This window comes from Delphinapterus leucas, chromosome 4 (assembly GCF_059928025.1).
Source record: "Delphinapterus leucas isolate spDelLeu-1000000601 "Yukka" chromosome 4, BTC_Dleu_Yukka2, whole genome shotgun sequence".
Classification (NCBI taxonomy): Eukaryota; Metazoa; Chordata; class Mammalia; order Artiodactyla; family Monodontidae; genus Delphinapterus; species Delphinapterus leucas.
In genome coordinates, this window is record NC_143132.1 from 21,244,146 (window position 1) to 21,388,324 (window position 144,179).

Genomic DNA, 144,179 nt, shown 5'->3' on the forward strand with positions numbered 1-144,179 from the left:
TAGTGTTTGTTACATAAGATATTAAATTAGGGTTTTAAATGAGTATGCATTTCATACTGTTAAGAGGATGGATGCAGAAGCCAGACTGCCTAGTAGTCCATCCTCTTAAACAATGTAGTATGCTGCTTCATAAGAAAATTATAACATTTATTTACATATAATAAAATATATATATAAGACTCCTTGACATTTTTATTTTTCTATATAGAACTATTCACATGTTACATTTATTTTTATTTACTTATAATAAAGGTAAGTAATAACAAGATTAAGACAGCTTTATTCTGAAATATCTAACTTGTTGTGTACAGACAGCCAAAGTGTGATATTAAAGGTTACAGGAGAATATAGAAGTTCTGAATTGCATTGAAGCTTTCATAAGTCAGTGGTTATAATGACCAACAGACTCCACAAAACCTTTTACTCACAAGAGGAAAAATAGCACTGATTGGAGCAGAAGTGGAAAGATTAATGCACTTTTGTCCTTAAGGATTAGAAGAAAAATGGTTGTCTCAGCTCTGAAAGGAAGCACAACAAGCAATCCAAAAGCGTTATTTGTGTGAGGCAGTTTGTAGAATCTGCTTCATTTGTCACTGGAAGCAGTGGTTGAGGCTCGGAAAATTTGAGTTATGGTTCAGTCCCAGGGTCAGTGTCCACATATTCAGAGCAATACCTTAGGTTTAAAGGTGATTCACATCCTCAGAAACACTCAGCAGTATCATCAACCCTAAACTATCAATCCTTAACATGCAGTACCTTTGTAAAGGAAGATACAAATAAGACCAGATAAAATGGAAAAAAAAAATATATATATATATATAATATGTGCATGTGTGTATGTGTATATAATAGATACATAAATTTTTTTCCATATTGTAGCTATTAAACATTTTTAGTGAATGGTTAAATCATATGTATCTCTGAGAACATTTCCATTTATGTATATTTATTTCTTAACCTTGAACTTGAGAGTTTACTGCATGCAAAAGCTATTCCACTTTCAGGTGAATTGGTATCTCAGGAGCTATTTCCCTTAAAAAGGAAAAAAAAAAAATTGCTTACCCAAACCATAGACTATCTGAGATCTTTGAAGTGCAACAGCAGCTAGAAAAGGAGAATTTATACAGTATAGAAAACAGGCATTGGCAATCTGTATGTGGTATCTCCATCTCCCATTCCCTATGGTTACAAGGTGAGAGGTTACAGAAACCAAGTATGTTTCAAGTCACCAACCATAAAATTTGATAATGGTTAAAAAAAAACCTAGGTGATTCTTTGGTCATTTTTGTAGAATCAGCATCTAAAATCTAATATAAAACAAGGGCAACATTGATCTGATTGTGGATAATGCCTACCTGTATTATGTATCAATAAAATGACTTCAATATTTTAACTATTTTCAAATAAAATTGATTTGTTTATATAAACAATAAGCTAAATGAAGAAAATTCATTTTCAGGAAGCAACTTTACACTGGACCATTTATATGTGTCAAGCATTGTTTTAGACATTAGGCAAATAGCATCCCTGCTGTTGTTGGAAGAATTGTAAGATGCTCCCTGATTCCTACCCCCTGCTGTACATGTCCCGTAAAATTGACTTCTCTTGAGCTACAGGTGGGACCAGTCATTATGACAGAATACTCACTCCCTTAATTAGGCTATATTATATGGCAAAGGTAATGAGATAGTGCTTATTTTTCCATACAACAACCAATTCTCCAATCCTCTGACATCAACTGGGTGTATTAAAATTAAATTCAATTCTGAGAGTAACTACTTGGAATTGAGTGCAGACCCCAGAAGTTAAGAGCTCAGTTCCATAACATTGCCCCATCTCATATGCCAGCTGCAAGTGTGGTCCCCAGGTGACCCACACTTCTGCCCAGACAATTACAAATATGGGAGTTCCCACACAAATGACTCAGGTTCAATTATTTGCTAGATTGACTCACAAAACTTAGAAAAGCACTATATTTATGATTGCAGTTTTATGATAAAAGATACAAATGAACAGCCAAATGAAGAGGTACATAGAGCAAGGTCTGCAAGGGTCTGCAGCACAGGAGCTTCTGTCCCAGAGGAGTCAGATTGCCCTACTCTCTCAGCAAGTAGATATGTTCACCAACACAGAAGCTTCCTCAAATCTTGTCATTCTGAGGGTTTTTATTTATTATTATGATTAAATTTGTATTATGTAGGCATAATTGATTTAATCACTGGCTGTGGGTGATTGAATGCAATCTCCAATCACTCTCCCTTCCCCAAATGTTGAGGAGTGAAGCTGAAAGTCCTAACACTCTAATCATCTGGTTAGTTTTTCTAGTGGCCAGTCCCCCTCTGAAGCTATCCAGCCCCCTCTACCCCCATATACACACCTGAATCATCTCATTAACATACAACAGACCCTCCTATTACTCAGGAAACTCCAAGGGTTTTAGAAGCTCTGTGCCAGAAACCAGGGACAAACCAAATATACTTTTGATTATACTACAGATAGTCACTTTAATGGTTCTGTAACCTTATATAGCATTTTGTCTTAGCAGACTGAAGGAAGAGATTCTCCAGCTGCCCTTGGAATGGTATGAAGGTTCTAAGAACTGAGAATAACCCCATTTGACAGCCAGTAAGAAAGCAGGGACCTCAGTCTTATAACTGCGAGGAAGTAAAATAATACCTAGTAAACTTAGAAGAGGATGCTGAGCTTCTCTGATAAAATCATTGCCCTGGTCAACACCTTGATTTTATCCTGGTTGATACCTTGCCCAGAGAATGTAGGAAAACACTGCCCAGCATCCTGACCCAAGGAAACTCTGAGATAATACATTTGTGTTCTTTTAAACCACTATGTGTAATAATTTCTTACACAGCAATAGAAAACAAATTCACTTGTCCTCATGGAATTTATGCTATATTGAGGGAGACAGATAATAAATACCTAAGCAAAAGTTAAATAATGCAATTTCAGAAGAGAAGTGGTTTGAGGTACATTAATGTAGCATGGGTGTAAGAGGAGGTAGGTGTATAATGTCTAAATGATGAGGAGTGAGGATGCCAGGAGATCACTGAAGGTCCAGAAATGGGAGGGGACTTAGCACATTGCAGAAAGAGCCAAAGCGGTGCATAGCAGAGTGGAATGAAGCAGAAGGAACAGAAAGGAATAAGGTAAAGGAGGAGTCTGAATAGGAAGTAAGGGATCTGATAATGAAAACTCACAAGAGTCATTTATTTCTACCTTTTGGAACGCTTTCAACAGCTTAAGTGAAATCTATTCTGTAGACTTAAAAATGCTGGTCAGGACTTCCCTGGTGGCGCAGTGGTTGAGAATCTGCCTGCTAATGCAGGGGACACGGGTTCGAGCCCTGGTCTGGGAAGATCCCACATGCCGCGGAGCAACCAGGCCCGTGAGCCACAACTACTGAACCTGCGCGTCTGCAGCCTGTGCTCCACAACAAGAGAGGCCACAATAGTGGAGAGGTCCGCGCACTGCGATGAAGAGTGGCCCCCGCTTGCCGCAACTAGAGAAAGCCCTCGCACAGAAACGAAGACCCAACACAACCAAAAATAAATATAAAAATAAATAAATAAACGATTACTATTAAAAAAAAATGCTGGTCATTTGTGAAAGAATTTTGATAGTTTAGTCAATGTTTTACAACTCTGCTGGTATGTTTATTCTCCCTTAGCCAATGTTGCTGATGTATTTTTTTATATAAATTAATTTATTTTATTTATTTATTATTTTTTGGCTGCATTGAGTATTCGTTGCTACTCTATATTGCTCTGCACGAGCTTCTCACTGCAGTGCCCTCCTTTGTTGCAGAGCAGGGGCTCTAGGCATACGGGCTTCAGTAGTTGTGGCACGCTGGCTCAGTAGTTGTGGAGCACACGCTTAGTTGCTCCGCAGCATGTGGGATCTTCCAGGACCAGGGCTCAAACCCGTGTCCCTTGCATTGGCAGGCGGATTCTCAACCATTGCGCCACCAGGGAAGCCCTTGCTGATATATTTTATTTTCACCCAGTGGTCTATTTAATTTCTATACACAACTTTATATAGATGTAAAGAGAGCTCCAATCTTCTATATATACATTGGGAGTCAATAACAGTTGGTGACATTTTGTATAAGTGAGCTTTGGAATTAGTTAACAACGGTATAGTGTTTCTGATTTATTATGCATTCTTTATGATTGAATCATTAGGGAGTTATTCTTATATGTTTTGGCTGCTTTGTATTTATTTAACGACTTTTATGCACATAATATCTACAACTTCATTAACTATTATTTGATCATGATAAAATAATCATTAGTGACAGTGGTGTGCTGGAGCTGGCTTGCAATGGCTCATGAGAGTCCATTGTGAGTATCTCTTCCCAACCCCATGCTCAGTGATATCATGTTGGTATCTTGAAATTGACCATGGTGGGAGTAGCTACACCACAAAGTCTGCAAACAATACAAATATATTATTTCTTTCCTCAGAGAACCAGTTGTTAAACTTTGCCAGCATAGCAGTGATCAGATATGTCATTAATGTATGTTAATTAATATAAATTTCAACAAAATGTTTTTGTGTCATTGGTTTACTTTGATATTATATTACTCATAAAAGCAATTTTTGAAAAAAATATACTTTGCTCCAATTGCAATTTTTGCATCTGTAGTTATATGTATATCTTTGGTAGTCACATTTAATGTAATAAAATTTAATTTGCATGTGTAAGAAGTTAATTAAATAACAGTTTATTCTGCATGCTAAAATTAATATAGATTTATCACATTCAATTATATTTACTAATTAGAAAATCTCCTCTCCATACCAACATCTTCTTATTGCCCAATTCAATTATCATCCACGAACATAGTGTAGCTTTCTGCTTATAGGTAATTGTTGGTAGCAAAATAAAAAGTCTACAATGCCATAAAATTTTCCCATCATATTAACTGCAAAGGAAAATGTGCCTAGTTCCACATCTATGCACAAAGGAAACATAGAGAACAATTATTTCCTTCCCTACAACATTTAATTTTTCAGAGGAGAAAGCCAAAAAGCAAAAAAAAGGAAAAGAACATTTTAAATAACTTGCTAACAGAAAATGAAATATTGCATTTGTATCTCAGTGGAAAACAAGTAATAAAAAGGAGTAATATGATAGTTCTGTATTTTAAATACACTTTATGAATGGAGTGTCAGAATAAAGAATCAAAAATTATAAAACTGTGATATAATGTGGATTTATCTAAACACTATCTTGTTAATAGTAGCTTATTTTCCTCTCCAAATAACTGTGGGTTACACCCATTTACATGTTTTCACTCCAAAAATGTTTTATCCAGTTCTTTCTGGAAATTTAGATTTGGGATTTCAGTTGCTTGTACCAATTTCTGCCTAGGAAAACAATGAAAAGAATCATATTTTAACTTTTATTATGTAGCAGGCTCTATCATTGGGGCCCCATTTTCTTCCCTGTCTATGACAACTTCTATTATTTCTGATAAAAAGAAAAAAAAAGAAAAAGAAAACTATCCAATGCCTTTGGAATGAACAGTGCAAAGCAGTTTCCTGACATTTAATATACAAGACCAATTCATAAGCCATTTTACACACTCTACTCCTTTTCTCAGGCTCTTAAAATACACGTGGTTATTTACTGTACAGAAAATAAAATATTTTGTCAGCTTCTTTGATTGTTAGCTTGTTTCATGATCCCCTTCAAATAAAATTTTTATTACAATAAACTGGAAATCAAAATCTCAGGAATTTCAGTTTTAGAACTTGACGATACTTTTGAAAATTAATATGGAGGAATAAGCAAACAAAATCAATGTTAAAAATGACATTTTCAGTCCGACACACCAACTTTTCTATAACTTTAGTTTAAGTTTTGTCATGTCACTTCCCCGCATTTCTTATTATGTATTAATATTTAATGTTTTTGTCTAATATATTTCCTAACACATTAAATGCTGCATCTCTTTTTTACCTATCTTTTATTTGACCTGTTATATAGTAATCTCTTCCATCAGTTCTAATGAGTGTTTCAGTTGATTCTCTTGGGTTTTCTGGATAAAAATTACCTACAAATAATTGTAATTTATTTTTCTAATCTCCAATATTCATATATAATTTTTCCTTATTTTTTGGAATATTTACATTACTCAATCTCTTTATCTCCAAACTACATTGAATAATAATTTTGATAGGTGGTAATTCTGCCTTTTTTCTGACTTCGAGGGAAAACTTTTAATTGCTCACCTGTGTAGTGTCTTTATTATTAGTTTCAGATACAATCTTATTCAAGTTTAGGAATTTGTTCCAGTTAGGTAAAATGTTTTTGTTTTTCTTTAAAATGGATGTAGAATTTTATCAAACATATATCAATACAACCAGGATTTTCCCCTTTACTTCATTAATTTAATTTAATACATTAATATATTTCCTAATTTTAAAATATTATTTATTCCTGCAATAAAAACTCCACTGTTTTATTATATCTTCCTTTTATAAATAATGAGTTGTATCTGCCTGCTAATATTTTATTTAAAATGTTGGTTTCTGCTGCCAAATATGATTGATCTACAGTTTTGTGTTTTGTAAGATCTATATCTCATTGGTATTAGAGTTAGGACATTTTGTTTTCCCAAACATTTTTAAGGCCTATTGAATTTCATGTTATTTAAAAGTTTAAGTAACACAATGATACATATTTTATAAGTTTAATAAAATATGTCTATAAAACATCTGGGAATGATATCATTTCAGGGGGGAATAAACATCTTTCTACCTTTTAAAGCAATGCTGTGCCTATTGGTTAAGTCAGAATTATTACTATTCCCTCCTTAAACATTTATTTTGCAGAAATTTGTCCATTTTTTCTTCCTTTGCAGATCTATAGGATTAAAAAAGCTGAAAAAAATATCTTTCTATTTTCTAAGCATTAGTTTCCATCCTTGTTTTTGAATTTCTCAAAAGCAAAACTAGAGAATGCAAGTGATGTATTAAGAAACTATTCCCAAGAGTAATCCTCAAGGAAGAAAAGTAGGGCAAAGAAGAAGGAAGAAGCCAAGCTATGATGTTTCTTATAATATTCCATCTGAATCTGATCTCATGGAGAACTCTGGAGCATAAATTACACCTTTGAGATTATCCCAGCTATAGGCAACAAAACTAGCTTTCATTTCCCTACACTATTCTAACCTTGATTAAATGTTACCTGAGAAAGCAGGTTGAGGGGGGCCATTTGGAGGCAAAGGTATCATAAGCCCCCAAACCCTCTAACTGTTTGCAAAGAATTCTGGAAAATGTCATGGGTGAAGTCTTTAGAAGCTGGGGAAAAGACACACAGCACAGGCAAATGGATCTCAGGGTATCTGGGGAGCACAGAGTGTCTGTTATAACTATATTCTTTGATCATGACTTTGATCATGTAATGTACTGAGTGATCCACTTTAGAATCCAGTTAGATTTTGTATCTAATTAGCCATATGGATTTGAGTCATATACCTGTCTCCCTTTTGCCATTAACCTGTGATTAAGAACAGCCAAATATAAATAGATGATTAGAACTAGGGATATGGTTTTTGAACATAGGCCTGTGTACTTAAATAGAATAACATTTCTCTTCTTATACTATGTTTAATTGAGATAAATATATATACCTTATAGCAAAATGCACAATAAAATATATATATGTATTATTTGATTTCAAACATGAACATAAGTGTGTGTGTGCTTGTATATAAATATTTTTTTCACTTTATAACTTAGATTATGTCCAAATAGTTAAAGAGTTAATGAACTAGATTACCAGAATGTGTTTGTTATTACATATATGTGTGAGAGCTTTCACATTTCTTTTTTAAATTTTTGAGGCAAAATTCATGTAATAAAAAATTATCTATTAACCATTTTAAGGTATACTTTTTCCTTGGATTTAGTACATTCACAGTGTTGTACAAACATCACCTCTTCGAGTTCCAAGACATCTTCATCTCCCAAAAGGAAACCCTGTATATACTAAGCAGTAATTACTCATTTCCCCTTCATGCATCTCATGGAAACTCTTTGTCTGCCTTATGTTTCTGTGGATGTACCTCTTCTGGAAGTTTCATAGAAATGGAATCCTACAATATGTGACATGTTGTGGCTTCTATTATTTAGAATTTTTTTTTTATAGCTTGTCCACATTGTAGCATAGCAGGACTTTATTTCTTTTCTTGACAGAATAATATTTTATTGTATATGTATACCGCTATCGTTGACCCATTCATCATTTGATGGACACTTGACCTGATATTACATTTTGGCTATGGTGATTACTGCTTCCATGAACATTTGTATAAAAGTATTGTTTGAATACCTGTTTTTAATTATTTTGCATATATATCTAGTAGTGGAAATAGTGTGTCATATAGCAATTCTATTCTAACTTTTAGAGGAAATGCCAAACTATTTTCCATAGTGATTTCACAATTTTACATTCCAACCAAGCAAAATACAGGGTTCCAATTTTTCACATCCATGCTTACATTAGTTATTTTCTGATGATGATGAAGATGATAATGATTACCACTTCATTGTGAAGTGGTATCTCATTGTGATTTTGACTTGCATTTTTCTAATGACTAATGATGTTGAACATCTTTTCGTGTGCTTGTTGGTCATTTGTATATCTTCTTTAGGAAACTTTCTGTTCTAGTCATTGTTGCATTTTTAAATAATTGTGTTGTTTACCTTTTTGCTTTTGAGTTGTAGTAGTTCTTTATATATTTTAGATACTAGGCCCTTATAAGATTTGTGATTTACAAATATTTTCTCCTATCTGTACATTGTCTTTTTATTTCTCAACAATGTCTTTTAATATAAAAAAAGTTTAAATTTTGATGAAGTCCAATTCATCTATTTTTCTTCCTTTTGTTGCCTATGCATTTTTTGCTATTTTTAACATAGAATTACATCTTTATACAAACTCTCATATCCTCCACTCCTATGGCCACCACTAATGTTGTGTTTACACAATATGATTGATGACTAGTCCAAGTATGTACACCTTAGTCATTTCAAGAGTGTCTTCTGGACTGCCCTGGTGGTCTAGTGGTTAAGACTCTGCACTTCCAATGCAGGGGGAGGTGACGGTTCGACCCCTGGTCGGGGAACTAGGATCCCACATGCCACTTGGTGTGGTCACAAAAAGAAAAAAAAAAAGTGTCTTCCTTTTGGACCCTTGAATTGAGTTTGAGTACACCAGGCATCCTTAGTGGTGGTGCTAGGAGGTGTAGAATATAAAATTATCATATTGTTGTAGCCACATTTCCTGCTCCATGGAGAAAGTCTTCAATTAGAGAGAATCATACTAAGAAGAGAAGAGAATCAGAGATAGGGGCCTGAGATACAGTTTTGATTACTCAAGCCACTGGTTAAAGTGGTCTCTGAGGTCCACCTCCAATCCTCAGTTTACATTCAGTAAAATTGTTTAATACTGGGCTTCCCTGGTGACGCAGTGGTTGAGAGTCTGCAGCCGATGCAGGGGACACGGGTTCGTGCCCCAGTCCAGTAAGATCACACATGCCACAGAGTGGCTGGGCCTGTGAGCCATGACCACTGAACCTGCGCGTCCGGAGACTGCACTCCGCAACGGGAGAGGCCACAGCAGTGAGAGGCCCGTGTACCACAAAAAAAAAAAAAAAAATTCATACTAAGTAAAATTCTTATAGAAATTCTTATCCCTCTGATTTTTAAGCTGAGTCAATTTGAGTTTTCTTTCTAAGCATGCAAACGATCTAACTAATACATGGCTAATTTGAGCTACATAAAACATTAAAATGGAAAGTGATGCTTAATCAACTAAATTACCACTGTATTGATTTTATTTATCCTGTAAGTTAAATAATTAGAATCACTTCCTTGTCTCCTCAACAAGCACCACTACCTCATCATTCTGAATCTTATTCGTTATATATCATCATCTTTTTTTCTTCTTAAATCTGACTTCTGTTTCTGAACTAGCTCCAGTTATATCTTAAACTTGTCCACTGAAAGAAAAGTTGTGATTTAAGTTTGATTCAGGGATTCTACTGAGGACTATAGCCCTGGAAATAGCCTCTCAGATAGCTCTGAGGAACAGCTCTGAATAGGCAAGGGAGGAGCCAGAATATATATGAACTTTTTTCACTGGAAAACAAGTAGTCAAGCATAAAGACTTACTGCTAATCACAAAGAGCAGATCTCAAGTTAATAATTTTACTGCTTTTCTATGTATGGGAAGATGCAACAATCTGGGGTCATTTAATTTTTTTTATCTTTAGATATGTATCTTAATTATCTGGGGGATTGTATAAGCCAAGTACGAATGTTTCCTGTTTTTCTCCATCCTGAATTCCCCTCAGGTGCACTATCTGTGGGTGACTACAGTAGCTAATGGCTTGATTCCTGTAGAACTGTAATGGCAGGCAACAATTTTTTCTTTATAATGCTCAAAAATAACCCATCCCAAATATGCATAGCTTCTCTCTTATTTTCCTTACTTAATCACTTAAAATTGCCTGTATTTTCAATTGCATAAATGGGCACATTGTGTTATCAAAGTTAATTTGTATTCAATAAATGATAAAGCGGAATTTATATACAAAAAACCACAAAATATTATTGATACTTAAGGCCAAGAAATGCAGTCCAATAATATAAAGGAATTGCTAATCAAAAACAGAAGTTACCCTAGCTTTTCACACAAAGCTATCATTCTTCCCCATTTTTCTGGACCTCGATGCATCTTCACTGTCATTTGTTCCTCTTCATAATGGTGAACGTTTCTTCCTTGAAGATTCTCTGACAGTCAAAATATGCCTTTGTTACCTACAGTTATCAAAACTTAGAGGCTTAAAACAACATACTTTTATTATTTCACCGCTTCTGCTGGTCATGAATCCAGGCATGACTTAAATGGATCTTCTGTTTCAGGTTTCTCACCAGACTGCAATCAAGGTGTAAATTGGGGCTGGCACTGCTAAAAATTCAACTGGGGAGTAAGCAACTCTTAAACCCACTTATGTATCTGCTGCCAGTATTTATTTATTCAAAATATATTAGACTGAGAGTATCAGTTCCTTCTTGGCTGTCAGACAGAGACAACCTGCAGTTTCTTTTCACATGAGCATCTTGTTTCAACATGGCAGCTTGCTTCATCAAAATCAGCAAAGGACAGAGTCTGTTAACAGTAACTTCTTTTTTTTTCTAAACATGGAAGTAACACCCCATCATCTTTGCCACATTCTGTTGGTTAGAAGTCACTAGGTCCAACTCACATTCAAGAGGAGTGGTAATAATACATGGGCATGACTACCAGGAGGCAGGAATCACTAGAACTCTCTTAGAAGACTATGTCCACAGAATTATTACTATTATTTATACATTTTAAGTTAACATTTGTTTACTCATATATTCATTAAATCAGCTGATATCTGCTGAGTCTCTACTATATACCAAAGAGTATGTTAGGGTTTAGGGAATGAAGAGTGAAATGTATATAGTGCCTGCCTTCATGATGTTTACATTCTTGTCTAGAAATAAGAATTCCAAAGATAATTAGGTCCCATTTGTTTATTTGTTTTTTATTTCCATTACTCTAGGAGACATCAAAAATAAAATATTGCTGTGATTTATGTCAAATAGTGTTCTTCCTATGTTTTTCCCTAAGAGTTTTATAGTATCCGGCCTTACATTTAGGTCTTTAATCCATTTTGAGTTTATTTTTGTGTATGGTGTTAGAGAATGTTCTTATTTCATTCTTTTACATGTACCCATCCAGTTTTTCCAGCACCTTTTATTGAAGAGACTGTCTTTTCTCCATTGTATAGTCTTGCCTCCTTTATGGTAGACTAATTGACCATCGATGTGTGAGTTTATGTGTGGGCTTTCTATCCTGTTCCTTAGATCTATATTTTTGTTTCTGTGCCAGTGCCATACTGTTTTGATTACTGTAGCTTTGTAGTATAGTCTGAAGTCAGGGAGCCTGAACCATCCATCTCTGTTTATCTTTCTCAAGATTGCTTCAGCTATTTGGGATCTTTTGTGTCTCCACACAAATTTAAAATATTTTTTGGTTCTAGTTCTGTGAAAAATGCCAGTGATAATTTCATAATGATTGTATTGAAGTTGTAGATTGCCTTGGGTAGTATAGTCATTTCCACAATATTGTTTCTTCCAGTCCAAGAACATGGTGTATCTTTCCATCTGTTTGTGGCATCTTTGATTTCTTTCATCAGCATCTTATAGTTTTCAGAGTACAGGTAGGTTTATCCCTAGGTATTGTATTCTTTTTGATGCAATAGTAAAAGGTTCTTGAATTCCCCTTTCTGATCTTTCATTGTTAGTGTATAGAAATACAACAGATGTCTGTGTATTAATTTTGTATCCTGCAACTTTACTGAATTCATTGATGAGCTCTAATTGTTTTGTGGTAGCATCTTTAAGATTTTCTATATATAGTATTGTGTCATCTACACTTAAACTCAAAAGATTTTGTACACCAAAGGAAACCATAAACAAAATGAAAAGGGAACCCACAGAATGGGAGAAAATATTTGCAAACGATGCGACTGGCAAAGGATTAATCTCCAAAATTTACAAACATCTCATGCAGCTAAATATCAAGAAAAAAGCAACCCAACTAAAAAAAAAAAAAAAAAAGGGCAGAAGACCTAAATAGACATTTCTCCAAAGAAGACATACAGATGGCCAAAAGACACATGAAAAGATGTTCAACATCACTAATTATCAGAGAAATGCAAATCAAAGCTGCAATGAGATATCACCTCACACCAGTCAGAATGGCCATGATTAAAAAGTCTACAAACAATAAATGTGGGGAGAAAAGGGAAACTTCCTACAATGTTGGTGAAAATATAAATTGGTACAGCCACTATGGAGAACAGTAAGGTGGTTCCTTAAAAAACTAGAAATAGAGCTACCATAAGATCCAGCATTCCCACTCCTGGGTGTATATCCGGAGAAAACTATGGTTTGAAAGAATACATGCACCCCGATATTCATTGCAGTGCTGTTTACAATAGCCAAGATGTGGAGGCAACCTAAATGTCCATTGACAGATGAATGGATAAAGAACATGTGGTACATATATACAATGGAATATTACTCAGCCATTAAAAAGAACAAAATAATGCCATTTACAGTAACATGGATGGACCTGGAGATTATCATACTAAATGAAATAAGTCAGAGAAAAACACAAATCATATGATATTGCTTATATGTGGAATCTAAAAAAATGATACAAATGAACTTATTTACAAAACAGAAACAGACTCACAGACTTAGAAAACAAACTTATGGTTACCAAAGGGGAAAAGTGAAGGGAGGAATAAATTGGGAGTTTGGGATTGACATATACACAGTACTATAGTTAAAATAGATAAACAACAAGGACCTACTGTATATCATAGAAAATCTGCTCAGTATTCTGTAATAACCTAAATGGGAAAATAATTTGGAAAAAAAAAAGAAATATGTATAACTGAATCACTTTTCTGTACACCTGAAGTTAACACAACATTATATATCAACTGTAGTCCAATATAAAAAAAAATTCCAAAGATAGAAAGGATTAAACATTCAAATATGATCTATACAGAACTAAACTAACTGACAGATTATCTGGGAGCAGTGGAAGTTTCTCCAGGAAAATGGAATATAATTAGAGATGTGAGACCCTTTGAAGAATCAGGAGAGAAAATACCAAAGGATGGAGAAGAGAAAGTGTTTTTTGCAAGTTGAACAGTAGGTACAAAACCCTGAAAGCAAGACATAGAATGACACATTACGGACATGAAAGATCTATGTTACAGAATCACAGTAAGTAAAATGGAAAATGAAGGTGGAGAGATTGACCTATTGAGCTTAAATAGGCCCTGTGTGCTATAGTAACAACTATAGATTATATTCTAGGTAAGTTTGCATGATATTAAACAGGGTAGTCACAAGTACAATTTTGTTGTTGTTGTTTTAAGAAGATGAATCCTTTATAGTATAACATGATTTATGTCATACTTTCTCAAAACTATAGATCATTTCCCTTGAACTTGATCTGTACACTGCTTAACCCACTATCATGTGCAGAGTGCTTTTAAAGCTATTTTCAAACACTTGCACTCCTTCAACCACTTCCTGTAACTGCATTGAATTCTAATATGTAAAAATTGTATTTACAGGGGCAATTTGAAGTATGAAAAATATCAAAAACATTAATGTACTGACACGAGCATATGTTCATCTATTTTACATGAAATTTAACTTCTGAAGCAAATGTGTGGTTTAGCTTAGAGATTTTTCTGTATCATTACTGACTCACTTCAAAAAGCTATTCTTTTGAAATATGACTTGCTATCATTTTATGGACTAAATGGAATGAGTTGATCTCAATATCCATGTTTTAAGTGCTCTCATCACAATCTAACAACGAGATGGAGGTAATTGACTCCCTAGAGATGAATGCCTTACAGTGAGTTATTGAGTCTGCTGTCATGCTCCCACAAAACTTGGATAATGTCTTATTAACAGACAAAAGTGTAAAACATATTTCTCTACAATAAAACTGTTGGATCTAATCTTAAATTGTAGGGGCTAGTCTGTCTTCACTTTGAAGTAAAGGATGTTTTATGGTTGCTGATTTCTAAATTGTGAACCTTGAAATGCTTTGATCATTTAGATTTACTGTTAGGACCATAAGAGTATCTCAGAAAAATAAAATATATCCTTGATTAGGTTTTTATATTATTTTCTGACAAGTAGCTGTGATTAGCTATTAGAATATATGATTTATGTAAACACTATTAATATTTTGTAAGCATCATTCTGAGTCCATTTTGACTACCAATATTCTAAAATTAGTCCTTAAAAGATTCATGGATCTCCTCATTCTTATTTTTAATATACTTATTCTTAACAATTGACAGGTTTTTTTTCCTTCCTGTTAGTGGGACTCATCCTGCTGAAAATATGCATGATTTTTAAAGTAGACAGTGGTCATGGGGCTTAAGTTTAAGAAACTCTGAGCTAAGTTCCAGTTTTCATGTCTATTAATTATTGTGATAAGAAGTCCAATATTACATTACTTAATCTTAAAAAACCTTTAGCAGACATCACAATTCAACTGATTTGTAATTGAAATTAGTCATATTACTTGAACTACCTATAATTAAGATCGACTCTAAGACCTTGGGGGAGGAAAATAAAAACACCTTGTACCAGTTACTATTTACAAGCCTCTCTCTCTTTTCTATCTACTCATGAAGCTGCAAATGCTTTTTCACACCATGTATGTGAAGTTGGTATTTAGGGAAGATGATAAAGGAGGATGAGCTGTTAATATCAATAGTAATGGGTAAGCCTGTAATATTAATAGTAATAATACAAGTAGACAATAAAAATTCAGAGATTTTAAGTGCTACATAAAGTACACTCTAATCCTGGCATTATATACAACACATCAATAGCCTATTTCCTTTTAAAATGCATCAAAATTATCACTCAGTTTTCATTAAGATAGATAGTAAGAAGAATAAATTGAAAAATCTACCATTTTATTATATGTCTTTCTTTAAGTAAATCTCATTCGTTAGAGTTTGTTTTTCACAATTCAATTTAGAGTATCACTATAATGAAAGAAAAAGAAGCATGTTAAATCTCTGGGCCTATGTAATTTAAGCAGAAGTTCCCTTTAAACAAAACAGATTTATTTTACCTTCTCACAAACACACATAAACAGAGCATACATGTTGTAGCACATGATAATTGTGCATTGCTGGAAATAAAGCACAACAGCATTTATGGCTCATGGCTTAGTGGAGAGGATAAACAAACCAAAAACTGAACTCAGCCCTGACACGTCAAAATTTAAGAAAGAAAAATACCTGTAACTGAGCCGCAATATATATGTACATTTAAAGGAAAAAGAGTGATCTTTCAGGTGTCTTTCAGGTCCATTTCTATGAATATATAAACGTAACAGCCCCTTAATTTCTGTCTTTACCAAAAAAGATTCTACCCATATGTTGCTGTAAAATAGTTTTAGAATTATAAGTATGTAAATGAAAACAAACTGGTAAATTTTTAAGATTGTCAAGGAGGTCAAACTCATTAATTATGTTAATTTTCTGTTATAGATATTTCCTGCATGCTTATCCTTTCATCATTTCCATTCCTTGTATATTTGATTTTTTGTACATTTGAAAATTTAATTTGACTTGAAAGCTAATTGTATTTATTTTGTTTATCACTTTTTATTATTATATAACATATTTTAGATAAAAAAAGGATGAGAAATAAAGACTTGCATGTGACATTGCAATTACATTCTCTTTCTCTCATTACCCTCAAAGAGTGCTTACAATCATGTCCTGAGATTATATCATTCCTATGCATATCTTTGTTATTTTCTACTTAAAAATTATTGTCAAATATTATATAATACTATTTTGTACATTTTAAACTATAAATAAATTTATATGACATTGTATATATCATTCTGAAATTGACGTTCTCATTTATATTCTTATACTACTCCAATACTAATCTGTTTATCCTAATCTATTCTCCTGAGTTAACATGTATTTAGGTGGTTTTCCATTTTCAATATTGTGTAAAATTCTGAAATTATTGTTAGTGATGTTACCTTGTGCATATATGCAAATGTTTTTCAACGTACATATCTAGGATTATCCTTACTTTGTTACAAAGTCAGCTATACGTTCAAAATTATACCAGTATAATTTTATTTGGAATTCCAAATGTGCTTTCACTGGAATGATGGTTGGGATAACTAAGAGGCCAGATACCAAAGTTTATTCCCCTTAAATTTTAATGAAGACATAGATTTGTCTCTAAACATAGATTTGTTTATTCCAATAGTTTCATAAGAAGGTTAAGTAATATTTTCAATTTTGATGTTTTTTAATCATTGGTAATTATTTTACACAATTTATTATTTTTATTATTGTTTTATTTTATTTTATGCCATTGTTACAACTTTCTGTTTCTGTTTCTCAAAAGATAGATATTACTACACTCAGATAAAAGATTTCTTAAAAATTTCTTGGTCCTTTTAGCAGATATTTTAGAGTTGGTTTTCCTAGTCTTCTAGAAGAACTCCATTGCTCTAGTGTAATTTTCTACATTCCCTATTTAAAACAAATAAATTTGAAGTTATTAAAACAGTGTTATATTTGTAACCCCTCTATTTGCTCTGCTACTTTTCTTCTAAGTAGTTGGTCAGTTGTCCTTATTTCCCACTATTTTTTTCCTTTAACCTTCTACATTAATCATATAAGATTTCAATAGTTTTAAAAGCAAGCTAAGCTGCACAGGAAATTTTGAAAGAATAACATATTTAAAAATAGATGACTCTCCTATAATAGCATTCCAGAGCACTGTATAAGTTACTCTTTCAATATTTCAAATATAGAACTACTAAATAAATAAGCATTTTCATCATAGAGAATAACTATATTTCCAATGGGTAAAAGATGTAAGTTTTTATGTAAGGAGGGTGACAATGGGGAAAGGATGCACTAGGTTCCTTCCTCTCCCATATACTTTTGTTTAAAAAATGAAGGATGTTCATGCCAACAACATTTTTCAATATATTATAATTTTAGTGATATTTTAGAAAATGATAGATTTTTAATAATTCTTTCAGCACATTTCTTTTTATTTAAACATATTTATTGGAGTATAATTGCTTTACAATGGTGTGTTACTTTCTGCTGTATAACAAAGCAAATCAGCTATATGTATACATATATCCTTATATTCCCTCCCTCTTGCATATCCCTCCCACCCTCCCTATCCCACCCCTCTAGGTGGTCACTAAGTACCGAGCTGATCTCCCTATGCTATGCAGCTGCTTCCCACTAGCTATCTATTTTACATTTGGTAGTGTATATATGTCAATGCTACTCTCTCATTTCGTCCTGCCTTACCCTTCCCCTCTGTGTGTCCTCAAGACCTTTCTCTATGCCTACGTCTTTATTCCTGTCCTGCCCCTAGGTTCATCAGAACCTTTTTTTTTCCTTTTTCTTTTTTTGATTCCATATATATGTGTTAGCACATGGTATTTCTTTTTCTCTTTCTGACTTACTTCACTCTGTATGACAGACTCTAGGTCCATCCAGCTCACTACGAACAGCTCAATTTTGTTTCTTTTTATGGCTAATATTCCATTGCATTTATATGCCATATCTTCTTTATCCATTCAGTAGCCAGGACATGGAAGCACACTTAGTCTGCTTCCATGTCCTGGCTAATGTAAATAGTGCTTGCAATGAACACTGTGGTACATGTCTGGTTTTGATTTATGGTTTTCGCAGGGTATATGCCCAGTAGTGGGATTTCTGGGTGATATGGTAGTTCTAGTTTTAGTTTTTTAAGGAACATCCATACTGCTGTCCATAGTGGTTGTATCAGTTTACATTCCCACCAAGAGTGCAAGAGAGTTCTGGTCTCTCTACACCCTCTCCAGCATTTATTCTTTGTAGATGTTTTGATGATTGCCATTCTGACTGGTGTTAGGGGATACCTCATTGCAGTTTTAATTGGCATTTTTCTAATGATTAGTGATGGTGAGCATCCTTTCATATGTTTGTTGGCAATCTGCATATCTTCTTTGCAGAAATGTCTATTTAGGTCTTCTGCCCATTTTTGGATTGGGTGGTTTGGCTTTTTTTAATATTTGGGTTTTTTTTTTTTATTGAGCTACATGAGCTGCTTATATATTTTGGAGATGAATCCTTTGTCAGTTGCTTCATTTGAAGATATTTTCTCCCATTCTGAGGGTTATATTTTCATCTTGTTTATGGTTTTCTTTGCTGTGCAAAATCTTTTAAGTTTCATTAGGTCCCATTTGTTTATTTTTGTTTTTATTTCCATTTCTCTAGGAGGTGGGTCAAAAACGATCTTGCTGTGATTTATGTCATAGAGGGTTCTGCCTATGTTTTCCTTTAAGAGTTTTTAGTGTCTGGCCTTACATTTAGGTCTTTAATCCATTTTGAGCTTATTTTTGTGTATGGTCCTAGGAATTGTTCTAATATCATTCTCTTACATGTAGCTGTCCAGTTTTCCCAGCACCACTTATTGAAGAGGCTGTCTTTTCTCCATTGTATATTCTTGTCTCCTTTATCAAAGATAAGGTGACCGTATGTCATGGGTTCATCTCTAGTCTTTCTATCCTGTTCCATTGATCTATATTTCTGTTTTTGTGCCAGTACCATACTGTCTTGATTACTGTAGTAATCTGATTACTGTAGTAGTCTGAAGTCAGGGAGCCTGATTCCTCCAGCTCCGTTTATCATTCTCAAGATTGCTCTGTCTATTTGGGGTATTTTATGTTTCCATACAAATTGGGAAACTTTTTGTTCTAGTTCTGTGAAAAATGTCATTGGTAGTTTGATAGCGATTGCATTGAATCTGTAGATTGTTTTGGGTAGTATAGTCACTTTCACAATGTTGATTCTTCCAATCCAAGAACATGGTATATCTCTCCATCTGTTTGTATCATCTTTAATTTCTTTCATCAGTGTCTTATAGTTTGCTGCACACAGGTCTTTTGTCTCCTTAGGTAGGTTTATTCCTAGGTATTTTATTCTTTTTGTAATGGTAAATGGGAGTGTTTCCTTAATTTCTCTTTCAGATTTTTCGTTAGTGTACAGAAATGCAAGAGATTTCTGTGCATTAATTTTGCATCCTGCTACTTTATCAAATTCATTGATTACTCTAGTAGTTTTCTGGTAGCATCTTTAGGATTCTCTATGTATAGTATCATGTCACCTGCAAGCAGTGAGAGTTTTACATCTGCCCTTCCGATTTGGATTCTTTTTTATTTCTATTTCTTCTCTGATTGCCATGGCTAAAACATCTAAAACTATGTTGAATAATAGTGGTGAGTTTGGGCAACCTTGTCTTGTTCCTGATCTTAGAGCAAATAGTTTCCGTTTTTCACCATTGAGAATGACATTGGCTGTGGGTTTGTCATATATGACCTTTCTTATGTTGAAGTAGGTTTCCTCTATGGCTACTTTCTGGAGAGTTTTTATCATAAATCGTTGTTGAATTATTTTGAAAACTTTTTCTGCATCTATTGAGATGATCATATGGTTTTTATCCCTCAATTTGTTAATATGGTTTATCACATTGATTGATTAGTTTATATTGAAGAATCCTTGCATTCCTGGGATAAACTCCACTTGATCATTGTGTATGATCCTTTTAATGTGCTGTTGGATTCTGTTTGCTGGTGTTTTGTTGAGGGTTTTTGTATCTATGCTCATCAGTGATATTGGCCTGTAGTTTTCTTTTTTTGTGACATCTTTGTCTGGTTTTGGTATCAGGGTGATGGTGGCCTCATAGAATGAGTTTGGGAGTGTTCCTCCCACTGATATATTTTTGAAGCATTTGAGAAGGATAGGTGTTAGTGCTTTTCTAAATGTTTAATAGAATTCACCTGTGAAACCAACTGGTCCTGGGCTTTTGTTTGTTGCACGATATTTAATGACAGTTTCAATTTCAGTCCTTGGGATTTTTCTATTTATATTTTCTATTTCTTCCTGCTTCAGTGTTGGAAGGTTGTGCTTTTCTAAGTATTTGTCCATTTCTTCCAGGTTGTCCATTTTATTGGCATATAGTTACTTGTAGTAATCTCTCATGATCCTTTGTATTTCTGTGGTGTCAGTTTTTACTTCTCCTTTTTCATTTCCAATTCTCTTGATTTGAGTCTTCTCCCTTTTTTTCTTGATGAGCCCAGCTAATGGTTTATCAAATTTGTTTATCTTCTCAAAGAATCAGCTTTTAACTTTATTGATCTTTGCTATTACTTCATACCTTTTTTTTATTATTTATTTCTTATCTGATTTTATGATTTCTTTCCTTCTGCTACCTTTGGGTTTTGTTGTTGTTGTTCTTTCTCTAATTGCTTTAGGTGTAAAGTTAGGTTGTTTATTTGTTATTTTTCTTGTTTCTTGAGGTAGGATTGTATTGCTATAAACTTCCCTCTTTGATCTGCTTCTGCTCCATCCCATAGGTTTTGTGTCGTCTTCTTTTCATTGTCATTTGTTTCTAGGTAACTTTTGATTTCCTCTTTGATTTCTTCATTTATCTCTTGGTTATTTAGTAGTATAGTGTTTAGCCTGCATGTGTTTGTAGTTTTTACAGATTTTTTCCTGTAATTGATATCTTGTCTCATACCATTGTGGTTGTAAAAGATACTTGATATGATTTCAATTTTCTTAAATTTACCAAGGCTTGATATATGAGGCAAGATATGATCTATCCAGGAGAATGTTCCATGAGTACTTGAGAAGAAGGTGTATTCTGTTGCTTTTGGATGGAATGTCCTATAAAGATCAATTAAGTCCATCCTGTTTTATGTGTTATATAAAGTTTGTGTTTCCTTATTTATTATCATTTTGGATGATCTGTCCATTGGTGAAAGTGAGGTGTTAAAGTCCCCTACTATTATTGCGTTACTGTCAATTTCCCTTTTTATGGCTGTTAGCATTTGCCTTATGTGTTGAGGTGCTCCTATGTTGGGTGCATAAATATTTACAATTGTTATATCTTCTTCTTCAATTGTTCCCTTAATCAATATGTAGTGTCCTTCATTACCTCTTGTAATATTCTTTATTTTAAATCTATTTTATCTGATATGAGAATTGCTACTCCAGCTATCTTTTGATTTCCATTTGCATGGAATATCTTTTTCCATCCCCTCACTTTCAGTCTGTATGTGTCCCTAGGTCTGAAGTGGGTCTCTTGTAGACAGCATATATACAGGTCTTGTTTTTATATCCATTCAGCCAATCTATGTCTTTTTATTGGAACATTTAATCCATTTACATTTAAGGTAATTACCAATATGCATGTCCCTTTTACCATTTTCTTAATTGTTTTGGGTTTGTTACTGTAGGTCTTTCCTTCTTTTGTGTTTCCTGCCTAGAGAAATTCCTTTAGCATTTATTATAAAGCTGGTTTTGTTGTCCTGAATTCTTTTAGATTCTGCTTGTCTGTAAAGTTTTTAGTTTCTCCATGAAGTCTGAATGAGATCCTTGCTGGGTAGAGTAATCTTGGTTGTAGATTTTTCCCTTTCATCACTTTAATTATGTCCTCTACTCCCTTCTGGCTTGCAGAGTTTCTGCTGAAAGATCAGCTGTTAACCTTAAGGGATTTGCTTGTATGTTATTTGTTGTTTTTCCCTCGTTACCTTTAATATATTTTCTTTGTACTTAATTTTTGATAGTTTGAATAATGTGTGTCTTGGCATGTTTCTCCTTGGATTCATCCTGTATGGTACTTTCTGTGCTTCTTGGACTTGATCAACTATTTCCTTTCCCATGTTAGGTAAATTGTTGACTATAATATCTTCAAATATTTTCTCAGTCCCTTTCTTTTTCTCTTCTTCTTCTGGGACCCCTTTTAATTTGAATATTTCTGTGTTTAATATTGTCCCAGACGTCTCTGGGACTTTCCTCAATTCTTTTCATTCTTTTGTCTTTATTCTGCTCTGCAGTAGTTATTTACACTATTTTATCTTCCAGGTCACTTATCCGTTCTTCTGCCTCAGCTATTCTGCTCTTAATTCCTTTTAGAGAATTTTTCATTTCATTTATTGTGTCGTTCCTCATTGTTTGTTTGCTCTTTAGTTCTTCTAGGTCCTTGTTAAATGTTTCTTCTATTTTCTCCATTCTATTTCAGAGATTTTGGATCATCTTTACTATCATTACTCTAAATTCTTTTTCAGATAGACTGCTTGTTTCCTCTTCATTTTTTTAGTCTGGTGGGTTTTTACCTTGCTCCTTTATCTGCTGAATATTTCTCTGTCTTCTCATTTTGTTTAACTTACTGCATTCAGGAGCTCATTTTCACACCCTGCAGGTTTGTAGTTCCTGTTGTTTTTGGTGTCTGCCCCCAGTGGGTGAGGTTGGTTCAGTGGCTTGTGTAGGCTTCCTGGTGGAGGGGACTGGTGCCTGTGTTCTGTTGGGTGGGGCTGTATATTTTCTTTCTCATGGGCAGAGACATGTCCAGCAGTGGGTTTTGGTGTGTTTGTGAACTTAATATAATTTTAGGCATCCTCTCTGCTAATATTTGGGGTTGTGTTCCTGTTTTGCTAGTTGTTTGGCATGGTTCATCCAATACTGGAGCTTACAGGACATTGGGTGTAGCTGTGTTTTAGCATTGAGACAGATATCTGTAGGAGAGCTCTCATTGATATATGTTACCTGGGGCTGGGAGGTCTCTGGTGGTCCACTATCCTGAACTCAGCTCTCCCACCTCAGAGGCTCAGGCTTGACACCATGCCAGAGCACCAAGACCCTGTCAGCCCATGGCTCAGAAGAAAAAGGAGAAAAAAGGAAAGAAAAAGAAATTAAAATAAATAAATAAAACAGAAAACTTATTAAAATAAAAAATGTAATAATAAAAAAAGAGCAACCAAACCAATAAACAAATCCACCAATGATAACAAGCACTAAAAACTAAACTAAGATAAACATAAAAATCAGAAACTAATCATTCACAGACAGCAAACCCCAAGTCTGCAGTTGCTCTCAAAGTCCACTGCCTCAAGTTTGGGATAATTCCCTCTCTATTCAGGTATTCCACAGATGCAGGGTATATCAAATTGATTGTGGAGATTTAATCCACTGCTCCTGAGGCTGTTGGGAAAAATTTCCCTTTCTCTTCTTTGTTCGCACAGTTCCTGGGGTTCAGCTTTGGTTTTGGCCCCACCTCTGTGTGTAGGTCGCCTGAGGGCATCTGTTCCCTGCCTAGACAGGAGGAGGTTAAAGCCATGGCTGATTAGGGCACTCTTGCTCTATCAAGGTGAGGGAGGAGTATGGTAGTCATAATTGGAATGCAGGGAGAGCCTGCTGTGGCAGAGGCCAGTGTGACATTGTAACAGCCTGAGGCGTGCAGTATGTTCTCCCAGGGAAGTTATCCTGGATCATGGGGCCCTGGCAGTTGGGGGCTGCACAGGATCCCAGGAAGGGAGGTGTGGATAGTGACCTGTGCTTGCACACAGGCTTCTTCATGGCTGCAGCAACAAACTTAGCATCTCATGCACATTTCTGGAGTCAGCTTTGATAACTGTGGCTCGCGCCTATCTCTGGAGCTCATTTAGGCAGTGCTCTGAATCCCCTCTCCTCGCGCACTCTGAAACAATGGTCTCTTCAGCCTGCCTCTTCAGCAGGTCCAGACATTTTCCTGGACTCTGTCCCAGTGAGCTGTGGTGCACTAGCCCCCTCATGCTGTGTTCACACAGCCAACCCCAGTCTTCTCTTTGGGATCTGAATTCCAAAGCCCAAGCCTTAGCTCCCAGCCCCTGCCCTCCCCAGCGTGTGAGCAGACAAGCCTCTCAGGCTGGTGAGTGCTGGTCGGCACCGATCCTCTGTGCAGGAGTCTCTCAGCTTTGTCCTCTGCACCCCTGTTGCTGCACTCTCCTCCGTGGATCCGAATATTTCCCCCCACCTACTCCCCATCTCTGCCAGTGAAGGGGCTTCCTAGTGTGTGGAAACTTTTCCTCCTTCACAACTCCCTCCCAGATGTAGAGGTTCCATCCCTATCTTTTGTCTCTGTTTTTTTCTTTTTTCTTTTTCCCTACCCAGGTACATGGGGATTTTCTTGCCTTTTGGGAAGTCTGAGGTCTTCTGCCAGCATTCAGTAGGTGTTCTGTAGGAGTTGCTCCACAGGTAGATGTATTTTTGATGTATTTGTGGGGAGGAAGGTGATCTCTACATCTTACTCCTCTGCCATCTTGAAGGTCTCCCCCCAGCACATTTCTTTACAGTGTTAGTTTTCTTTTTGTTGAGAATTTCACCAACTTCTGTATCATTATAGGCACTTGATTATAAACTTGGTGGAGACTATTTGAGTCTATGGGTTAAATGTCATTTTAGAATCATCTACTACCATAAAAATACATTCACTATCACATGAGATAATGTATATGTGTATGTATTAGACCAAAAAAAACCCTATAAATAAATGAGAATCACTGTTTTCAGAAAGAGAGGGATAGATCTAAATTTGAAGTTTCATTTAGATATAAAAAATAAAAATGAAAAACAAAGATCATTGTTCGCTATCCAGTTCTACAAGGATTACTTCATTAGTTTCTACAGTCACTGACTGATAGTGCACCCCGAGAGGACATCAGAATGAGAAACTGGATGAGACACTCTGTGCTTGGGTAAACAGGTCCCTTATGTAATTAGATGTATATCTCAGGAAGAATGTTATTGAACCCAGATTCTTGCATCTTCCCCTGCAAAGAAAATGACTAAAATTATTAACTTGAGATACCTGTTCTTTGTGAATAGCAGTAATCTTTTACCAAAAATGTATGCCTCACTGCGTATATTCACTAGCCAAAAATCATCCTACCACTTTGGAGCAGTTTCCTCAGAGCAAACTGAATGGCTGTCTCCCAGGCTATATTCCTCAGTAAGATCCTGAATTAAACTTCAATTCACAGCTCTTGTGTTGTTCATTTTTCTTTAAATTGACATAAATGTCTGTAGGATGCAAAAATTATTATTATAACAAAATATAGGTAGGAGTTGAATTAAGAGTTTTGACTGTGAAAAATTGCAGAGAAAAAATAACCTTAGCTGGAAATCTGCACAGAAGTAATATCATCAGGGGAGATGCTACATTTTAAATTGTGCTACCCAGAAACAATCTGCTTGGTAATTCCTGAGAAGATTCTGCAATGACTATTATATGGGACTCACTGACATAATAAATTACGCAAACTCTCTGGTTTCAATTCAGTCATAGAAGAATATGCATATTATGAAGGAAAATAATTGTATCCTATGTGTATACTTATTTTCCTCTTCTTTCCTTCTGCCTCCCTCATGTCCTTTTTTCTTCCTGACTAGGTTTTGGATTCTAGGAGCACTTAATTTATGGAAATAAACTTTAGATAACCATGGACATAACTTAAATGTGACTTCATACCCTGTCAATAATGTTACTTTTGGCTGAAGAATCATTATACATAACAGTCTACTGTGGAGGTTTTTCCAGAAGAATCTGAAAAGTTTTCAGGTGAAAAATATTTATTTTTGGTCCTCTTCCCAATGTAGAATTAGAAAGATCCAACTCTCAGAGTATAAAATACCCTAAACTGTTCTCTGAGATTAATTTATTTATCCATCACAATTTCCTGGCTTGCAGAAAAAATACAATGCTTTTGCTTCCTTCTTGAAGGTGAAGGACAATAAATTATATGCCAAATTTTGTAAAAAGATATTGTCACCTCCCCACACTTAATTATATTAATAAAATACAAATTTCAGAATTTACATAAATAAAAAACTTTTGTGTTCTTTAACTAAAATAAGTTAACGTCCATAGGAGCAATAATGGATTTAAACTATAATTAGCTTCATAGGGAATATTAATATGTATTAGAGCTTCTTAACATATTGTGTAAATCTCTACCTCAAAGAAACAGGAAATAGAAATATTTACTAGCTTCTTTGGGAATTTTTTGAACCATATTTTAAAATACAAGTTGGCTATGTTAACTTCATTGATTAGAGTTATTTTAAAATAAAATTCAAGCAAATTTTACTGACCCATTGAGCATTCATTCCAATTAGAATTAAGTGGTTAAAAGAATCACAAGTTGTCTACTGGGAAATGTAATATTGCATCCTGAAAGCGGGGGCGGGGGGGGAATACAGCATGTGTAGAAAGATCTAGGAAAAATGTCCTGAGATCACTGTAGGAAGTTGGCTAAGGAATGGAGAGGTTTCCATTTTCAAGTGGATGTGACTCCTAAGAGAATAATAACAATAGCATTCTCTAAAGGGATAGGATGATTCTATTTATTTAGAATAAAATTGCTTCTCTAGTTTTAAGACATTTTCAAATTACATCTCAGTGGGAGTTTGGCATTGGGATTCTCCAAAACTGATGTCTGATGATGGGACAGCATTCTGCTGACTGGATAAAAAGAAGTCTAAGATTTTGTTTTCTTTTTCTGTAAGTTTCAATCTTGGTGCCTTAATACAAAAAGGTCTGTTTCGGTTTGTTTTGTTTTTACTCATACAAAGTCTAAAGTGGGTGTGATAGACCCTCTAGGCAACTGACTTCTACAGGGAAATTTAGAAGTCAGACTTAGAAAGGTTGCATCATACTGTAGGCACATCAAGACATGCAAGCTTTCCTGGAGAGCACACACACAAGAGAGACAGACAGGCACACACACACACACACACACACACAAACATATGCTGGAGAATCTCACATCATCTATTTGATTCTTCAAACTGAAAGTGATACATGTTACTTGCAGTTGGAATTGCTTGTCTAAAACCAGCTACATGATCCTTGCATGCACAGCGAGGTCAGCATGTAAAACTTTATTGTGCACAGAAGAAGAGACCTGGATCTGGATGAGATTTTGAGAGTGTCTGCTACACTGGATATCCTGTGTGATTAGGCACATGGTCAAAAACTAAAGCTTAATATCCAGTTGTGGTTATGATGCTCAACTAAGACTGTAAGTTTAAGATTCTAAAAGACTATAGCCTTTAATTTTTGCATCATGGTAAAACAGTAAGAAGTTCAAGCAGTAAAATACTGAAGAATTGATGTTATTCCTTTTCCATGAATAAGAAATATTAGCTTCAGAGTAACTATGTAAATTCACCACATTCATACACTAATAACTTCTCAGGATTTGTACCCACTTCAGTTTGGCTCCAAAGTCAATGGTTTTCCCACTACGCTATACTATTTCCCAAGAAGAACAAGAACTGAAAACAATGTCTTTCACATCATTAATGAAGAAGTTGAAGACAAAAGTCACTGAATGACCTGCCCTGGGGCTCACTATTAGGAAGTACAAAAGCCGGAAGTAGAATTCTGTTTTTCTGAAACACTGTCCTGGGGATAAAAAGGAAGAGGGTAAACAATTTACTTATTGACACAGATCTTTTGAGGAAATCACTATTCAGATCCTAAGATGTGATGCTTAGGAGTCATGAAAGAGCCTTAAGGCCACAACTGTACATATTTGCAAGGGCTAAAAGGAAAATAACAGACTGATCTATAACTTGATGAGAAAGTGTATGCAAGGAGAGATAGGGTGTCATGTTTTCAGATAGATGAATCCTGAGTGTGCAATCTCTAAAGTAAAGGAATAGTTGAGAAAAGTATGTGAGTGGGAAATTAGAAAGAGTGGGGTCCCAGAAAATGCAAGTGAGGATGAGAATAAGAACATTCATGCAGGTTTGTAGCCTCACTATTTTTGTAACATATTAGAGAGAGAAAATAGCAATATCATGTACTCTTCTAAAGTAATGAGTAATGATTTAGGTTGTATTTAGAGGTAATAGGTTGTCCATAATTTTAACATTTGGTTCCAATGATATTGACAGCAATGAAGCAAGGAATTTAAAACTAAATATAATGATAATAGTTGATGTTTATATATATATATATAAATGCAGTGCATCATTCTCCATACATAATCCTTTCAGTAAATATTTTTTAAACTTTACCCCAAATAACTTTAATAGTTTTTTCAAATCTAAGACCAATGTCTTTACCATATTTATCTAGATGACATAAGTATGTTTTTGCCATGTTTTAGTTTGATTATTTGGGCTTGTTGATTTGCTTTCAAGATGAATATGAGTTAAGAGTGTCAGAATTTAAAAAGTGGGGGACATAATATGAAACATCTTAGACCTCAAGCTCAACAAAAATTATAGTCTTTATAAAAAATAAAAAATGTCAGGGCTTCCCTGGTGGCGCAGTGGTTGAGAGTTTGCCTGCCGATGCAGGGGACACAGGTTCATGCCCCGGTCTGGGAAGATCCCACATGCCGCGGAGCGGCTGGGCCCGTGAGCCATGGCCACTGAGCCTGCGCGTCCAGAACCTGTGCTCCACAACGGGAGAGACCACAACAGTGAGAGGCCCGCGTACCGGAAAAAAAAAAAAAAAAAAAGTCAGTTTATTCCTGTGTTTAGTATTTATAAACCAACTGAATTAATTTTTTTAATTATAATTTTCCACATGAATTTATTTACAGATGAGCTGGATTACTAACATCTAGCCCAGTTTTCTCAATTTCAGCTTATCAAGCATATATCTAGAAATCTGTGACTAGAAAAATTTGTGCTGATATTGAACCAAAAATATGGAGTACCCACATCCTAGAGATTACTTGATGTTGTGATATTAAATAAAGTTAGTATTTTATAATTAAAAGTTTGCAGGTAAATTCATCTTATTTGTATTATTCGACAATAAAAATAAACTTAATAACACCTAGTGATACTTCTAACTTTTAAATGCAGAATTATAGTTATTTTTAATCTTATTTGATTATCATAAAATTATATGTTCCTAATAAAGCCATGGTTGATTTCTCAATTTTAGATATATGTACTTTATTTTCCAACAGAAGAGCAAAAGCTATAATAAAAATGGATTGATATCCAGTTTTGGGCATGATCCAGCACATTGTATCAAATTTTACTTTACTATGTAGGTGCCAGAAAAATCATCTCATTCTCTAAATGGGTAATTTCTAAGTGATAATTACCAAAGATACTAATACTAATAAAAAACTAATACTAATTACAAAAGATACCAATAGTAATAGAATAAGATACAGCTGTTAATAATAATAAAACATAATGATATCAATGTTCCTTATATACTCAGCATATTACTATTTGCAAGGTATTTTCACATACTTCTTTCATTGATATGCTATGTAAACATATAAATTATTTGTAATCTCCATCTCTCTGTTACCTTGGGATTGGTGATACTGTATTTTTCTAAGTCCTGAACTTCTTATGGATTCTCATCTTTCTCACAAATTTATTTCCCTTTACCCTCACTATATTGTATTTGTACCTTCTTTTCAGAATTTAAGCATATGTTTTACTTTTCTTATCCCATCTTTAAAATTAAGTTTCCTTAGGATCCTTGTCCTCTCCATTGCAGTCAAACTTCTGGAATGTAGCTCATCTACTGCAACCCTCAATCCCTCACCTCACTTTCCTTTCTCAACCCTGATAATCTGGTATTTCCCCACTGCTTCTCTTAACCTGTTATTATCCTCTTTACTGGACTGAAGGTAAACCCTCCTTGGTCAGTCTAGAGTGTACTTATTGTTCCTGGTTTCTATGTGCAGAGTTGTGTCCCTCTAAAATTCATTTGTTGAAGTTCCAACCTGTAGTATCTCAGAATGTGACCTTATTTGTAATAGGGTCATTGTTTATGTCTAGTTAAGATGAGGTCAAATAGTAGGACCCAATATGACTGATATCTGTATCAAAAGGAGAGATTTAGACACAGATACACACATAGGGAATACTACATGAAGGGACAAGAGAGAAGACGGCATACATATGCCAAGGAGAAATGCTTGGACCAGATCCTTCTTTCACGGCCTTCAGAAGGAACCAAACCCTTCAGACAGGACACTTTGAGCTTGGACTGCTAGCCTCCAAAACAGTGAAATAAGAAATTGCTTTTAAGTCATTCAGTTTGTGGTACTTTTATATAGCAGTCCTGATTTTACCTGACTTTTGTCATGTTTTATCAAATCTGACCACTAGTTCCTTCTTGAAATTCTCTATTTATTTGTCTTCTATGACACTTTTCCTACCACTTCTTCCTTTGACAAATGCTAAACCATTAGTGTTTTTCAGAGAATTACACCATTCCTGTGATTCTAAAAGTATATTTCAGATGATGAAGTACAAATGCCAAACTATATATTTCCATCAATAGCTGTCACCTGAGTTATAAATCCATGTAGATAAGTGCCCATTGAATATTCTCATGTAATGGTTCTGTGGACACTTCACATTCCAAAACAACCCAATGCCTTCTCTTCCTGGGTTCCTCATCCTCCCTACTGTACGGACTGACATTACTTCCAAACAGCTGAGTACACATCAAACACCTGAGAACCTTTTTTTACTCCCTTCCCCTTTGCTATGCATAGTAAATCAACAAATTTTTGATTTTGCTTCTTTCTTTCCATTACTTCTTCTAATGCAAATGGAAGGACACCATCATCACTCTCCTAGATAATTACTAGGTATAGATAATTACTATACCTTCCCAACGGATCTGTCTATAACCAGATAGAATCTCTTCTAATTCATTCTCATGCACCCAGAGTGCTATATACCCTCTTCTCAAAATTGTTAACATTTTGCCAGATTTGTTTTATCATTTTCTCTCCTTTCTAGCTCTCTCCCTACCCCTTCTTCTCCATATATTCATTTCTCCATACATTCATTATTTGTTGTGACATATTTTAGAGTAGACTGCATGCATCATGCACCATTATCACTTAGTGCTTCACTGTGTATTTTCTATATTGTCTATAGTATAATTGTAAAATTCAGAAAATTTATATTTGATTTAATATTAGCATATTCAGGTGATTACCTGCAGTCTTATTTTTAATATGTTACTTGCCCCATTAATGTTCTTTAAAATAATTGTTTTTCCCTTTACTGCATTTAGCTGTCATTCATTTTAATCTCTTTTAATCTGGAAAATTTCTTCAAACTTCCTTTGTCATTCATAAAGTTGACGTTTTTGAAAACTACAAACTAGCATTTCACTACTCTTTCTTAATTTTGGATTTTCTGAGATTTCTCATGATAAAGTTCAGGTTATTAATTTTTGCTGAAATATTATTGAAATGAAACTGTGTTCTTTTCAGGGTAATACGTCCAGAGCATATGATTCCATCAGTCTTATTTTGTCACGTTAGTTTTGATCACGTAAAGAGTTGTCCAGTTACTCAGATCTGTAGTTACTACTTTTTAAAAAAAATATATAGTTAATAATTTTAGGGGAGATATTTGGGACAACATTAATATTCTATTACTCAATAAACTTTGATTCTTATATTGAACATTTACTGATGATTCTTGCCTGAATAATATTTTACTCATATATCACTCTTATCATAAATGTCAACATCTTAAATGGCATCTAAGACTTTGAATGATTTACCTCCTGTTTATTTCCCTATTTCATTCTCTTGCTATCCCTCCTTCTGTGTATGTATCCTGATGTTTTTTGGAGACATGGGCTCATTCTGCTTACTACTTTAAGCTATTTAGTATTTTGCTTACATATGTGCTTCTGTGTATGTATGTGAAATGGATTCTACTGCAGCTGATGCTCCTTTATTCTAATAGCCCCTCATCAAAAGCACAAGGGGCATTTGTAAGACTCACAAAATGTTCTCTCAGTTCATGTGAAGTCTCTCAATGAACTAATTGGGAGAAATTCACTATTAAAATAACTCAAATTATTTATATTTGTTTATGTGCTGGTTATCTGTTTTCAGGTTTAAAATAATAAAATCTTAATGGCAGAGTATCTTCCACCTTACATTAAATAGTCTTTCACAAGGTCTGAAGTCTTCTTCAAGGTCTGTCTCTATGGCTGAAACAGCAGCCTATGTAATTGGTGAGAGAGTGTGAGAATTAACTTCTTGTAAAGGCCAAAACTAGAGAATGTCTTCAAAAGAGCTTCAGTAAAAATAATTTGGCCACATATGAAGGTAACCATTCTTGCCTTGTTAGGTAACTTTTTCATAATTGGAGGCCTAAAAATTGAAAAATAAGCATGGGGATCTAAATTATGTTCTTCTTATTATATGTATTCATATTAATTATGAAATGTTATTTTTCACTCAGTACTGTTGTCCTTAGAAATCTTATCCAGAAAAATGTTTACAAAAAAGCTTGTCTTTATTAGATCTTTCATTTATTCTTGGTGTTAGACATTTGTTAAGGAAAAAAAAATAGCCCCTTCTTGGGTGGGATCAGGGGAGGATTTGAAGTGAGATGGTGTTTACTGAGGCAAACAACTGAAAACTAAATCTGTACTTTATGAAAATGAATACTAACATCTTTTTCTCTCTTGTTTTTTTGTATTACTCTATTTAGCTAATGATCAAAGTTGTTAAAATGACAAATTTATGATACAGAAATAAAATGAAATATTTTGACACTCAAAAAACAGTGTGTATTCATGGAATGCACACTTAATTTAATAACATAGTATTAAAATGTAATTAAAGCTATAAACATGCAGGAGCAAAATAGAATAATATATTACCAGGCCAATAAAATGAACCATTGGATGACATGCTATATTATCTGGGCCACTACCTTGTCCCATTAACAAAGATAATGGAGATTTGACTGCAAATTTGAACTTCAACAATATTCAGTGTTACCTGTTATTTCTTTTTTCTCCCCAATATATGTGGCTGCAATCATTACTTGTTTATATTTTGAGCTGCAATTGAATCTAATTTTTAGTTAAATTTTTAACCATTAATAAACATTAGAGAACTATTTTTAAATGTATGTGTTACTTTAATATATAAGTACATTATATATAAAGAAGATAGAGCATTTATTTATTTAGTTGAGGTTTCTGATTTTGATTACAGAGAGAAAAAGAGAAACAATTTGTTTCTGAGCATAAAATATTGGCAGCTGTTTTCTCTGATGAAACATTGTGCACAAAAATCAGGAGAGAACAGCTCAGTGTTTCCATTTCCTATCAGATGTTCAGAGAGTTTGCGGTACTGAAGGCACATAGAGAAAAAGCCAATATAGAGTTTAACAAGCAATTTGAACTTGTTCTGAAGCCATAGCTTGCAATCTGAAGTGTTTCATTTGATAACAATTTTATATTCTGCCTCGCTCATATCTTTCTCTGTCAATATTGCTGAAATTTTTGAAGTTTTTAGAAAACACATTCCCTATATTTAACAGGAAGTATTTTACAGTCAGCATTTAGTCAGAATTTACTACTCAAATCAGGTATCTCCCACTTAAAGGATGTAAAGCTAGATGAGAAGATGACTACTTCTTACTGAGGTCACCAATATTATGATGTACATTTTGTTGCTACTCCGGAACACTACTAAATGTTCTCACATCTAAAATTTGAAGAATGGGCTATATGCTTATAAAATTATGACTTATAAATTTACAAAAGAGAAAAAAAGCAGAAAGAATATATCTTGATGAAACAATCAATATTTATTGATTTTATTATGTATGTTGAACATTGGAGAATTATAAAAGCATTTTCTATGATGTTTTTCAGAAAACATTTAGTTATACCTTCTTGATTGTAATGTTAACTTGAGAAAGCATTCCTGGTATTCATTAAAGATTGTTTGTAGTTGAATACTACACATGAGAAATATTTTCATTCTGTGGGAATTTTTTTTTTTTTTTTTTTTTTTGTGGTACGCGGGCCTCTCACTGTTGTGGCCTCTCCCGTTTCGGAGCACAGGCTACGGAGGAACAGGCTCAGCGGCCATGGCTCACGGGCCCAGCCGCTCCGCGGCATGTGGGATCCTCCCGAACCGGGGCACTAACCCGCGTCCCCTGCATCGGCAGGCGGACTCTCAACCACTGCACCACCAGGGAAGCCCCATTCTGTGAGAATTTGCTAAGTCTTTTTTAAAGAAATGCAATTAGTTAATGACCACTTTCTTCCTCTCTCTTCCCCATAGTGTGAATGAGTGTGTGTGTGTGTGTGTGTGTTCTATTGTGGTAAAAACAGGAGCGAGCACGTTTTCCACCCTTCTCTTAAGCATATTCAGAAACTAGTCTACAGGTCCTGGCTCTGATAGGCAATGTTGTAGAAGAAACATAGTGATCAAAGATCAAAGCTCCTAGGAAGTCTCATCTGCTTCTTCTGCTTCTAGGCCAGGAGTTATAGACATCTGCTATAAACCGCCTCCCCTCAAACAACCACAAGCTCATAAGACACGTCACAAGTAGGGAGCACAACTCCAACCAGAACATATGACTTTTGCTCTAGGGAGAGTGACCATAACCATCTTCCCATTGTTGCTAATGGACAACATAGAACTTCTTATCTCTGTCGGTATGGACCTGAGCCTGCCTAAGCCTTGCTGTTTGAGATTTTTGGAATATATTGTCCACACTGAGACTTTTTCCTACTGCTCTGTTTTCTCTATGTATGAATCTCTATTCCAGCATTACCAGGCTCCCAGTTATAATTCCTAAACTGCAGTTTTTTAGGTCTTTATCCATAATGTTTACTTTGATTTCTCTTAATTGCTCATATTTGACTGTCATCAACATCCTCTCACGTTATGTTTATTTGACTCCTTGAGACTGGGTATTGTGTCTTCTGACTTGATACTTTATTATTTGATGTTTTATTTCTATGTGAATTAATCAATTATTCACCTATCTTAAGCCTATGCTATCAGAACCACAATATATACAAGTTGGGCTGCTTCGAGAATTTCTAATCAAACAGTGATTAGATTTGAGTATGATAAATGTATAGATAATATTGGAGCATCACTTCAAATCAGATAAAAAACTGCAATATGTATAAATTATTTCATATTTATTAAGATTTACCTTATGAATCTAGTGAGTAAGCACAATCCTTAGAGGGAAATATAAATACCAAATATGACAACTCTCAGGTCAAGGACTGACATTATTTTATTTCACGTCATATGACATAGTATAAGTCTATGGTTTTTCTTTGGCAAAGTAATACTAACTTGACAGTATTTGATCTCTAAAATGGCTGAAAATCATATTTCCAAGTTTAAAATAATTCTATATTATTTGTATTTTGTAAGTTACTCAAGTAACATGTGTGCATTCTTGTTGAAAGAGATCCAAGCACACAAAAAGTGTTTTGAATAAAACCACATATGCCAAAGAGTTAATCACTATGCTAAATATAAAAATATAATTTGATGGGTTCTTTTATTTTTCTATATAATTTTGCAATACTTACTTTAATTGTGGATTCTTGACTTGTATCTTTTATTTTGAATTACATTTTATTTACTCCTTAATGACTCATTTTATTTCATTTAATATTATGTCTTGAAAGATTTTTTTTCATCTGTCTACACACAGCTGCACATCATTCCATTGATTATCAATTTAAAATTTTTAATAAATTCCCTAATAATGGCCATATGTATTAGGTACCTTGTTCCCACTTTTCAATTTTGGAAACAGCTGTGATTAATATAGTACATATACTTTATGTGTGAAAGTATGTATTTCTGCATTAGAGGGTTTTTGCTAATATGTACAGTGAAAAGTACATCTCATGACTTAATTTGAATTTCTATATTTATTGTCTTAATCCATTCAACCTCCTATAGCAAAATACCATAGACCAAGCAGAATATAAACAACGTTTATTTCTTACAGTTCTGGAGGTTGGGAAGTCTGATATCATGGAGCTGGCAGATTAGGTGTCTGGTGAAACCCTTTTTCTAGGTTGTAGAGTACTGAATTCTGTGTCGTCACATGGTGAAAAGAACAAGCTACCTATATGAGGCCTCTTTTATAAAGGCATTAATCCCTCATAACATAAGCTCCTTCAGAATATCCCACTTCCTAAGATCATCACCTTGAGCATTAAGTTTTCAATCTATGAAATTTAGGGTACACATTCAGATCATAGCATTTATAATTCTTGAAATGTCTATTTACATTTTTGCTTTTTTTCCCAATAGATTATGTCTTTCTTATAAATTATTTCTTGTAATTTCTTATTTTTTTTAATTTTTAATTTTTTTTTAAATTTAATTTTATTCATTTTTTTATAGAGCAGGTTCTTATTAGTCATCAATTTTATACACATCAGTGCATACATGTCAATCCCAATCACCCAATTCACCACACCACAATCCCCACCCCCTGTGGCTTTCCCCCCTTGGTGTCCATATGTTTGTTCTCTACATCTGTGTCTCAATTTCTGCCCTGCAAACCGGTTCATCAATACCATTTTTCTAGGTTCCACATAGATGCATTAATATACGATATTTGTTTTTCTCTTTCTGACTTACGTCACTATGTATGACAGCCTCTAGATCCACCCATGTCTCAACAAATGACCCAATTTCGTTCTTTTTATGGCTGAGTAATATTCCATTGCATATATGTACCACATATTCTTTATCCATTCATCTGTCGATGGGCATTTAGGTTGCTTCCATGACCTGGCTATAGTAAATAGTGCTGCAATAAACATTAGGATACACGTGTCTTTTTGAATTATGGTTTTCTGTGGGTATACGCCCAGTAGTGGGATTGCTGGATCATATGTGTAATTCTATTTTTCGTTTCTTAAGGAACCTCCATATTGTTATCCATAGTGGCTGTATCAATTTACATTCCCACTAACAGTGCAAGACGGTTCCCTTTTCTCCACACCCTCTTCAACATTTGCTGTTTGCAGATTTTCTGATGATGCCCATTCTAACAGGTGTGAGGTGATACCTCACTGTAGTTTTGATTTGCATTTCTCTAATAATTAGTGATGTTCAGCAGCTTTTTATGTCATTCTTGGCCATCTGTATGTCTTCTTTGGAGAAATGTCTGTTTAGGTCTTCTACCCATTTTTGGATTGGGTTGTTTGTTTTCTTAATATTGAGCTTCATGAGCTTTTTACAGATTCTGGAGATTAATCCTTTGTCCATTGATTCATTTGCAAATATTTTCTCCCATTCTGAGGGTTGTCTTTTCATCTTGTTTATGGTTTTCTTTGCTGTGCAAAAGCTTTTAAGTTTCATTAGGTCTCATTTGTTTATTTTTGTTTTTATTTCCATTACTGTAGGAGGTGTATCAAAAAACATCTTGCTCTGATTTATGTCAAAAAGTGTTCTTTCTATGTTTTCCTCTAAGAGTTTTATAGTGTCTGGTCTTACATTTAGGTCTCTAATCCATTTTGAATTTATTTTTGTGTATGGTGTTTAGGGAGTGTTCTAATTTCATTCTTTTACATGTAGCTGTCCAGTTTTCCCAGCACCACTTGTTGAAGAGACTGTCTTTTCTCCATTTTATGTCCTTGCCTCCTTTGTCATAGATTAGTTGACCATAGGTGCATGGGTTTATCTCTGGGCTTTCTATCCTGTTCAATTTATCTATGTTTCTGTTTTTGTGCCATTACCATATTGTCTTGATTACTGTAGCTTTGTAGTATAGTCTGAAGTCAGGGAGTCTGATTCCTCCAGTTCTGTTTTTCTCCCTCAAGACTGCTTTGGCTATTCGGGGTCTTTTGTGTCTCCATACAAATTGTAAGATTTTTTGTTCTAGTTCTGTAAAAAATGCCATTGGTAATTTGGTAGGGATTGCACTGAATCTGTAAATTACTTTGGGTAGTATAGTCATTTTCACAATATTGATTCTCCCAATCCAAGAACATGGTATATCTCTCCATCTGTTGGCATTATCTTTAATTTCTTTCATCAGTGCCTTATAGTTTTCTGCATACACGTCTTTTGTCTCCCTAGGTAGGTTTATTCCTAAGTATTTCATTCTTTTTGTTGCAATGGTCAACAGTAGTGTTCCTTAATTTCTATTTCAGATTTTTCATCATTAGTGTATAGGAATGCAAGAGATTTCTGTGCATTAATTTTGTATCCTGCAACTTTACAAAATTCATTGATTAGTTCTAGTAGTTTTCTCATGGCATCTTTAGGATTCTCTATGTATATTATCATGTCATCTGCAAACAGTGACAGCTTTAATTCTTCTTTTCCAATTTGTCTGCCTTTTATTTCTTTTTCTCCTCTGATTGCTGTGGCTAGGAATTCCAAAACTATGTTGAATAATAGTGGTGAGAGTGGACATCCTTGTCTTGTTCCTGGTCTTAGAGGAAATGCTTTCAGGTTTTCACCATTGAGAATGATGTTTGCTGTGGGTTTGTCCTGTATGGCCTTTATTATGTTGAGGTAGGTTCCCCCTGTGCCCACTTTCTGGAGAGTTTTTATCATAAATTGTTGTTGAATTTTGTCAAAAGCTTTTTCTGCATCTATTGAGATGATCATATGGTTTTTATTCTTCAATTTGTTAATACAGTGTATCACATTGATTGATTTGCATGTATTGAAGAATCCTTGCATCCTGGCATAAATCACACTTGATCATTGTGTATGTTCCTTTAAATGTGTTGTTGGATTCTGTTTCCTAGTATTTTGTTGAGGATTTTTTCATCTTTATTCATGAGTGATATTGGTCTGTAATTTTCTTTTTTTGTAGTATCTTTGGTTTTGGTATCAGGGTGATTGTGGCCTCATAGAATGAGTTTGGGAGTATTCATTCCTCTGCAATTTTTTGGAAGAGTTTGAGAAGAATGGGTGTTAGCTCTTCTCTAAATGTTTGATAAAATTTAAGTGTGAAGCCATCTGGTCCTGGAATTTTGTTTGTTGGAAGATTTTGAAATACAGTTTCAATTTTGTTACTTGTGATTTGTCTGTTCATACTTTCTATTTCTTCCTAGTTCAGTCTTGGAAGGTTATACCTTTCTAAGAATGTGCCCATATCTTCCAGGATGTCCATTTTATTGGCATAGAGTTGCTTGTAATAGTCTCTTAGGATGTTTTGTATTTCTGTGGTGTCTGTTATAACTTCTCCTTTTTCATTTCTAATTTTATTGATTTGAGTTCTCTCCCTCTTTTTCTTGATGAGTCTGGCTAATGGTTTATCAATTTTGTTTATCTTCTCAAAGAACCAGCTTTTAGTTTTATTGATCTTTGCTATTGCTTTCTTTGCCTCTATTTCATTTATATCTGCTCTGATCTTTATGATTATTTTCCCTCTGCTAACTTTGTTTTTTTTATTATTATTATTCTTTCTCTAATTCTTTTAGGTGTAAGGTTAGATTGTTTATTTGAGATTTTTCTTGTTTCTTGAGGTAGACTTGTATAGCTATAAACTTCCCTCTTAGAACTGCTTTTGCTGCATCCCATAGGTTTTGGATCGTCATGTCTTCATTTTTATTTGTCTCTTGGTATTTCTTGACTTCCTGTTTGATTTCTTCATTGATCTCTGGGTTATTTAGTAAGGTATTTTTTAGTCTCCATGTGTTTGTGTTTTTTACGTTTTTTTTCCCTGTAATTCATTTCTAATCTCATAGTGTTGTGGTCAGAGAAGATGCTTGATATGATTTCAATTTTCTTAAATTTACTGAGGCTTAATTTGTGACCCAAGATGTGATCTATCATGGAGAATATTCCTTATGCACTTGAGAAGAAAGTGTAATCTGCTGTTTCTGGATGAATGATCTATAAATATCAATTAAATCTATCTGGTTTATTGTGTCATTTAAAGTTTCTCTTTCCTTATTTATTTTCATTTTGGGTGACCTGTCCATTGGTGTAAGTGAGGTGTTAAAGTCTTCCACTATTATTGTGTTACTGTTGATTTCCTCTTTTATTGCTGTTAGCAGTTGCCTTATGTATTGAGGTGCTCCTATGTTGGGTGCTTATATATTTACAATCATTACGTCTTCTTCTTGGATTGATCCCTTGATCATTATGTAGTGTCCTTCCTTGTCTCCTGTAACATTCTTTATTTTAAAGTCTATTTTGTCTGATATGAGTATTGTTACCCCAGCTTTCTTTTGATTTCCATTTGAATGGAACATCTTTTTCCATCGCCTCAGTTTCAGTCTGTATGTGTCCTTAGGTCTGAAGTGGGTGTCTTGTAGACAGTATATATATGTGTCCTGTTTTTGTATCTATTCAGCAATCCTGTGTCTTTTGGTTGGAGCATTTAATCCATTCACGTTTATGGTAATTATCAATATGTATGTTCCTATGACAATTTTCTCAATTGTTTTGGGTTTGTTTTTGTAGGTCCTTTTCTTCTCTTGTGTTTCCCACTTAGAAAAAATTCTTTAGTATTTGTTGTAGAGCTGGTTTGGTAGTTGCTTGTCTGTAAAGTGTTTGATTACTCCATCAAATCTGAATGAGATCCTTGCTGAGTAGAATAATCTTGGTTGTAGTTTCTTCCCTTTCATCACTTTAAGTATATCATACCACTCCCTTCTAGTTTGTAGAGCTTTGCTGAGAAATCAGCTGTTAATCTTATGGGAGTTCCTTTGTATGTTATTTGTCATTTTTCCCTTGCTGCTTTCAATATTTTTTCTTTGTCTTTAATTTTTGCCAGTTTGATTACTATGTGTCTCCTCATGTTTCTCCTTGGGTTTTTCCTGTATGGGACTCGCTGCACTTCCTGGAATTGGGTGGCTATTTCCTTTCCCATGTTAGGGAAGTTTTCTACTATAATCTCTTCAAATATTTTCTCTCGTCCTTTCTCTCTCTTCTCCTTCTGTGATCGCTATATTGTGAATGTTGTTGCATTTAATGTTGTCCCAGAGGTCTCTTAGGCTGTCTTCATTTCTTTTCACTCTTTTTACTTTATTCTGTTCTGCAGCAGTGAATTCCACCATTCTGTATTCCAGATCACTTATCCGTTCTTCTGCTTCAGTTATTCTGTTATTGATTCCTTCTAGTGTAATTTTCATTTCAGTTATTGTATTGTTCATCTCTGTTTATTTGTTCTTTAATTCTTCTAGGTCTTTGTTAAACATTTCTTGCATCTTCTCGATCTTTGTCTCCATTCTTTTCCTGAGGTCCTGGATCATCTTCACTATCATTATTCTGAATTATTTTTGTGGAAGGTTGCCTATCTCCACTTCATTTAGTTGTTTTTCTGGGGTTTTATCTTGTTCCTTCATCTGGTCTATAGCTCTCTGCTTTTTCATCTTGTCTATCTTTCTGTTAATGTGGTTTTTGTTCCACAGGCTGCAGGATTTTAGTTCTTGCTTCTGCTGTCTGCCCTCTGGTGGATGAAGCTATCTAAGAGGCTTGTGCAAATTTCCTGATGGGAGGTCCTGGTGGTGGGTAGAGCTGACAGTTGCTCTGGTGGGCAGAGCTCAGTAAAACTTTAATCTGCTTGACTGCTGATGGGTGTGGCTGTGTTCCCTCCCTGTTGGTTGTTTAGCCTGAGGTGACCCAACACTGAAGCCTACCTGGGCACTTTGGTGAGGCTAAAGGTGGACTCTGGGAAGGCTCATGCCAAGGTGTACTTCCTAGAACTTCTGCTGCCAGTGTCCTTGTCCCAACAGTGAGCCACAGCCACCCCCTGCTTCTGCAGGTGATCCTCCAACACTAGAAGACAGGTCTGGTTCAGCCTCCCCTGTGGTCACTGCTCCTTCACCTGGGTCCTGATGTGCACACTACTTTGTGTGTGCCCTCCAAGAGTGGAGTCTCTGTTTCCCCCAGTCCTGTTGTAGTCCTGCAATCAAATCCCACTAGCCTTCAAAGTCTGATTCTCTAGGAATTCCTCCTCCTGTTTCCAGACCCCCATGTTGGGAAGCCTGACGTGGGGCTCAGAACCTTCACTCCAGTGGGTGGACTTCTGTGGTCTAAGTGTTCTCCAGTCTGTGAGTCACCCACCCAGCAGTTATGGGATTTGATTTTACTGTGTTTGCGCCCCTCCTACCATCTCATCATGACTTCTCCTTTGTCTTCGGATATGGGGTATCTTTTTTGGTGAGTTTCAGTGTCTTCCTGTTGATGATTGTCCAGCAGCTAGTTGTAATTCTGGTGTTCTCACAAGAGGTAGTTAGAGCACATCATTCTACTCTGTCATCCTGTTGTAATTTTTTTACATCAAGGAATAAATTATTTTTATGCTATCTATGTCAAAAGTTTTTTTTCCTAGTGTGACTTGGGTTTTTGCATGTGTTTCTGAAAAAGACCAGATCTATTTGCAAAATTGAATTTTGAGACATATAATTCTTACAGATGTCTTATTTACTGAAAAAAATAGCTCAAAGAATGCATATCATATAGAGCATGTTAGAAGAGGTTAAACTGGGAAATATTCCATTGGTGTAGCTTTTCACAAATTTCCTTTTTCCTCATAGGAGCTTTGTTTGCATGGTCATTAAATTATATCCTGTTTGTCCATGGTGTAGATCTGCTTTGATATAAGAAATAAGCAGCCAGGATACTTGAGTCACCATGCAGAGACATTTGCCCAAGGGAGCTGTCTGACTCACAACAGAATTTGAATGAATTAGGAGTCTACTTTTGTTATATTTAGGTACTGAAATTTGGAGTTAGATTATTATCAGACTATTACCTAGACTTTCCTTATTACTAAACTCCTTTTCCTCTCCTATTGAAATTTTTTCTCATAAATGGTTGTTAATATAGATGAAAAGATACTGCTGGCATCTATAACTGTGAAGCATTTAATTGTCTAACGTTGTAAACTTCATTATTTGATTGCCTTAGGTGTCTTAGGTGTATTAGGTCTTAATAAACTGCTGCCTTGTAATTTTTCTTTTCCTTTCTTTTAATGCTCTCCTTTTATAGACTTATTGCTAGGGCTCTGTAACATTAATATTAAAATTTGGACAGCTTTTTGCCTTTAATTTCTGTTACTTGTTTTCTATTGCTGTATAACAAATTACTATAAATTTGGTGGCTTAAAACAATACAAGTTTATCAGCTCTGTGGACCAGGGATCTGTACACAGCTTGGCTGAGCCCTCTGCTCAGCATCTCATCAGGCTGAAATCAAGGTGCCAGCCAGGTCTGCACTGTCATCTGAGGCTCTGTGTCCTCTTTCAAACTAACTTACTATTTGCAGAAATAAATTCTTTGCAAGTATAAACTGAGGTACCTAGATGCTAGAAGACATGTGCAGATACCTACCACATGGCTCCCTCCAAAATATGGCATTTTGCTTCTGCCAGCAAAAGAAAGTCTGCTGTTGCTTCTGATCTCTTCAACTTCTGTCATTTAAGTACTCACCTGATTAAGTCGGTCTCACACAGAATAATCTCTCTTTGATTAACTAAAAGTCAATTGCTTAAAGAACTTCATTACATTTACAAAATTCCTTCATCTTTGCCATATAACACAATAATATCCTGCTAAAACAGCCCCACCCACACAAGGTGAGGAATTATATAAAATAATGTTAAACCAGAGGGTACGATCTTGGAGCCATCTTAAAATTCTGCGTACCTCCATCTAGAACATTATATAGAGTTTTAAAATTGGCTTTCTTTGGGGGAGGGTGGGGTAGGGAGGTTTTTGGTTATGGCAAATTTCTGACTATCTTTCCATTTTTTTCCCTCTGAGAATTTGTTCAGATTTATCCTAGGTAGTTTCCCAACTTTTGATACCCTTTATCCATATTGCCTCAATAATTCTAATGCATTGTTATTCTGTAAATATTTTCTCTAATTTCTTAACATTTATTTATATAGTTAATTCTTGCTCCATTTTCTTTATTTGTACACTTGCCTTCCATTCTTTGTACTTATCAGATTATCCCTGACTGTCTAGGATAGAACAGCTATTCACTGATTCAAACCCTCTCAACCACTTTGTCTGGCGGGTGTGCTGGAGCTTCTGTGGGTAACTATGCAGTTGGTATCCTTTTTAGTGAGACATTTGGATTCAGAAGATCTCACCTTGAAGAAAATTGCAGCATGCCAATGACCCTTGAGAGTCTCACACTTTACAGCTGTAGTTCAGACTTCAACCAAGAACCCTTAAGGTATTCTTATGGAGAATCCATGGAGAATCTAGATTCTTCCTCTTCTTGTGCGTCTTGCCCTACCAATCCCATCAGCTTCAACAGCCTCCTGAGCTCAGTGAGGTGGGTGTCCCATTTGGGATTCATCTCTCTGCTTCTAGCTCCAAAGGGCTTCCAGGAAGAACACCAGGTTTATTGAGGAGTGACCTTGGAGTTCATCTCATGTCATTACTTATGCCAAAGGATACAGTCCAGCAAAGCTGTTCAATCACTAAAAATAGTTGCTTCATACGTTTTATCCAGATTTGCAGCCAACTTTTTCTAACTAATAAATCTGGTGTTGATTTCTCTGTCATGGCTAGAAGAGGAATTCCCTATGGTAATATGTAGTTAGAAGAAAAGGTATTTCAAAGGAAATACTTGGTGAACTCTCTGAAGTTACATAAATCAATATCATAATTGAAATAAAAAAATATTGATGACTGATTTGCCATGATTTTAGGGAGTCCTGAATCTTGTTTAGGGATTGGGAAAATTAATGATATTACAGAATCCTCCAAACAGGTGGACATCAATTTGAATGATAGTTTCCTAAAGAAGTTAAGACCTTGTGCTTCCTATGGTTTAAAAATAACAAGTGGTTACACTGTGTGAGTATCAAGTCATAGGGAAAAGATTATACTTTCTACAGAGTTTGTAATGCTCCACTGGCCACTAACTGAGGACAAAAGATAAGATAGACACCTGGTGGGCTAGTGCTCAAGATAAGAATCTGATACAGAGATTTGAAGAATGAATTGTACATGGACTTGGAAGCTAAGCCACCTAGAATGAGAAGACATAATTTTTTATGCCCCACAATTCTTTATGCTCAAGTTTTGTCTAGAGCACACACAAAACTTCTCTTCAACATATCCTTAAAATATATCCACAAGTTCTTTCTTTCATTTGTTCCACACTTTTCTTATTTATTTTTTAACAATGTCTGGAGTCTGATTACAAGATACTCTCTCCTTCTTTGTATTGGGCTTTCAATTGAAATGATTTTAGTTCACACTCATCTAAGCTTTAGCAACTTCTGGAGACTATTTTACAATTTGCTTTCTTGTGAAATAATCTCAAAAGGATATAATCTGCTGATCTCTTCTACTGATTGAAGACAGAGCTTTAGGTTCAAATGGTCAGATGACTTCCCTGACAAATAACAGGGGACACTTTTGCCAGTATTTTTAGGGACATATTTAGTTTCATGTACATGCCCATGTATGGGGTGATGACGTTTCTTGTCCTGAAAGAAAGAGTGTGCATCCAGTAAGATTAATTATACTTGAGTTGATTTCTAGTATAAAGGTTTACAAAGATTTTAGCAGGAGGAAGCATTTTAGCAAAATTTACCATGAAAGCAGACATGAAATGGAGTAAAGCACAATACCCAGTTGAACTGGGGCCAGAGTGCTCAGAAATGCCACAGCCCTGATCCTAATAATTTCTGTTACCAGTGGTCACAGAAAAGTGTGAAAAGTACTAGCAGAGTAGATAAGATAGTGGCCCAAATTTAGAAAGCATGTTTTATAATCCTGATACAGCCCTCCTCAACTGTGTGGTCTTGGCAAATCGATTGACATCTGTGGCACTCACCTTCTTCATTAGTCAAATAATTTGGTGAGAAAAAGGATGTAGATAATTTCTACATTAATCTCCAGCTACGCCATTGTACCAGGGATGATCTACGTTTAATTAGTTACAAAAAATAGAAATATTTATGACTTTGGTTATTAATGAATTTTTCTAATCTGATATGATAAAATAACTAGAAGAAATATAGCCACAGTTCATTGTCAAGAAACTTTTGAAACAATAAGGAAGACTATTCCCTCTATAGTGCAGAACAATTTAAATGTGCACATAGAACCCTATGACATTCTGTAATCATAAAAATAAATGATTGGATTCATACAGGTAAATAGCCAGTATCTATAATAACTGAATTATTTCCTGAAAAAATTCCCAGTCTAAATTCATAATGACCTATTACAGGAAAAAGCATTTCAATCTTCATATGATCCGGAATTTGGCATTTGGTCTTCTCTTTTTCTCAGGTTCATTATGCAGGGTGAAAATAATGTCAAAATAACCTGGAACTTATATCACTAGCACATTGATGGACCATCACTGTTTTATAAGAAACTATGGATATGACTTTAGTTTAATTATATGATATGGGAATAACTAGAGGACCCTCTTCTAATAAAAATGTTCATAAACAGCCTCCTAGAAGACTGGAGATAGCTATAGCCTTCTTTTTGGTTTTGGACGTTTGAAGACTTCTACATATTTGAAACTATCTATATATCCATACATATATCTATCATCTCTCTATGTATCTATGTAACTATTATCTATCTATCTATATATCTATCCATCTATCCTTCTAAATTACACACACCAGGGAGAATTAGGTATATTTTTTTCAGTGTCATTTATATCAGCATAGTAATCATGAGTTTCTCTAGTTAGAAATTTATCTCATCCTTAAGTGAATAGAATACACACTAAGTTTTAAGAGGAACATAAAATCTTGAACTTTTAGACACTGTCAAAAAAAAAAAGGCAGTTGGATTGGGATGAGATGAACTAAAGTAGGGAAACATGGGACTGGGGAAATTTTTAACTCTCTACCTCTGTCAGGGAAAAAGAAATGGGAGATTTAAGGGCACCTCAAACAAATCTTAGGTATCTTATCTAATGTCTCCTCAGACTCAACTTGATATTTTTATTAACTTTCAAAATGATGAGGCTTTTTACATTGTTACAAATTTTTTCTATTTTTGACTTCCATAAAGCTCTCATATTCCCAGCTTTATTCATTCATTCAAACATACAAATATGTAGTGAACACCATATAAGCCACACACTATTTTAGGTGGTGCTGACAGAGCAATGAGCAAAGCCTATAAAGTTCCCTATGTGTCAGTGCTTAAGTATGGCTGCTGAATGGGACACTTAGGTTAAGGAAATCATATACATCTCCTTTATCTTCTGTGCTTCATGCCTATTGTACTCCATTCAATTTTGATAGACTCAGTTCCTCCATGCCATGTGAAAACTCTGCCTATTTTGGGTTATATTTATTTTCAGTGCTTGAGACATGCAAACTGCTTCCATCGACATTGAAAATCTATCTGCATCATACTTCAGACTTGTAACTTGTAATAGCTCTTGCTGTACAACTTGTGGGCCACGTTTCTAAGCTAAAATTGTGTTGCCTTGCTGTTGTTATTTATTTTTCTAACATCCTGAAAGAGGCTTCTCCTTCTATTATATGTTTTGAATACGAAGAAATACAACTGAACTGTGTTATGCAATACTTAAACAGAAATATACGACTTTTCATAATATATGCCAAGAGGTTTCTGATAAACATGGAGCTTCCTAGAATATTTGAAGTTACATCACTTAATAGGCCTCCAAAAATCTCTTTTTTTTTTCCTTCCAAACATCTTTTTAGTAAAATTTTTGGTGCTTAAATCCTAATTTAATGGATTAAATAAAAAAAAGTCTTATTTTATCAAGTTCCTATCTGATTCCCTGAAATAACTCAGAGATGTGGAGATTCTCTCCAGTATTCAAGTTACAGACCATGCTGCAACTGCAGGGTGTATAAATATCCTGAAGTCACTTAGCTTTGTAGTGAGCAGGAAACTTTTGGCAGCAAAAAAATATCTGTTTGTCAGCAGTGAGTTCCTCTGAGTGTGGGACCACCTCCTGATTTCCTGTCATATAGCCAGTTTCCAGTTGCTGCATAATCTTCTAGCACAATACAAGATGAAAACAAAAATGTCCTTAGGTTGATATTTTTCCATTTTTCCACCCAGCAGGTAAACAAACATTCATCAATTTTCTCCCAGTGGGCTCACTTCCAGTTTTGAAGAACTGATTATAGAGACTTCTTTGAACCCACTAGACAGGAAACATGTAGGTCTAGGTATACAGTGGTTAGTACTTTGTTGAAACCCTTCTGAGATTTCTCCCAGAAAGAAAACTGCAGATGAACCCCACTGTGCCAGTCTGTCAATGGTGGTATGAATACACTATAATTCTATGACATTCCAGCAGTACCTTTGCCCCGAGCTTGATCTTAGGACTTCAATTTAAACATTACCCATGTGTTCAAACTGATTGCTCAAAGCTTTTATTCATTCTTCTAAAAAAGTCACTCATATAAAGCTTATGAGTAATAGGAATGAAATTACTGCAGCATGTACACACATTTATGAACAGGTGCAATATTTTACCCTTTTTTCATGTACACTGTATATAAGTAGTTCCAATACATAAAATATTTTATTTATAAGTCACACAAGACCTTAAATATTCTTATCACTATATTTAGGTTATGAATATTGTTAGTATATATTTGCTTCCTTTGATAAATTTATCAGGTTTTCAAAGGCAGAAAATGCATCTTGGACATCTTTGAACCAAAAAATCAACAGCAATATACAGCTTATAATAAATATTTATTAATGTCTTTAACAATTAATGTCTTTAACAATTAACAATTTATTAATGTCTTTAACAATTTATCAGGTTTTCAAAGGCAGAAAATGCATCTTGGACATCTTTGAACCAAAAAATCAACAGCAATATACAGCTTATAATAAATATTTATTAATGTCTTTAACAATTAGGAAGAGTTGATTACCAGATATACTTTGTATACAGGATGATCTATATACATTCTTATTTATTCATGTGTTCATAATAATCTTTGCATATTACTATTAATGTACTATTTCCAACATCTATTTACTTTACCATATAAAGTAAATTTTAAAACTCATAGTGGCTTCTATTTTATTCTTGCTAATGTTGTTAAGTCACAAAACAGTTCTCAGAAAAATACATTAGATATAGCTAATATTTTACATTCTTAGGATGATCTGGGCCTTGGTTCACTCAGGGTATTCTCCTTATACATTGACCATGGCTGTGGTGTAAAAGTCTTGAACACGATAACCTGTGAGAAGCATCTAAAAGCAAAATGTTCATTTGTGTTTAGGAAGATCTGTTCTAATAGCTACTGAGTGACCCAGTCATTTTGAAGTATACATTAGAATTTCATATCTACTACTCTATTCACTGGAAAGAGAGAAATGGCCATTTTTTTTAAATCTTCAAATAACAGCTGAATATATAATCCTTGAAAAAAATATTTAAAACGTTTAAATATCCTTTGATTAGCACAGTCTTCCTACAATCCCTAGCAATACCCATTGCCCAGGGAACAGCCCTTACTCTTTGTGTTGTTTTTATCCACTCACTGGTTTGAAATCTTGTCCAGCATTTGGTTTTAAATAACATCAATATGTGAATATATCCAAATGTGTGTTTTCAACAGTGAACACCTACCCAAACTACAAACTTCTAAAAACAACTGCATGTTCATTATCACTAATTAGATGTCTAAAAGGTAACTTATTCTTAAATTATCTAAAAACAAACTACTGTTCCTCCCTCAAAGCGTACTTCCTCTACGTTCTTCCTTATTTTCTCAATGGCAACTTCATTCTGAATTATTCAGTCCTATATATTATCATTTTTCTTGAATACTCACTTTCTTCACAGCATGATATCCATTACTAATTTTGTATTAGGACTAAAGAATGCAATACATAATTATAGACACAGCTTGATATGTACATCAAATGCAGACCCTATTTTGTAGTGTAAGAGTAATTATATGACTGAATAAGGCAGATTAAAATCGAGTAGACCTTTTCATCATAAGTTTTTCCTAAATCTTTCCCAAATGAATGAATAAATGAATATATACATAAAAATAATTATTCCTAAATGTTACCTTTGTTAAACAGAAGTAAATATATTTTAATCTGAAAGATTCTGCTAGTACAGTTTAATTTTTTACTGATAAGAATTCCTAATTAGGGAGTTCCCTGGTGGTCCAGTGGTTGGGATATGGCACACTGCTGTGATCCATGTTCAATCCCTGGTCTGGGAACTGAAATCCCACAAGTCATGCAGTGACATGACATATATATATGAATATATATATATTCCTAACTAAAAACAGGTTTTTTTTCCAGAAACTCCAATTTTTTTTCACATGATTACTGTTTTGTTATGTTAAGTATTATAAGTAAGTAAGTAATATTTACTAATTATAACACTCATAGACTTAGGATTTAAATACATAATGTTCCTTAAAAAAAATGTATGTAGTTTATAGGGAATCTTAGTGTGTAAAGATAGTTTTATGGTCCCTTAGAACATAAACAAATTACATTAAATTTCATATATGTATTCTAAATGTATTTTACATTCTATTACATTTTTCAACCTTTATTAGGTAATCAATACGCTTTTTCCCCTGAAATAAAATTATGGGATGGAACTTGGGGCAACTCTAAAGAGTTTATTTAGAATAACAGCAGTTCTGGTAAGATCTACTGTTTCCCCGTGTTTGTTTTAGGCCAAAGACCTCCACTACAGAGATCCAGACATATCTTGGTGTCAGTTGAAATTCTAGGCTCTCCTCTATGAATAATATAATAAACATATTCGATTAATCTTGGTCCACATTTGGAAAATGTACTATGTGGTGAACCTCAAATAGCTTAAGAAGTCAGGTTGCTTGAACTGAAGTCCTGGTTAAATTTTTACCTGATATACAGCCGTTGGCAAATTATTTAACCTCTGTAACCTTTGATTTCTTCATCTATAAAATTGAGATAATAAAAATAATATCTATCTAGGGACTTCTGGTGGTCCAGTGGCTAAGGCTCCATGCTCCCAATGCAGGGGGCCTGAGTTTGATCCCTGGTCAGGGAATTAGATCCCACATGCCACAAAGAGTTCGCATACAGAAAGAGAAAAACAAATACTGTATGCTAACACATACATATGGAATCTAAAAAATAAAAATAAAAAATGGTTCTGAATAACCTAGGGGCAGAACAGGAATAAAGACGCAGACATAGAGAATGGACTTGAGGACATGGGGAGGGGGAAGGGTAAGCTGGGACCAAGTGAGACAGTGGCATGGACTTATATATACCACCAAATGTAAAAGAGATAGCTAGTGGGTAGCAGCCACATAGCACAAGGAGATCAGCTCAGTGCTTTGTGTCCACCTAGAAGGATGGGATAGGGAGGGTGGGAGGGAGATGCAAGAGGGAGGAGATATGGGGATATATGTATACACATAGCTGATTCACTTTGTTATAAAGCAGAAACTAACACACCATTGTAAAGCAATTATGCTCCAATAAAGATGTTTAAAAAAAAAAAGATCCTGCGCGTGGCAAGGAAGGTCCCGCGTGCTGCAACTAAGACCAGGTGGCAGCCAAATAAATAAATAAATAAATATTTAAAAAAAAAAAAAATCTAACAGAGTTATTGTGAGATTTAAGTGAGGTAATATGTGAAAAACAATGTAGAATAATCTGGCATTTTTATTAATGAAAAGGGAATGTTTGCAGTTATGGCTGTAACATAAAATATATTCTCTGGACTTGGATACATTCAAACTTCCAATTTCAAAACCTGTTTCCTCTTTCTTAATATCCAGTCTTCTCTCCCACTTTTTTCTTCTTGATCCTCTCTACCTCACTGTAAGCTAGAATGGATCCTGTATTTCCTTCCCATTCAACAAAATGCTACTGGGTTATTAGCAGACAAATAAAATGACAGCTGGTAAGGACTTAAGAAATGGTTTCTCCTAGTAATGATTTCATTTGAAGAGGAGAAGAAACAGACTATTCTAGAAGGATTTGTTTGGATCAATTATCTATCAGTTATATAAGCCAGAATTTCATCCCCTGTCAAGTGCTCTCACAGAATTCACAAGTGACATGGCAGGGAACTGCTTTATTACCTATGTGAAGTTGCTTTACCCAGGCTTTCATGCAGTTCCTATGGGTTAACTGTATCAGTTATCTATTCCCAAACACATTCCTTTGTAGAACAGAAGTAATTTATTTTGCTTTCTATTTATTCTTCTATGCTCAATATATATTTTGTTTACCTTATTTATATCTGACAACAATATTTTATTTTTTTCACATCTCTGATTTGACTATTGTCTCCTAGGAGACAATATCATAACAATCACCTGTTTTCCCTAGCACAGTGATTGGTCAATAATAAGCACTCTATAAATATTTAAATAATAACATTTAATTCAGAATATCTTACCCTCATAGAAAATTTTCTGATATATTCTACATTTACATAGAAACACTATTCTTCCTTTTATTTTTACTTTGTTGTATAAAGAAAAGCAGTATTTACTAAGGCTGACAAGATACTTAGAAGATTATTACCTTTTCTAATAGAATAAAAACTTATCATAGATTAACAGCTAATTGGCTATCTACTATGACACATTTCAAAGCATATCGGAGTTTATATGATCTTTAGTGCGTGCATCAACTGCTCCAGTAAACTGATTAGTATAATTTCTTCTCACTGTTCATGTCCTTACATAACAAGGCATGAAAGCATCACATGCCTAAGATGGTAATTTACAGTATAATGTCTTGATATTATCTACTTCTCAAATATATTCCCACTAGCATGTGCTGAAATGGCATTGATACAAACAGGACCATGACAGTGGTGGAAACTCCTAAAAGTGACCCTCAATGTGCCAAACACTTGTATAATCCCCTCCCCTTGAGGATTAAACCTGGGACTCAGTACACTCTCATGCACAGTATTGGTGCATGAGAGTGAGATGCTGCTGTGACAGATATTTTAAATGAGAAGCAGCTTTGTAAGCAGAAGGTGAGCTAAGGCTGCAACAATTTTGAGGAGCATGATAGAGAAAGTGTAATCACATGGACAGGCTGTTAGTAGAAATTCAGATATGAACGTGCTGCCAGTAGGAGATTAGAAGGAGGTGAAGAGTATGTTATTAGAATCCGGATGAAGATATCCTTGTTACATAGTGGCGGAACATTTAATAAAATCCTTGCCTGCATTTATAGGGAAAGCAGAACTTGTAAGTGATGAATTGGGTCCAAAGGAACACTGAAAGTGCGGCTTTATTTCTTCTTGCTGCTTATAGTAAAATGTGAGAAGCGAGAAATAAGTGGAGGGAAGAATTGTTAAATAAAAGGTAACCAGGACTAGATGATCTTGATAATTTTTAGCCTCTCCAGGACAGCAAAAGACTTAGAATTAAAATCCACTGTCAGGAAAGCATGCTCTAGAGACAAGACTGTATGGCTATACCACCTTTCCTAAAACCTCAGAAAGATTAAAAAGACAGTATTCAGGCACACAAGTGGCCTTTAAAGAGATTAAGGGTGGGATTTACAGATCTCAATCAAACCAGAGATTTTCTAGGAAGCTTAAGTGCATTGTTCTTCAGCCATCTGACTAAGAGATCAAGATACAGAAAGTATTTTCTCAGAACAATATGTAACCATAGCTTCTTGTCTAATGGAGTGAATGCAAGTGATATCTAGGGAAGGCCTAAAAACTCCCTTAGAAAAATCATTTTAGCAGAAACATTGCTAGCTTGGGTCAAAAGGGACAGAGAACATAGACAATTAAAAGAAATGGTCAGGCCTCCAAAATTCTGATGATAGAAAAATGGCTAATAAAACTAATCACGTTAACTTTCATATGAGAAGAAGGATTACTCAACAAATGGAACTAAAACTGCAGAGAGCCATGGATAATTGTTTCCCAGGTATTGAAACTCAATCAAAGAATTCCAACTAGAGTTAGCCCAGCCAAATTTCAAAACTTCCAGCACCAGGGACTCTTTCTTTACTGTATTTTTTTTCCCTTCCTTTTTGGACTAGAAGGTCCATAGCTGGCATCCTATTGCTGTTCCACCATTGTATTTTGGGTGTGTTTGTGGCAGATAATTTGTCTGTTTGGTTTTACAGATCCACAGATCACGTGGAACTGTGCTCCAGGAGGTGTGACTAACAGATTTCAACCATGAGTCTCATTTGCACCTGGACCAGATATAGATGGAATTTTGAGCTTTGTACTGATGCTAAAATAGAATGAGACATTTGGAGACTTTGGGATTAGGTGAATGCATTTTGCATTTGATTATGAAACACTGGTGGCCAGAGGGCAAAACTTGACTTTAGGTGAACTAAAGTGACTACTAACGAATCACCTCCTTGTTTCTCATCCTGTGACTCACTGGCAGTCACGTTAGTAGAACCCTTCTCCTTGAGTGCAGCAGAACCTGTGGCTTACTTCTAGGCAACAGAAAACTAGTACAGTGACTTTCTTCCTATCTTCACAATTCACTAAAAGTATTCAACTGTGCAGAAATCACTATATGGTTCTACAGATCTATTGTGAAAGAAGGTGGAATATTCCAAGCAGACAAATGACAGACACATTATCAAGTTACAGAAAAAATGTATATTCTATTTAAGTCTGGCTTAAACTAAGTCTAGCTGGACCACAGATTTTGTGGAATGAAGGGAGGAGTGGATATGAGGTGAGTGAATAACCAAAGGCCATAATTGATACTGATCATCACTCATGTTGAAGAGTTTGAGTTCACACTGATGATAGCATGTAAATAATCATATTTTTGCTCTTGGACTGTGCCATCCAATATATTAGTCAGTATCTACATGTGGCTATTTACTTTTAAATGGATTAAAACTAAATAGAATTTAAATAGTTTCGTGTTACAGATAGGAATTTTTTTTCCAGCACTACAAATTAAGCAGTAATAGGTCATAGAGCAGAGGGCTATCCTGACCTAAGCTAAAATGCGATAAACAGAGTAAGTGGAATTCCCAATTAAAGCACAAAAGAAGACATTTATTTTTATGTCACCTTCTTCTTATTACAAAAACAAAGTCAGAGCTGAGGACTTATAAAGGCACCATGAGCTTACTTCTGGAATAATATCACTTGGGATTGTATTCATATTCAGAATAGACACTAAGAATAACACTGGCTTACTGATTGATGTCCATTCACATTGATTTTCTTATTTAATAAATTGTAATTGATCATCACATCGAAGGATGATCCATGAACCAGGATTTGTGTTAAATTTTAATATAAAACTGGCAAAGTTACTATGTGTTTATTTATGTCATTAAAAAGAAAAATTAAAATGACATAGAATATAATATCTTTCTAACAAAGCAGTCTACACAATTTTAATTGTGATGAGTGGGGTTAATCAAATTAGTATATAACATGTCATCCAATCCCATTTTCTAACATAAACATATTTTGTAGATTAAATAAAAATTATAATGGTTTACTCACTTTTATTAAAAGTTCCATTCCAAGGATATTTAAAAGGGACTTCGTTTCTTATTGAATAAAAGAACCAGGAATAACACAAACCATACTAAGTGTTTCTTATTCCTCCTTCATAAGATAAATGATTTAAATAACAGTTTCCTCCAACTGTTTGTCTCTTTGTTCTAGGTGTTTGCAGTTACCAACATGTAAATGTTCTTCAGTGCCCTCTCTCGCTTACTAAGGAGGATAGTTATCATCCCAGGACTTTGAAAGTTCAAAGTTCTTGGTATAGAATACTCTATTTTCCTAAGACATGCTAAATATTAAGGTGCTTTTTTTGTCATTTCAAACAAGAATCCAATAAATGTTTTGGATTTAAAATTCCCTGTTCCATATTTACTCTGGATCAAATATTGTGATAGATGTTGCAGAGAGAGGATTCAAATATGGCTCCTATAAATGGTGTAGTGAAAGGCCGATACTGAATTCTAAATACTATAATTGAAATATGTGAAATGCCCATTTTTTCATTGAGTTATGTGTTTTCTTACTGTTGTATTTTGAGTTATTTGTATATTTTAGATACCAGTATTTGCAAATATTTTCTCCCAGTCTGTAGTTTATATAGTCCATGTACCTGTACTGAAATCATTAGCTCTGTCAGCTTACGTTTGCTAGTTTTTCACTGCTCTTCCATGCAGTACCAAAGGGACACTGTGCTCTGTCATCACTGTGCCTCAGATAATCTATCTACTGCGTACCCACCATCTTCATGAGAGTACCAATTGAATGTCATGATTTAAAAGCTGGAAATACATCTTGGGATCAACGTCCTCTCTCCACTTACTCAACAATCACCTTGTTCTTATGGCATGACTTGCCAGCATATTTAATATACAGAATATTCACGATAAAACTGACTCTGGTCATTATGAAAAAAACTGCACCTTTGAGCGCCTAACCTATGCTCTGTCAGGGCAAAGGGCTGACTTGTATACTCTATCAACTGTAACTTCAGTTACCCTAATTGACCACAGTTGCTCAATAAGGAGCTCCAGAGAAAGACAAATATCGTATTACATATTGCTTATATGTGGAATCTAAAAAAATGGTACAAATGACCTATTTACAAAACAGAAATAGAGTCACAGATGTAGAAAACAAACTTTTGGTTACCAAGAAGGAAGGGGTAGTGCAGGAGGGATAAATTGGGAGGTTGGGATTGACATAACTGAAACTAACACCACATTGAAAATTAACTATACTCCAATTTTTTTTAAAAAATGCCAATTTAAAAAAAAAAGAAGAAGGAGCTCCAGTACATATACAAAGTACCCCTCCAACTGCTGGCACCTATTTCTAGGAGCATTACACATGCACATGGGAATATGTACTTTCCCATTCTGCTGTAGCAAATAAAGATACAATGAGTTTGTTTGCGGGATGAAATGGGAGATTGGGATTGACATACGTACACTACTGTGTATAAAATCAATAACTAATGAGAACCTACTGCATAGCACAGGGAACTCTACTGAGTGCTCTATGGTGACCTACATGTGAAGGAAATCTAAAAAAGAGTGGATATGTGTATATGTATAATTGACTCACTTTGCTGTATAGCAGAAACTAACACAACATTTTAAAGCAACTATACTCCAATAAAAATTTAAAAAAAGAAAAAAAAGATACACAGAGTGGCTATTGCAGCTCTGTTGGACATGGTTCTCCCCTCTCTACTTTACAGCAATGGCTACACATTGCTTAATATCCCTAGCAGTAGTCACCACCAATTATTTTTTTTTCTAGGTTCACCTGAACATAATTGTCTAGTTCTTTTATGGCCAGGCTACAGAGAACCAAAGAGATAAAGTGAAAAGGACTTTCCTTGCCATTACTAGTTTTAAAGATGAAAAAATGCAGTCAGAAACCACAAAATGCTGGTAGTCTCTAGAAGCTGGACACACAAGAACATGAATTATCCCCTAGAGCAGCCAGAAAAGAATGTAACTCTACCAATGCTTCAATTAGCCCAGTGAGACCTGGGTCACATTTCCAACCAACAGTATTGTAAGCTACTATTTTTTCTTATTGTTATAAGTCACTGAGTTTGTGACAATTTCCTTTGGCAGCAATAGAAAATTAGTACAATACCTGATGTAACACACAGCATGGCAAGAAAATAGTGAACATTTGAACCAAAGCCAGTTTGACTTGGTAATCCACTCCCAAATAAGTACTTGTCACAAATTATATGTCTAGGGAAGACTTGGGTGTCATCAATGTCTGTGTAACTAATCTTGTCCTATGTCCTGTAAAGAGTAGACAGTGGGAAAAGTTAGGACTTGCACAACAATTTAAATTACATATTGAGAGAATCAGAGAAATTTGGCTGTAGAGGATTTGAAATATGTACATAGTAATATGGCTCTATCATTTACTAATTATTTAATCTTGATAGTTTGAACAACTGCACAATGGGGAAAATAATAAATATTAAACAGTATTGTGATATGTATGTAAAAATTATTCATTATATGCATGTATTCTTTAAATTGCAAACCACAAGTATAGAATTTTGAAGGGACTCAGTAAAATGTAAACTACAGACCTTGGTACTTAAAAGATATGCAATAACTAATATTTACATTATTATTAGAGGTACATTATATTCTTGCCTCCCTTGTAATCGCTTGTTTCTTCTGTGTCATTTGCAATATTCATTTATCAAACATTCATTGAATGTTTCTTGTATTTTTTCATTCAACTATAATATTTTTTCATATTATGTACAAAATATTGTCCTACGTGCTCAAGATTAAAATAGACAAATTCCTGGAACTCAGTGAGTATATAGAAGGAACTGACAATAAATATAAAAACAAATACATGTATAAGTTAATATGTTAAAGGGTTCTTTTCCCATGCTCTGTATATCTCTCTATCTCTCAGTTTGTTAATATTATTATCTTAATCAATTTAATATGGGAAAGTAATGTAAATGGAAAGAGAAAAGAAGAGAATTGACCTAGTATTTCTGAGAAAAGCAGGAATTTGATCAAGTAGAAAAAAAATTTATTCTGTATGTGTTTAATGTGTATCTTTAAAGAGAAAAAAAGTGGTTTACCAAGAGTAGTTTTACTAAATTTAGTAAATTTAGAGTCAAATTAATTGGGTAAATTCTAGGCACTCAGGAATGTGGTTTCATGTGTATTCTAAAAGAAGGTACAACATCAATTGGAATTGTTAAAATATCAGTGTTTCTCCCCCTAACTTAATAATGAAGGCATGAATTATATTTTAATTTTCAAGATGTCTAGTTAGTTGATTTGGGTTGGTAATCTTTATAAGGAATATTGTAACTGCAATTTTTAATAATATCAATTTAAGTAATGTAATAATTATCAATCGGCCATTATTTGCAGATAAATTATCATAGGTGATAGGAAATGTGAAAAAATGCCAAGCTGACAAAAAAATATAATCTGTTAGAGAGCAATGACCTAGTAAAATGGACAAGAAACTAAAAGTATTAAAAGTAAATTGTATGTCACACATTTCATTGCTGTCTCACAAGTCTATCAAGGATATTTGTGTTTTAATGCATTTTATAAAGGTATAGAAACTGGCTTGGGGAAAAGGGTTATAAATGGTAACATTAGACATGGCTTCATCCTTTTGTTTAAAACATGTTTTTCAAAGCAGCATATTTTGTAACATCAGTATCTCTCCTTATGTAACAAAGGGGCTAGGGGAGAGCAATTATTCTGTTGGATAGAAGGCTCCCTACCTATTTTCCAGACTATACACTACACTGTCCCTATTACATAGATAACAGTGTTTACCATTTGTAAGACAGTTTAAAATGTGATGACCATAAATAAAATATAATATAAAAGCAAGATATATGGCTTTCTAAAATTAAAATAATTACTTTAAAGCATTTTAAAAATTTCATTTCCAATTAGGATGCCTTTTATTTCATATTCTTGTCTGATATCTGGGGCTAGGATTTCCAATACTATGTTAATTATAAGTGATGAGAGTAGACATTCTTGTTTTATTCATGATTTCAGAGGAAAAGCTTTCAACTTTTCACCATCATATATGATGGCAGATGTGGGTTTATCATGAATGACCTTAATTATGTTGAGATATGTTCTCTCTCTACTAACTTTCATGAGATTTGTTATCATGAAAGGATATTGAGTTTTGCCTAATGCTTTTTCTGCTTCTGTTGAGATAATTGTGTGGTTTTTATCCATCCTTTTGTTAATGTGATGTATCACACTGATTAATTTACAGATATTATACCATCCTTGTATCCCTGGAATAAATCCCACTTGTTCATTAGTGTATGATCCTTTTTATATATCCTTCAATTAGGTTTTCTAATATTTTGCAGAGGATTTTTGCATGTTTTTGTGTGGATCTGTTTGGGGTCATCCTGTTTGGGACCCTCTGTGTTTACAATACATAGATATTTATTTCCTTCTTCATGTTCAGGAAGTTTTCAGCCATAATTTTGTCAAATACATTGTCGATTCTTTCATATCTCTCTTCTCCTTCTAGAATCCCTATAATGGGATTTTGGTATGATTGACATTGTCCTAGAGGTCCCTTAAACCATCCTCATTTTTTAATTTGTTTTTCTTTTTTCCATTCTGACCATTGGTTTACATTATTCTATCTTCCAGGTTACTTATGGGTTCTTCAGTATCACCTAGTCTGCTGTTACTTCATTTTAGCATGCTTTTCATTTCAGTTATTGTATTTTTCTTTTCTGTACACTTCTTCTTTTTTTTTTTTTTTTTTACATTTTCTAGTTCTTTGTTAAAATTCTCACTGTGTTAATCTATTCTTTTCCCTAATTCAGTTAACATTCTTATTACTCATGCTTTGAACTCTTTATCTGCTAAATTGTTTATTTCTGTTTCATTTCTATTTTTTTTCAGGTTTTCTTTTTCTTTTTCTTTAAATTGAAACAAATTCCTCTCTCTTCTCATTTTGCTTAACTTTTTCTGTCCCTATGAAATTAGGTAAAACAGTTACCTATTCTAGTCTTAAAGTGGTGTCCTTGTGTGGGAGCGTCTCTATACAGTCTGCATGTCCCAGTGACTTTGGTGAGAGAGCTGGATCTGAGGTGAGTGCAAGTCACGTCTTTCCCAGGTGGTGCTGGCAGCTATCAGCTTGGTAGGACCTGGGGCTGGAAATGGAGAGCCTAGAGGCAGAAAGGTATGAGCAAGAGCTTCTCTGCTCAGTGGCTAACACCACCCTGTTGGGTGTGGGGTCAGGTCCCAAGTTGCTGGAGCAGAAGCCTTGAGGGTCATGCCCGAGTTGTCTGCATTCCTTCTAAGTGCTGTTCTTTCTCTTCCTAGCACTGGCACCTTCTCCCCAGAAGGGAGCATAGCTGGACTAAGAGGGGTTGGAGCAGCTTCTCAGCATGGATCTGGATGTGGGCTGTGGCAGCCCCAGTCCCATTCAGAGTCCCAGAACACTTCTGATGCAATGGCTCCATAATCACCAGTAATGGCTGCCCCCGCCCCATTCAGGTGCCCTTCTGGATCTGGGCTGGCACAGTATCTCACAACTGAGCACTTTCCTTGACCATGGCAGTCCTCACTCTAGTGTGAAGCTGCATCACAAAGCAACTGGGACATAGGAGGTGCTCAGCTCAGGCTGGGGGTGCCAGAGCAGTTGTGGGAAAGAGGCCAGGGTCCCATGCAGTTTCATTTTTTTTACTTGCCTTGCTTCAGGAATAAGCAAATGTCTGCACACCCCTCACAAACAGAGTCTGGGTTTGCTACAGTCTTCTTGTTAGTCCCACTCGTATTCTAACCAGCTAAGAGGACTGTCTCTCTGGTGTTGGAACCCAGGGCTGTGGTGCCCAATATGTGGCTCAGAAAGCTCACTCCCCAAGGAGGATCTCTGCTCTTCTAATCCCACCCTTTTCTGTGTCCCTTCCCAGGGAAACAGATTCCATCCCGATTGCTTCTCTACCCTTCCTTACCTAGTTCTGTGTGGATCTTTCTTATAGCCTTGGTTGTACACTAGTCTTTCTGCCAGTCTCCAGTTAGTTTTCAGTAAGAATGACTCCACATGTCGATGTATTTTTGATGTGTTTGTCACGGGAGGTGAGTTCTGTGTCCTCCTAATAAACCATCTTAATATCTTCTTACAAACTTAATATTTTTGATACATTTGAGAATAACATCATTTCATCTCATGACTGAGCTACTGTCTCATGCATGATTGTTACCAAACCTAAAATTATCTTAGGCAAACATCAAAATAATTTTTAACATGTCTATTTTTTCTTGTTTTCTTTCTATGTATGTGATTGTATACAAGCACATATAAGGGCAGCTTTTATTCAGGTGTGAGTAAAATATCAAGTGTGCATCTGTTATCATTAAATATAAAAAGAAAAAGAATTATGAGCTTTGTTCCTTGGTGGAAGATCTATGTAATGATATTCATCTGCCTCATTGCCTTTGATATATACAAATACATAGTTTAATTAGTATAAACTCAAAATAAGTGTCCAGCACTTTATCAGTAGGAAAAAAATTTTGTAAGGCTTTAGCCATACAATGAGGATGAAATTAATAAAAGGCCAACTATGTTCAAAAGATACTTCAAGTGGGGCTTCCCTGGTGGCGCAGTGGTTGAGGGTCCGCCTGCTGTTGCGGGGGACACGGGTTCATGCCTCGGTCCGGGAGGATCCCACATGCTGCGGAGCAGCTGGGCCCATGAGCCATGGCCACTGAGCCTGCGCGTCCAGAGCCTGTGCTCCTCAATGGGAGAGGCCACAACAATGAGAGGCCAGTGTACCGCAAAAAAAAAAAAAAGATATTTCAAGTGTTTTATTGAGCTAGAAAACCTGATTACAAAGAATAAAATATTTTGAGTTGAAAAAATAATTTATAAATTATCTTTAACACTTTAAAGACCAACATAATTGTTATAAATAGCTAGCAGGACATAAAACACTATACCCTTAAATTTATATTTAGAATTCTGTGGCAAGCAGAATGCCTTAAACTACTTTCCAATTAAAATAACAAAACCTGAGAATAAAATGTAAAAAAATATTTTAAGAAATTCTAAAATGGAACTAATCTTTTAGGGTCTGAACTTTAAATGGTAAAATAAATCTTATGGGGTTAGCCTTAGGAGATCTGACTTTTACCTTTAGATGTTCTGGTAAACTCTGGAAAAGCTTATCCTAAAGAATATACTGTACATAAGAGACTGAAAAATAGTCCAGTACCCATAAGATAGATAATCCAACAGAATAACAAAAAAATATTTCTGGGATCTACAATAGTTGCATTTTTGGTGTAAATATATTTGACATATAGTATGTATGCAGAAAGAAACAAAAGAAAAAAATCAAGTTTGAAGGAAACATTATTTTGAAGGAAAAGCAAACCCATGCCCCAAGAAAACTTTTATACAAATGGATCTCAAAAAAGTTTTTCCCCCCAAATTAACAATACACAGTGATTAAAAGCAGCCAACTGAGCAAACAAACAAAAATATGCTCAAAGCAGAGAATTTAATTTAAAGCAATCTTGTTTTGGTTGTCCTCTAATGTGATTTGTGAAAGCAACAACAAATTCTTTCTGAAGAATAAAACTGCAAGTAAGTTCTCAAAGAACTCACATAGGGTATGTTTTTCAAAAAGAAATAAACAACTTTTATGCAAAAATAACAGTGCATATAGGGAAATGAGTCACCACAAATGCAAGCAGATAAAGGAAACAGTATATTCAAAATGGAAACATTTCAGATATTGGAATTATCAAATAATATGAAATAAATATTTAATTTGCTTAGAGAAAGAATAGAGAATCTTGAATATAAGAGCCAGGTACTAGAGTCTAAAATGAATGACCCATTAAATGTTTCAAGAACCAAATAGAGCTTTTAAAAATGAAAAAAAACAAAAATTCAATAGCTGAATAAAACAGCATATAAAAAAAATCAGAAAACTGGAAGATATAGGTGAGGAAATTATGTAGAACAAAATGTAGAGAAAGAAAGGAAAATTATGAAGGGTTAGGAGATATTGAGACTAGAGCAAGAAAGTCTAATATACATATATTCAGAATTCCCAGAAGAATATAATATAGAGTGGAGACAGGGCAACATTCAGAGAAATAATGGTTGTTTGTCTACTCCAATATTATGTATAGACAACAAAATCCCAGATGCTGAAGCCCTATAAAAATCTTAAGTAATAAAATAAAATAAATACAAATCTAGATAATTCATAGTAAAATTATAGTCAAAGGACAATAGAAAATTAAAAGCATACAAAGAATAAAGATGTCACCTAAAAAGGAAAAACAAATGCAATGACAGATGAATTCACAATAAACACAATACACATCAAAAGACAATGATAAAATGCCATCAAAATACTTAAGGAAATTAAATGTCCTCACAAAATTCTATACTTAATCAAATTATGTATCAAAACCAGAAATAAAATAACAAAATATATTAGAAAGTAAGACATGGCAAATATGTACACTGCCTAATAAATAAATATTAAGAGAAAAATAAAAATGGTAATAATAAATTTGTACAGGGAAAATAACAGACCTAATGTACTGGAAGATGAGGTTGGATAAAGGTAATGAAATAAATGGTTTTGAAGATACTTATATTGTTAAGGGAAGGCTAAGGATATTATTTTACTTTAGAATCTGTTAAATTTTCATGTTAAAATGATTAGTCTAACTATTAAAGAGATAAGCATAGAGAGTAAAAATTCTAAACAAGTAAATTTTAGAATATAAATACTCAAAAAGAAAGCTTTATTTAAATGAAGGTAAGAAAGGAAGAAAATAAAGAAAAGACACAAAACTCAATACAAAAAAAAGACAACGTGGTAATTTAGAATTCCATTCACATATATTTTAATCTTAATTGACAAAATATGATATATTGAATTTTAACAAATTTACTCTACAGAATAATTCAAAACATTTGGACACAAACTAAAGCATTGAGAAATGAATACTGAACAAATATCAGCAATAAAAAATAGCATAGCTATATTAATTTTAGAGATTTAAGGAAAAGATATTTGTAGGCATAAAAAGATATCATGATAACAGAATTAAATTCACAAACTGTAATTATTATACGTGCCTAAATTATATGGTCGTAATAAACAAGTCTCAAAGCATGTGGAGAAATGTTGAACAAACTACAAAAAAATAGTTTAATTATTATCTTAATTAGAGATTATACACACTAAAATAGAATATAACCAAAATAAGGATCATGACAGAGAGTTGTGAACATCACAGTAAATTAAACTGATCTAATTATCAGAGATCACTGAATCTAATAATAACCAGAAATAAATTCAAAATTTGATATTAAGAAATACTTTTAAGTGAGTTATAAATTAAACAAAAATATGTGAATATATAATTTATTAAATCTTAAAAATACAGGTACATTTCTACCTGTAAGAGGATACATAGATCTTCAGAAAAGTAGCATAAATGGTATATAAACTATTGAGATACACACACACACACAGATTTACTATAAGAAATTAGCTCATACAAATACAGAGGCTGGCAAGCCCCAAGATCAGTAGTTGGAAAGCTGGAGACCCAGGAGAAATGATGATGTAGTGCAGCCAGATAGCCTGTAGGCTCAAGACCCAGGAAGAGCTGAAGCTGCAGTTTGAATATGAAGTCAGAAAAAAACTTAATGTCCCAATTTGATGGCAGTCATGAGTCAGATATTCTCTCTTGCTCCATCCTTTTGTGCTATTCAGATCTTGAACTGACTGAATGAGGCATCCTTAAGGAGGGCAATCTGCTTTACTCAATCTACTAATTCAAATGTTAATCTCAGCTAGAAACCCTCTTACAGATATACTGAAAATAATGTTTAAAGAAATATCTGGGCACCTCATGGCCCAGTCAACCTAACATATAAATTATCCATTACACACTCCATAATAGTCTAAAGAAAAGCAACTTTACCAGATAATCTTAGGGTGAAAAATACTGTAGAATGACTGGGTGGCTTAAATGACAGGCATTTATTCTCACAATTCTGTATGCTGGGAAGTACAAGATCAATGAATGTACTGGCAGATCTGGTATCTACAGAGAGCCACCTTCTTTTTGTATCCTCATATGTCTCATGGGTATGGCAGAGAGAGAAAGAGAATGAGAGATTGAGAGAGAGAGAGAGAGAGAGAGAGATCTAGTCTCTTTCTCTTTTTATAAGGTCACCAATTCCATTCTTGTGGTCTTCTACCTCATGTCCTTATTACCTCCCAAAGGCCTCATCGCCAAATACCAGCACTTTGGGAATTAAGCTTCAACATATGAATTTGGGGGAGAAACAAACATTCAGTCCATAGCACAGATCAAAAATATACTAAAAATGTATAGTAAAACTCTATGGGATTGATGGCAAAATGGACAGACCACTTGAAATGAAGTGTAGATTAACAACAACAAATAAAACCCCAACAAATATATATTTATAATTATATATATAGCTTATATATAATTATAATTATATAATAATATATAATTAAGCATTTGATAGAGATAACATTTAAAATAAATTAAAAGATATATATTTTCCAGTAATTGGCATTGTAGCAGTTGAATAACCATTTGGAATACAATTTAACTATATAGTTCTTCATACATTATTATAAAATGTATGGATGGATTAAATACTTGCATATAAGAAATAAATCTACAGCAGTATTAGAATAAAAGGCTATATTAGGGTGAAGAAATACTGCCTAAATATGATACTAGTGTCTGAAATCATCAAAGCATTGGTCAATAGATCATTAAAGAAATTTTAATATGCTATTACAAGCAATAATTATAAAAAAATATTTAAAAAGGAATATTTTTGAGGTGAAAGGAACATTTTAACATGAAAACTTATGTCCATACAAAACCTTAACATGGATGTTGTCAGCAGCTTTATTCAAAATAGCCAAAACTTGGAAGCAATCAAGATGTCCTTTAGTAAGAGAATGGATAAATACACTGTGGTACTTCCAGAAAATGATATATAATTTTTTGAGCTATCAAGCTATGAAAAGACATGGAGGAACAGGAAATGCATATTACTAAGTGAAAGTAGCCAATCTGAAAAGGATGTAAGCTGTTTGATTCTAACTATATACCAGTCTGTGAAAAGGAAAACTATGGAGACAGTAAAAAGATCAGTGTTTGCCAGAAGTTGCGAAAGGAAGAGGGATGAATAAGCAGAGCACAGAGGATTTTTAAGGTATTGAAAATACTCTGTTTGAATCCATAATGATGGATACATGCCATCATACATTTGTCCAAATCCATAGAATGCACAATACCAGCAGTTCACTAAAGTGAACTGTGTATTTGGGTGATTATGATGTATCAGTGTGGATTCACCAATTCCAGCAAAAGAATTGGTGTGGTAGGAAATGCTGATAATGGGGAGATTATGTATATATGGGAGCAGGGGAGTATATGTTCCCTGTATGTTCCTTTCAATTTTATTATAAACCTAAAACTACACTAAGAATATGAACTCCTTACGAGAAATTGAAACAAACAAAAAATAACCCATATAAAAGTGGAATGGCAATCAATTCACAAGAGAAAAAAATAAATTCATGGCCCCGACACACTTTAAAAATCAATTTGTAAAAGTGGTTTTAGAAACAAGGTTACTTCCATAATTTTAATGGGAATGTAAATTGAAATACTTTTCTAAAGAGAAATGTAACTATATGTGTCAATGTGTGATTAGATATGAAAATCCACCTTCTAAAATATATATACTTTAGAATCAAGTAATTGTAGAGCTGCATATGCAAGAGTGTTTATAACAAGGGTGTTATAAACTACGTCTGCAAACTGGGGACATAATTAATAAGAAATTAGGGTATTATTTCTGCAGAATATCATTCATACTGTCTCAACTTTCAACAAATTGAACAAGATTATAAAAGATTAGGTCTTTTTAATAATTGAAAATTAAAGACCTTAAAATGATGCAATAATGTGCTTTAGTTAAGTAAATTATGACTCATTTATCTGTAACGTACAGTCATCTCGTGTCTCTCATAATGGTGAGCACTATGCATGGCCTCCATGGATCTATGTGTTATGGATTCTGTAATTCTCTCAGCTTCACATTATATAATCCTCCATCTCATTCCCAAACCTGTCATTCTTGCCTGCCCTAAATTACTCTTAAATCTTAATCTTTTTCTAGATTCTGGGACATGATATTGCTGTTTCCCTTGGCTAGAAAATTATTTACTTGATTTCTCCTCTGGCTAAATCTTCTTGATCTTCTAAAAATGTTCAAATGTTCAACCATAATGAATGGTTACAGTAGCTTCTCCTAATGGGGGGATATATTTAATTAGTTATTAAAATCTCTGGTACTTGAAATACTCATTGTATATTCAAATATAATTGTATAATGAAAGGCATTTGTTTCACATTTATATTTATAGCAGTTAGAATTCAACACCTAATGTCAAGGACCACAGAAACTACATACGCATAACTTGAAATATAATTTAATATAGAATAAACTGATAATATGATGGCTTGTAAAATAGTCTGGTCAGCCTTTCCTGGAAAACTAAAGATATTATTGTATTATTTGGAGCCATCCAGTACTGCATTTGAGTCTAATATTTGCCAAATATCTACATGAATTTAGAAATTTACTTAATGTCACTAAGTCATTTCCCTCACTTATAGTAGGAGAATATCAGGCCTTTATATTGAGACATCTTTAACTAATACAGAAAATCTCCTTTTGTGTGTATGGTGGATGGGGGTAGTGGAGGTTAGACTACCTAACTTACTTTTAGCTATAATTAAATATATTTATGTATTTTCTCTGATTTATTATTTTCATTATACAAGCTTCTTTGAATCCCATTAACTTAAAAATTCTTAATTGTATTTCATTAATACTTCCTATATTTATTTTTATTCTTTAAGAAATGTATTTTAGACTACAATATTTTATCACAAACTATAAAACCAGTTTTTAGAGGTTGATGCAGACTAATTAATGACTTATCTTTGAATCCTGGATTGAAGGGGTCCAGGAGGTTTGGATTTGAATTCTGCCTGGGATCTAGGTTCAGAGATTACAACTTTCAGGTGGTTTACCTATTGTATTAATTTCCTGAGGCTCCCTTAGCAAAGTACCACAAACTGTGTGAATTATACAACCCAGTTCAGGAGTCTAGAAGACTGACATCAAGATGTTGCTAGGGTTGGTTCCTTCTGAGGCCTGTGAGGGAGAATCAGTTCCATGCCTCTATCCTAATCTCTGGTAGCTTCAGGCTTTCCTTGCTTTGTAGATAGCATTCTCCCTGTGTCTTTATATCATATTCCCTCTATCCATATCTGTCTCTTTTTCTACATTTTCTCTTCTTATAAGGACACCAGTCATATTGGATTAGGGCTAATATCTTGATTTGATCATATTTCCCAGTAAGGTCACATTCATAGGTACTGAGGGGTAGAACTTCAACATCTTTTGGGAGAACACAATTCTAATCATGATAGATATCTATTGCAAAGATTTTACTTGATAATTATTTCCTGGTTTTGAATAAAATAATTAAAAAAATATAGTAACCCATGATTTGCTGTTTAAATGAATCCCCAATTACATAGTTATATACTCTAAAGTGATAGGCTATGCTAAAATGCTGATTAAAGGAATGAGGTCTAATTTCACTTGTTTAAAATGTGGTTAGGATCCAAAATTTAGTTGTTTGAAAACCAGTATGGCATAATCATAGGATACAGCCTGTTTTTCAAACTTATAATTTCAAAAAAAATATGTTGGCCCATTAAAAAGTCTCCAAATATTTCATTGTAATGAAAGTGGTATTCTACAACTGGTTACTATTGAGGAACATGAATCAGAAAAGCACATCCATAAAATTGAAAAAGGGCCAAAAACATCTGGTACTCACTATCAGAGAACACAAGTAACTGAAACTTGAAGCAACAACATTGTGGAGAGAAAAGAGACAAATTGCAGGGGGCCAGAATTATACTACTTTTATGTTGGGGATTTTTTTTTCCCCTAAATCTCATGATAAGTCATAAAGCCCTAGCAGGAAGCAGAAACTGAGATATTGTTATGAGGGAGGCAAACTTTTGTTTTCAGAAGCAATAAGGCATCTAGGATATGAGAAACAGAAATCCTGGAGAAAAATGACCCAGAGAAGTGATCCCAAAATTCTGAGTGCTTTAATACTGTAGATTACTGGTAAATCCTAAAAAGCATAGAGCAAGAGGCCAAGAAATCAATCAAGAAGAAATTGCTAAGTAACTAAAAAAGCCTAAGACCTTTCAATAATCTTGCAGAGGAGACAAAATTGGAGTCTAGGATGGGAGAGGAGTCTTAGAGGACAGCAATAAACACCAAATGCATTCAGTTGAGACTTCTAAAGAGCTATGCCCTGAAATAAAATGTGCACCAAGTAAAGATAAGCCTTACAGCACAGGCTCAGAAAATCTAGATTGTTTATTGAGACACAGTAATATGCCCTTACTCTAACTGCTGGCACAAACAAGTTAATTCTTCCCTGAAGGAAAATAAAATTATCCAGAGCTGTTTAAATTTTTCATATAAAGTGTAATATGCAATAAAATATCCCCAGTATTAACACAAGACAAAAATCCAGAGACTAAAAACCAACAGCTACAAATGAAACTGATCCACAGGTGATATAGATAATTAAGTCAGGCAGGGAATTTAAAACAAATTTGATTAGTATATTTAAATATGTTCAAAACAATAGCATGATTAAGAATTTCACCAGAGAAACTTAAAGATGCATCTGTTACCGGATCATTTTAGGTACTTCTGCTACTAGACCAACAGAGAATAGGAATTAGCATATTGACAGGGATAATTTCCCCTAATCACTATGTGTAGATTGGTGAGCTTTTATGTAATGGAGGCAGAGAGAAATAGATTGCAGCTCATTGAAGCAACTTATGGTTTTCCCATGCCCAGTATTATCAGGAAATTAGTAAAATAAATAAAGTCTGATTAAAGTATGACTGAGTATCATATATGAAGTTCTGAGTCAACCGAGATGGCAAGCCAATTTTGATCAGCAGGAATGTTAACTAAATGGGAGGTGTAACTACAGTGGACAGTGGAAAATGGGGATTTTGATTGTCAATTATGGTCTCAGAACCAACTGAAACAACAGGACCTAAATTTGTCACATTAACCCTCCTCTGATAATTTCTCCAGAAATTATAATTAAATGGAATCTTTGGTGAGGCTGAAGCCTAGGTAAAGTAGAAAAAAAAAAAAATTGGGAGAAGCAAAGTAATCTGTGTAATCCAAGGGGTAGACTATGTTGGATGCAATCATTCACCAGAGTTTCCTTTACCAATTGGTGTAGCCATTTCCTAAGTTCAGTCATTTATGAAAAATTAAATTTGCAGCTGTCTCCTTCTCCATATAATTCTTAGAATGTTTTCCTCTGTGGTGCAGTATGTACTCCTCAGCTTCCTTGTGATATCAGTCTGAAGTTAGTCTCAGCTAAAATCACATTCTTGCTTAAATTAGTTACTCTGGCCTTATTCTGAAAAAATCCCCCCTCCCAAAATATATGGGCTCAAATGCTAAAAGTTCTTATATAAAACCACTTCCCAACTTGTTTCATCACCCCAGGATAATCTTGACACAAAATTATGACTTTACATAAAAGAATATTATAAGCTAACTTCTCTCAAGAATATAGGTAAAACTATATTCTAAATAAAAGTCAATCAAACTTACTAACATATAAATACATAATGCATCACAAACTGGATTTACACTAGAAATTTAAGAACAGTTTAGCACTCAAAAACAATAAATGCATTATCACTACATCAGTAGAACAAATGAGACAAATGTTATCTCAATAGCTAGAATAAACAATAATTTTCTTAATCTATTAAAAAAAAATAAGTAAACCCATCCTAAATACTAAAACATGGCATTTTCTCCCAAGATTAGAAGAAAAACAAGTTTAGAAATAAAAGATTACTGGTATTCAACAACTTCTGTTAATATTCCTAGCCCCTGAAATAAGACAAAGGAAAATAGTAAGATTCAGAAATGGCAAAATAAAATTTTGGTAAATGGCACATAACAATGCAAATATCCAAAATTCAAAAGCATCTTCAGATAAAATGAGTTAATAAGTGTATTTAATAAGTTCTCTGAATAAAAAGCCAATAAAAAATGATTAGTCACCATATGCTAGAGGCATAGAAATAGATTTTAAAATTCACTGAAACCATTTACAAAAGCATCAAAACACCAAATACCTACGAATAAGTCTAATAAAATATATGCAAGATTTCTACACTAAAAATATTTTTAATTTTTGAGATAATTTAAAGAAAACCTAAGTAAATTGAGAGACGTAACCTGGTCCTGAAATGGAAAGTTTAGAATTTTAAACATGTTGATTTTCGATGAATTGACCTATAGATTCAATGTAATTCCAATCAAAATTCCAGAAGTATATGTGTCGTGTGTGTGTGTAAAAATTGATAAGTTGCTTCTAAGTTTTACATGGGAAAGCAAAAGTTAAATAAGCATCAATACAATATGTTAGAACAAAAATGGAGTTCTTATATACCAAGTCTATATTAAAGCTATAGAAATTAAGTTAGTGCAATGCTGATATAAGTGTACATAAATATATTTATAAAATAGAATAGTGAAAGGCCCACTCATTTACAATTATATGATTTACAACCAAGTGCTACTGTACTTCAGTGGGAATTATTTTTCAACAAATGGTGCTGGGTTAATCGGATATCCACAAGGAAAAATGTGGACCCCTACCTCAAATCATCAAAAAAAAAAATTCAAATAGAAGTGTATTTGAGAATTTACTGTAAAAAAAATAATAATATCAGTATCCAGCTTAAAGGCTGCATCTTCATAAAAATATAGCAAGATAAAAATTTTAAGAGGAACACAATAAAGACTAGTAAATTGGACTATATTAAATTGTGGCTTTTTATTCATTAAAATGCAACATAATAAGTGATAAGACCACCATTAGTACAGAATAATAGTTTTGTATTACATAGGGCTCACATAAATAATTCCTATAAACCAATAAGACAATTTAGAAAACCCAACAGAAAAATGGGCAAAAGATTTGAACATAGTTTTCACAGAAGATGCTCTTCTATAATCAATAAACATATAAAAGTTTGCAATATTACTGGCCACAAGAAAATGCAAATTTAAACTACTTTGGGTTTTTTTTATTATTATTTTAGCATGTGTAGAATTTGTAGTGATGTTTTGTTCTTATTTTTTTTAAGATTTATTTATTTATTTATATAGGCTGTGCAGGGTTTTAGTTGCAGCATGTGGGATCTTTGTTGTGGCATGCGGGATCCTTTTTTCAGTTGCAGCATGTGGACTTCTTAGCTGCAGCATGCAGACTTCTTTAGTTGCAGCATTAGGACTCTTAGTTGCGGCATGTGAACTCTTTAGTTGTGGGTGCCCATGGTATCTAGTTCCTCATCGAGGGATCAAACTCATGCCCCCTGCATTGGGAGCACAGAGTCTTACCTATGGTACCACCAGGAAGTCCCAAATTTAAACTACTTTGAAATATCATAACATACTCACAGAATTGCTAAAATAAAAAATGATTAAATAAATTCATCATCTTTAGGTAGGATGCAAAGAAACAAACAGTTATACATTATTACTTGAAGTGTAAAAATTGACAAAACTTCAAAAATTGTCTAAGTTGAACATTTGGATACCCTGTTATTTTATTCATAGATATATACCCAACAGAAATGCATATCTAGATGCACCAAACATATGTTTAAGAATATTATTAAAGCAGCATGGTTGGAAATAACCAATACTAGAAAACAAAATAAATGCTATATTCACAATATGGCACTTACCATATTCATAATTATTCATTCATAATGAAAAGGAACACACTATGAACAACAACTTTGATAAAACTAACAAATAGAAATTTTAGCATAAGAAGCCAGACACAAACAGAGTAAACTTGTATATTCCCAATCACTGAAGTTCTAAAACACGAAAACTAAGGGTGATGGAATTCAGCAGTTAATGTTGAGCTGGGGAAGCTAGTTTGAAAAAGACTTTAAGGATTCTAGACTTTTTTTTTGTGCTTCTGATTTCTGAATCATTTTGTTTATAATTTATATTTCAATAAAATTAGTTTATTCTTAAAAAAAGAAAATCCTAAAGTATGTTCCCTAAGCACAGTGCAATTAAATTAGAATCGCACAAGCACACATGTGTCTTTAACTTATGGTTAAATATAATAAAAATCTAAAAATGAAAACTAGAAAATATTTTGAGCTGGATGATAATTAAATATTAAATATAAAACCTGTGTGATGCATCTGAAACCATGCTAAGATATCACTTATAACTTTAAAATGGTAAGTTAGAAAGGATGAAAGGCTGAAAAAAATTGATATAAGACCCTTCTCAAAAAGTCAGTAAATTAATAGCAAATAAAAACCTAAGAAAAATAGAGGGAATGAGAAGAAATAGAAAAACACATATAGGAGAGAATATTAGATTTATGAAAACACTCTAATGTTTTAAAATAGTTAAGACATGAAAACAATACAGAATAAACATATCCTTTTCAATAACTATTGAAACAGATATAAATGCTCTCCAACAGAATCTGGAGTGGGTGCTCCTAAAATGCTGAAGGAAAGTTGGACAAGAAATTTCATATCAATGTTAAGTAATTAGAGATATAATACATGTTCTATCAAGGTGGCTGCCTCTTTTCCAGGTAAGTAAAGGGCTATCATTTCCTACCTGACCCTTTCTTGTCTCTCATCTTTTCCCTCCAGGAGTATCCATAAGCACTCTTATATTGTGTGTGTGTGTGTGTGTGTGTGTGTGCATGTGTGTGTGCGCATGCACGCCTGTGTGTGTGAGATTAGAAAAAAAAGTAATTATCACTATGGTCAAATTAGATTATATTAGGGCTCAAAGAGGTGTGTCTAATCCAACAAAGACTTGATTAGGAAGAAATAGACCCTTTTCCCTCTGGATTTTAACCCTGTGTAAATTTAAGATTATAATGAGATGAGTTGATATACATATATATTGGGCAATGATTTCCAAAATAAAGTTAATTAACACACCCATCACCTCACACAATTACTCTGTGTGTGTGAGCACATTTAAAATCTACTGCCTTAGCAACTTTTAAGTATACAATACAGTATCATTAACTATAGCCACCATGCTCTACATTAGATCATCAGAATTTATTCCACTCATAACTCAAGTTTGTAACCTTTGAACAAGATTTCCCCATTTCCCCCATCCATCAGCCCCTGGAAACCATCGTATATTCTTCTTTTCTATGAGTTCAGCTTGATTAGATTCCACATATAAGTGAGGTCATACTGTGTTTGTCTTTCTCTTGCCAGAATTATTTCACTTAGCATAATGTCCTCAAAATTCATCCACTGTGTAACAAATGACAAGACTTCCTCCTTCTTTATGGCTGAATAATATTCAAATATATATATATATATATATATATATATATGGATTCGAACTGCACCTGTCTACTATATGCAGATTCCCTTCCACTACATACGACCTACAGTAATACAGGATCTGGTTGAAGCCGAGGATGGGGAACTGCTGACATGGAGGTCAGACTGTAAAGTAATCCTCGGATTTTGGACTGTGTGTGGGGTAGGCATCCCTGATCCCATTATTATTTAAGGGTCAACTGTATATCGTATTTTCTATATCCATTCATCCTCCAACAGACACTTTGCCTGCTTTCATGCCTTGGCTATTGTGAATAATGCTGCAGTTAACATGGGGGTACAGATATTGCTTCAAGATAGTGATTTCATTTTCAACTGATACATATCCAGAAGTGGAACTGCTGGGTGCTATGGTAGTTCTAGTTTAACTATTTCTATTAACTTTTGAGACACCTCCATAATGTTTTCAATAGAGGCTGTATTACATTTCCACAAACAGTGCACAGGGGCAAAATTTTTTCCACATCCTTGCTAACACTTATCTCTTGTCTTCTGCATTGTCAGGTGGACTCTCAACCACTGCACCACCAGGAAAGCCTCTCTTGTCTTTTAGATAATAGCTACTCTAACAGTTGTGAAATGATACCTCATTATGGTTTTGATTTTCATTTTCCTATTGATTACTGATGTTGACCACCTTTTCATGTATCTGTTGGGCATTTGAATATTTTCCTTGAAAATATGTCTATTCAAGTTCTCTGACCTTTTTTTAATCAAATTATTTGGATTTTATTGCTAATGAGTTGTAAGAATTCCTTACATATTTTGAAGATTAACCCCATCATCAGATATACAGTTTGCAAATATTCCACAGTTTAGCTTTTCATTTTGTTGATTGTTTCTTTTACTATGCAGAGGCAGCTTTGTTTGATATAGCCCCAGTTGTTGATTTTTGATTTTGTTGCTTGTGCTTTTAGTGTAATATTTTAAAAAAAACAAACATTGCCAAGACCAATGTCAAGATGGTTTTTCTTATGTTTTCTTCTAGGAGTTTTAAGGTTTCAGGTAATATATTTAAATCTCTAATTCATTCTGAGCTAATTTTTTGAGTGGTGTAAAACAGGGGTACAATTTCATTATTTGGCATTTGAATATACAGTTTTCCCAACATAACTTATTAAAAAGACTATCCATTTCCCATTTAGTATCCTTGTCAACTATTAGTTAACAGTATAGGCAGGGGTTTATTTCTGGGTCCTCAATTCTGTTCTATTGGTCTATATGTGTTTTATGCATATATCATATTTTGACTACTATAGATTTATAATATAGTTTGAAATCAGAAAATGTGATACCTCCACCTTTATTCTTCTTTCCCAAGATTTCTTTGGCAATGCAGTGTCTTTTGTTCTTCTATTTGAATTTTAGGATTGTATTTGTCTATTTATGTGAAAAATGCCATTGAATTCTTAACAGGCATTGCTTTGAATATATACATAGCTTTGGGTAGTATGGACATTTTAGCAATATTAATTCTTCCAGTCCATGAACATAGGATATCTTTATTTGTGTCTTCTTCAATTTATTTTACCAATATCCTTTAGTTTTCAGTGTACAATTCTTTCACCTCCTTGGTTAAATACATTCCTAAGTATTTTATTGTTTTGGATGATACTGTAAATGGGATTGTTTTCTTTTTTTTTTTTTTCAGATTCAGTTTATTGTTAGTGTATAGAGATGGAACTGATTTTTCATATTGATTTTTGTATCCTAAAAATGTACTGTTTATTAGTTCTGACAGTTTTTTTGATGTAGTCTTTAGGATGTTCTACAGATAAGATCATGTTATCTGCAAACAGAGCCAAATTTATTTCTTTCTTTCCAATTTGGATGTGTTTTATTTCCTTTTCTTGCCTAATCTCTTTTTGTAGGACTCCTAATACTATGTTGAATGGGGATTATGAGTGGAGGCACCCTTGTGTTCTTACTGGTCTTAGAGAATCTTTCAACATTGAGTATGACTATAGGTGTGAGTTTAGCATATATGGTCTTTATAATGTTGAGGTCCATTCTTTCTATATCCAATTTATTGAGAGTTTTTGTCATGACAGGATGTTGGATTTTATCAAATATTTTCTCTGCATGGATCATACAATATGGATCCTTTATTTTATTAACATGGTATACCATATTTATTGAATTGCATATGTTAAACCATTCTTACATCCCAGAGATAAATTTCATTTGATCCATCCTGCTATACGGTCATATGAATGTGCTTTTGAACTCTGTTTCCTAATATTTTGCTGAGATTTTTTAGATCTATGTTCATCAGGAATATTGGCCTGTAGTTTTGTTCTACTTTTGTTTTCTCTTGTCCTTTTTTGGCTTTGAAACAAGGTAATGTCAGCCTTGTAAATTGAGTTTGAGAGTGTTCTCTCCTATTCATTTTTTTGGAACAGCTTGAAAAGATTTATTGTTAATTCTTATTTAAATGTTTGATAGAATACACTAGTGAAACCATCTGGTCCTAGGCATTTCTATACTGAGAGGCTTTTGATTGCTGATTCTATCTCCTTAGTTATTATTGGTCCTTTCAGATTTTTAATTCTTTCATGATTCAGTCTTGGAAAATTAAATGTTTTAAGGAATGTATCTATTTCTTCTAGGTTATCCAATTTGTTGGCATATAACTGTTCATAGTAGTTTCTTATGATTCTTTGTATTTCTGTGATATCAGTTGTAATGTCTCCTCTTTCATTTACAATTTTGTTTGCTTGAGTCTTCTCTTTTTTTCTTTGTTAGTCTAACTAAAGTTTTGTAAATTCTATTTATCTTTTCAAAAAACCAATTCTTAGTTTCATTGATCTGTTCTAGTATCTTTTTGGTCTCTATTTCATTTGTTTCCACTCTGATTTTGTTATTTCCTTCCTTCTGCTACTTTGGGCTGCCTTAGTTCTTCTTTCTCTTGTTCCTTGATGTGTAAAATTAGGTTGTTTATTTGAGATCTTTCTATTTTCTTAATATATATACTTATTGTTATAAAATTTCCTCTAAGAACTGTTTTTGATGTATCCCATAAGTTTTGTTATGAAGATAAAAAGCATATGTCTTTTATGTTGTATTTCCATGATAATGGGAGTGCCTCCCTTTGGGTCTCTGGGTTGGCAGGGCTGTTCATGAACTGTAGCTGGCAGGGATTGAAGAAGATACAGACCATTGATAGGCCCATGTCCTTGTTACATATGAATACTATTTCATCTTTACTGTTCATCTGCACCTAATTCTACATTGTTGAAATAGTATATTGGTGATCAACATTTTCTACCCTATTCACAAAATTATTATTTAGACCCACTAAACACTAAAGTATTTAGTTAAGTATTTTTCATAAAAATGCAAGGACAAGATACCTAAGATTTTGTACAGTTTTTAAAAAACTCATTATGTTTACTTCCATTAGCACAATTGGGATGTAAGTTAGATTCAATTTGGATTAGTGTTTTTTCATAGTAGGCATTCATAAATAATATGAACATTCAGCTTGACTTCCTTTTAGTAAGAAAGTACTGAAGACATGGATAACTCTCCTATTATGCCATACAGCACTAGCTTGATGTTTGCTATAAGGAATAAAATGTATAAATATGCCTTTTAGTGATTAACTAAACTTTTATATTCAAATTGTCTTTTGTTTTCTACACTTCCACAGAACACTTGCATAAATAATAATACAATGCAATAAAAACAGTTTTATTTTACAATTATCACTTGTCTAAAATTATACAATGTTTCAGCTATGTCCACAATATACATTCCATGAAGATATGTTTTGAATGAATATTTTTTTCTACTGTGGATGAATTGAATTATATACAATTAAAAGAATTGTCAATTGTTTCCTGGAACTTGTAAAAGCAATTGTCTGAGAATCTGCATTAACATTTAGAGATATAATGATTCGTACTAAGGAAAAAATGGGTTAGTAGATACAGGGAGAATATAATCAAGAAAATTGATTTTTATGTGTGAATTTTGTGTGATATGATAAGTAAAAGCTTTAAAATAAATTCAATTTCTTCTGACTTCCCATGGATAATTCATCATACACTAAGGTAAGAATATCATTAGAATGATAATATTAAATAATGCTGTCTTTAATAGATATATTTATAATGTAAAATATGCTACAAATTGAGGGGTTTGTGTGACAATACACTTAACCATACATTGGGTCATACTTTACTGATTTTTTTTTCAGAATGTTGGGCAAGCAGTTGTTTTCTGCAATAAACCTGCTGACTGATTTTAGTGGCCTTTTGAGTATAGATCCCCATCTCACTTTATCGCTGTGATAAAATATCAGCAAAAATGTATGCATTCTTTAATAGCCTCTAGAGAAAATAAACCTAAGACAAAATAACAACCATGATGATAAAAAGCATATGTTTTAGTATTTGGGGTATAATCATATGTATTTGCTGAGGAGACATTTTGTATTGAGTATTATAATGTTTATGAGTTAGTATGTATCTCTAGGTAAATATTTAGGATGATTAAAAAAAAAAGTCTGTTCAGTGAATTGTTATTTCATGTTATTTCATCTACTGCCACCAATGGATCTTCTCTGTAAGGCTAACTTGGTATGTCACAAAAGACTTTATCCTATGATTTGTAGCCATATATATATATATATATATATATATATATATATATATATATATATAGTTTATGTTGCTTATTTTTATTTATTTTTAAAAATTTTTTACATCTTTATTGGAGTATAATTGCTTTACAATGGTGTGTTAGTTTCTGCTTTATAACAAAATGAATTAGTTATACATATACATATTTTCCCATATCTCTTCCCTCTTGCATCTCCCTCCCTCAATATTTTTAAGAGTAACACTTGGATAAATGAAAACATACATTCTTAGCTTCTTACTTTTTTTTTTTTTTTTTTTTTTTTTTTGCGGTACGTGGGCCTCTCACTGCTGTGGCCTCCCCCATTGCGGAGCACAGGCTCCGGACGCACAGGCTCAGCGGCCATGGCTCACGGGTCTAGCCGCTCCGCTGCATGTGGGATCTTCCCGGACCGGGGCACGAGCCCACGTCCCCAGCATCATCAGCCGGACTCTCAACCACTGCACCACCAGGGAAGCCCCTTAGTTTCTTACTTTTGACAATGTATCTATTAAGCTGTTCATAGGCAGAAGTGTCCCGTGAATGAAATAAATAATTTTTATAACTAAAAATATTAAAAGCTCTCAGTTAATTGATGTGAGAACTAAAACCTAATGGGTATTTAAAAAATAAAACAAACTGATATTATTATAGTGTTATATCTTCCAGTGAAGATTTTGATGAAGATATTTAAATGTTGATCATTTACAGCTACCTCTAAAATGTGAATTCTCACTTACAGGGATTGAAGTTCTACAACTAAATAAACACACTGGAGTGTGAATTTTTGATTAGGACCTATCATTGTTGATTATTTGTCTCTATGAGGTAGACTTAATTTAACTTACACACATCACTCTCTTCATAATGAATTTATTATAATTTTGAACTTTATTATCAGTAATTAATTTTGAACAGAAAATTATCATGAGGAAATCTAATAGCATAGATGAAAGATATTGAAATAAGGTTGTGTTTAGAGAAACCACAAACCAGGGGAAGAAAAGCTAACATAAAGTGTCAAGAAGGCTTTGCATGCACAAATAGGAAACAAAGAAGCACAACAAAAACAACAACAAATATCTGATAATTAAAATATGGCCTCCAAAAATAAATAAATAAATAAGAATACAGTTGAGAATATCATTCTGAATATTAAATATACTATAAAAGAGAAAATAGATATAGAAAATAAAGATGATTATCCAGAAAGCTTCTGTATCTGAAGAACTGAAATTATTTTGAATGGTTTCAGTCAAAAAAGTTTGCATTTCCTAAAATAAAATTGGATATATTTTATCAACAATTTTTATTTTAGCATTAGAAAAAAACTGTGTGTTTGTTTTTGGTTTTAGGTGAAAATTTTAGAAAGCTTATAGGATTTTAAAGTAGTGTTTAAAGTAACGTTAAAATGTAATGTTCTCAAAATTCCTTTTTGAGAACTTTATCATCTACCTATTGCTGTGTAATAGTTCACTCCAAATTAGTAGCTTACAGCAGAAACTATATTGTTAGTTCATGATTTTGCAAGTCAGCAGTTAAGGTTGAACACAGCTGGCTGGTTCTTTAGATCTTAGTAGATAGAACTCCTGTATATGGCTGATATCAGCTACAGGTCAGCTTAGAGATTCTACATTTGAACATTGGCTGGGGCACATTAATCTTCCTCCATGTGAAGTCTCAAACCACCAACTGTGTTTATATACTGGTACAACTCTGAGGGAGACCAGAAGAGTGCTGCATTCCATTGACCAGACCAAAGGAAGTCACAAATCCAGCTTATATTAAAAGAATAGTAAACAAGATTAAAATACGGATAGGAAGAGCTTAAAACGGCCTTGCAAGTGGTGAGGATAGAGGGAGGAATGAAGAACTATAGCCATTTCTGCAATATATCTTCTGCAATTAAGATTTAATTTTTATCTTATTGTACTTAGAGACATTTAAAATATTGCCTTATAAAAGTGAGAGAGTCAAATTATTTTTTTCCTCAAATTTGGAGACTATCCTCTTCAAATTGACTTAAATATTACCTTATTTTATTTCACAACTATGTAGGTTTGGTTTATATGTTTACGTGTGTATAGATGGATACTACATATCTATATAACTTCATAATTATAATTATTAGTGATGAAGTGCATAGTGATACAACTATTTATCCCCTAGAATCTGGAACCTATTATTCATTATAAATATCTATCAAGTATTTGACACTTTCCAAGTGAACATTGCAACCATATTTAGCCAAAATTATAAATTCCTACCAATTTTTATGGAACAGTGCAGCTTAATTCATTTAATTTCTAAAATTAGTCAAAATAAACAGTAATATTTAAAATTAATATTAAAATTAATTGTTAAAAGTAATGAGACCAGTTAATAGCTAAAGGTCAATCCACAACCAGAGAGACAAGTTCATTTACTTTGACATTCATGACCCATAACAAAAGGCGTAGTCTCTCAAGTCCCTGCCAAGTTGCAAAATCATTCTAAATAAATAAGACTGGTTTTGACAGAGGTTTATTTCATTCAGTTTGGCTGAATGAACCTACTCTTACATAGACATATTCTTCATCATGGCAAAATTACTTTTTCTCTTTTCTGTTAGGAAGTGAATAATGATCAGGAAAACATTACATTTATATAGGGTGAAAATAAATGAAAAAGACAACGTTAAATTTCATTTGATTGCATGGAAATTAAATCGCTAGTATTATTCCTCCATTTTCCAAATATTCACTTCACATACATGAACTCAAAGCAAAAAATATGAAACTTCTGGAGAGTAAAGAAAATCCAATCTAACTAATGAAGGAACACCAACCCTTAAATTTAAATTGGATTGTAAAAGTAATCATACCACTCTATAAAAGCCATTATCCCTATTACAAGCATACATTAGTTTCCCATATATGGTTAATTATGTCTATTCTCTTTCAATAGTATAATTCTGAAAATGATACACAAATTGAGAAAAAAATGCATTAGGTATATAAGATTATATATATTTAATCACCAACAACATGCATGTGATAAAATTTATTTGCTCCTAATTGCTAATAAATGTCATAAATAATTCCTCCCTAACTGCTGAACCAAGATGTTCACTTACAGTACTAAATTAAGAAATGCCTTAAAATAAAACACTGAAAAAATTATGATACTAAAACAACTGAAGAGTGTAATAAGTTTAACTGTTTTGCCATTAATTGTAATTATTCATCCTATGTTTCAGAATACTATTGCTAAATAGTGAATTTGGTTTATTTTCTTCAACAGTGCCACCGTATTTGCCATTCAAAAATCCCATAAAACTACAATGTAAACAAAAGGATGTGCCTGACAGCCTGATATAGACAGTAAACCTATGCAGATCAATGTGTTAAGAATTTTTGTTGTTCCTCATTTAATGCTTCTAATAACTGTGGATAATAACACTTGGAGCCCTATTTGCACCTTTATTCACCAAAAGCTCCTTTTCTGCTATTTCCATCATTTTGCCTATGGGGGACTGTAATTTAGTTACTCATATTCCTCCACTGAAATGTGGACAACACTGTTTTATCTGGCCATTACAAATTACAGGCTCTCAGTCTCAAGAAGAATGTGTTTTTTTTTGGTGGGGATGGGATCACGGGCTATGGATGATGCAGCAGAGTCTGTTGGTAACCATTCCAAACAGATTTCTGCCACATTTTTTTCTGTTAATTATTTTTCTCTATTGTTTTCCTGTTTTCAACCTCTATGATTTCTGCTCTGATGTTTATTATTTATTTATCCTACTTGCTTTGGGTTTATTTTGTTCTCTTTATCCTAGTTTCTTGAGGTAGAAAGTTAGATTATTGAGATCTTTCCCCTTTTCTAATGTAAGCCTTTAGTGCTATCAATTCCCCTCTTAGCACTACTTTAGGTGTTTCTTACGTATATTTTAAGTCCATTTTCCTTCAATTCTACATATTTCTTTTATTTTCAGGCCACCATATATTTCTGCAATCTCAAGATTTGGAGATGAAGAGTTGCTTCATCTGGTTGTTGCTTGTTGTGGTGGTATCTTCACTTATTTGAGGTGGAGGCGGAGTACTTCCTGGGCTAGACATTTATTAGGTTAGGATCCCCACTGTATATTTCCTCCTCCAGCCACTCCAGTGTCTCAGGGCAGAGATGGAGGATTCAGACCCTGATGGGAAAAATAACTGCTCCTCCGTTGGCTTTTGTAAGCAGAATTTGTGATTGATGGCCCTTACCAGTGATGCCAGGCTTGCCTAATCTTGTCAGAGAGAATCCTGACACCTACTTGGGGGTCTTCTGTTGCTAACTTGGAGACAGGAATGCCAAAGGTGGGGGTAAATGGAGCTTAATATATCCTCCCACTTTGATTCTCTTCCAGTAGTGTATTCTCACACCAGTTCTCCTTCCTCTTACCACCTGTCAGAGTTCTTTGGTTGTCTCCCACATTATTTAAGAGTATATAGTTTACAGAGTGAGAAAGAGGAGGAAGAAACTGGCCTACACCATATTGTCCAGGCCAGAAGTCCCTTTTAGTTCCTTTCTTAAGTTTCAAGTCCTTTTCTATAAGTCACTTTACTGTTTTGAGAACTTCCTTTAACTATTAGTTAAGATTATATTTACTAGCAGCATACTCTCTTGGTTTTCCTTTGTCTGAAAATGTCTTTATTTCCCTTCAATTCCTGAAGATATTTTAGCCAGATATAGAAATTGCAGTTGACAATTCTTTTCTTCTAACACTTGAAAAATGCTGTGCCATTTTCTTCTGGCTTCCATGATTTCAGATGAGAAATCCATTGTTATTCAATATAGTTGTTCCGTTTAAAGTAATGTCACGTGTCTCCAGCTTCTTTCCATATTTTTATTTTGTCTTACTTTTCAGAATTCTAATTATGATGCATTTTAGTGTGGATTTCTTTGAGTCTCCTATTTTGGTCAATCTCTTGAACCTGTACGTTTATAGCTCCCATCAAATTTGGAAAGTTTTCTGCTATTATGTCTTTGAATACTTCTTTAATTCTACTCTCTCCTCTTCCTCTAAGTTTCTATGATACAAAAATGAGTTATTTGCTTTTGTCCCACTAGTCCTTCAGACTGTTATTTCAGCCTGTTTTCTCTCTGTTGTTCAGATTAGGTGAATCCTATTGATCTGTCCTCAAATTCATTGCTTCTATCCTCTGTCATCTGCACTCTCCTATTGACTTCATCAAGCAACTTTATTTTTGTTGTACTCTTCAGTTTTATAATTTCTGTTTGGCATTTTTTGACAGATATTTCTTTGCCGAGTTTTTTTTTTTTTTCCATCTGTTTGAAGAGAATTTGTAATTGCTTGTTGAAAATTTCTTATGATGGTTGTTTAAAAATATTTGATAAATAACTCCAACATCAAATTCATCTCCCTGTTGTTTTTTGCTGATTATTTTATTTTTCTCATTCAACTTGTGATTGTCCTCTTTCTTGGTATGAAGAGTAATTTTTATTTGCATTCTGGAAATATAAATTCTATTAAACTAAAAACTGTGGTGCCTATTTTTTTTAAGCTGGCAGTAACACTTGTTGAGGCATGACACTATAGCTGCTGGGTGTTTATGTTCAACTTCCCACTGGGCTCCACCAACACCACCCTGAAAAATGTGGGGAATTGACTCACACCATCTTGTTCTCTCCAACTTGGAGAGTGTGCTTACCTCTGCACTGGCCTCACAAACTTAAGGGAAAGGGGAATCAGATGACTGACACATACCACCTTATTGTGCATGATAGAGTTGTAGCTGAGCACCTCATGATTCCTGTTGACAAAGGGGGGCAGGCAAACAAGTGTAAACAAGTCCCACCTTGTACCACCTTAATCTGTCTCCTTCATAGCAGGTGGATGGTGGGCTTCCCAGTGGGCTTTGCTACTCTGGAATGGGAGGTGCTGAAGTTCCCAGGAGTCCTGACTCAAACTGCCTCACTCAGTGTCATTTTTACTTCATGGGTGCTGAGGTTTATCTATTCACTGGGCCCCATTGGTCCCAGGTGTGTGTGGAAAGTAGAATGCTGATTAGTTTGGACCCTCATTGCTTTGTTAAGTCTCTTTGACACTAGGTGGTGATGGTAGAGGGAGTGTAATTTAGAGTGGTGACTAGCTCAATTTTGTACTGCCTTGTTAAGTTTCCTTGCTGCTGGGAGGGAGTAGAGGTTCAGCTTGCCACCAGACCCCATGGACACTGCTACCTTGGTTGGGAAACTGGAGTACCGGCTACTTCCTCAAGACTGAATACAGGACACCAGCTTCTTTCTCATATTAACACTATCTCAGTAGAAGAATCAGAGCACTATGTCCTTCCATGGGCAGGGAAAACAAGATCAACTCCCTGTTGGGCCCCTTAAAACACTACCAAGTGGGGCAATCAGAGTGCTACTGTCTGATTCTACAGAGTATGACACAGGATGGGGTGGAAGACCAGTTACCTGGTTCATCACTTGGAACCCACAGTATGGGATATAAGGGTGTGGGTGAGGGGTGGGTGGTAAGGGAATAGGGACAGTTATATATAGTAAGCAGCTAGCCCTCACAAATATGTCTATATCCTAATCCCTAGAATCTGTAAGTATATTATATTATATGGCAAACAGTGTTTTGCAGATGTAATTAAGGTTTTGGGCTTACAATGGAGACATTGTTTTAGATTATACAGGTGGCTCCAACGTAATCACATGAGCTCTTAAAAATGGAGAACTTTCCCTGGCTAAGGTGAGTCAGATGCAGTGGAAGAAGAAGAGAAAGGCTGCAGATAGGAAATTCAGATATGTTCCACTTGAGAAAGAATTAGATTTACAATTGCTGGATCTGAGATATAGGAGCATACATTTAAGGACCAGAGGCTCCTCTCCTAGTCTTTACAAACCACCTTTTTGCAGGAGAAGCCTCTTCACTAATCAGCCCAGCTAGAGGTTCCAGGGCCTCTCAAATCTCTTCTAGGCATGTGTCTTCCCTGAGCTTGGCATCTGCTTTTACTCTAGAATGTACAGCTACTTTTAACTATCTTAATTCCCCTGTAATGTTCACCCTCAGTAGCCTTTGGCTTCTGTTTCTATTGAGTTACTATGCCTGTAACCTCTTGCTCCCTCCATAGCCTCCCTATAGAACTGTACACTCCCTGCTGCTCTAACGTCCATGGCACTATGACAGGTCTCCAACCTCTTAACCCAAACTACATTACTGTTCCCCAAGCAGTCCAGCTCAGATGATACGTACAGTAACAAGTTCCTAGGGCAGACCCCAGAAAAATTCAGAACACTGGATATAGGTTCCACTCTTTCCAGGAGGCAGGGATTGGGAGGTGTCCTTCCAACTGTGCTGCACCACACTGGGTTGGGGGATTGGCAAAGATGACACACACACACACACACACACACACACACACACACAAAAACCCCTTTTTAGTCAAATCCCTTCTTGGCTATGTGTTGACTTGGTGCTAAATCTTCTTTAAAGTTTTCTAGAGTTTTCAAAAATGTATTTTGGTCTATTTGGTTGTAACTTGTATCTCCATGGGGTAATTAGGGTCTGGAGCTTCCTACTGTACCATATTGACATTACTTTTCTCCACATTTACTTATAAACACCAAAAAAGTTCCTCCATACATAGATATATGGCAGCTATGTAGGCAAAAACAAACAAAACAAAACAAGAAAAAACAGAAATCTTGCTTCATGATTTGTTATATGAAAGAAAACCCAATCAGAAAAGGGCACTGATAAGGTGCTTTTGTACTTAATAGTTTATCATCCAACATATGAGATACAAAATTTTAGTTAACAAATATAATTTCAAATATATTTTTTAAATGAGAGCTTTTATTTGCTTTTCCATGTAAATTTTCACATTCAGTATACTTTATAAAATTAATTCTTTAAAACATCTTTGAATTTTATAAATTTAAAAGTTAAATATATTTTATGTAATTTTTAAACTTTTCATGAAGAATCATGTCTTTGATGTAAAGCAATTTTAGTTATAACTGTGCATATGACAATGTTAAAATAACATACAGAAAATCAAGGAGATATTTGTCTACTCATTTTGAACTTTTTAATGTCTACATTTACAGCTATATGATTTATTAAATTCTATCTTGATGAAGTTAACAAACCCCTTATATATTTATAAATTTTGATACAGTTTTTTTACAACTTTTCAAATATATTTTGAAATTATATAGTTTAATTTATAAAAAAGCAGATGTATGATTTACCTTATTAATCACTAAAAATTAGAATAGCATATGTTGGTGCTAAAAGCAACATTCTAAATTTTATAATAGTTCCATCCCCTCATTTTACAGATGGCAAAATTTGGTGCAGTGAGGTAAAAGTGCCTATCTCTGTTAGAGGAAGGGACAGGGGTACAAAAGCTGGAAGGCGAGTATAGAAATGGACTTAGAGCTAAAACGTGACTTTCAGTGAGGTGAATATCATCACCACTCCCAATTAGAAAGCAAAATTTTGTGAGAAAGATCGAAACATGGCAGTGTTTTTGTTTTCTTTCAAACAACATTTCAAACCATTGGAATAGTTTGCAGTATTTTTTTTTTTTCAGACCACTGGAGTAGTTCACATTACTTTGACTTCAGTATGAGAATAGCCAAGATACCAATTAGACTCAGAACAAGTAAAGATCAAGCCCACTTTTAAACTACCCTGTATGTATTTCACTCTTAGTTAACCATGTTACACAAATAAAATTATAATGAATGTACCACAGGCAAATTAATCATAAAGTAATTAAGGAACGAGACACAATTAGTCTGGATAACTCCATTATCAGGTTGGTAGAAAATTTGGAGGGCTTGAAATAAAGATGAGAGTTGAGGACAAATAACCATTTTTACTATTTTGAAAGTGTAAACTATAGGAGAGATATATTCTCTAGTTACCAGGGTTTCATAAATTAGCATTAGGTAAGGAACACTGCCATGTTTACATAATTCCATCATTGCTCCTCAGATTGAAATATCAAATTGAGACATCTGAATGGGAAAATTAAACTTCACCTCCTGGTGCTTATGAGGATTTATCTCTCATTTACGATACAACACATTCTTCTCCTCAATCCATCTTTCCAATAACACTTTATGAAAATGTTGGTTAGATAAATATTCAAGATTTATGTTATGAGTATATAAATTCTATTCAAAATGTAACCATAGAGCAAAGTATGATTACTTCTATTTCCATGAAAAATGCTTATTTTCTTGGTACAAATAATTATCTTGTTTCATTTCATTTGTTTAGTTTTATGTTTCTATCACAATTTCTATTCCAAACTCTCCAACTGCCTCACATTCCTCTACTATGTTGAGATACATAGATAACATATAAAATTTATCTTCCTAATGAAACATCTTCCAAGTCATATAACTGACTTCAATTTCAATGGATTATTTCATATATCCTGTATACAGCCATCATCCTATCTGTCCTGTCCTGGGGATTCCCTTTATCTCTTTATTCTGTTTATTGTAACTTATATCTCCTATTTTCTTTGTTTACTTCTTCATTTTGGGCATACACATCATCCAGTAATTTCCTAAAGAAAGTGTCTCAAAGTCACTTTTCTGAGAGTCTGAATGTCTGAAAATGTATTTATTCTACCCTCACAGTTGATTGGTAGTTTAGGCAGAGGATCATGTTTCAAAATAATGAAGGATCTTAAAACAAAGAAATTTGACCATGTTTCAGACACTGTGTCGATACGCTCATTAGTGCTTCAAAGGGTAATGCAATGTTCAATTTGTTTTCTTAAATGCCCTCTTTTACTGAAATATGGAACATGATATGAGATGGAGCAAGGGAGCTGTCAGTGAGATCAGCTAAGAGGTTGTTTTTGTAATCCCAGTTGAGAGAGGATAGTATTCCTGGACTAAGGTAAGAACAGTGTTGGAAATCTGGGCATTGATTTTAAACAGGGTAAAGTAAAGGAATGAGAAATAACTTTTTAATCTGGCTGGGAACAACTGTAACAATCAGTGAGCTGTGGAAAATGACCAGTGAAGCAGGTCTGGAGTTTTCTCTGCTTGCAGACCCCATCTGCACTCAAGTAAGATAATCTTACAAAACTTCACCCCAATGAATGCAGTTAGAGTGTATTTACACTGTAGCTGACTTTGGTTTTGCAAATTTCCAAAGTGTCAAAAAATTCCTTGTGAATACCAAATTCTCCTCAAAATTGAATTACCCACTTCTCTGTAGTATAGTGTAGAAAAACCCAAACAAACGTTAAGAAGACCTACACAATTTAACTTACTTATTCTCTCAAAGGCCATCTTTTTAATGTATCCTTAAATGTTTAAGTCCATAATAATATATTATCCATCAATATGTCTTAGATTGCTTAGGAGGAGAGAGTATGATAAGTCACCTAAGGTGCCTGGCACATACTAAAATTACAATAAAACTTATGCATACTATACCTCATAACCCATACTATTTAATATATACTAAATATTTTTGTAAGGATGGAAATAATGTACATGAATCACATCCTAATGCCTTCACATAGTAGTTACAAATACATATTGTCATGCTATATACATAAATCATCGATAGTTATCTATGCCTATGAGTAAAGTATGGAATTGGGATCTGATGGACCTATTAGCTGTGATATTTTATAGAATATATAGAAATATTAATCTTTGAAAGAAAAGAGATGAACTACACTTGCTTTATTCATATAAACATATAATGTAATAGTCATCTTTAAAACTGAATTAGCTTATTCTCATATAATATACTCTCTTATACTCCATAATTTACCGCACCACATGAAAATCTTTATTTACAAACATCTAGCCAGATGCACTGCAAATAACATGATAATGGTTGAGCAATATGCTCTCAGGGGGTCATAATTTTTTGAAAGCTATGTTGACCTTTCCAAGCCACTAGGGTATCGTTTAGTGTAATAAGTGCTAGTTTCCTAAGTGGTATCCCAGTGACCTAAAAGAATTTTCCCAGCATCTAAAAGTGTTGCTTAGTCTCCATGGTGTAGTTTACACAGTGGGAAAATGTGGTTCATTATCTCACAAACATATATTGCAGGCAAAACCCTTAATAATCACAATGACATTTTTGGCTTAATTTAAACTAGATAACAATAAAAAGAGCGTTTCTAAAAATAAAGTGATCTTCACCTGCAGAAAGCCAATTATTATAATCCAATATTTTCTTTTTTACTGAACTTTGTCAAAAAAAGCATTCATCTACACCTTATTTTAGGACTTCTTTTAAGATGTAAATGAGTATCAGAACAGGGAGTCTATCTCTGGCTAATTTCTTTAGTGCACTCAGAATGATGATTTTCATTTTCTCCTATTGCTCTCTAAGGCCCTTTTCTGGTTCTTCAAACTGATGTTTTGTTGTTGTCAAGCTTGAATGGTAATGGAACATATTTTTTAGTTCAATGAATTTGTATCTAGGCAAGTTCCTAACTGCCTTACATAAACAGCTTCTTTGATTTTTCTATAAAAAAAATTCTTATACAAATCACTGCCTCTACAAAGAGTAAAATTTAGATTTCTCTGAATGATAGGAAAAAAAGAGTGATGGAATGAATAGCATATTATATACAACATATTCCCATAACACTGTAGACATATCATCCTTTCTTTTCCCTTGTGCATCATAAATCTGAGTAACCGATTTAAGAGAGAGAGGAAATCACTTCTTTCTCTTTCTCATTCCTAATCTGAGATCAGAAATACTTTTTCAGAGTTATGATCATGCCTGAAACCACTACTTTAGAGATGGAAGGTTAGTTATTATGTTGAGAACTTCAACTTAATGTGTGGTATATTTCCACAAAGAGTATTAGTGGATGAGGAAGCAGGAATGTATTAGCCTTTGTGAAAAAAAAGGGTGGGAGGATGGTGGGCAGAAGCTTCTTTCTACTGAAGTCCCATAAACATTATTTTCTTTTTACAAATTTATGTAGGAAATTTTGGTTGCAGAATCAAATTCATTATGACCTATTTTCTTCTCAGTTTTATCAAAGGAAACACATGAATTCTACTGCAGGGAACAGAGTAGTGTATTCCCAACTTTAATGCAGCTACGGAAATCACATGGATATCTTACCAAAATGTAGATTCTGATTTGGTAGGTTTTGAGTAGGGCTTCAGACTCCGTGTTTCTAAGAAGCTATTGGGGAATGTTGATGCGCCTGCTATATGGACCACATTTTGAGTAGCAAGAGAGTAGAAAATGGACTTATTCCTTTTTTAACATCAGCAGATTTTCAGAGATGCTTGAGAAGTTACATGATTAATGCCTAGTTACTTATCAGTATAGTTTTTTAGTTAAACTGAAAACCAAACAATAATTTATTGCAGAGAAAGGATTGTAGAATGGAGATTCTGCTACTGCAATAACTGTCATCTTATTCTGTCAGTTTTTAGATTTATGACAAAACCGTATATATCAAACACAGCCTAGAAATTTTGGGAAGAAAGTAGTTTGAGTATGGAGACAGTGTGGAGTATGATGAGAGATATAGGGCATCCCATGGAGGTTTACAACTGCCTTAACACTTAATAAACAAAAGGATATACTTATTGTTATGTAAAAATGAATGTGTTAATGTTCATTGATTTCAAAAAATTCCACAATATATAGGAAAGTTTATTTATTAACATGAAATGAAACTAGATATAATTTTCATTGCATATCTAATAGATTAACCCTATAACCATACCTATGTGTAAGAAATGTTATTTTAGAATAAATGCTTGTTGACTTGAATATTTTACATTTTCTATACAAACAGTTACGTCACAAATGTTTTAGTAAATAAAATATTAGTAGCCAGTTATTTCATTTATTATATGATTGCTACAAGTATATAGTTATAAGCTGCAAGTATCACATTATGACTATGACAGCACAACTGAGTGTATTCCACTTGAATAAAATGATCATTTTTTTCTATACCAAGATTTGAACAAGTAATATTCTACTTGTTTTAGTAACAAAATCTACTTTCTCTGTATATTTAAATTATTGCTAACAGTACTACATTAGAAAAAAAATCCTGTTTATTTGGAATTTAATAGACTTAAGGTCTTTGCAAGAAATCTGAGTAGATTATAAATTTGGAACTTGTAGTGTGCTAGAGAGCCTTCTTTAAAAGGAACACTTTCCATCACACAGTATATAATCAGTATTTCTTTTGCATTTGAAAGGAAGGGTGAAGAGCTATTATTTCAGTGCAAGTTCTATAAATAGAGAATTTGGTAATGAGAGGAACACATGTTACTTAGAGTAAAAATAACATATACACATGAAATGTGTGTGAATGTTACATGTAAATTTATAGAACAGAACTCAGGAAACAAATGGTGAAGCTGGTATTAGAAGTAATGATAATATAGCAAACATGGTTTATAATTTACAATAAATAGTAAAATGTTCAGCTATGTTGCAGTAGCAAGAATAGAAAAAAGGAAAAAGATTTAAGAGGTTTAGCACAAGAATAGTTTATTTCTTACTCTTATGTGGTCTACATGCATTAAGGTAGCCTGGCCCCTACAGTATATAAACCTTCTACATAGCAGATTACAGAGGCTGCCATGGTAGAGAACAAGAAAGGTAAAAAAGGCAAAAAAATCTGTCTTATTCACAAGGCATTTCTTTTTTTTTAATATTATAAGCTTTAGTTGATTCTTATTTTGCTTTATTTTGTTACCTTTTTATTTAGGGCATCTCTTTGATTCCTTCTTCCCACATGTAGAACACACACATCTCCTCCTTAAAGGAAATAATCAAAGTCTTATCTTGTCAGTGATTGGTCTGCAGCCATTCTAAAATGCCAACGGGAAGATATATTTGAAGCACTCCTACTCTAGGTCTGGAGGTGGGGTTCATGACAAGATCTGACAGTCAGTTCTCTCAGAAGTCCTTATTGTCCTGGTTCCTGATTGTTCTGCTCTTGGGATTATCTATAGCTTGTATTTCTTGTCTACATATCCGGCAGGTAATGGGAAAGGTGCCTTCCTGTAGTCTGCCAGATTTCTCAGCTCAGTTCCTACAGGAAGAAGCTTAGGGACCAAAGGTTTTTTGTTTGTGTGTTTGTTTTTCTTCTTTGAAAATCTCAAACAATTAAAGTTTTCTAGTCCAATATCTTGCCAGCAAAATTTCCTTAAAATTTTAGTTGCCTTCTCGTCTATTACGTTCCAGGATTTTCCATGTGCTAATTACCACACCCAAAGTTCTTTTGAGACATATTTCTAAAATCTGCTATATTTCTTGGAGATTTCACTTCCTTGCCCCACCTGATCCCCTCTCAATTAATGGAAGCTACCTGGAATCTATTATGATGAACATTTAACCTGTGCCACTTTTTTGAGAAATTTTACTGGGATTTTTTGTTCAGAGTCTTTGTAATATCATGTTATCACCTGGGCTCTTAACACTGGTTGACTTTTCCTACTCTTGTCAGTAGTTTAACCTTTCACAAGTTTTGCTTGCAAGAGTGTTTAACTTAGTATCTGATATCTGTGTTCCTGGAAAACAGTTTGGGTTGAAGAAATCCCCCCAGCCTTTGGTGTAATGGAAAAGAAAGCCTGGCTGCAAAGAACACCCTTCCCCTTACGACTTAGTATAAGACTTATGGTAACCCATCACACACACATACATACACACAGGCACACAGAGACACACACACCTTGTTTACTTATGCAAAACAAGGCCAGAATCTCCAAATCCCATTCTTTGCCTCATGAAAGAGTAGTAGTGGAATTTTTTGTCATCACCCATGAATCAACACAAAGTGCTTGTTTAAGTGACGTAACCAAACTTTAGTTAAGTTTCTCTCTTCATAGGACCCTGAACACTGACCGACCCTTAGTCAGAGGGAGCATACAGCCTATCCTTAAGAACTTTTTCAAAAATGTGAGAATCTGCTGATCCCAGGGAAAAGCATTTCCTGATGCATTGTGCTCCCACACTTGGTTCTTTTTATCCTTGTTTATTCCTCCTGATAAAGGAAAGCCCTTTTCTGCCCCACTTTTGAGATGTTTGCAGATCTTCTGGTTGGAATGTTCTGAGTCCCCTTCCAACAATTGCAATAGTCCCTTTCCTGCCTCTTGCAATAAACCTTACGAATAAACTCTGAAATTGCTTTTATTTGAACACTTACAAATTGAGCAGTCATTTTTAGAGACTGTCACTTTCTTCTGAGACCTTGATAAATGCAAGCCATAGCTATGTTCACAAACTTTTACCATGTTTCTAACTTCCTCCCCTAGAGCTGCAAGTTCAGGAGGCAAAGAATTTCCTTTCCAGATGATTTCAAGCAATAATTTCCCACGTGTTTTGCTACTGCTAATATAAATCTCCATCTCTTTATGCTTAGATATCAGTTTCCTTACTTTCCCCAGCCCAACTACTAAGCCAGGACCATACAGTTAAGTTTATATTTTTGTTTGCTTATTTTTTCAGCAGCATTTCACTCAGGGTCCAATTTCTATTTTAGTCAGCATAATGTTAGGCATGCTATAGAATCAACACCCCACAGAAATTAGAAATTAAATGTTTTATTGTTTGTTCATTCAGAGTTCACTAAAGGCAAGCAACTCTGCTCCACCTTCAAGTGCATTTGGAGAAGTGACTCCTCAACCAGGAACAGACACACATCACCTCAATTCACAGCCTACCAGCCAGAAATAATCACATGATGCCAACCCAACCACAGTGAGAGCTCGAAATATGAATGAGTATGGATATTTGGGGGCAACTAGCTCTCTCAGCTGTGTGGCAAAAAGGAGAAGAGACATAAGGCCTGCCTTACAAAAGTGCCTTCAAGCTAATTGATGATATAATATCAGTTCAATTAACATATACATGTCCTACCCAAGAACAAGGTTTGTTAGGGTGGCAGAGCCCAGTAGTTGCATAAAAGTTAAACCTTTATTGCCAGCAGTTCAATTCCTCCTCCAAACGACATGTTTATAATCAACATTCTTTCACTAGTTATTCTAATTTTATTCACTGTAGCATTCCTTACATTAATTGAAAGAAAATTCCTAGGCTATACTCAACTCCAAAAAGGGCCAAATGCCATCAGCCTCTATGGATTATTGCAGTCCATTGCTGGTGCAGTCAAATTATTTATTGAATAACCATATGACCATCAATATCATCAATTTCTATATTTGTTATTGTACCAATTCCAACTTAAACCTGGCTTTCCCAATATGAATTCCTCTTCCCCTATACTAATCAGTACAAAGCTAGGTGTACTATTCATGCTAGCTATATGAAGCCTAGCAGTTTATTCCATCATCTGATCTGGATAAGCTTCAAATTCAAAATATACACTTATCAGAGCTCTATGGGCAGTAGCCCAGACAATCTCATATGAAGTAATATTAGCAATTATTATCTTATCAGTCCTACAAATAAATGGACAATTTACATTTTCAACATTAATTATAACACAGGAACACCTAAGACTAATTTTCCCATCCTGACCCCTAGCCATAATATGAGTTATCTCTAATCTCACAGAAACCAACCAAGCCCCATTTGCTTTAACAGAAGGTGAATCAGAACTCATATCTGGCTTCAATATAGAATACATAGCACGGTCATTCACCATGTTCTTAGCAGAGTATGCCAACATCATCATAATAAAAATGTCCACAATAATCCTATTTTTAGGAGCATTTCATAACCCCTACATATCAGAATTACACACAATTGCCTCATTAAAACACTTCTTCTAATAATCTTCTTTGTATGAATTCTAACACCCTACCCATGATTTTCATATGATCAACTTATACATCTCTTATGAAAAAAAAATTTACCACTAACACTAGCCTTATGTATGTGACATGTTTCACTATCAATCATCATATCAAGTATTCCACCACAAACATAAGAAATATGTCTGACAAAAGAGTTACATTGATAGACTAAATAAAAGTGGTTTAAACCTTCTTATTTCTAGAATTATACAAATTGAATATTGAATGCAAAATTCTTCCTGCCACCACATTCTACAGCAAGGTCAGCTAAATAAGCTATCAAGCCCATACCCCGAAAATGTTAGTTTATATCCTTCCCATACTAATAAACCTATTGATTTTACTATCGTTCTACTGACTATCATCTCAGGAACCATAATTGAACTAACAAGCTCACACTGGTTATTAATCTGAATTGGATTTGAAATAAACATACCAGGTATTAGCCCTATTCTAATAAAATTAAAAAAAATAACCCACAAGCTATAGCAGTATCCACCAAATATTTTCTAACACAAGCCACCACATATATACTACCTATAATGGCTATTATTGCTAATTTAATATACTCCAGGCAATGAAAAATTACAAAAATTTTTAATCTAACAGCATCCACCATCATAACAATAATCTTTGTCATAAAATCAGGACTTTCCCTATTTCACTTCTGAATGCCTGAAGTTATACAAGGCATTCCACTAACAGCAGGCCTAACTTTATTAACTCATATTTTGAAATATTCAGGACATTTCATATTAAGGGACATATACTGCCTTCCACAAATGATAACAAAACATATGTTACATGAATTATTTTCCATTTTGAAATACAAACCCTCTGAATCTAAGTGTAGCCTCTGGGTAAAACACATTTAGAATCTGTGGTTGAATCCCATTGAAATCCATCTCAAAGCCCAGTCATTGCTACTGCCTTCTCTGTGAGACTAATATGGGATCGCTGTTAAATGATCATGGAAAAAAAAAATATACACAGAGCTGAAGCTAAAAATGTGAGGACAAACTTTTCTGAGGTGGAGCCAACCTTCCTGGGTAAAATCAAAGTGGTTTTAATATATTGTTTCTGATCTAAGAACAATTTCACTTTGCCTCTTGTGTTATATTTTATTTTCAAACAAAATATATGTTGTTCTGTCTTGCTTGGGGATGAGCACAAGAAAACACTGTTAAAGGTAAGTTTAATCCAATTCATGAAAAATGAGAACATCAGTATATTGTGACATCATAATTTAAAAATCCAAGTTTATGAATGATTAATGTCTTGCAATTTAAAACTAAAATGGTAAACTTGATAAAATTATATGATAAAGTTTTAAACAAGCATAGATTTTGTTCAGTCAATTCTAAATGAACAGCATGTTAGGAAGTGTATTTTATTTCTATTTCTCCATCCTAATATTTTGAGTTCCTTTGAAGTCATCAGTCAGACTTCATGTTCTCCCAGATTTAAAAGCTGCAAAAGAAAGATACAGTTCCTATTTTACTTGTTCTTTATTCTGAAACATTTCACATTTCCAAAGTTCCCAACTCCAAAGTCCCTACCCTGCTCTAAATTGGGTTCTACTTGATCTGAGTCCTCACTATCTCAGACACTATATTTTCTACCACACACATCATGTTGTGAATGGCTCTTAACCTTATTGGCATGAGTATCTTCCTGTAAAATGCAAAACATTCTCATGCTTCAGACCCACTGCTTTTAATAATACCTCTGCTTCAACTCACTTTCTCAAGACATGCACATGCTTCCTGATACCATTAAGGTCTCTGCATCATGGCCAACTCATCAGAAATGCCTCTGGGGACCAAAGATGTGATAGATCTCCACATTTCTCTCTGACTAAAATTGCTCTGTTTTCAGTTAGTACTTTAACACTACTTAATAATAGAGAATGTTTTTAACTCTCATTTTCTGTCTTCCCAAAGAATGTCAACTCCATGAGTGCAAAGATTTTTTGATATATTCTGATATAACTTCAGTTACTAGAAAAGCCTGTTACATACTGGACACTCAAGATCTGTATATATCATCTTCAGTGCCTTGAAAAGTACCTGCTATATAGTAGACATTCACTATATATTTGTTCATCCAGTGAGTTAACTAATTAATTTGTCTTAAAGAAACACATTTGAAATAACATCTAGCATATACACATAGTCAATACAAGATCATCCAAAAAATAATTATTTTGGTTGCTTTACTTAAATCCACTTACCTCAATCTCAAAACAACAATAAAAGGTAGACAGTATTACTCTCCCTGCTCTATAAATGTGAGAACTAAGGCTTAGAGAAGTAAAGTGATATCGCCACTGGCACAGACTGAGAAAGTGGCTGCATTCTTGAATTAGCTAAGGTAGAGATAGATGATAGATTGATGGTAGATAGGTCAATGATAGATAAATAGATAGATAGATCGATAGATCAATAGATACATACACACATACATAGACCATATAAGCATACATTGTCTTGTCAATGCACAAATATAACAAGACTTTTTTTGTTTAAAAACAAATAGGATAATTCTGAGTCAAGATATAATCTAAAGTTTACCAGATATTGTCATACAGAAGTTACAAATAAGACTCAGAACTTTTGTTGTTGTTAATTTTACAATCATCTGAAAACACAAGGTAAACAAATATAAGAGCAATACTGTGCTACATTATAATTCTAAGAGGGCTAGAGGAAGCCTTAAATTTAGGCTCAACAAAATATTATAGATGAGGTAATCAAAGCTCAATAGAAAAGGTGATGTGAAGAGCCTTGAGGGTCTGAGATATTCCTCTCTGTGCAAGCTGATTAGTAGGCTGACCATATTTTCACGGATGCTTAGGGAAGAAAACAAACTTGGGTTAGAGAACAAGTACAGTTGATTACTCAGAGTAATGTCAATAGCCAGAGTATCATTATTTTTGTACTCATCTCCTGAAACCCCATGTTCCACACATGACTCAAAGAGGGATGGATAACATCTGCATACTCACTATGTTGAGGCAGAGAAGAAGATCACAGAACTAGAGCACCAGAATATTTTTTAGTGGTCAGTAAGTGTGGCTGCACTTTGCTCCAGTGGGAGACAGTGTCTTTAATATAATGAGCCATAAGAAGACCTGCCTTTTGGAAACAACACTATCTCTATCTTCCAAGCTATAAACAAACCTGCCATTTGGGAGACACCATCTCTGTATTCCAAAGTGGTGACTATACAAACATTCTTGAAAGATAGTTCAGAAAAAAAGGGTAGTCAGTGCCTTGTTTCCAAGATTTGCAAACATGTGAGAAATACCAATAGAGGGCTGTCTACAAACAGAGCTCAGTATCTGAATTGCTTATATTCTTTGTTTTGACTATGGTCTCCCTCACTAATCATGACAGAATGGGCAACATGCCTTTAGTTTTGTTTAGCATTGTAATAAAAAGAGAAATAATTCAGGCCGGGAAAAGACTTTCCCTAGTTTCCCTTAACTCCCACTTTCAATATCATATTTTTCAGATTTAGGTTATATGATGTTTCCAATCAGTAGTGCATTAGAACTACCTCATACCACATTATGAGTCAATTATTAAATGTTTAAGAATTACACATGACAACTGTTAAATATAGCCATTGTTAAAATTAAATTATATAAATTTATAATTATTGTTATATTTAAAAGGCAATAAATATGAAAATACTCAAAACATATCACTTGCTAGTTATTTTGCAACATTTACCATTAAATATGCTTTTTAGTTTATATATATACATATATACTGTATCTTCATGGTGGAAATACTGTATAATGGCATGCTACTGTACTTCCTTTCCTGTTATGGTTGAATTATGTCCCCCTAAAATATATATTGAAATTCTAACACCTGGATCCTATGAATGCGACAATATTTGGAAATAAGGGTGATGAGGTCATACTGGGTTACAAAGAGCTCTAACCGAAGGCCTGGTATTCTTATAAAGAGAGGAAAATCTGGACACAACAACACAGAGAGGGGAAATGCCATGTGACAAAGGAGGTAGAGATTGGAGCAATGCATCTATAAGCCAAAGAATGCTAAGGATAACTGTCAAGAACCAGAAGTAGATAGAGGGAAGAAAGGATCATCTCCTCTAGATATCAGAGAGAGCATGGCCCTGCCAAAACCTTGATTTTAAACTTCTATCTTCTAGAACTGTGAGAGAATAAATGTCTCTTGTTTGGGGGTGCTTCGTTACAGCAGATGTAAGAAATTAATACACTTCCCAACTCCTCATTCACTAAGGTCCCATTTGTAGCTTGAAATTGGCCATGGTGGGAATATTTACCACACGGGGATTAAACAGTATTACAAATTAGAGATTGATTTAATGCTGATGCTGAAAGAAGTTTTAGTTTAATGAATACAATTTGTATGAGGGTTAGGAATAGTTAACCGGTAGATCATAGATAAGATTTAATGGCAACGTATTTATTGGGATAAAACCAGATTGGGATGCAGATCCATTTGTTAAACCATAGTAGAATTGAAATCATAAGTTAGCTATAGCAAAAATCAAATATTCTCTGATAAGTAGTTGACCATATCCAATTTACCATAAAGACCATTCCCCCATGATCTGAACACGAGCACTTTACATGGAATGATGGTGAAGAACCACTTCAAATTATCAGTGACTTTTTGATGTGTGAAGTGAAAAATATGTAATGGGGATTATTAAAGCCTTGTTAAAGAATATATGATGCTTCTCCCCAAGTCATCTTTCCCTGTTCAAAGTCATCTGAGAGCAGAAACTGACCACGAGTCATCTGGGATATGCAAATACTAGATGGGTAAAGGGGTAAGTTGAAAGGAGAAAAGATAGATCACCTTAGAGGATTTTTTAAAAAATCACCATCCCTGGGCCTCAACCTAGACTTATCAAATCGGAATAAGGGAAGTAGAGTGGCATGAATTAAAATATGTCAAGGGTTCACCCAGTGATTATGATAAATATTCAGAACCAGCAAGTACTTAGATCAATGCTTTTTATATTTTTTTCCTCTAATTAGGAGATTCCACACTTCCAAATTTCCCCTGCTGATTCTCTTTCTTTTGTCCAATGCTTCTAGGGAGAATGACATAACCACTTTCTATTAGCAGTGATCCTGTGCTATGTGTGTAGCCAAAAGGGCTGATATATTTTTAATGTTCTCAGTTTCCTAGTTTGGATCTACAGCTGGTATTCACAAAGGTTAGTATTATTGACTTTTATTCAAAGAGTCACCTTAATCTGGCTGAAAACAAGACAGAGGCATTCTACCTGCCTCTATTTCCAAGCAGGCCTGTACTTGCTGCTTTGTTTTTTTCCTTGTATTTTAGAACATGTCTGTACATCAATCATCTACCATTAAGCTTTCCACTTGACTTCACTGTATAACCCCTGCTTTCTGTAACATTATCAATTATGCATTAGCTAGCAGTATTTAATATTAGAAGACTGGTTCCATTTTAATATACGTTGCCAATTTTTCCTTGTCATTTAACCACAAATATGATGCTCATGACGAAGTCACACCAAAAAAGCCAGTATTACAGCCATTAAAATAAAACTGGCTATTTCATTAATATAACTACTTGACAAATGGAAGTTGATAGTTAATTTGAAGCATACTATATACTCATCGCTGAAAATATTAGATAGATTTATGGCTTCAGTTTGCGTCTTTGGGAGTCAAATATGTAATCATAGGATGGGGCAAAGAATTCAGTGATTATTTTCAGATCTTTATTACCTGTGAAAATTCCAAGCTTAATGATCTGTTTCTGTCATGCTGGCTGGTTGGTGATATCAGAGTCATTTAACTTGGTCATCCATCCAAAATACTGTGGTGACTCTGAAAATTAAACACTAACCAACATCCTCATCTGCAGGTGCCTTATTTGTACTGTAATGTGAACGACATAGATGGGACAAAGTATATTTTAAAATAAATCTATACTATGAGAAAACAGTACATGTACAATTATCTCTATTATTGAGATTTAGGAAAACAGAAGTACTACAACATATTGTGATATGGTGTAAAGCTTTTGAAAGGAGGAGCCATTTTAAATAACACAGAAAGAAAAGTAGTGAAGAAGGCAGAAAATATTAAGGGACACTAAACTATCAGATGTTACTGAGTTACATAATTAATATACAGTAAATAATGTAGGTTGTAATTCAAGAAACACATCTTACATTCTTTTGGGAAACCTCAACCATGTTGTCCAAATGAGAACCAATTTTATGGGTTGAACTGTGTCATGCCAAAATTCATACACTGAATTCCTAATTTCCAGTACTTCAGAATGTGACCTTATTTGGAGATTGGGTATTTACAGAAGTGATCAAGTTAAAATGAGGTGATAGGTATCCCTATAAAAAGGGGAACGTTTGAGAGAGACATGAACACAGGAATAATGCCATGTGAAGAGACACAGGGGAAAGATGGCCTGGTATAAGCAAAGGTGAGAGCCCTGGAACAGATCTATCCCTCACAGCCCTCATAAGGAATCAACCATGCTGACCCCTTAATTTCAGACTTCTGGCCTGGCCTCCAAAAGTTGGAGACAATATATTCTTGTTGTTTAAGCCAGTCAGTTTGTGGTCATTTGTTATGGCATCCTTAGCTAAATAATACCACCACCCTCTTCCTACGTGATTCTGCTGCCTTGATGAAAGTGTTTGGACTATGATTGGCACCTGTCCCATGCTGGAAACCATAGAGTCTCACTTTCCTAACCAGTGTTAGGGACTGGGTGAATAACCTAAACCAAAGGCCAGTTCGAGTTTTTTCATGGAGATATTTAAATTGGAATTCGGAGAATAATGCCCTTACTCTTGGATGAAAAATATGAGCCCAGGAGCTGCTGGTTGCCCTTGTTTCTCTCCATGGAGAAAACCAATCAGCATAAATAGAAAATGAATGTGACACGTAGAGAGGAATAATGACAAAAAGCAGAAAAAGGCAAGAATCACTGGTTGTACTTCTCAAATATACATCCCTCCAAACTTTCCTGATTATATGAGGTAACAGGGAAAATTTTTTATTTTTTCTTTTGCTAATTACTCTCTGTTTGATATTGTGCAAATTTCTTAAACTGAACCTAAATTCTCATCAGTAAAATGGTATTGATATTAGTTACCTTTTGATATTTTCAAAAGGTCAAGTTAATCATTTGTAAATTTCCTGGCACATAACACATATTGGATTAAATAAATGTTTTTTAATATTAAATTCATCAATGTCTGAACAAAACTAATAATTGATTAATAATCATGGTGCACCCTAAGATTGGAGATCTAGAATCTTGTCTTATTGTTACACCATGGCCTCAGGCAAAACATAATTTTCACCCTTACCTTGTTACCTTATCTGTCTGCTATGTCTATATCTTATTTAGTGGGTATGCTTTTCCCCTGATTTTATCTAGGCATCTCCCTGCCCCAGGTTAAGTCCCTGCTGTCTTCAGCAGTCAGTGCCTCTCATTCATCCAAGTCCCTACTGCTTGAATTCTTTCTCAAAGTGTCCTGCCTTATTTCTGCTTGTTTGTGATCCACATCATAATGGGCATTGTCGAACTATATGGTCAATACCTGGCAAGCCATCAACAAAATCACCTGAGTTGAAACCTCATTTTTTTCTGAGTTGTTGGCTACCTTACAAACACATTCATCCTATGACAAGAGGAAAAGTAAATGTGATGGCAATAGGTTAGCAACTAATTTATTTATGTTTCATAAAAGCAGCTATTTAAGTGAGTTCAATTACAGAAATTAAAAAAAGAACTGGTTGATAATAGATCACCCTAAGTGTCCTAGAATCTGTTTTTTAATATTTTGCTACCTTATCTACATAATATTATTCCTGTAATAAAGTTACTTAATGTAGGTTCTAAGGTAATTCCATGATCAATTTCTACACAGGAGGTCATTTTGCTTTGTATGCATGGCTTTTCATATTGTTTCACCTGAGCTGAACCTATAGTTGTTTACACATCACTGCTCTTTAGCCATACCTAGAGGCCATATTACATAGATGTTTAAGAGATAATAGAAATGAATCATTAAATGAAATTTAAATTCACTTTAGGATGAAAAATAAGCAAATAAAAATATTTTCCAAAGGACAAATTTGATGCTATTCCATTTTTTAAAAGAAATCCTTCATATCTACATTGTTAGTAGGAATGATTTTACTAATATTTCTAGATAGCAATAAGCTTTGACAAGATGCAAAAGGATGCATGTCATATTGTCGTTTACAAATGTTGAGTTTGTAATGTAATAAAAGTAATAAAATTAAACTTTACCTAATCTTGTAAAAAATATAGAGTAAGTTCATTTCTTTCAAAGTTTATCATTTTGTTAACACAGGTTATACTTACAGATATTTCTGCATACATCAAATTTCCTCCTGAATAAATATTTAGTTACTCATTAGCATTACCCTAGTAAATGTTATTTGTGCCAGACTCTAGAATAAGAATGAACAATAAAAATTAATATTATAGACAAATAAGCACTGCTTTACAAGGAGAATTAAATCCTGGTAGGAGAGAGTGCAGGGTGCTTTAGGGACATATAGAGGTAGCTAATAGACCCTTCAGGGATAAATCACATATTTTATCCTATAGAAGAAACCCAAAGTTTGTATCTTCTAACCTCTAAAACACACACTCCCACACACACATCCACACCCCACATACCACATACATGTGCTCATACTCACAAAAGTCACCAAAACACAGTTTAATATTTACATATCAGAAAAGCACAAACTTTTTGAGACTAGAAAAATAAGTAATCATATTGGGGACTGATTCTTTTAGCAGGATGTAGATAAAGAATATAAATAAAACTAATTAGGCAGAAGTGACTTCTTAGATTCTTAATTTTCTTTTTCAGGAGAAAGATACAATTTCTTGAACTCTGCTCCAGACCACAAGGATACAAGGAACAAACACACATACACACACAGAGAAACACATACACACACGCCACACATCTATTTTGGATCTTCCTGCACCTCTTCATTTTCTGTTCTGAAGCATCTAGAAGTAACAAACAATGTCAGAACCTCAAAGATATTTGTTCTCCTTATTGTCTCAATCTAAGACTCTTCCTCAACTTAACCTATATTAATGAGGTTGAAAATTGACCCAAAAAACAGACATTGCAGGGCTGGAAATTAAGTGGCAGTGACAGAGTCTAAATAAAAAAATCTCTGGACTAGATAGATAGCAAGAGCTTTAGATGGAAGAACATGTATGTGGGGTTTGGGAAATGTCAGAGCAAGGACAAGCATTAGAAAATATTCCATGACAACACCAATAATCAGAGAAAGTTCAAAACATGATTTAAATGTTCTAGAGTGAATTGCCTGAATGGATCATGGGCAAAATTAAGAGAAATAAATACCTATAAGTAAATATTAAAGAGTATAGGTTGGTGATAATCAAAACTTCCTACTGGAACCATAAAAATAGAAGTTCTGATTAAAATGTGATGTGGTTTAAATATACCATGGGTCATATAAAAAAAAGAATTTAGAAAACTGAAATTAGTAAATGAGAATTTAATACAACTCATACGAATGTTTTAAGGACATAAAGTAAAAGACTAACATAATAATAGAAATTACGGGACTATCAGCAGAAAAATGAAAACTAGATAGGAGGACAAAATGGGAATTGTAACCAGAAAGAACAATAACTGAAATGAAATTTTCACCGGGTTTGTGTGGTAAGCAGAATAATGATGCTCCCACCAAAATAAAAAAAAAAAATAAGATGTCTATACCCTAATCAGAAGAATCTATGAATGTTAGATTACATAGAAATTGGGAATTGAGGTTTCAGATAAAGAATTAAGTTCCTGATAAAATGACCTTTAAATGGAGAGATTATCCTGGATTATCCAAGAGTGCCCAATGTAATCATAAGGGTCCTTAAAATCGAAATCAAGAGACAGAAGAGAAGTCTTAAGTGATGTAATATGAAGGCTCAAACTGCCTTTTCCGGCTTTGAAGTTGGAGGAAGAAGACCATGAACCAAGAAATGGGGCAGCCTTTAAAAGCTCGACTAAAAGCTGGAAGACATAAGGAAACAGATTCTCCTTTGAAACTCTGGAAAGAAATGCAGCCCTGTAGACACCTAGACTGTAGCCCATTGAGACCTGTGTCACACTCCTGACCCACAGATCTGTATGAAAACAAATTCAAGTTGTTTTAAGTCACCTAACCTGTGGTGATTTGTAAAATTAGAAATATCTAGCAATATATAAATAAGAATTTCAAGAATTAAAATTAGCAGGTTAAGTTTTAACACAGGTAATTTCTAACTATTATAGCAAATGTTTTAAGGACTTAGAGGAGAAAACAGGCATGGGGAATCTCGGTAAAAGAATGCAAACTATAAAAGAGAACCAAATGGAAGCTCTAAAATTGAAAAGGACAATATCTGAAATGAATATTTTAATGACTAGACTTAGCAACAGATTGTACACAGCCAAAGGAAAGCTCAGTGAACTTGAAGACATATCAATAGAACACTTGACTGAAAGAACGACGAGTGCTGGACATGATAAATATGTGGTTAATGTAAAAGTTTGTTTTTTGTTGTTGAGAAGTATCTGTAAATGATCGTACTCAATTTCTTCTCTCCTTGTATACGCTTTTCACTCCCCATTGAGGAACTAAGTTTATTAGAAAAGAGAAAATTTAATATTCTGGAACCTTGCCAAAATTCAAAATATCTGGCATCTTCTACTTTCTTTTTCTTGGATCCCAGCCACCATGCACTGAGAAGCCTAAGATTCATGGAAAGGCAATGTGCATCACTCAAGTAAACTGCCTCAAATGAACCCCTCGTCAAAAGAAACACAAACTGCTAGCCAAGTGAGTGATCTGTTTTGGTCACATAAGCCCAGACTAGCAAAGATTCCTGCAGCCACCATTGTCATGTATTGCAGAACTCTCTATCTGAGCCCATCCAGAACACTGCTATTTGTTCAATCCTCTAGAGCCAGTGTCTACGTGTCAGATAACCCCAGCTCTATGCTCTGTCTCCAATTAATTACTTTACACTGCTCCTTAACTCTTCTAGACAGTTCAATGCCACTGAACTTAGAATTTCAGCACTGGACACCCAATCTCATGAGCTGACCTCTTCCAAAGCTGTTGAATGATATATAGTGGTTAATCACGTGTTCCTGAGCTTTTCTTCTCTATTGGTCATATCTGATAACATCACAGCACACTGCAGGGGTATTATTCAAATGAAGTTAAGAAACTTCATTCATGTCTCCAAACCCTAAATGTCTTACATCTAATAGCAATAGAGGCAGGCCCCATGCCAGATACAACTTTTAATAAAATTCCTTGGTAATCCAGCAGACTTGCTGTCATTTCGTCTGCACAAACTCTCTATCAGGACTTATATTTTTAGGTTAATAGAGAGCACAGTCTAGTTCACTCTATTTTTAAGGTTGGTAGTGGAACCAAGCAAAAGGGTCAGCTTAAAAATTGCCTGACATGAGAAACACATTAACTACAAAGGACAGTCTATCTTCTGAGCTTGGGAAGGTCAGATGGCCCCAAAGACGTAGGGAAACAGTTTTAACCACCTGAACTCTATGTGTCCAACTCTGTTTTATGGGATCTCTTTTTACCAGAAAAACTAGTGTGGTCACAGTGGTCATGACCTGTCTGTGTAGCAACCATGAGTCAAAGGCAATATCATGCCTCACTACTCATTTATTTCATTTTCTCTACATCAGGGGAAAACTAAAGAAAAATAACAAGCAAACAAGGCTGAAAACCAAAACAAGACAAAAAACTAGTGACTTCCTGTAGGCAATATGGCAAAAAGAAGTAAAAAGGAATTCATTGAATCTAACTGGACAATACTTAGAAATGTAAGTAGTAGTTCTGTGAACAAGAGTGGAGATGGGAAGAATGCCAGAGTTAATGTCATGAGCCTTACAAAGAACAACGGTATAAAGAAGCTCAAGTCTCTAGGTTAGTGGGAGAAACTGGGTACTTGAACAGGAGAACCTCCACCTTTAAGACATTCATGTACTTCAGTGACCTTTCTAGATGTCATTTTGTCAAACTATATCTGGGGATTTAAATATTAATATATCCAAGAAAATTTCCAAGGAAACAGTCATACGTGCACACAATTTTATCTACAAAATGCTGCAGCATTTTTTATGAGAGTAAAAAATTGAGAATTAAAGAAATGAAACAATGTTTCAAAAATAGAAAGATGGTTGTTATCTGTCTCAATCATGAAAATCAAACCCTATTTTAAATGTGGATACTTGATATGAGTATACATTCAAATTCAGTGTTAATTTTGAAACTGCACTTGAGAAAGTACTTAACCTGTCTGGTGCCTCAATTTCCTTCTCTGGAAAAAGAGAATAAATACTAATACTACTGTTGCAAGGATTAAATAGGAAGCACTTAGGAATGAATTTTGTAGAGTAATTGCTAAATAACTGTTATGTCTAAAGCATATTTCTATAAAAGGGTGTTTGCAATATATCAGTGCTTTCCAAACTTTTTTGACCTGGACCAATGATAATGCATATTATATTTTATTTCCAGTACACAAACATGTAAACACACATAAACATATGCAGTTTCACACACAGCACACAAAAGAACTCTTAGAACACTTACTCTATGTATAGAGCACCTGATTTTTCCGTTGTATGCTATGCTATGCTGTGCTATGCTATACTATTTTTGCCACAGTCTGCTATTTTGTTCTACTTTTTAAAATGCTGGTCATAGACCCCCAAGTCAATTTTATAATTGGCTAAAACTTCCATGGAATGCTCTTACCTAGTCTACCTAATCATTTAATACCTAATCTCGCTAATCCACCTGTTTATTCTCTGATATTTGATTGTTTGTTTATTGTAATTCTGTCTCCTCCCACTAGAATGCAAGATTATTGGAGGCAAGAAGTTCCTTTTTCTACAATAACTAGAGAAGTTGGTTTTTTTGTTTGTTCGTTTTTTTGTTTGTTTGTGGTACGCGGGCCTGTCACCACTCTGGCCTCTCCCGTTGCGGAGCACAGGCTCCAGACGCACAGGCTCAGCGGCCATGGCTCACGGGCCTAGCCGCGCCGTGGCATGTGGGATCTTCCCGGACCCGGGCACGAACCCACGTCCCCTGCATCGGCAGGCGGATTCTCAACCACTGCGCCACCATGGAAGCCCTAAAGCAGTTGTTTTAGAAGATATTCTAACACATATTTTTAATAAGTGAGCAATTAAAATATGATGGACCTAGGAAAAGATTAATTAAAAATGGATAGAATGTCACAACATTGAAAGGTGATACTTAAGTGAAATGATCTAAAGATAGATAAATAGAAGAAAAGCAGATAGCTTGATTGAGAATTGAGTAAAATATATATATTATAGTTACATATATATATATTTATGTTAAAAAGCATGCCTCAGAGAGCAAGAATAACATGCTCATGCTGTGAAATATTGAAAGATTCTAAGGTTAGATATTTTTAAGACTAAAAACAATTCAATAAACCACTGAGAAAAAATATTATATTTAATTTTCATAAACTTTTTAAAGTCATAACACACTGAGAAATATGTGCTTTAAATATTTGAAATATAAGATATCACGATCATCTGAAAATATCTCTAAGGAGGTTGGATATCTTTGTATTTATACTCAATTTTACTACGTATTTATTATTTTTTTCCTATTTTAAGTTTGGTATCATTCTGGTTTATGTAAAAACATAATCAAACATGTAATTATGTAGTCAAAAATGCTGGCGGCTACCAAAAATGAGAATATTAATATATCCATCCTAATTTAGATATTACAGAGCTTATAATGCATTATTTTCTAGTTCATTTACATTCCATATCACATTCTATAGTATTAAATTACTATAGAAGTGTGGCCTTGTCAGAACTCTTTATAAAATGTGACAGCAAACTAGTAGCTGACTATATATATATATACACAGTGAATTAAACTCAGTGAACTGTCAGTATAACTTGATATTAGTTGGATATTTAAATTGAATTTGTAATTTCTTTTTGAATAGGATGTCTTATAACCCACTATGTTAAAATAACTGGAACAAACACACAGAAGATTTTATTTTTTATTATTTTATATATATATATATATATATATATTATTGTGGTATGGTTACTTTACAATGTTGTGCTAGCTCGTGCTGCACAAAGAAGTGAACCAGCCATATGTGTACACATATCCCCTCACTTTTGGTTGTCCCTCCCATCCAGGTCACAACAGAGCACCGAGTAGAGCTCCCCATGCTATACAGCAGGTCCTCACTAGTTATCTATTTCATACTCAGTGGCATGTATTTATCAATCCCAATCTCCAAATTCAGCCCACCCATCTTTCCCCACTGGTGTGCACACATTTGTTCTCTACATCTATGTCTCTATTTGTGCTTTGCAAATAGATGCATCTGTATGATTTTTCTAGATTCCACATATATTCATTAATATATGATATTTGTTTCTCCCTTTTCACACAGAGTTTAAATGTACTCTATGTTAACAGCAGAACTATACCACAGCAATTTCATTAGCAATATTTTTCACATATTCTTTGAACATTTTTCTTTTGAAATAAAGATAAAATTGAGTAAAATGAATCTCTTTGGTTTAAGAAATAATAATACATTTATATATACTGATTGCTCACATTAAGAAACATTGCCTTTGAATCTCAGAGAGGTGGGCATTCATAAGAATCACAAAGAATATCCACCAATGTGCATGTTCATCTTTATTGGAAATGTAAAAAAAAAAAAAATTACCCTACATGAATATACTAATTACACTCTCACTAGTGGTAGGATGAAAACTTCTGTTGTCTCACGCTCTTATACACTTAGTATAAATAGATTAATTTCACTTTAATTATTATCAAATTGCTGAACATAAAATTGTATTTTATGGATTTAAAGTTCCTTCTGATATTCATGGGATTGAGCTTCTTTACATAGGTTTCTAGTTTATTTGCATTTCTTCTTCTGTGAAATACCTATTGATGTTTTTCAACCACTTCCATATGATAACTGTTTTTATTGACTCATAGATATTGCTTATATATTTGGAATAAAAATCCTTGGTTGGTTTTGGTAGTGAATATCCTACATTTTCACTCTAATTTTTAAATAAATAACATTTTATGTTGAATAAGTCAACTTTATAAATTATTTCCATATGTTTTTTTTAATTTTTTTGTCTTTTATAACTTCTTACCCAAATTTATAAAGTATTCACTTAGTTTGCTTTCTAAAGTTTTGTAATTTGCCTTTTACATCAACTTCTATATGTGGAATCTAAAAAAGTGATACAGATGAACTTATTTGCAAAGCAGAAATAGAGACACAGACATGGGGAACGGCCATATGGATATCTGGATGTGGTGGTGGGAGAGGCGGGATGAACTGGGAGATTGGATTTGACATATATACACTACTATGTATAAAATAGATAACTAATGAGAGCCAACTGTACAGCACAGAGAACTTGTACACAATGCTCTGTGGTGACCTAAATGGGAAGGAAATCCAAAAAAGGAGGGGATATATATATATATATATATATATATATATATATATATATGTATGTATAGCTGATTCATTTTGCTTTACAGAAGGAACAAACACACCACTGTAAAGCAACTATACTCCAGTAAAAAAAGAAACAAACAAAAGAACCCACTTCTCCATTCAATGTTATTTTTCCAGGTCATGAGTAAGGGATGGAATTTTATTTTTCCCCATATGAACAACTAATTGTTTCATAAGTAACTACTGAATAACTCATTTTATTACTGTAGAGTTGTACTACACATTCTTAATCTCTTTGTTTTAGATTTTATTCCATGTCTTTATTTTTTATTGTTATTGAAGAATAGTTGACTTATAATGTATTAGCTTCAATTGTGCAGCAAAGTGATTCAGTTATATATATATACATATATATGTGTATACATATATAAATTCTTTTTCAGAATTTTTTCCCTATAGGTTATTACAAAATATTGAGTATAGTTCCCTGTGCTATACAGTAGGTTCTTTTTGGTTACCTATTTTGTATATAGTACTATGTATAAGTTAATCCCAAACTCCTAATTTATCTCTCCCTACCCCTTTCCCCTTTAGTAACCACTTAGAGATTATCATACTAGGTGAAGTAAGCCAGACAAAGACAAATATCATATGATATCGTTTATAGGTAGAATCTAAAAAAAAAAAAAAAAATGATACAAATGAACTTATACACAAAACAGAAATAGACCCACATAGAATACACATTCTTAATCTCTAAAATTTAACATTATAATGTAACATCTGATTGAGAAAGCCATATCTCTATTTTTTTCCAAAGAATCTTGGCTATTTTCAGTCATACATTCCCCTATATCAATGATTCTCAATTAGCGGTGATTTTGCTCATAATGGGATGTTTGATGATGTCTACAAACATGTTTGATTGGCATGAAAGGCATCTGGAGGGCACACACCAAAAGATGCTACTAAATATCTAGCAACACACAGGGCAGCACCCCACAGCGAAGGCTAAACTGGCTACAAATGTCAATAGTACAGAAGTTGAGACCCCTGCTCTAGATGAATATTAGAATCAGCGGCCTGGTAATACTTAGTTGGAAATTTGATTTGAATGCCAACAAAAACTTTGGAGATATTTTTCACCCATGATATTAAGTGTTTCTATCCCTAAGCTAGCGTATATCTCTAGGTCCTTAAGCATATAACTCTGGATCCTAAAATGTTAAGATATGTATTCAACATTTTGTTAAATATTCTTCAGTGCTAGCCACAAAATTTTTATTATAGTCTTCTTATGTACTTAATTATTTGTTAAAATTCTAAAAGTTATTCAGTTAAACTGCATTACTAGATTAATTTTTATAGAAATGCATTTGAATTTTATATTAATTTTTAAACACCAAACTTTATTCATGACTTTATAAATTCTAATAATTTACCTGTATATTCTATTAAATGTTCTGCAATTGTTTTCTCTCCTTTCCAGATATGTAACTTTGATTATTTTTCTCACCTTCATATGGCTACAGGAATCTTCAATATATATATTTCTTAATGAAACTGGTAATAGCTGAAATCTTATTTTTTTCCTGATTCTAAAGGTATGCTTTCAACAATTCATGTTTAATCATGGCATTCAGCGTTTCATACTTGCTTATAATAAGATTTAAAGGTTCTCCACTATTTAGTTTGAAAGGTGTTTTAAACATTAAGTTATTTTGAAATGTACATATTTTCTATATTTATTGAAATAGTATTTATTTTAATATGTTAATGTGGGGATTGCATGTTCGACTTGCCAATATTAAGCATTTAGCTTATCATAGGATAAATGAAATCTTTTCATAATGTATTAATGTATTTTATGTATTGTTCAGTAATTAATTTATGATAGGAATACATTTTCAGTGAAAATAATATGCATTTTTTTCTTTCTTTCAATCTATTTCAATTGTTTTAGTATCAAGATTATGCATGGCTTATAAAATGAGATGAAGAATGTCCAGTTTTTCTATTTACTGAAAGTATTTCTGTAATATTAGAACCACGTTTATTTACTACATGTTAGAACATTTTATACCATATGCACATATCACTTTGTGTAGAGTTTTATTCATTTCTACTTTGATTGCATTTATGGTGCAGAGACCATTCAAGTACTCTATATCTTCTTGAGTCAATTTGTATGTTATATTTATTTTTAAGAGTATATTAATTCCCTCTGTGCTCTCCTATTTATTGGGACGGGCTTATTCACAGTAACTTTCATGTGTTGATTTCTACCATGCAGCTATAAATACGTGGGTGTGTGTGTTTTGTCTTCTACCCTGTGTCACATTTAATTTTTTTTCTTGGATGTCCTTTTCTTTATAGCTTGGTTTATTTTCCAATCATTCCCCCATTATGATTGTTATTCTCTGAAATCATTGTTCAACATCCTAGGCAACATTCTCCCAGTACACTCCAGACTTTCTGGTAGCCATTGGATTTCTTTCCTGTTTCCTATGCTCAGCGCAACTGTCTTTTCAGAATTTCAATTTTGTAGTGGTTGGCAGAAGCCCTTAGTGTGAAAATGGGCCAGATGCTTGTTTCTGACTCACGTTTTTTTGTTTGAAAGTTCCAAATCATCTTTACCCTTTAGCTAGTTCAATTTTAAATGTAATAAAAGTTGTTTAATTTATCCAGTATTATACCTCCCCAACCTGTAATGTTTTCTTTTATATGTATATAATATCTTTCTATGGCTTGAAACAGAAAGTTTCAAGCAGAAGCATTTTGGTGCAAACAGAAAGCATTTTTGGTGCACATATCCAGCTAAGTCTCACATACTGCCACAATATTTGCCAAATACTAGAACATAACACATAAAGATAACTACACATGCACTGGACAGCAGTAATGGAAAGAATATTGTCACACACTCTACCCTCCAAGTAACTGTTACCCTCAATGTCATGCATTAGATTATCTATGATAGCCACCTACTTTCTCTTATTCTTTTCAGTTTTCATTAATATGTAACCATACTGCATCAATTGTGTGGTGAGTACTCTCCAAGGCATTAAATACAAAAGGATAAAAAAGTTTTCTGACAAACGCTTCCTTATAATCATTTAATTATTTTTCTCAACTAGAACCATACTTTTCTTTCACTCATTTATAAACTATATCTTTGAATGCTTCACTTAAAAAGTAAAATCATAATGATAAAAAAATAAACTATAAAATCATTCATTTGTATTATGTTCATTATTTAGGTTTTGTGAGCTTTGCACTAGTCTAATGAAACCAGTGAGATATTTTGAATCACATATGCAGTCTTATTGTAAAATTAAGAGTCTTAAAGTATTACATATTGACAGAAAAATACTCCTTGTTTCTTCAAATAAAATTATCCCTTAGTTTGTTGATTAGATATATTAAAAATCCATATGTTTAGAGTAAGCAGTTCAGCTGGGTGACCTTCTTGGGAATTTAAGCTTTCAGAAAGATGTGCATAAAACACTAAAAAGACATGGGATTTTGCATCAGAACAAATAGCACACAAATACTATTTTGTTCCAAAATATCAACTGCACTAGAAGCCATTTAATCATCATAAGACATTTTCTTTATGAGTAAAATGGGAATAACAGGATCAGGACCAACTTAGCTCATGGGATCAGTAAAGAAAGTGCAATCAGTAGTGGTACTGTAAAAGAATATACAAATATTACTAAAGGGCCCTAAAAGTACTAAATATTTCAGAACACACTAAGGTAATGCCAATTTATAGTACATCCTCATGGCTGGATGCAATGAAAGACAAGAAATGGAAGGAAATAATCAATTTGATTACTTAGGGTGATTGCTCTTCAGAAGGAGGAAGAATAATATAGATTTGAGAAGTTAGAGGCATTTCTCCAATGTTACTCTTGGCATTTAAAGATTGGCAATGTTTAGATATTTCATTTCTAATGTACCTAACACAAGATTTGGCACATACTCAGTGCTCAGAAATGTATTTACTAACTGCTTTCAGAGAAATGAAATGCTTTCATTAGAAGCAGGTTAATGTACATATGTTCTCTCTTTATGAGACAAGATAAGGAAATTGTTCTCATTGTTACAAAAACTGTATCAGACAGTAACAGGGATAAAATGAGAATTAACTAGGATGGAATTAACCTTGGCAATAAGGCTGAGGTCTTGAAGCTTATTTCTGCATTCTTAGGTTTCTTTCATTTCTTTTCCCTACATTTGAATTTCTTGTTCTCTATTTCCAATCTGAAATCTAAGTACTAGATATATTTCCAAATTTGAGAAGACATTAATGTAGAATAACCCCATATTGATTTAAGAAAGACTGCATTGTTACCCATATTATTTTGTTACTTTGTACTTCCCTACTCTCCTCCATACCAGACAGAAAAAGGGTTTCCTGGGATCCAGGTTTTCACAGTGGAGAAATAGAAGAGTGTCCTTGATTTTCGTAGGTAGAAGTGTATTTATGGTCTACAAAGGTTTATAACTGAAAAGCAAATAAAAAGCTAAATTGAATTGGTTATTTGGAGCAAAGTAAGTGGCTACTCACAAGTATTTAAACAGAGAAGAATATGGATTGATCAAAACTAATTACTACCTCTAGATAGATAAAAAAAGTACATAAATACATAAATAAACAGAATAAGAATCAAAAGAGGCTTAATGTTAACGTAAAAATAAAATCTTTCAGTATGTTAAAGGCTCCATTGTGAAACACAAGACCGAAAGTAAAAGACAGAGTAATCATATGTCCAATTCCTTAGCTGTTCTCTCTTAAATTTCTTAGTTTCCTTTCTGAAAGACATATGAAAGCATAGAGGAAATTAATATACTCTTAAAAATAAATATAACATAAAAATTGACTCAAGAAGAAATAGAATACCTGAATGGTCTCTGCACCATAAATGCAATCTATGTAGAAATGAAAAAATCTCTCCACAAAGTTATATGTGCATATGGTATAGAATGCATTACAGGAATGTTCTACCATACAGTAAATAAACACAGTTTGAATATTACAGAAATGCTTTCTGGCAATAGAAAAACTGGACATATAAGGTAATCAATAAATAACATTAGATTAATTATTTGATGTATTTTATTTTTCATTCAATAGATGATTTAACTATAGGAAAGATACCACTTTGTGTGGCTTAATTCTTCTATCTTTTATTTAGCCTAATATACAGCTGTAGACAACAGCTGAGTCGTTATCCCCAACTAGGGTGAGATCAAGCCACACCACATAAGAGAGACTTACAGAAAGGCTTCTTGATACAGACACCCTAATACGTAGTAGTTTTGGGGTAGACAAAGAAGGCATGGAGATTCTGGAGGCATTTATGATCCTTTATTAAAGTATGATAAGTCTTAATACAAGCTGATGGCTAAATAGAACAGCATATATGCCAACATTCTCTTCACTGGTGGAGCAATCATATTGGGCCCTCACATTCCCATGAAGGTTTTTGTTGCCACTTGATGTTTTTGAAATGTAGGAAGATCTTATCAGGGCTTCAAGTAACTTCCCTCATAGTTCAGATGGAAAGAAAGCAAGTTATATCTTATGAGACCTTTTCAACTGTTCTGAAAACTCTACCGATATGTCTTCCTGTCCTTGTCCAGGTAGCATGTAACAACCCCAACACCTCCCTGAGTATTTTCTGCTAAAATGGCTCAACCGATGATGAGTCACCCAGAAACAGTTTTCAGGGATTCCTTATCCTTGATATGTCCAGGCTGTAAGAGTGCTTGAGTCTTTATTATTATTATTTTAACATGGGTTAGCAAACTACTTTCTGCAGGAAAAATATGACCACCTGTGTTAGTAAATGAAGTTTTACTGGAATTCAGCCATGTGCACGCATTTAGTTTGTGGCTGCTTTTGTGCTACAACATTGATTACTGAGTCCCCTACAGGGACTCTATGGTTTATAAAGCCTAAAATATTTACTATCTGCACATTTACAGAAAAGGTTTGTCAATTCCTGCTCTAATAAGTGAAAGAAAAAAAAACCATATTTCCCCCTGTTTATTAGTTAATTTGTAACCATGTTGTTGATGGCGAGCAAAAATGGGATTTACTATGATGTAGACTCAAGAAATAATACAAAGAGGTAACATTGCAAGTGAATTGTCCAAGGACAAATTTTAAGATAGTCAGGATTTGTATGAATATTGAAATCATTTTCCTCAATGCAACTATTTCTTCCCACCATACTCTATCAATTAAAGAAACATAATCTTTCCAATTTTCATGTTATTAGAGAGTAAGTGAGCAACAAACTACAATATTTTTTAGGTAAAATAAAATAAAAATTGACCGAAAAAAGGGCCTTCAATTTTCTTTCTATGAAAATATTCTGTTCCAAGTACCCTTAGATGAAAGCCACTCACAGCATCAGGAAGTGCAAAGACTAAAATCACTTAATAGCCTTCAAACTTATAGTATTAACAACTTTAGAAGTAGAAATCTCATGCAATGAAGAGAAAATAAGATGTTGTGAACTTTAACTATTAGCATTCGTCATTTTCCAACTATGGAATTAAAATTTCATAAAATTAAAATTCTATACTTGTGTGAATTACACATTTAAACTAACTCTAATGTTCCCTACTGCAATTTATTACAATGGTTTCTCAGGATTTTCATACTTAAAAGTCTCCTAAAACTTAATCATTCCAATAATTCATTTAAAGGTACTGTGTATATTTAGTTCACTGAAAGCCTACCCAATTCATAAAGGAAAAAATTATCTGAATACATAATGTAGTACTTTCATATTTAGCTATCTGTGCACAATATGAATCATTTATTTTAATATTTTTGAAAGGATTTTTTAAACCGTAGCTTATATTTATCATTCTGTCTTTGATAAACAGCTATGTGAGCAAGGAATGGCCCCAGCAATTAGTGTAACCATTCATTTAAAATTTTTCAAGTATCATTTTGGTATAATATGATGAATTTCCTTTATTTCTTCTCTTAGTTTTATAAGAGGAATTTTTCATTTCATATTTCATGAATGTAAAACTCAAACATGTTTCTATGGGAATTTTAACTATCTAAAATGAAGCAATTGCTTCATTCCTAACAAGACTCCTAAATTATTAAGACACATGAGAGGCTATATGTATCAAACATAATTTTCCTTATTTTATGTTAACTGACCAATTCAAAATAACTTGTAGAGTATTTTTATTCTCTTCCGTATCATTTACAACCCATCAAATAGAAATCTTTTTTGATTTCTACTCTTCCAAGTTTTGTTAACAATATCATTACCACGGCAAAGAAAATAATGACAGTTTTAAGGGATAAGAGAACATGCTAAGAGAAAATAAGGTGTTATCATTAAAAATCACTGTATCCAAAATAATCCCTACCAAAATCCATCTGATAGCCAGACAGAGCAAACATATACTATGTCATAAAATATCCATTATTAAAAGGGTTAATACATCTTAGGTTGGTCTAAAATGATCACATGAGTGAAAATTTACCACTACATATTTGAAATGTCTTAACATATATATTTAAACATTTCACTTTTCAGGAAATGAGTACTGTTTAATAGAAGAAAATGAGGTGATATATAACAAAAATAATATGTCTATCAACATGGATCATTATAGAAAATGCCTAGATTTTGATTTATTTTTCCACAAGTATCAGAAATAGCACACAAACATTCAGACACACACACACACACACGGATATATATTTTACATAATATATTAATATTCATACACATATAAGTATGTGTGAATAATATATGTAACATGATATATTAACATCTTATTCTTACCATAATTTTTTAGAAAACTTGGAATCACTTGAAATAACATGTAAGCCAGAAACAGATCTAGAAGGAATCTAGCAAAGTATTCATCCAAAGTTCTTCTTTTTGCATCTGAATAAAAAAGTGAATACATGGGAGTCAAAATCACTTGTCTATTGACAGATACACTGTTACTGATTGAGCTGGAATTAGAAGCAAATGTTATAATTCCAGTGAATTAGACACAAATGTCCAGACCAATGACATTTCCATTATTTCCATAGATAAGGGAAAGAAGCTAAAATTTAAGTCAAAAGACCAGGGTTCATGTTCCACTTTGGTCACTTAGCATGCCTGTGACTTTGGGCAGATAGATCACTTATTTTTTTCTGAAGTTCAGCTTTTCTTTTAATTCCACAAAACAGAGATCATAAAGATTCCCTTAATATTGTTGTAAAGAGATTAGATATAGTATGAAATTGGTTTAAGCTTCTCTAGCCTCTTAAGCAACATTAGTTAAGTGCCATAAACATTCTTTCTCGTGTATGTTCCTAATAGAAAGTTACAAATCTAGAAGAACTGTTAAATGTCTCATTTAATTCAAAATATCTTTATTTTTGATGGTTCAAATAGTAGTATAACATGTAAGACAAATATATATGTGTATATATATGCATATATATTGTTAAAAAATAATGGCATAACATGTACAAGAAAGAAATAGTGGGCTTAAAATCTTTTTTTATGGGTTAGAGAGATTGAGTGATGTAATCAACTATATGAACATTCAGATATATGTAGCCCTTGATTCATTTATTCATTTCTCTTTTAAGGTTCTAAACTGATACTATGATTCAAAGCCAAACGAAACAAAACAAACCTCTGTGGCTTAAAATTGCAACATTTATGTTATTCTGTTTATGAAGTCTCATTTTAATAATCTTATAGGAAAAAAAAAGTGTCTGGCAGAGAGTACTTGGCATTATCTGATGAAAAAGAATATTGCCTAAACCTTTTGTGGTTCCAGCTTCAGTTACCCTGCTATCAAATTCCTGCCTATAGTAATACTGTCCAGTGTAAGAAAACATAGCCAAATACTCTGCGCTAACAGCTAAACCTGTGAAACCCTTCCCATGTGGCTCTACTCATAGTTGGTATTTCCCTATGAACTTGTGCCAACACTGTTTAGTTCTTTTGGAGCAAAGAATGAGCTACTATACAAAAGTACAAAGAAAATGGTAAAAGAATGATTGCCCTAGACTAAACGTTTAAAAAAAAATAATTTCCTCCTAAAATAAGAAAACAAAATTGAAAAATCAAGCAAAATATACTTGTGGAGTCAGACAGTCAATGGTAGAAACAGCTGCAGCAAATATGATAACAAGAGATAAATCTTAATTGAAACAGATGTTTTAAAATGTGCAATTTTAAATGGTATACAAACATTGATATAAATTTTAAATAAAATGGAATTGATTGGAAGCATAATTAAAACCTGAAAGAAACAAAAATAATCTTGATGAAAACTAAATTAGAATGATAACCAATAATAGGCTTTGCCTAGACAACAAAGTATTAGAGAGTGTAGGAGAGGTATTTTTTATTTTAACTTCAGTGCTACTTAGGCAAACATGTATCCAACAAGGTCTCAGTAGACATTTTCAGTGATGATAAACTTTACAGAGAAATGAACTTCCAAAAAATGTGCCCTCTCAACATTTTAAAACACAGTCTAATAAACTCCTATAATGCAAATATCTAAAAAACATCCAAAAAATTAAGTATTAAACTAATTGAAAAAAATTTAAATTTATCACATTTGCCCAAATTTTCTCCTTATTCTGGTCTACAAGTTGTCAAGAATGTTGAAGGCTCTGAGATTTCACTCTACTTTCAAACCAACAAGATAGGACGTCACCGTTTCATGGAAGATGGCAGATGACACAAGACCCCTGAATCAGAGAAAATGATTACATGTGCACAGTTCAACGTGCAACACAAAATCAATCACACAAGATTAATTCTGTCAATTCTCCTTGTCCCAACTTCCACAAGGTCCATGTGGATGGGCCTAGGTGTATGACTATGACTATACACAGAATGGGTCCCATTTGATTTAAGAAACCTAAATATATTATAAATATTTTATAAAAGATAGTAAGCAAATATGCTCTTTGTTCTGGAGACAGACACTATCTCTTTCATGACTTTTTTGCTATACAGACATCTTTTAAAAGATAGTCTACCACAAAAGGTGATTAATGCTTTTCTTTATAAAAGGTATAGAAATAGAAGAGACCATGGGGGTATGTTCTCCCAATAATGGCAATTTTTCACTCTGACACCAGATCTAATCCCCAAACCTGGGAAAACCAAAGTGGTTGCCTGAGAAGGAGGTCCATCTCTTTCTTGTCTGACCTTTCTCTAATTTTTACCTCAGCACCACTTCTAAATTTCCCTTAACTATAGTAACTGCTGTCAAGTCACACGTGTTCCACATATCCACACTTTCTGTCATGGGGAATATTATTGAGACAAGAAGCACAAATTGTGTCTAATTTAGAGCAGAACAAGAGTGCTGGAGAAAGCAGAGACAGCTGAAAAAGGCTATTAAAAGAGTTCTACCATAATTGAATACAGACACTTAAGAATGGCTAAATGTGATACCCATGTGTGCTTCATATCTCATAAAAGCCAAAGGTTTCTGGAACATAGAAGTTGTTCCTGCGCAAATTTTGATATTAGCTAAAATATTTGAATTTGGAATAATTCAAATACATCTAAATTTTCCTCCAAAATATAATTTGTTCTTATGTATTTAACTTTATAGGAGGCTATTCTAGTTTTTTTTTTTTACTCAAAGTCCAGAGTGAAACTGATGCTGAGGGCTGGACTCATCCAAAGGCTCATTCACTCACATGACTATTGGTTGATGCTATCAGCCAGGAACTCAGCTGAGGATGCTAGTGAGATAGCCTGCATTCTTCAAGGCATGCTGTTCTATGAGGTGTTTAGTCCTGCTGTTTTACAATGATGAGAAATGAGACCAGTGAATTCCAAGAGTAGGGGCTGAATCTTGTGTTTCACACACTGTAAAGGAATTCACTATTCAGAAGCAATGCTCTGTTGCATAACATGAAAGTGACCAAGGCTTTTTATAAACCATGAATGGTGGCTTTGAAAAACTATTTACAAACAGTGAAAAAAAAAAATCCATCAGTTGGGTTATTTTATAGTGAGAGCAAAGCACTATGCCTTCCATAAAGGAAATGTAATCAATCTGTCATCAAGTACATAGCTGGCTTCAATGGGAAAGAGTGTCTTCTTAAGGCTCGGTATTGATCTCTGCTACAGGCAGGTTTTGCACTGAGTAGATGAGTACAGTCAAATAAGTTTTGATGAATTCAAGTCCATGTTGCTTAGCCCACTCATCATCTCCATCTCTACCACCACAACACTATGTAGATGAACCTATGGTTAAGCACACATGTTGATGTGGAGAGGGGCTGATATCCACAGAACAGATCATCTTTACCACTTGACAATAATCTGATTTCCTTAAGTTACTCTTTCTTGAGCACTCGAATGGGACACATAAATCTTTTCCAGAACTCTGTTAATTTTCCAGCTGTGTTCCTTCCATGTCACTATAGTTTAATCCATACTATTATCCACTGCTCATGAATGAGTACAGATCTATACCTGTCTCTCACTGTCTTTCAAATAAAAAAATAACAACAAAGAGCACTGGTAGAACTTCTTTCCCCCGGGATGATTTTACTTTTCCACTCCCCTCAATTCACCTTGAAATGAGGTTGTAGTAAAGAGCCAGGGGAAAATGAAAACAAATATATTTCATACATATATTTTATACATATATACTTTTTATACATATATATGTATGTATATATACACACACACATTTTTGTTTTTCTTGATTCTTTACTATGGTCTCATTTCACACACACATGCACACACACACACACACACACACACACACACATGACCCTTGAGCAACACGGGTTTGAACTGTGCAGGTCCACTTATATGTGGATTGTTTTTTTCAGTAAAGGTAGTACTACAGTACTATATGATCTGTGATTGGTTGAATCTGCAGGTGCAGAACAGTGGATGCGGAAGGCCAACTATAAGTTATATGTAGAATCTTGATTGTGTGGAAGGTTAGCACCTTTAACCCCTGTGTTGTTCAAGGGTCAACTGTATATATATATATATATATATATATATATATATATATATATGCATTTGTGTGTGTGTGTATTAGATACCCGTTGCCAGGGAATATGTTGGCTTTTATCTAACATCAAAACTAGATTTGGAACAGCCGCTGCAATTGGAACCACCATCAGTTTTAGCTTACAAAATGCACTGTCATTCTCCAAGATCATTCTGTATTCTACAGAGGACAATTAGGTGTATTAAATGAGGATGTGGGATGTGTTAGCAATCAACAACCTTCCATCTTTCATGTTCTTGGGTGAAAACTGGTAGTGGCAATAATCTCTACAATACTATTGTAAAACCCCTCACTTCATGGATCAGGAGATGAGTGTGAAGATTCTGATAGTCGCTGAATATATCCATTGAAGCTATACAATCTGAAATTGAGGAATTAATCACAGGGTGCATTTCAGGACTTACTGTTCCAGAACTCAAAACTCCATTAATCATCTCAATTCCATAATCCCATATTCTTCCTGGGGCTACAGGAATGACTGTCAATTCAGTATTCATAACCAGTATTTCCAAGCAACTTCTAGTTGTACTCCCTTCCCCACTGCACAGTAAATAGACAAACTTTGGGAAAAGTTAGCAGGAAGACGTATACTACAATTTGGTGGTGGGGGTATGGAGTTCTTCCTCAAGCATACTCAGCTGTCTTTTCATTCATAGATTTTTGGGGGCTACAGTAAGCTTTTAGCCTGGGAACTGGACTGTGATGCTCTTTTTGTGACTTAAGTCAGACTTTTAATCAGCGGTTCTGGAAATTTTTTACTTCATAAGTCAAGAACCTTTTAGCTATTTTTGTTACTGCTATTGTTGATGATGATGGTCCCATCATCATCATTATTTCATCCCTAGATTTCCCATTATCTATTAGCCAATGTCAGAAACCTCTTTATGTAAAACCATTCGATTACAGCCATGACATGGTCTCCATTACACTACTCACCTCCACCTTATTTTGGCCATTTTGTGCTGACTCTTGTCTTGGAATTCCACTACCTCCATTTAGAGTGCCCAGTTCAGAGAAAACAATTTCCACTGTCATTCCTGTCAAGCAGATATCACAGAGCACATCAGGAATTCTGAGACCAAATCTGATCCAGTGATTCAACTTCCCTTCCTTCATAGAAATAAATGTGTAGGTACACCAACAAATAAATTACCATAGAAAACTTTAGAAAGGTAAATGGGAATATTTTAAGATCTTCAAAAATATTAACTCATTTGATCCTTACAACCACTGTATGAGGCAGGTACCTAAACTTATGAGGAAGGTGTTACTTCATTGTCCTATATCTAACAGCTTTACATCAGTCTCTACTTTTTTTACCAGCTATGTGATGATTGCCTACATATACACTAAACTTTTTAATAGTGATAATCTCTGACTGGTGGTGATGGGGATGGTGTGATAAGAAAAGGGAAGGGTCCTTTTATTTCTAACCATATATGCATTAATATTTCCATAACACATAATACATTTATAAATATATTTGAAATTAATAAAATAATACAATTTATTTATTTAAGTGTACGACTAAAAATTTCCAGGCAACCTCACATGTTCCTCTAATTCCTTTGGCTAAAAACAAATCATGGTGGCCAATACTGGAAGGTACTATTGGGATTTCTGTCATCACTCATTCACAGAAGGTGTAACACTAAGTTGACAATAGACTGCCAAGATCTTGTATTAGGCATAGTTAATACTGTTTCAAGGAAAACTAGGAATCTTGTTTTAATAACTTTTCTTGCAGATATGCATAAAGCAAATCAAGAACTAGGAATACTTAGCTGGCAATGAAACTTCTTAATCTTGGGGAAAAATAATTGTGTTTCTTTGCTTCAGTTATTTGTTTTTGTCTTACTACCTGAGTGAATCCAAGCAAAGGACATGCCATTGCCAATCCAAAGAGGTAAAGGAAAATCTTTAAAGGATATTCAGGGTAGGAACTTTAAAGTAGAATATTAATCAGAATTTATAAATAATAACATTAAGTTATATTTGTAAATAGGTAAGATGATACAGACCATTAAACTAAAGTCATATAAAATTTTTAAAATATAAAGCAAAGGGCTTTCCTGGTGGCACAGTGGTTGAGAGTCCGCCTGCCGATGCAGAGAACATGGGTTTATTCCCTGGTCAGGGAAGATCCCACATGATGCGGAGCGGCTGGGCCCGTGAACCATAGCTGCTGAGACTGCACGTCCGGAGCCTGTGCTCCACGACAGGAGAGGCCACAACCGTGAGAAGCCCGCATATGGAAAAAAAAAAAATATATATATATATATATATATATATAAAATATATATAAATATATATATATAATATATATATATATATAAAGCAAAAATATCCTAAAGTTTATTGTGCTTGTCTAAATGTGTTCTCTTTAATATTGTCCTCAATATACTACAAACTGTCTTGGATTACAAGAGTTTAACTGAAAATTTTGGTTAGTCAAGTGACTTTTCCAGTCACCCAACATCACAAAGCAAAATTATTTGCATAGAATCAAGCAGTAGCTAAGATGTGAATAAACTTAATGTTCTAATCTTTACATAGTCATTTCAGTAAAATATTTTCTGATTTTGAACTTCAGAATTAACATAATTTGTAACCTTGTAGATTAGAAAATGGATGCACATAGTACAAATTTATACATATACTTATGCAAAAAGCACATGTGTACAACATGTTGATACTCAAGAAAGTGCCATTTGTGCCAGTTCATTGACCAGGAATCACTTCTTCCATTATTAATCAATATGATTTCTGCTTTGTTTCAATACCGTGTTTATGAAAGACAATCCATACTGTGGCATTTGGCAGAATATATATTCATACTGTTTAGATTCCTACATGAAAAAGAAATTCACTTTTATTGAAATATGTTCAACAATATCATATTGAATTACAGGTTTCTGTTTCCAACCAAGATGGAGTAACAGGACCTGATCCAGGCTCCCACTTGAAACAACCAAAACATGAGAAAAATAAACTGTAACGAGCAGTAAACATTAGGCAGTAAAGGACAGTGATCTCTGAGAGATGAGAAACAAATAAGATAAGCCTACAATTGACCCAGCTTACTTCCATAAGCGAGTTTCCTGACTGAAGTACAGGGAGGGGGGATCTAAGAATAACCCAGAAAACTGAGTTAAGGAGATTAAGCTGATAAACCATGGAGATTGAAGTGACTAGACTCTGTAAGAAAGAGTACCAGAGGGGAGAGGGTATCCTTGAGTTTTCAGCTGAGTACTGATCAGCTCATGAATTAGAGGAAGTCACCTTGGGCCTTTGAAAGAGCCACCTCAACAGATTAGAAGGAATAGTGTCCAGATGTACACAGAGCTAGGAATACCACCAGCCAGAATGGAAAAACTCAAGTCACTGGGTCTTGGGTAAGAGCATAGAGAAAGATCTTACATAAGTAGTGGTAAATATTTAATACTAGTTTGGGCACAGACTGTACTCATCTAATAGACCTTAAAAGTAAAGCCCAGAAGAATAAAACTGTTTTAAAGTCAATTAACTGTATTTCAATTTCAAGAATATTTATAGAAATAACATATGACATACAACAAGGACATTTTTAAAAGTATGTTACCCTTTAAAAAATTACTAGACATACAGAGAAGCAGGAGAATGTGTCATGTCCCATAATGGTGAGGAATATCAATCAATAGAAAGTGATGCAGAACTGACAGAAATATTAGGATTAGCAGACGCTTGTAGCTGTTATTATAACAGCATTGCATATGCTCAAAAAGTTAGCAACATAGAAAATGTTTTTTTTAAAAAACATATAATTAAACTTCTAAAGATGATAACCACAAAGCACCAAATGGAATTAATGACAGTTTAAGAATTGCAGATAAAAAATAATTAAAATGAATAATGAATGAAAGAATAAATAAGCTACAAGGATATACTATACAGCACAGGGAATATAGCCAACATTTTATAATAACTATAATCGTTAAAAATTGTGAATCACTATGTTGTACACCTGAAACTTATATAGTATTATGACAACTATACCTCAATTTTAAAAAGGAACATGAAACAGAAGCATAAATTATCCAAAATGAAATATGGAGAAAAAAATTATTTAAAAATTAACAAAATATCAGTAAGCTGTAAGATAACTTCAAGTGGCCCCAAATAAATGAAATTAGAGTTCCTTAAAAAAAAAGGAGACAGAGTGATGGAGCAGAAAAATAGTTGAAGAAATAATGGCAGATAATATTCTAAATTTGATGAAAACTACAAACCTTAAGTTTCAAAAGCTCAAAGGACTCCAATTCCCCCAAAATGTGAAGAAAACTACAGTAGGGAACATCACAAAGAAACTGCAAAGTAATGAAAAAGAGGAATTTTTTAAATCCAGAAAAGGAAAATAAAGGGCTCATTATGTGCAGAGGAACAAAGATGAAGATTGCAGCAGATTTCTAATGAGAAAGAATACAAGACAGAAGACAGTGAAGTGACATTTCTAAAGTACTGAATGGAAGAAAAAAATACCTGTCAATTTTAGCCACAGAAAACATCTTAAAAAACAAACAAACAAACAAACAAACAAAAAAACATGAAACAAAGGCATTATCAAATACATAAAATATAAAATAATTCATCATCAACAGACTTGTGGCAGTAAAATAAATGTCAGAAATGCTTCAGACAAAAGAAAAATGATACCAGATGGGCATATGGATCAATATAATAAATAAATTTTGGCCCTGAAAATGGTAACTGCATGGTTAAACATATAATTTTTGTGTGTGTGTGTGTGTGTTATGCGGGCCTCTCACTGTTGTGGCCTCTCCCGTTGTGGAGCACAGGCTCCTGACGCACAGGCTCAGCCGCCATGGCTCACGGGCCCAGCCGCTCTGCGGCATGTGAGATCTTCCCGGACTGGGGCACAAACCTGTGTCCCCTGCATCAGCAGGCGGACTCTCAACAGCTGCGCCACCAGGGAAGCCCCATATAAGATTTTTAATGATTATTTCAAACTCTTTAAACAAAAGTAGGAACAATGTAGAATGGAGTTTATAATATATTAAAAGTAAAATTTATGACAAAATACAATTTTCTTTTATTTTTTTTATAGATCTTTATTGGAGTATAATTGCTTCACAATACTGTGTTAGTTTTTGTTGTACAATAAAGTGAATCAGCCATATGCATACATATATCCCCATATCCCCTCCCTCTTTTATTTTTTATTATTTTTATTTTTTAACATCTTTATTGGAGTATAATTGCTTTACAGTGGTGTGTTAGTTTCTGCTTTATAACAAAGAGAATCAGCTATACATATACACATGTTTCCATATCTCTTCCCTCTTGCATCTCCCTCCCTCCCACACTCCCTATCCCACCCCTCTAGGTGGTCACAAACCACGGAGCTGATCTCCCTGTGCTATGCTATTGCTTCCCACTAGCTATCTATTTTACATTTGGTCGTGTACATATGTCGCTGCTACTCTCACTTCGCCCCAGCTTCCACCCCACCACCATGTCCTCAAGTCCATTCTTTATGTCTATGTCTTTATTCCAGCCCTGCCATGAGGTTCATCAGTATCTTTCCTAAAAATTCCATATATATGTGTTAGCATACGGTATTTGTTTTTATCTTTCTGACTTACTTCACTCTGTATGACAGACTCTAGGTCCATCCACCTCACTACAAATAACTCAATTTTATTTATTTTTATGGCTGAGTAATATTCCATTGTACATATACGTCACATCTTCTTTATCCATTCATCTGTTGATGGGCATATACCCTGAGAAAAACATAACTCAAAAAGAGACATGTACCACAATGTTCACTGCAGCCCTATTTACAATAGCCAGGACATGGAGGCAACAAAATACAATTTTCAGTAGGGGAAAAATGAAAGTATATTATTGTAAATTTCTTACACTATAATTGAAATGGTAAAACCATGAAATGTATCCTAGAAGGTAAAAAATGTATACTAGTAAAGAGAAAAGAAAATTAGAGGCAATATATTAAATATAGAATGGAAATTAGTGAAATATATATAAAGCAAAAAACAAAGTGATAAATCTAGCTGCTGGAAATATATTCAAAAGGAAAACAGAAAAATCTAGGATCAAAATATCAGAATGCTTTATAGGAATGTTTAATTTAGCACTGTTAAATAAAGGAAACCAAATTAATGTCAGCCTAAGAAACGTATTGAATGTCTATTATTAAACTATTAAAAGGTGAGACAAAACAAGTAACTTATGTTACATTTTATTAAGTCTCAGGATTTTAAGGTTATAGGCAATTTTACATATCTTTTAGCAAATCGTTCATTACACACATGATGACATTGAAATTTGGCTTTTATTTCCAAATTCAGAGACCACATGACACTCTTAATTCAGATTAATCTTAGTATTGAATATAATAAATTAAGTAAAATGCCTAGTGGACTGACAAGTATTAAATGCTTTATAAGAAATTATTGTGCTAGTCAGAATACATAATTACTGCTCATTCTCATAACAAGTTTGTTTCATGCAATTATGCAGTATATTGTCTTTTCAAGGAAGAACTAATAGAACAAATTTAAATACTGATGAATATAGATTCATATAATTCTAATAAATTTGAAATTAAATATACACATTTAGAAATTATACCACACACATATGCATACATATATATACATATATATGATAGTTTATTATTAATTTGAGATATCCAAATTCAAAACATAACTTTGAAAACAAAACCACCCATTTTTTAAATATACCCAGTTACAAGATTAAAAAATTAGGAAGTATACGAAATAAATGTGATGCTAACATGGCCTGCTATACAATTTTATGTTATACCATCACAGTTATCTTAATTTGATTTTGTAGTTTCCAGAAGGGTCGAAAAACTTGTTGTGTATTTTCTTATTTTTTTGTAAGAATTATTAAGTTATAATTTACATACCATAAAACTCACTTCTTTTAAGTAAAGAGATTGACAATTTTGAAAAATATATAGTCATATAACCATCACCACGACAGTATACAGAATATTTTCATCATTCTGAAGTTTGTTTATGATCTTCGCCCATCCTCAGTCCCTGTAAACACTGATCTTTTGCTTTCTATAGGTTTTCCCTCTGACCCTGGTAACAAGGATATACTGCAGGATCCTGGACTCTTTCAGATGAAACTGAACATAAATATACAACCCATGAGTCAGAGAAACTGAGGGAAATCCAGGAGAAAGAGAACAAACACAGGCACAACTGCAGCTTCATGACAACAGGTTGACCCAGGAGATCAGAAACAAGTGAGTTTTGTAAAATGGTTACTACCTCCCCTTTGCCCTCCAACTCCCAGAGACAATCTCCCTTGTAGCCCACACTAACTGAAATATAAAAGGAAAGGGAATTCTGGGGGATGTAGTTTATTCTAGCCAAAAAGGCACATAGCAAGGTCTTCATAATGAAGATGACTTATACTTTACTTTCTTGTGGATATAACTAAAAACTATTGCAAATCACTGATTAAAAATTAAATCAATAAAAATATGATTAACTGCTCCACTTTTTCATTTGAGTTAGATTACATGCCTAGGTAGAAACTTGGAAATATTTACTTGATCTGAATATACTGACCTAATTTTAAGACTACAATACATAAAACAAGCAATTACTTAGGCCAATTAAGTGAAATAGTTTCATTATATTAGAAGTGGTTTTCTTGTTTGTTTTTTACATTATGGGTTTACTCAAGTTTATTAAATGTATATTGTTACACTGTTCATTGTTTCAAATTAGGAACTCTTCTCATAGACACCATTTTCCTTTCATTGTTTCTGTTGTGTTGTCCTAGATGAATGAGATTCTTTCCAGTTATATGTCTCATTGTATACAGATTTTTCCAATCTAATATCAAGTGTAAAGGTATGTCATGTTCCAATAGTACTGTTTATTTCAAAACATGCAAAAATAGAAATAAATGGTCAGCTTTTGGCACTTATACCACTAGGGAACTATGGGAACCTCTGTCAAAGTCTCTTAATATCAGTCTTTCAATTTTCTTCAGACTTTTAGGGTATAATTGAAATAGTTTTATTGTACCAGCTTCTAAAAGCTCTGTGTTGGCTTCACTTTCTAAACTTAATTGAAACAAAAGAAATATTTTGTCCTGCTTCAAAATATGCTATGTATTAGTTTTAATAAGGCATTCAATTCCATATTTTATAACTTATTATAAAATAAAGATCCACCTTCTTATCAGAAGAAAACACACATATTTACATTGTTTGTGTGTGTGTATAAATATTTAATTTGCCTATATGCAGTCTCTTGGACAGAACCTAAAATAGTGAAAAAAACACTTTTAATTAACCACATTTTCTATTTAAATTATGTGCATACCTTGGCAATCTCATAGTAATTTATTCCTGGGATTCTATCACCCGAAACAGTATGAATATTATAGTTTAATTGATAATCCTTTACTGCAATAGATATCAATATAGTAGACAAAGTCAAGGTTATATCTAACTATATAATTAGATAATTAATCCATGATATTAATTCAAGTTCATGGAGAGACATAAATGGCCAAATCTCTGAATTTGTAAACCCTGTATCCATACTGGAATTGATGTAGAGACATATTCTCAACTCAATTTTTGTCTTTTAATAAATGCAAACATGCACTGGAGGGGAGACCTAAGGTACATAAGTACACTGTGGACATTTTAAATTTGTGAGTTAAGTATGTTATTTCTAACTTGACAGCTAATAGGAAACTAATGTTGGATGAGGGATATTACATCAAGGAATGCTACGTGAGTGAGACCTTACAGCCTCCTATATATTTAGTTATCTTGAAGAAAATTTTCTCAAGGGAATTCTATATCTTGCCCACTAAAATATTGATACAATTGTCCCATGGCAGAGAAAAAAGTCATAAAAATGGAAATTACCTAAAATTGAATATACATATAATGGGTTTTTCTAGTTTGGGATATATCTAATTTCTTCAATAGAAGAGAGCAAAACTTCACAGTGTTAAAACTAAAATTTAAAAAAAAAAAGGCAACAATGTTTATACTTTTCATGATAAACTTAGATTGTCTTGAAAGGTCTCTTTGTTATGTTGCTAGTAGCAAGTTTTTATACCAATTGCTACACAATCTAACTCCGACTCTCAAGTGAAAGTGAGGAAAAACATTCACCTTGACTTTGATCTGTTTCTCATCAGATTCAACTGCAGGAAATGTCAGACCTAAAATTGTTGAAGGTTTGCCATATGCTTCAGAGAAGAACCTTTTTTCTTCTTCACTGTATAGTTCACCTTGTAATACCAGGAAATGTAAGTTTCAGGAGACTAAACAGTTTGAAGGGGGGGGGGAAACAAAATATTCCTCTGGCTTTCTGTCTCTATTTCTGGCTTTATTTTGTGTGTTTATTTTCACAGAAATCCCAATATCAAGTCTCAAGCAATACTTAATTTGGCAAAGACAGTCCAATAAGCTCCCCACTCCCATTTCTGATTAAATCTCAGAGAATATTAATGCCACTTTCAAGTTTCCCTTAGCCAGTTTTGTGCCATCTCTGTGACTAGCAGCTGAACTTTGCTGCTATTTCACTAATTGAACCAGAGTCTTTAAAATCCTAAAATATAATATCTTTCCAATGCTCCCATCCATCGCAGCTTAGTATTTTAGCTATTACTGCAAAGAATATCATTCAAATAGTCCATACTAAATTTAGATGATTCTTCCAAGAGAATCAGAAAATTATGGCTACTGGAATCAAATGGAACAAAACATATTTTTTCATCTCTTTTTTATGTGTTTGATTAGTCAGAATACAGGGCTATATGGTCATTCTACCCTGAAGAGAATTTCTGGAGGGGCATATAATCCCTTCTGAGGCATTTGGAATCTTATAAAATGATACATTTTCACATAGTCCTTTGGAAATGTCACTCAATCCATTATATCACCCTCTTCAATCAGATATGCATACTCAAGTGCTCCTTTGGTAAGATAATGTATGTCTAATTTAGTCATTGCTGATTTCTGAGTAATATCAATATGTTCTTACAAATTCCACGTAACATAGCAAATAGCAATATATCCCATCTAAAATGTTTAAGTGTAGAAACTGTATGCAAACAAATGAGATACTGATTCAGGATTTGGCACTTTCAAACTAAATATATTTGCCGAGTTTTATACTGATAGAATGGTTTAGAGACTTTTAATAGCTTCAACTTATTTCTTTAACCAGTTATTAGCCTATACAGAAAAACAAAGCGGGGGGAGGGGGGAGTTGCTGTTTCGTAGGTTTACATCTTTCGTATTCTAGTCCATTCTGCTCATTTAAGGCTTTAACTGCCTCCCTGATAAAACATGAGACTGACTCCATATGACAAAGCTAATTTACATCACAGACAATAAAAGCATAGAAACACGTAGCGTTCTAGCCACTGCTTTTTCCACTGTACAATACTAATATTAAAGCTCATTGTTTTAGACTATAAATCACTGATTTTGAGCAATATTTTACTGAGGAAGAAATGAAAAATTAAGACATGCTATTACTTTCTTAAAGTTAAAAATAAAAATAAGCTAAAATATTATCAGATGCTGTACTCTACAAAATTTTTAAAGTAGCCAAATATTATACTGGCATACCACAAAGCGTCTGAAACATATGTGTTAATGAGTTCAAACTCTAACTCTCTTTTTAACAAGAAGTAAAGTTTCCTGGGGGTATTTGGGTAAATTAATCTGCAAAAACTGTTGTGAATTTACATTTTGATATGCATTCCAAAGTATTCCAAGATTGTGAATCTGTTTAAGGTGATGTTTAGTTCACATCCTTGAAATGATTTTTTTAAACATAACTAATTTAAGTTGATGCATTATTCATTCTAGAGGTTGCATTGACTCAGAAATGTGACCAGCTGAAAGAAAGTAAATCTAGCTTTAATCACATATTGAGGCAAGGACAAAATTGAACAGATCTTAATTGTTTTGGCTCACAAAAATGCTGATGCTATTTTCAATTTTTCTTTCTGGAAATAATTACAACACCCAGTATGGATTCATTTTGAGACTTTATAAGCCAATCCCACTGATATTGTACATTTTCATATGTTTTATTTACTATCTGGGAAAAAGAAATCGGAGCAATTTTCTGCTAAATAACACAGGCTGGTCATTAACAGAAAGCCAAAAATGTAATGTGCTTCTGGAAAAAATGACATTACTAATGATGACATACAAAGCCAAAGTGTCTATGATAGCAAACATACGTGGAATAAATGTCTTTTATCTTGGTAGATATTCTCTGGACTAAGTAACTAAGAATTATCTTTATTCACCATCAATGTTCCAGTACATAAAGATGAATGCTTTGCAGAGAAAAAGTTGGAAAGTAAAAATGAACATTTAAAAAAACACAGGTGATATGAATTCTGATTCAAGTTCTTCCTCTAATGAGCTGTGTTAACTTAGAAAATTTATTGAATATTTCTGATTCACATTTCATCAATTTTTAAATTTAAAATTTTGACAATGTAAAAGAATTTAATATAGTAAAATAGAATTATGACCACATAATTCCTAAACCAAAGTAGTTTTATTACTTTATACCAAGTTATAGTAACCTTCCAAAATGTCATGGAAATTCCTTGCTTTTTCATATATAATTTGCTATTATTATGATTCAATGTTTGAAACTTGGGAGTTATCTCAATATAATGAAACACTATTTTGTATTTAAACAAAGAGGGTCTTAAAAGTATCTAATCAAACTCTATAACCTTAAAAGTGAAACTATAGATTTTAACTGTTTAATTCTTAATTTGAGGGAAATCTTTTTTTAACACTGTTGATGCTTGAGGATGATAAAGAAGGTTGTACCCAGAGTAAGCTTCTTTGGTGATTATCGGTGAAAAGTTCATTTGATTGCTGTAATTTTGCTGATAATTGAACATCTTACTTATTTACTGAAACTAAAGAATTTATAGTCATTGCATGGTGAAAACACTATTGCTTATCCAATATCTGCCCTGAGAACCAGACATCTAGATAATACAGTGACTACTTTTAAAGGATTTAAGTGGAAAGCTTTATTATTTTTATTAGTATGCTCTATGCTACAGATTCAAATTTATATTTATACCTGGGAATGCACACTTCCCAGGTATAAATTAAATCTCAGAATCACTCAAATTCCCTCTTTTAATACTTAATTTTCTTAATTAATTCTTAAATAGACCAAGGACATATTTTGATATGGCATGTGTTTTAGTTGACATGAATATATAATTTGTAGCTTACAGAATCTAGTATTTGCACTGTTCTTTTGCATTTTTATGTCCTTTCCAAATTATCTATAACAAACATGTTTATTCTGGTGATCAGAAAGGAAAAAGGAAAAAAGGGTTAAACTTCCATATAGATATAGTTGTAGATATACATATAAATATAGATGGTCATATTCCAAAAAAGAGAACAGATACATGAATAAAAGGACTAATAGTGAAAAACTGCATTAATATACATGTATTCAATTTGCCTAAGAATATATACAGTTAAGAATATAATGGCAAAAGTATGACATTTTCATCTCAGGCACTCAGCTAGTGCATACTTTGCATTATCCTTTGCTTTTACTAAGACATATCTTTGATTAAGACAGCATTTGCTTTTCAACTTGGCTCTGTGGCTCAAAAGCCTTGCTATCATTGCTACCTTAACATTCATCTGCAAATCTCATCTGACAGTTTATAAGTGAAATGATGGATATAGTTGAGCTTAAAACAATGACAAATTAATGGCATCTAGAAAATCTGCCATAAATTTAATATATGTATCAAGTGGTTGAGGGAAATGATTGCAATATTGATTATGTTATGGACAGCACTACTTTTCAAAATCCAAAGTGAGCACTATAATTTTAATGATAGTTCATATGCATTAAATGCATTTATATATAGACATATTTGTGTATATACATATATATATACATGTGAATCCATTACGTAGAAATATATAATAACTACTAAGGACCTACTGTATAGCACAGGGAACTCTACTCGGTACTCTGTAATGACCTATATCAGAAAACAATCTAAAAAAGAGTGGATATATGGGATATATGCATATGCATAACTGATTCACATTGCTGTACAGCAGAAACTGATACACCATTGTAAATCAGCTATACTTCAATATTTTTTAATAAATATGTAGAAATATATATTTATACTATTCATGATATATGTAATATATTTATTTACATATAATGGATTTACATTTGTGATTTCATTTAATCCTCACTGAGAGCAAGAGATGAGCAACCAATTAGGATAAAATAACTAATCCAAAATAGGAATGGTTTAACAAATGCCTATAAATGATAAAAACTCCATGATTCCTGTCCTAGATTGAAATACTCTTTCAGAAGAAATAAACAAAATTATATGGAATAAATTTTACAAAAAAAAAAATAAAAAAACAAACAAAAAAACACACATAATTGGGCCTAGAATGCATCCGTGGGCACAGGGCCTGCCTCTAGTGCGCCACTCGGCTCCACGAGACGGTCCATGTGGTCTCCCAAGAGGCAGCCCAAGTGGCCCTCAGCAGCCACAGTCTCAAATCCAGGCGGTCCGCCCCTTTCCCCTGGCTTTGCCCACTCCAGTGGTAATTGTAACAACTAAAACAACATCATTTGTCAAAAACAAACAAACAAACAAACAAAAAAAGATTTCTAACAAGTGGATTTCTAATCTGCTATTGAGAGTTGTCCCCATAATGTCCTCAAACCTTAGAGTTTAGGTTTGAGATGGCCACTCAAGAGGTTTATTTTTGTCATTATGTTTTTGTTGTTACAAGAATACTGTTGTTGCATAGTACAGGGAGATCAGCTCGGTGCTTTGTGACCACCTAGAGGGGTGGGATGGGGAGGGTGGGAGGGAGACACAAGAGGGAGGGGATATGGGGATATATGTATATGTATAGCGGATTCACTTTGTATTACAGCAGAAACTCACGCACCATTGTAAAGCAATTATACTCCGGTAAAGACGTTTAAAAAAAAAAGAATACTGCTGTCGTTGTTACAAAAAGCATAAAAAGAACAACTGAGGGCTTCCCTGGTGCCGCAGTGGTTGAGAGTCCGCTGCCGATGCAGGGGACACGGGTTCGTGCTCCCGTCTGGCAAGATCCCACATGCCGCACAGCGGCTGGGCCCGTGAGCCATGGCCGCTGAGCCTGCGCGTCCGGAGCCTGTGCTCCGCAATGGGAGAGGCCACAACAGTGAGAGGCCCGTGTACCGCAAAAAGAAAAAAAAAAAAAAAAGAACAACTGATAAACACTACACAAATCTAATGTTTATGAATAACGGCCATGGCATTTAAAGTCTCTGAAGTTTTCTACAATAAGATACTTAATATATAATAATAAATTACTCCTACTGCAGCCTATATTAAGAAAATTGTATTATTTTATCTTTATGACACTTTTTTTTTCAAGTATAATAAAAATGTGGGGCTTTAAAATGTGACTAGAGTATTATGTAATGAAAAACTGAGATTCAGATCAATATAGTCTCAGTCCCAATCCAAGCTCTTAATCTTTGTACCTAAGTTTGTCATCTATGTAGGGAAAATTTTAAGATGAGTAGAACACATGTGATTGAGTCAAAATGTTGATTTTAAATCATTGATCAAATATTTACGTGGGTTAATCCAATAGGTATATAAACTGAAAATTAAGGGCTCAGTATTGAGGTCAGGTATGAAGTCATAATTTGGAGAATTAATAAAATAAATTCTAGATGAAAAATAATTATGCAAGAAGAATTTTCATGGTACTAAATTCATGTGAGAGGGAGTTATGTCATGTGCTCTGCCTATATTTTATTTTCACATTCATATCCTACCATATTAAGTGGTTATTCTAATAGAGATGAAAATATTTCAGTTCTGATATTAGCAAAAAAATTTCAAAGACAAAGAGCAAAATAATGTAGTAAAATTAGATTAAAAGATTTGCACTTAAAATCTCAAAGATTAACCAGCCTACCTTTTCTGCATTCTCCCATGAATCTGTGAAGACAAGAAACTGTAAAGACATTAAGAAAAAAATACATAATTTCTCTGAAAACCTTGTTCCTCTAGATTTAGTCCAGTTTCTGAGAGGTCATGTGATGATTCAATCACATTGAAAGGCTCATGATCATGTATAGTTGACAAAAAGATCAGAGACCTCTCATGTGATCTTCCTTCCCCTACTGACCTGAGTCATACCACTACAAAACCTGAAAAAAGACTAAGCCATAGTGAAAATACCCTGATAAAATTGCTCCATTAGAAAATACAACAGGAGGAAATCACTTTTCCCAGAATTCTCTAGAACAGAAAACACTGAGTTGCTCACTTCAGTGAGAAATAAGCACTTCTAATCATCAGTCATTTCATTAAAAAATAATACATCTAGACTGGGCAAAAATTAAGATTTCTTAAGGTGACTAATGAATGCCAAAATAGTAAGACCTTCAAGTAATAAAAAGACTTACTTTGAGAATCTATTCATTACACTAATATTCTTTCTCGAAAACTGCAATAATACTTTGTTGGCTTTAATTATATTATTTTATTGCATATTTATGATTTCTATAATAAAATAATAATTAAAATAGGAAGTAACTTTCTAGAAATCATAATGTCTCAAACATTGTTGGTGATTACACAAATTGTTTCTCTTATTTGTAATTTATGAATTACAATTCACAATCACATATAAAAGATGATATTAGTGAATGATAATGTTCATCCTTTCAAGTTCAGTCCAGGAAACTCATGAATAAAGAACTCATTTATTTTTCACAAATAACATTTTATATCATTATAATTTCAATATAGAACTTCCAAGATAGTCATATCTGAGAATAGTTGGGCTCTATTCAAATTAAAAGAGCAAATTTTGGAAATTTCAAATCAGTATATATAAAGCCAGGAAGAATAAGCAAAGCAATTCAAGTACTAAAGCATTCCTGCTTTGAATTACTCAGAATAAAGGCAGTAATGGATCTATTCCATAGATGTATAAAATATAGTTGGTTTATAATTTATTTTATTGGAATTTAAACAAAAATTTACTAATTACCATTTGAACAGAAAGTCATTTATTGTCTTCTACCTTGAGTAATTACACATTAGTTCTTACTTATTTTATTCATGAGAATAATGACTTCAGTGACCCTAAGCTTGGTGAGGAAATATTTTACTTATAAATATTTTTATGGATGATAAAAGAGCAGCAGAGGGCTATACCACCTCTCCTCAAGTAAAATGGAAACACTCTTCTTTATGCTTATATTGTGGATGATTTTCCTCTATTTCTAGGAGCCAAGCACCACAAATGTATGTGAGAATAGTGTATTCTTCTATGTGAAATAACATGCACATGTCCGTGCAATAAGATTTGGAAAAATTATGGGAAAATAGAAATAGAAAAATACTGTTACTTTCTTACTTAAATCCACAGTACGTTATTTTTCCCAATGAAAGCTGTAACATTCTTTTTAATGTGTTATTATTACAAGAAACCTGTTATCTAGTAGCTATAATAAAGTATATGGTGGGCACAATATATTGCTTTCTGCAACTTCAAATTTTTTTAGTTCACATATCCATGTCAAACTCTTAATTGTGCCTATAAATTTGGCTAATAAATTATGTTTGAGCCAGAGAAAATTACACCTTGACATTTGAAAATGTGGTTATTATGATTTTCAGTAGTTAAAATTGTAGTACAGAACAGTTTTTATTAAATGAAACAGAGATAATACATAATGTTGTTACATAATGTTTTACTCTTTTTATTGAAATATATATGTACACGAGAATTTAAAGGACCTATCAAAAATAATTATCATCTGTTGCTCTTTTTAGATTAAAAAAAAATGCTGCACCTGGAATTGTCTGAATTCTCTTTTGTAAAATACCTTACAAATGTAAGTACTCTGCAGAGTTTACAACTTTGTATTTACTTGCAAAATAAATTATGTTTATTTTGAAAACTCCATAGAATTCAGCTCTGTGGAACTACATAATATTAGTTGTAAATTATAATTTATTAAAGGACATAGCCTAAAGGTATTACCTTTAGCAAAGGGGTTATTTAAAACTATCAGAAATGTTGGGGATAATAATATAATTCCAATGCCAATTTTTATTTTAGAGATTGACTTACTTTGGGTTTTACTTGTAAGCAAATACTGCCAAAAATTTATACAATGTCTTAAGATTTTAATGTGTTTTGTTCTTTCCTTAATTCACAATCTTGATTAATGTGAAGTAAAGCAAATAATAAGGCTAACAAATAAAAAGGAAATAGGAACTAGGAAAAATTAATGTAATAACTTTCTGCATTTAATGCAGCACATTAAAGATGAGCTTAGCAACCAAGAATTTTTACTAATTCTTTTCACAGTCAACTTAGACATATTTGGCAGTGTGTACACAGCAGCTGCTAGTGACTAAATTAATGAATGAAAATATGAATATACTTTTAACTCCTGATTTCTATTTTTTAAATACCAAGACTGTTTTTTTATTTAAAACATTTTTTTAAATTTAATTTTATTTATTTTTTTGTAGAGCAGGTCCTTATTAGTCATCAATTTTATAGATATCAGTGTATACATGTCAATCAAAATCATCCCACCACCCCCACACTCCCACCGCTTCCCCCTCTTGGTTTCCATATGTTTCTTCTCTACTCTGTGTCTCAATGTCTGCCCTGCAAACCAGTTCATCTGTACCATTTTTCTAGGTTTCACATATATGCGTTAATATATGATATTTGTTTTTCTCTTTCTGACTTACTACACTCTGTATGACAGTCTCTAGATCCATCCACGTCTCAAAAAATGACCCAATATTGTTCCTTTTTTTGGCTGAGTAATATTCCATTGTATATATGTACCACATCTTCTTTATCCACTCATCTGTCAATGGGCATTTAGGTTGCTCCATGACCTGGCTATTGTAAATGAACATTGGAGTGCATGTGTCATTTTGAATTATGGTTTGCTCTGGGTATATGCCCAGTAGGGGGATTGCTGGATCATATGGTATTTCTGTTTTTCATTTTGTAAGGAACCTCCATACTGTTCTCCATAGTGGCTGTATCAATTTGCATTCCCACCAACAGTGCAAGAGGGTTCCCTTTTCTCCACACCCTCTCCAGCATTTGTTGTTTGTAGATTTTCTGATGATGACCATTCTAACTGGTGTGAGGTGATACCTCATTGTAGTTTTGATTTGCATTTTTCTAACAATTAGTGATGTTGAGCAGCTTTTCATGTGCTTCTCGGCCATGTGTATGTCTTCTTTGGAAAAATGTATATTTAGGTCTTCTGCCCATTTTTGGATTGGGTTGTTTCTTTTCTGAATATTGAGCTGCATGAGCTGTTTATATATTTTGGAGATTAATCCTTTGTCAGTTGCTTCATTTGCAAATATTTTCTACCATTCTGAGGGTTGTCTTTTCATCTTGTTATGGTTTCCTTTGCTGTGCAAAAGCTTTTAAGTTTCATTAGGTCCCATTTGTTTATTTTTGTTTTTCTTTCTGTTACTCTAGGAGGTGGATCAAAAAAGATCTTGATGTGATTTATGTCAAAAAGTGTTCTTCCTATGTTTTCCTCTAAGAGTTTTATAGTGTCCAATCTTACATTTAGGTCTCTAATACATTTTGAGTTTATTTTTGTGTATGGTGTTTAAGGAGTGTTCTAATTTCATTCTTTGACATGTAGCTGTCCAGTTTTCCCAGCACCACTTATTGAAGAGACTGTCTTTTCTCCATTGCATATCCTTGTCTCCTTTGTCATAGATTAGTTAACCATAAGTGTGTGTGTTTATCTCTGGGCTCTCTATCTTATTCCATTAATCTATGTTTCTGTTTTTGTGCCAGTACCATATTGTCTTGATTACTGTAGCTTTGTAGTATAGTCTGAAGTCAGGGAGTCTGATTCCTCCATCTCCATTTTTTTCCCTCAAGACTGCTTTGACTAATCGAGGTCTTTTTTGTCTCCATACAAATTTTAAGATTTTTTGTTCTAGTTCTGTAAAATACGACATTGGTAATTTGATAGGGATTGCATTGAATCTGTAGATTGCTTTGGGTAGTATAGTCATTTTCACAATGTTGATTCTTCCAATCCAATAACATGGTATATCTCTCCATCTGTTGGTATCATTTTTAATTTCCTTCATCAGTGTCTTATAGTTTTCTGCATACATGTCTTTTGTCTCCCTAGGTAGGTTTGTTCCTAGGTATTTCATTCTTTTTGTTTCAGTGATAAATGTGAGTGTTTCCTTAATTTCTCTTTCAGATTTTTCATCATTAGTGTATAGGAATGCAAGATTTCTGTGCATTCATTTTGTATCCTGCAAGTTTACCAAATTCATTGATTAGCTCTAGTAGTTTTCTGGTGTCATCTTTAGGATTCTCTATGTATAGTATCATGTCATCTGCAAACAATGACAGTTTTACTTCTTCCTTTCCAATTAGTATTCCTTTTATTTCTTTTTCTTCTCTGATTGCCATGGCTACAACTTACAAAACTATTCTGAATAATAGTGGTGAGAGTGGATATCCTTTTCTTGTTCCTGATATTAGTG